Genomic DNA, 127,041 nt, shown 5'->3' with positions numbered 1-127,041 from the left:
ACACATCTCGTGAGAGTACTGAAAAATTAAAAAAATCGACGTAAAAGCCCGGTTGTCTTATCCCTGTACATAGGCTCTTATGGAACCTAATTTTTCCCTTTATATTATGGCACTCGTATAAATCGTGGAAAATTTTGTCATAAAGCTTTTTTATTAGTTTTTAAATGGTCTTTAACCAGAAAAAAGAAATTTTGAATTCGGAGCATATTTTGGAAAAATGGTCATTTTGACCCCGGATTTGTTCGAAAATCGAAAAATGCAAAGAAATAGGTTTTCCGTTCATTTTAGAGTCAAATTGGTAATAATCTTTTTTAAAGATACTCTGAAGTAGTACAGGATAGAAAAATAAAAAACTGAAAATTTTTCCATAGGGCTCTTGATAATTCGATATTTATGTTTAATAGTTTTTTTCAATTTTTCTCCGACTGTATAATAGCTAGAACCGATTCGTTTTAACGCACGGATACCTCGTAATATTCCCGAAAACTTTTGTTTAAGACAAAAAGTTGTCAGAGTTATATTTTATTTTAAAAAAAAATAAAAACCATTTTTTTCGCAATTTTTCATGGTTATACCCCTTTCGATTTTCGACCAAAAAAAAAATTTTTTTTTTCTTGGGTTTTTTTTACGTGAAATTGCCAACTTAGGGCTTACATTATAATTTGTCAATAATTATTTTAAGAAAAAAAAATGATACCGTGGGAAAAAAACCAGTTTTCTTTGTTTTTTCCCACATTTTTACTAATCTCTCGGCTTCTATAGCTTCGATTCAATTCATTGATGGTTTCTTTTATTTCTTATTCTCCTCCTCTCAATTCTTTTGATATTTTATTACTATTACATTTCAAAATAAAAAGAAAAATTAAAACAAATCGACGTAAAACTCCCTGTTTGTTCTATTTCAAGAAATAGACCCTTATGGGAACTTCTCTCTGAATTTGGTATTTATGGTTTATTTAGGGATACAACTAATAAATTATGACAGATAACTGACATTTAAGTTTCAGCCTAGGTCACGTGACTACCGTAACTTTTTTGCTATTGGTCCGATTCTGTTCGAATTTGGTATTCAGACTTTATTTAGAATACAATTAATATACTTTCACAGATATTTGAAATATAAGACAGTATATTGACACACAACGCGACTATATAACAAATTATGGTTCTTTGAAGCATGATACCCCAACAACTGGTCCTCTCTTTCCTTGGCAGGTAAACGTTAGCCTCCCCGACTCACCTAAGTACACCTGATAGTTTTTGATTTTTTTTTTATTACCTTATGGCTTTTCACAGACAAGACCTAAAGGTTTCAAACTGGTCCCCACGGACCAAAAGTATAGGAGCGAAGCGACTATACTTGTTATATAGGAGCGTCTGCGACTATATTATGCACGCGGGCCCGGGTCCGAAAAATCGTGTTTTTTTGGAAATAAAAATTCATATCTTTGGCTGTATGGCTAGCGAAACGATGAAATTTGGCATAGGGTCTCTCAATACATTGGGAATGATGGATCCGTAAACGAATTTTTTTTCCGGTACCACCAAACGGAGCGGTACTGTCTCAAATTCAAAAATTCGTAAAAAAATTGGTAAAAATCGAGTTGCTCACGAGATCTCAATTTTAAAGCGTTCAATCGAGTTGAAATTTTCAGGATATATGGGTTCTTGGGGCTTACGTGTCTGTATACTTTTTGAGCCCGATCGGTATACAGGGTGAGTTGTTATAAGCGAACAAAAGTGACTAAAAAAAAAATTCAAACTTCTCCAGAGGCTAAAAAAAAATTTTTATAAAAAAAGTGTTTCGGCGAAAAGACTTCATTTTATAAGAGATTTAACATACTTGGAGCTTTTTTTTGTAAAAAATTTATTTTACGAGTTCTGGCATTTTCAGTTTTTTGGGATTTTCCGCCAAACGATACTTATTTTGGGAAAATTTTTTTTTTCAAAAAATAACTTCATCTTTTACCTTTTATATGCCATATAACCGAAATTTTTGGGAACCATACAGGGCGAGCAATAATGAACTTTACCCATGAAGGTCCGACCCGAAAATCACATTTTATTTAATAACTTTTTCGTAGTAGCATCTGGACCATTTATATTCTCAGGCATTAAATACTTTAATAACCCCAATATTTATGTAAAATTACAATCTTCCAACATTAATAGGTTCTGAGCAATTCGAATTTTCGCGTTTAATTCATTTGCCACGTCCCTGTACATGGTGAAAAGATCAGACATCATCTAAAAGATCCGAAATTTTGTTTTACAACACATACTAAAATTTCAGGGTTCCAGCGATAGTACAAGTACCCGAAAAATGCGATTTTATGAAAAAAGTCCATTTTTTTGCGTTTTTGCAGGTAATTGGAGGTGTCAACCTAAACTCTGATGAAATGGCTGGTGGGAACAATACTTTGACGCATGGTGGATACAAATTTTTTGCTCGTGACAGGTGGCCGGGACTTGGTTGGGTTTTTTGTAAAATTATGAATGAAAATGAACCGGAAACGATCAGGGAAAGGAAGCACCGAATCAGAAAATGAATGGGCTTTCCGAATCTGTGCATATCAATAGGGGAAATTGTGTATTGCGGCCAGGAAAATTCGGCAAACATTTTGACGTCTTCGAAAAATGCCGTTTTTTTGAAATGTCAGTGTCTTTATACCGGGGTGAGACGAAATGAAATTTGCCCGATTATTTTATTAAAATTATTCGAATATATACACGGGTCAGTCGTAATGATCTATTTAATTTAAAATAAAAATTTCGATATTAGGTGAGTTTTTACTATTTAGTTTATTATTAATATATGCTAATAATTCTTAAACATTGCTTTTGGGATATAAATAAAATTTTTTTGAAATTATTGATTTTTAAGGTTAGTCGAGTATCATAACTTTTTTGGTATTGGTGCGATTTGGTTGAAATTTGGTACCTAGTACCTATTTCGGATAAGATTAATAAATTTTTACAGATATTTGACATGACTATGTTTTAAGGTCACGTGACTACCTTAACTTTCTTCCTATTTGTCCGATTTGATTGAAATTTGGTATTTGGGGTTTATTTAGGATGCAATTATTAATTTTTCACAGATATTTGACATTTGACTTCCAGGTCACGTGACTATTGTAACTTTTTTGCTATGAGTCCGATTGGGTTCAAATTTGGTATTTATGCTTTATTTAGGATACAATTAATAAATTTTAACAGATAATTGACATATTGAATGTTTAAGTCACGTGACTTCCATAACTTATTTGCTATTGTTCCGATTGGGTTGAAATTTAGTATTTGGGCTTTATTTAGGATGCAAGTAATAAATTTTGACAGAAATTTGACATGTTGAATTTTTTAAGTCACGTGACTTCCATAACTTTTTTGCTATTGATCCGATTGGGTTGAAATTTAGTATTTGGGCTTTATTTAGGATGCAAGTAATAAATTTTGACAGAAATTTGACATGTTGAATTTTTTAAGTCACGTGACTTCCATAACTTTTTTGCTATTGATCCGATTGGGTTCAAATTTGGAATTTGGGGTTTATTTAGGATGCAATTGTTGATTTTTTACAAAATTTTAAAATATTAAGTTCTAGGGTCACGTGACTATCAAAATTTCCTATTTGATTAAAATCTGCTATTAGATGATATGTATATATTTATAGATAATATTTCGTATTACCCTATTCCTTTTATCTTAATTAGTTAAATTATTTCTTAAATTTGCCTTTCAAAAAAAAATAAAAAAATCATCGGTTCGAATACATAGGCTTTAAAGGGAACTTATCTTCTTTCATAATATTGTAGCATTATTATAGATTTTGAAAATTTTTGTCATTAAGCTTTTTCATTACTTTTTGAATGGTCTTTAGCCAGAAAAAAGAAATTTTGAATTTGGAGCATGTTTTGAAAAAATTTTCATTTTGGGCCGGATTTTGTTCGAAAATCGAAAAATGCAAAGAAATAGGTTTTCTGTTCATTTTAGAGTCAAATCGATAATAATCTTTTTGAAAGGTATCCTAAAGTAGTACAAGATAGAAAAATAAAAAAATGAAATCTTTCCATAGGGCTCTTGATAATTCGATATTTATGATTTATAGTTTTTTACAATTTTCTCCGAATCTGTGATAGCTGTAATCAATTAGTTTTAACATTCGAATACCTCGTAATATTCCCTAGAACTTTTGTTTAAGACAAAAAGTTGTCAGAGTTATAGTTTAGTTAGAAAAAAATAAAAACCATTTAATCACAATTTTTCATGGCTATACCCCTTTCGATTTTGGAGCAAAAAAAAAATTTTTTTTCTTGGGTTTTTTTTAATGGATATTGCCAACTTAGGGCTTACATTATAATTTGTCAGTTATCATTTTAAGAAAAAAAATGCTACCGTGGAAAAAAACGAGTTTTCTTTTATTTTTTTTTCACAGTTTTACTAATATCTCGACTTCTAGAGCTTCGATTCAATTTGTTGATGGTTTTTATTATTCCTTATTCTCCTCCTGTTAATTCTTTTTATATTTTATTACAACTGCCTTTCGAAATAAAACTGAAAAATTAAAAAAATCGACGTAAAAGCCCGGTTGTCTTATCCCTGTACATAGGCTCTTATGGAACCTAATTTTTCCCTTTATATTATGGCACTCGTATAAATCGTGGAAAATTTTGTCATAAAGCTTTTTTATTAGTTTTTAAATGGTCTTTAACCAGAAAAAAGAAATTTTGAATTCGGAGCATATTTTGGAAAAATGGTCATTTTGACCCCGGATTTTGTTCGAAAATCGAAAAATGCAAAGAAATAGGTTTTCCGTTCATTTTAGAGTCAAATTGGTAATAATCTTTTTTAAAGATACTCTGAAGTAGTACAGGATAGAAAAATAAAAAACTGAAATTTTTCCATAGGGCTCTTGATAATTCGATATTTATGTTTAATAGTTTTTTTCAATTTTCTCCGACTGTATAATAGCTAGAACCGATTCGTTTTAACGCACGGATACCTCGTAATATTCCCGAAAACTTTTGTTTAAGACAAAAAGTTGTCAGAGTTATATTTTATTTAAAAAAAAATAAAAACCATTTTTTCGCAATTTTTCATGGTTATACCCCTTTCGATTTTCGACCAAAAAAAAATTTTTTTTTTCTTGGGTTTTTTTTACGTGAAATTGCCAACTTAGGGCTTACATTATAATTTGTCAATAATTATTTTAAGAAAAAAAAATGATACCGTGGGAAAAAACCAGTTTTCTTTTGTTTTTTCCCACATTTTTACTAATCTCTCGGCTTCTATAGCTTCGATTCAATTCATTGATGGTTTCTTTTATTTCTTATTCTCCTCCTCTCAATTCTTTTGATATTTTATTACTATTACATTTCAAAATAAAAAGAAAAATTAAAACAAATCGACGTAAAATCCCTGTTTGTTCTATTTCAAGAAATAGACCCTTATGGGAACTTCTCTCTGAATTTGGTATTTATGGTTTATTTAGGATACAACTAATAAATTATGACAGATAACTGACATTTAAGTTTCAGCCTAGGTCACGTGACTACCGTAACTTTTTTGCTATTGGTCCGATTCTGTTCGAATTTGGTATTCAGACTTTATTTAGAATACAATTAATATACTTTCACAGATATTTGAAATATAAGACAGTATATTGACACACAACGCGACTATATAACAAATTATGGTTCTTTGAAGCATGATACCCCAACAACTGGTCCTCTCTTTCCTTGGCAGGTAAACGTTAGCCTCCCCGACTCACCTAAGTACACCTGATAGTTTTTGATTTTTTTTTTATTACCTTATGGCTTTTCACAGACAAGACCTAAAGGTTTCAAACTGGTCCCCACGGACCAAAAGTATAGGAGCGAAGCGACTATACTTGTTATATAGGAGCGTCTGCGACTATATTATGCACGCGACCTCGGGTCCGAAAAATCGTGTTTTTTTGGAAATAAAAATTCATATCTTTGGCTGTATGGCTAGCGAAACGATGAAATTTGGCATAGGGTCTCTCAATACATTGGGAATGATGGATCCGTAAACGAATTTTTTTTCCGGTACCACCAAACGGAGTGGTACTGTCTCAAAGTCAAAAATTCGTAAAAAAACCGGTCAAAATTCATTTTTGCACGAGATCTCAATTTTAACGCTGTCAAAAAAATTGAAATTTTTAGGCATAAAAGACTTTATAGTAATTCATGTCTGTATACTTTTTGGGCCCGATCGGTATACAGGGTGAGTTGTTATAAGCGAACAAAAGTGACTAAAAAAAAAATTCAAACTTCTCCAGAGGCTAAAAAAAAATTTTTATAAAAAAAGTGTTTCGGCGAAAAGACTTCGTTTTATAAGAGATTTAACATACTTGGAGCTTTTTTTTGTAAAAAATTTATTTTACGAGTTCTGGCATTTTCAGTTTTTTGGGATTTTCCGCCAAACGATACTTATTTTGGGAAAAATTTTTTTTTCAAAAAATAACTTCATCCTTTACCTTTCATATGCCATATAATCGAAATTTTTGGGAACCATACAGGGCGAGCAATAATGAACTTTACCCATGAAGGTCCGACCCGAAAATCACATTTTATTTAATAACTTTTTCGTAGTGGCATCTGGACCATTTATATTCTCAGGCATTAAATACTTTAATAACCCCAGTATTTGTGTAAAATTACAATCTTCCAACTTTAATAGGTTCTGAGCAATTCGAATTTTTGCGTTTAATTCATTTGCCGCGTCCCTGTACATGGTGAAAGGATCAAACAACATCTAAAGGATCCGAAATTTTGTTTTACAACACATACTAAAATTTCAGGATTCCAGCGATAGTACAAGTACCCGAAAAATGCGATTTTATGAAAAAAGTCCATTTTTTTGCGTTTTTGCAGGTAATTGGAGGTGTCAACCTAAACTCTGATGAAATGGCTAGTGGGAACAATACTTTGACGCATGGTGGATACAAATTTTTTGCTCGTGACAGGTGGCCGGGACTTGGTCGGGTTTTTTGTAAAATTATGAATGAAAATGAACCGGAAACGATCAGGGAAAGGAAGCACCGAATCAGAAAATGAATGGGCTTTCCGAATCTGTGCATATCAATTGGGGAAATTGTGTATTGCGGCCAGGAAAATTCGGCAAACATTTTGACGTCTTCGAAAAATGCCGTTTTTTTGAAATGTCAGTGTCTTTATACCGGGGTGAGACGAAATGAAATTTGCCCGATTATTTTATTAAAATTATTCGAATATATACACGGGTCAGTCGTAATGATCTACTTAATTTAAAATAAGAATTTAGATATTAGGTGAGTTTTTACTATTTAGTTTATTATTAATATATGTTAACAATTCTTAAACATTGCTTTTGGGATATAAATAAAAATTTTTTGAAATTATTGATTTTTAAGGTTAGTCGAGTATCATAACTTTTTTGGTATTGGTGCGATTTGGTTGAAATTTGGTACCTAGTACCTATTTCGGATAAGATTAAGAAATTTTTACAGATATTTGACATGACTATGTTTTAAGGTCACGTGACTACCTTAACTTTCTTCCTATTTGTCCGATTTGATTGAAATTTGGTATTTGGGGTTTATTTAGGATGCAATTATTAATTTTTCACAGATATTTGACATTTGACTTCCAGGTCACGTGACTATTGTAACTTTTTTGCTATTGGTCCGATTGGGTTTAAATTTGGTATTTGGGCTTTATTTAGAATGCAATTGTTAATTTTTGACAGATATTTGACATTTCACTTCCGGGTCACGTGACTATTGTAACTTTTTTGCTATGAGTCCGATTGGGTTCAAATTTGGTATTTATGCTTTATTTAGGATACAATTAATAAATTTTAACAGATAATTGACATATTGAATGTTAAAGTCACGTGACTTCCATAACTTATTTGCTATTGTTCCGATTGGGTTGAAATTTAGTATTTAGGCTTTATATAGGATGCAAGTAATAAATTTTGACAGAAATTTGACATTTTGAATTTTAAAGTCACGTGACTTCCATAACTTTTTTGCTATTGATCCGATTGGGTTCAAATTTGGAATTTGGGGTTTATTTAGGATAAAATTGTTGATTTTTTACAAAATTTTAAAATATTGAGTTCTAGGGTCACGTGACTATCAAAATTTTCTTTTTGATTGAAATTTGCTATTAGATGATATGTATATATTTGTAGATAATATTTTGTATTACCCTATTTCCTTTATCTTAATTAGTTAAATTATTTCTTAAATTTACCTTTCAAAAAAAAATAAAAAAATCATCGGTTCGAATACATGGGCTTTAAAGGGAACTTATCTTCTTTCATAATATTGTAGCATTATTATAGATTTTGAAAAATTTTGTCATAAAGCTTTTTTATTACCTTTTGAATGGTCTTTAACCAGAAAAAAGAAATTTTGAATTTGGAGCATGTTTTGAAAAAATGTTCATTTTGGGCCGGATTTTGTTCGAAAATTGATAAATGCAAATAAATAAGTTTTCTGTTCATTTTGGAGTCAAATCGATAATAATCTTTTTGAAAGGTATCCTGAAGTAGTACAAGATAGAAAAATAAAAAATTGAAATTTTTCCATAGGGCTCTTGATATCTTGATATTTATGATTAATAGTTTTTTACAATTTTCTCCGAATCTGTGATAGCTATAATCAATTAGTTTTAACATTCAAATACCGCGTAACATTCCCTAGAACTTTTGTTTAAGACAAAAAGTTGTCAGAGTTATAGTTTATTTAGAAAAAAATAAAAACCATTTTTTCACAATTTTTCATGGCTATACCCCTTTCGATTTTGGAGCAAAAAAAAAATTTTTTTTTCTTGGGTTTTTTTTACTTGAAATTGCCATCATAGGGCTTACATTATGATTTGTCGATTACAATTTTAACAAAAAAAAATGATACCGTGGAAAAAAACGAGTTTTCTTTTATTTTTTTTCACATTTTTACTAATATCTCGACTTCTATAGCTTCGATTCAATTCGTTGATGGTTTCTATTATTCCTTATTCTTCTCCTGTTAATTCTTTTTATATTTTATTACAATTGCCTTTCGAAATAAAACTGAAAAATTTTAAAAATCGACGTAAATACATAGACTCGTATGGGACCTAATTTTACCTTTATATTGTGCCACTCGTATAAATCGTGGAAATTTTTGTTATTAGGCTTTTTTGCTAGTTTTTGAATGGTCTTTAACCAGAAAAAAGAAATTTTGAATTCGGAGCATATTTTGAAAAAATTGTCATTTTGACCCCGGATTTTGTTCGAAAATCGAAAAATGCAAAGAAATAGGTTTTCCGTTCATTTTAGAGTCAAATTGGTAATAATCTTTTTTAAAGATATTCTAAAGTAGTACAGGATAGAAAAATAAAAAATTTAAAATTTTCCATAGGGCTCTTGATAATTCGATATTTATGATTAATAGTTTTTTACAATTTTCTCCGATTGTATAATAGCAAGAACCGATTCGTTTTAACGCACGGATCCCTCGTAATATTTCCGAAAACTTTTGTTTAAGACAAAAAGTTGTCAGAGTTATATTTTATTTATAAAAAAATAAAAACCATTTTTTTTAATTTTTCGTGGGTATACCCCTTTCGATTTTCGACCAAAAAAAAAATGTTTTTTTCTAGGGTTTTTTTTGTAAAAATTACAAGTTTAGGGCTAAAACTAAAATTTGTCATAAATTATTTTAAGAAAAAAAATTATACCGTGGGAAAAAACCAGTTTTCTTTTGTTTTTCCCACATTTTTACTTATATCTCGGCTTCTATAGCTTCGATTCAATTCGTTGATAGTTTCTTTTATTTTTTATTCTCCTCCTGTCAATTCTTTTGATATTTTATTACTATTACATTTTAAAATAAAAAGAAAAATTGAAACAAATCGACGTAAAATCCCTGTTTGTTCTATTTAAATAAATAGACCCTTATGGGAACTTCTCTCTGAATTTGGTATTTATGGTTTATTTAGGATACAACTAATAAATTATGACAGATAACTGACATTTAAGTTTCAGCCTAGGTCACGTGACTACCGTAACTTTTTTGCTATTGGTCCGATTCTGTTCGAATTTGGTATTCAGACTTTATTTAGAATACAATTAATATACTTTCACAGATATTTGAAATATAAGACAGTATATTGACACACAACGCGACTATATAACAAATTATGGTTCTTTGAAGCATGATACCCCAACAACTGGTCCTCTCTTTCCTTGGCAGATAAACGTTAGCCTCACCTAAGTACACCTGATAATTTGCGATTTTTTTTAAGAAATCCTCTAAGGCCCATCACTGACAAGACCTAAAGGTTCCAAACTGGTCCCCACGGACCAAAAGTATAGGAGCGAAGCGACTATACTTGTTATATAGGAGCGTCTGCGACTATATTATGCACGCGAGCCCGGGCCCGAAAAATCGTGTTTTTTTGGAAATAAAAATTCATATCTTTGGCTGTATGGCTAGCGAAACGATGAAATTTGGCATAGGGCCTCTCAATACATTGGGAATGATGGATCCGTAAACGACTTTTTTTTCCGGTACCACCAAACGGAGCGGTACTGTCTCAAAGTCAAAAATTCGTAAAAAAATGGGTCAAATTCCTTTCAGACGCGAGAACTCAAATAAAAAGCCTTTAAAAAACTTTAAATTTTTAGGACATAAGGGTCGGTGGGGGCTTAAGAACTGTATACTTTTGGGGCCAGATCGGTATACAGGGTGAGTTGTTATAAGCGAACAAAAGTGACTAAAAAAAAAATTGAAACTTCTCCAGAGGCTAAAAAAAATTTTTTATAAAAAAAGTGTTTCGGCGAAAAGACTTCGTTTTATAAGAGATTTGACATACTTGGAGCTTTTTTTTGTAAAAAATTTATTTTACGAGTTCTGGCATTTTCAGTTTTTTGGGATTTTCCGCCAAACGATACTTATTTTGGGAAAAATTTTTTTTTCAAAAAATAACTTCATCCTTTACCTTTCATATGCCATATAACCGAAATTTTTGGGAACCATACAGGGCGAGCAATAATGAACTTTACCCATGAAGGTCCGACCTGAAAATCACATTTTATTTAATAACTTTTTAGTGGTGGCACCTGGACCATTTATATTCTCAGGCATTAAATACTTTAATAACCTCATTATTTGTGTAAAATTACAATCTTCCAACTTTAATAGGTTCTGAGCAATTCGAATTTTCGCGTTTAATTCATTTGCCACGTCCCTGTACACGGTGAAAGGATCAAACAACATCTAAAGGATCCGAAATTTTGTTTTACAACACATACTAAAATTTCAGGGTTCCAGCGATAGTACAAGTACCCGAAAAATGCGATTTTATGAAAAAAGTCCATTTTTTTGCGTTTTTGCAGGTAATTGGAGGTGTCAACCTAAACTCTGATGAAATGGCTGGTGGGAACAATACTTTGACGCATGGTGGATACAAATTTTTTGCTCGTGACAGGTGGCCGGGACTTGGTTGGGTTTTTTGTAAAATTATGAATGAAAATGAACCGGAAACGATCAGGGAAAGGAAGCACCGAATCAGAAAATGAATGGGCTTTCCGAATCTGTGCATATCAATAGGGGAAATTGTGTATTGCGGCCAGGAAAATTCGACAAACATTTTGACGTCTTCGAAAAATGCCGTTTTTTTGAAATGTCAGTGTCTTTATACCGGGGTGAGACGAAATGAAATTTGCCCGATTATTTTATTAAAATTATTCGAATATATACACGGGTCAGTCGTAATGATCTATTTAATTTAAAATAAAAATTTAGATATTTGGTGAGTTTTTACTATTTAGTTTATTATTAATATATGTTAACAATTCTTAAACATTGCTTTTGGGATATAAATAAAATTTTTTTGAAATTATTGATTTTTAAGGTTAGTCGAGTATCATAACTTTTTTGGTATTGGTGCGATTTGGTTGAAATTTGGTACCTAGTACCTATTTCGGATAAGATTAATAAATTTTTACAGATATTTGACATGACTATGTTTTAGGGTCACGTGACTAACTTAACTTTCTTCCTATTTGTCCGATTTGCTTGAAATTTGGTATTTGGGGTTTATTTAGGATGCAATTATTAATTTTTGACAGATATTTGACATTTGACTTCCAGGTCACGTGACTATTGGTACTTTTTTGCTATTGGTCTGATTGAATTCAAATTTGGTATTTGGGCTTTATTTAGGATGCAATTATTAATTTTTGACAGATATTTGACATTTGACTCCCGGGTCACGTGGCTATTGTAACTTTTTTGCTATGGGTCCGATTGGGTTCAAATTTGGTATTTGGGCTTTATTTGGGATAGAATTAATAAATTTTGACAGATAATTGACAAATTATATTTTAAAGTCACGTGACTCTCATAATTCTTTTGCTATTGATCCGATTGGGTTGAAATTTAGTATTTAGGCTTTATTTAGGATGCAAGTAATAGATTTTGCCAGAAATTTGACATATTGAATTTTAAAGTCACGTGACTATCAAAATTTCTTTCGTATTCGCTCGATTTGATTGAAATTTCCTATTAGATTATATGTATATATTTATAGATAATATTTTGTATTACCCTATTGCTTTTATCTTAATTAGTTAAATTGTTTCTTAGATTTGCCTTTGAAAAAAAAATTAAAAAATCATCGGTTCAGTATGCTTTAAAGGAAACTTATCTTCTTTCATAATATTTTAGCATTATTATAGATTTTGAAAATTTTTGTCATTAAGCTTTTTCATTACTTTTTGAATGGTCTTTAGCCAGAAAAAAGAAATTTTGAATTTGGAGCATGTTTTGAAAAATTTTAATTTTGGGCCGGATTTTGTATGAAAATCGATAAATGCAAATAAATAGGTTTTCTGTTCATTTTAGAGTCAAATCGATAATAACCTTTTTGAAAGGTATCCTGAAGTAGTACAAGATAGAATAATAAAAAATTAATGTTTTTCTATAGGGTTCTTGATATTTCGATATTTATGATTAATAGTTTTTTACAATTTTCTCCGATTCTGTGATAGCTAGAATTAATTCGTTTTAACATTCGGATACCTCGTAATATTCCCGAAAACTTTTGTTTGAGACAAAAAGTTGTCAGAGTTATAGTTTATTTAGAAAAAAATAAAAACCATTTTTTTGAAATTTTTAATGGCTATACCCCTTTCGATTTTGGAGCAAAAAAAAATTTTTTTTTCTTGGGTTTTTTTTAATGGATATTGCCAACTTAGGGCTTACATTATAATTTGTCGGTTATCATTTTAAGAAAAAAAATGCTACCGTGGGAAAAAACGAGTTTTCTTTTATTTTTTTTCACATTTTTACTAATATCTCGAATTCTATAGCTTCGATTCAATTCGTGGATGGTTTCTATCATTCCTTATTCTCCTCCTGTTAATTCTTTTTATATTTTGTTACAATTGCCTTTCGAAATAAAACTGAAAAATTTAAAAAATCGACGTAAAATCCCGGTTGACTTATCCCTATACATAGGCTCTTATAGGACCTAATTTTTTCCTCTATATTATGGCACTCGTATAAATCGTGGAAAATTTTGTCATAAAGCTTTTTTGTTAGTATTTGAATGGTTTTCAACCAGAAAAAAGAAATTTTGAAATCGGAGCATATTTTGAAAAAATGCTCATTTTGAGCCCGGATTTTGCTTCAAAATCGAAAAATGCAAAGAAATAGGTTTTCCGTTTATTTTAGAGTCAAATCGATAATAACCTATTTTAAAGGTACTTAAAAGTAGTACATGATAGAAGGATAAAAAACTTTAATTTTTCCATAGGACCCTTGATAATTCGATATTTATGTTTCATGGTTTTTCTTTATTTTCTCCGATTTTATGATAGCTAGAACCGATTCGTTTTAACGCACGGATACCTCGTAATATTCCCGAGAACTTTTATTTAAGACAAAAAGTTGTCAGAGTTATAGTTTATTAAGAAAAAAATAAAAACCGTTTTTTCGAAATTTTTCATGGCTTTCATTCGATTTTGGAGCAAAAAAAAATTTTTTTTTCTTGGGTTTTTTTTACTGGAAATTGCCAACTTAGGGCTTACATTATAATTTGTCGGTTATCATTTTAAGAAAAAAAAATGATACCGTGGGAAAAAACCAGTTTTCTTTTGTTTTTCCCACATTTTTACTAATATCTCGGCTTCTATAGCTTCGATTCAATTCGTTGATGGTTTCTTTTATTTCTTATTCTCCTCCTGTCAATTCTTTTGATATTTTATTACTATTACATTTCAAAATAAAAAGAAAAATTAAAACAAATCGACGTAAAATCCCTGTTTGTTCTATTTCAAGAAATAGACCCTTATGGGAACTTCTCTCTAATTTTGGTATTTATGGTTTATTTAGGATACAACTAATAAATTATGACAGATAACTGACATTTGAGTTTCAGCCCAGGTCACGTGACTACCGTAACTTTTTTGCTATTGGTCCGATTCTGTTGGAATTTGGTATTCAGGCTTAATTTAGAATACAATTAATATATTTTGACAGATATTTGAAATATAAGACAGTATATCGACACACAACGCGACTATATAACAAATTATGGTTCTTTGAAGCATGATACCCCAACCACTGGTCATCTCTTTCCTTGGCATATAAACGTTGGTACACCTGATAATTTTTGTTTTGTTTTAAGAAATCCTCTAAGGCCCATCACTGACAGGACTTAGAGGTTCCAAACTGGTCCCCACGGACCAAAAGTATAGGAGCGAAGCGACTATACTTGTTATATAGGAGCGTCTGCGACTATATTATGCACGCGGGCCCGGGTCCGAAAAATCGTGTTTTTTTGGAAATAAAAATTCATATCTTTGGCTGTATGGCTAGCGAAACGATGAAATTTGGCATAGGGTCTCTCAATACATTGGGAATGATGGATCCGTAAACGATTTTTTTTTCGGGTACCACCAAACGGAGCGGTACTGTCTCAAAGTCAAAAATTCGTAAAAAAATTGGTAAAAATCGAGTTGCTCACGAGATCTCAATTTTAAAGCGTTTAATCGAGCTGAAATTTTCAGGATATATGGGTTCTTGGGGCTTACGTGTCTGTATACTTTTTGGGCCCGATCGGTATACAGGGTGAGTTGTTATAAGCGAACAAAAGTGACTAAAAAAAAAATGTAAACTTCTCCAGAGGCTAAAAAAAAATTTTTATAAAAAAAGTGTTTCGGCGAAAAGACTTCGTTTTATAAGAGATTTAACATACTTGGAGCTTTTTTTTGTAAAAAATTTATTTTACGAGTTCTGGCATTTTCAGTTTTTTGGGATTTCCCGCCAAACGATACTTATTTTGAGAAAATTTTTTTTTTCAAAAAATAACTTCATCCTTTACCTTTCATATGCCATATAACCGAAATTTTTGGGAACCATACAGGGCGAGCAATAATGAACTTTACCCATGAAGGTCCGACCTGAAAATCACATTTTATTTAATAACTTTTTCGTAGTAGCATCTGGACCATTTATATTCTCAGGCATTAAATACTTTAATAACCCCAATATTTATGTAAAATTACAATCTTCCAACATTAATAGGTTCTGAGCAATTCGAATTTTCGCGTTTAATTCATTTGCCACGTCCCTGTACATGGTGAAAAGATCAGACATCATCTAAAAGATCCGAAATTTTGTTTTACAACACATACTAAAATTTCAGGGTTCCAGCGATAGTACAAGTACCCGAAAAATGCGATTTTATGAAAAAAGTCCATTTTTTTGCGTTTTTGCAGGTAATTGGAGGTGTCAACCTAAACTCTGATGAAATGGCTGGTGGGAACAATACTTTGACGCATGGTGGATACAAATTTTTTGCTCGTGACAGGTGGCCGGGACTTGGTTGGGTTTTTTGTAAAATTATGAATGAAAATGAACCGGAAACGATCAGGGAAAGGAAGCACCGAATCAGAAAATGAATGGGCTTTCCGAATCTGTGCATATCAATAGGGGAAATTGTGTATTGCGGCCAGGAAAATTCGGCAAACATTTTGACGTCTTCGAAAAATGCCGTTTTTTTGAAATGTCAGTGTCTTTATACCGGGGTGAGACGAAATGAAATTTGCCCGATTATTTTATTAAAATTATTCGAATATATACACGGGTCAGTCGTAATGATCTATTTAATTTAAAATAAAAATTTCGATATTAGGTGAGTTTTTACTATTTAGTTTATTATTAATATATGCTAATAATTCTTAAACATTGCTTTTGGGATATAAATAAAATTTTTTTGAAATTATTGATTTTTAAGGTTAGTCGAGTATCATAACTTTTTTGGTATTGGTGCGATTTGGTTGAAATTTGGTACCTAGTACCTATTTCGGATAAGATTAATAAATTTTTACAGATATTTGACATGACTATGTTTTAAGGTCACGTGACTACCTTAACTTTCTTCCTATTTGTCCGATTTGATTGAAATTTGGTATTTGGGGTTTATTTAGGATGCAATTATTAATTTTTCACAGATATTTGACATTTGACTTCCAGGTCACGTGACTATTGTAACTTTTTTGCTATGAGTCCGATTGGGTTCAAATTTGGTATTTATGCTTTATTTAGGATACAATTAATAAATTTTAACAGATAATTGACATATTGAATGTTTAAGTCACGTGACTTCCATAACTTATTTGCTATTGTTCCGATTGGGTTGAAATTTAGTATTTGGGCTTTATTTAGGATGCAAGTAATAAATTTTGACAGAAATTTGACATGTTGAATTTTTTAAGTCACGTGACTTCCATAACTTTTTTGCTATTGATCCGATTGGGTTGAAATTTAGTATTTGGGCTTTATTTAGGATGCAAGTAATAAATTTTGACAGAAATTTGACATGTTGAATTTTTTAAGTCACGTGACTTCCATAACTTTTTTGCTATTGATCCGATTGGGTTCAAATTTGGAATTTGGGGTTTATTTAGGATGCAATTGTTGATTTTTTACAAAATTTTAAAATATTAAGTTCTAGGGTCACGTGACTATCAAAATTTCCTATTTGATTAAAATCTGCTATTAGATGATATGTATATATTTATAGATAATATTTCGTATTACCCTATTCCTTTTATCTTAATTAGTTAAATTATTTCTTAAATTTGCCTTTCAAAAAAAAATAAAAAAATCATCGGTTCGAATACATAGGCTTTAAAGGGAACTTATCTTCTTTCATAATATTGTAGCATTATTATAGATTTTGAAAATTTTTGTCATTAAGCTTTTTCATTACTTTTTGAATGGTCTTTAGCCAGAAAAAAGAAATTTTGAATTTGGAGCATGTTTTGAAAAAATTTTCATTTTGGGCCGGATTTTGTTCGAAAATCGAAAAATGCAAAGAAATAGGTTTTCTGTTCATTTTAGAGTCAAATCGATAATAATCTTTTTGAAAGGTATCCTAAAGTAGTACAAGATAGAAAAATAAAAAAATGAAATCTTTCCATAGGGCTCTTGATAATTCGATATTTATGATTTATAGTTTTTTACAATTTTCTCCGAATCTGTGATAGCTGTAATCAATTAGTTTTAACATTCGAATACCTCGTAATATTCCCTAGAACTTTTGTTTAAGACAAAAAGTTGTCAGAGTTATAGTTTAGTTAGAAAAAAATAAAAACCATTTAATCACAATTTTTCATGGCTATACCCCTTTCGATTTTGGAGCAAAAAAAAAATTTTTTTTCTTGGGTTTTTTTTAATGGATATTGCCAACTTAGGGCTTACATTATAATTTGTCAGTTATCATTTTAAGAAAAAAAATGCTACCGTGGAAAAAAACGAGTTTTCTTTTATTTTTTTTTCACAGTTTTACTAATATCTCGACTTCTAGAGCTTCGATTCAATTTGTTGATGGTTTTTATTATTCCTTATTCTCCTCCTGTTAATTCTTTTTATATTTTATTACAACTGCCTTTCGAAATAAAACTGAAAAATTAAAAAAATCGACGTAAAAGCCCGGTTGTCTTATCCCTGTACATAGGCTCTTATGGAACCTAATTTTTCCCTTTATATTATGGCACTCGTATAAATCGTGGAAAATTTTGTCATAAAGCTTTTTTATTAGTTTTTAAATGGTCTTTAACCAGAAAAAAGAAATTTTGAATTCGGAGCATATTTTGGAAAAATGGTCATTTTGACCCCGGATTTTGTTCGAAAATCGAAAAATGCAAAGAAATAGGTTTTCCGTTCATTTTAGAGTCAAATTGGTAATAATCTTTTTTAAAGATACTCTGAAGTAGTACAGGATAGAAAAATAAAAAACTGAAATTTTTCCATAGGGCTCTTGATAATTCGATATTTATGTTTAATAGTTTTTTTCAATTTTCTCCGACTGTATAATAGCTAGAACCGATTCGTTTTAACGCACGGATACCTCGTAATATTCCCGAAAACTTTTGTTTAAGACAAAAAGTTGTCAGAGTTATATTTTATTTAAAAAAAAATAAAAACCATTTTTTCGCAATTTTTCATGGTTATACCCCTTTCGATTTTCGACCAAAAAAAAATTTTTTTTTTCTTGGGTTTTTTTTACGTGAAATTGCCAACTTAGGGCTTACATTATAATTTGTCAATAATTATTTTAAGAAAAAAAAATGATACCGTGGGAAAAAACCAGTTTTCTTTTGTTTTTTCCCACATTTTTACTAATCTCTCGGCTTCTATAGCTTCGATTCAATTCATTGATGGTTTCTTTTATTTCTTATTCTCCTCCTCTCAATTCTTTTGATATTTTATTACTATTACATTTCAAAATAAAAAGAAAAATTAAAACAAATCGACGTAAAATCCCTGTTTGTTCTATTTCAAGAAATAGACCCTTATGGGAACTTCTCTCTGAATTTGGTATTTATGGTTTATTTAGGATACAACTAATAAATTATGACAGATAACTGACATTTAAGTTTCAGCCTAGGTCACGTGACTACCGTAACTTTTTTGCTATTGGTCCGATTCTGTTCGAATTTGGTATTCAGACTTTATTTAGAATACAATTAATATACTTTCACAGATATTTGAAATATAAGACAGTATATTGACACACAACGCGACTATATAACAAATTATGGTTCTTTGAAGCATGATACCCCAACAACTGGTCCTCTCTTTCCTTGGCAGGTAAACGTTAGCCTCCCCGACTCACCTAAGTACACCTGATAGTTTTTGATTTTTTTTTTATTACCTTATGGCTTTTCACAGACAAGACCTAAAGGTTTCAAACTGGTCCCCACGGACCAAAAGTATAGGAGCGAAGCGACTATACTTGTTATATAGGAGCGTCTGCGACTATATTATGCACGCCACCTCGGGTCCGAAAAATCGTGTTTTTTTGGAAATAAAAATTCATATCTTTGGCTGTATGGCTAGCGAAACGATGAAATTTGGCATAGGGTCTCTCAATACATTGAGAATGATGGATCCGTAAACGATTTTTTTTTCCGGTACCACCAAACGGAGCGGTACTGTCTCAAAGTCAAAAATTCGTAAAAAAACGGGTCAAATTCCTTTCAGACGCGAGAACTCAAATAAAAAGCCTTTAAAAAACTTTAAATTTTTAGGACATAAGGGTCGGTGGGGGCTTAAGAACTGTATACTTTTTGGGCCAGATCGGTATACAGGGTGAGTTGTTATAAGCGAACAAAAGTGACTAAAAAAATAATTCAAACTTCTCCAGAGGCTAAAAAAAAATTTTTATAAAAAAAGTGTTTCGGCGAAAAGACTTCGTTTTATAAGAGATTAAACATACTTGGAGCTTTTTTTTGTAAAAAATTTATTTTACGAGTTCTGGCATTTTCAGTTTTTTGGAATTTTCCGCCAAACGATACTTATTTTGGGAATTTTTTTTTTTCAAAAAATAACTTCATCTTTTACCTTTCATATGCCATATAACCGAAATTTTTGGGAACCATACAGGGCGAGCAATAATGTACTTTACCCATGAAGGTCCGACCCGAAAATCACATTTTATTTAATAACTTTTTAGTGGTGGCACCTGGACCATTTATATTCTCAGGGATTAAATACTTTAATAACCCCATTATTTGTGTAAAATTACAATCTTCCAACTTTAATAGGTTCTGAGCAATTTGAATTTTCGCGTTTAATTCATTTGCCACGTCCCTGTACATGGTGAAAAGATCAAACAACATCTAAAGGATCCGAAATTTTGTTTTACAACACATACTAAAATTTCAGGGTTCCAGCGATAGTACAAGTACCCGAAAAATGCGATTTTATGAAAAAAGTCCATTTTTTTGCGTTTTTGCAGGTAATTGGAGGTGTCAACCTAAACTCTGATGAAATGGCTGGTGGGAACAATACTTTGACGCATGGTGGGTACAAATTTTTTGCTCGTGACAGGTGGCCGGGACTTGGTTGGGTTTTTTGTAAAATTATGAATGAAAATGAACCGGAAACGATCAGGGAAAGGAAGCACCGAATCAGAAAATGAATGGGCTTTCCGAATCTGTGCATATCAATTGGGGAAATTGTGTATTGCGGCCAGGAAAATTCGGCAAACATTTTGACGTCTTCGAAAAATGCCGTTTTTTTGAAATGTCAGTGTCTTTATACCGGGGTGAGACGAAATGAAATTTGCCCGATTATTTTATTAAAATTATTCGAATATATACACGGGTCAGTCGTAATGATCTACTTAATTTAAAATAAGAATTTAGATATTAGGTGAGTTTTTACTATTTAGTTTATTATTAATAAATGTTAACAATTCTTAAACATTGCTTTTGGGTTATAAATAAAATTTTTTTGAAATTATTCATTTTTAAGGTTAGTCGAGTATCATAACTTTTTTGGTATTGGTGCGATTTGGTTGAAATTTGGTACCTAGTACCTATTTCGGATAAGATTAATAAATTTTTACAGATATTTGACATGACTATGTTTTAAGGTCACGTGACTACCTTAACTTTCTTCCTATTTGTCCGATTTGATTGAAATTTGGTATTTGGGGTTTATTTAGGATGCAATTATTAATTTTTGACAGATATTTGACATTTGACTTCCAGGTCACGTGACTATTGTAACTTTTTTGCTATTGGTCTGATTGGGTTCAAATTTGGTATTTGGGCTTTATTTAGGATGCAATTATTAATTTTTGACAGATATTTGACATTTGACTTCCGGGTCACGTGACTATTGTAACTTTTTTGCTATGAGTCCGATTGGGTTCAAATTTGGTATTTATGCTTTATTTAGGACACAATTAATAAATTTTGACAGATAATTGACAAATTATATTTTAAAGTCACGTGACTTTCATAATTCTTTTGCTATTGATCCGATTGGGTTGAAATTTAGTATTTGGGCTTTATTTAGGATGCCAGTAATAGATTTTGACAGAAATTTGACATATTGAATTTTAAAGTCACGTGACTTCCATAACTTTTTTGCTATTGATCCGATTGGGTTCAAATTTGGAATTTGGGGTTTATTTAGGATGCAATTGTTGATTTTTTACAAAATTTTAAAATATTAAGTTTTAGGGTCACGTGACTATCAAAATTTCCTATTCGATTGAAATTTACTATTAGATGATATTTATATATTTATAGATAATATTTTGTATTACCCTATTCCTTTTATCTTAATTAGTTAAATTATTTCTTAAATTTGCCTTTTTAAAAAACATTAAAAAATCATCGGTTCGAATACATAGGCTTTAAAGGGAACTTATCTTCTTTCATAATATTGTAGCATTATTATAGATTTTGAAAAATTTTGTCATAAAGCTTTTTCATTACTTTTTGAATGGTCTTTAGCCAGAAAAAAGAAATTTTAAATTTGGAGCATGTTTTGAAAAATTTTCATTTTGGGCCGGATTTTGTTCGAAAATCGATAAATGCAAATAAATAGGTTTTCTGTTCATTTTAGAGTCAAATCGATAATAACCTTTTTAAAAGGTATCCTGGAGTAGTACAAGATAGAAAAATAAAAAATTGAAATTTTTCCATAGGGCTCTTGATATTTCGATATTTATGTTTAATAGTTTTTTACAATTTTCTCCGATTCTGTGATAGCTATAATCAATTCGTTTTAACATTCGGATACCTCGTAATATTCCCGAAAACTTTTGTTTAATACAAAAAGTTGTCAGAGTTATAGTTTATTTAGAAAAAAATAAAAACCATTTTTTCACAATTTTTCATGGCTATACCCCTTTCGATTTTGGAGCAAAAAAAAAATTTTTTTTTCTTGGGTTTTTTTTACTGGAAATTGCCAACTTAGGGCTTACATTATAATTTGTCGATTATAATTTTAAGAAAAAAAATGGTACCGTGGGAAAAAACGAGTTTTCTTTTATTTTTTTTCACATTTTTACTAATATCTCGACTTGTATAGCTTCGATTCAATTCGTTGATTGTTTCTTTTTTTTTCTTATTCTTCTTCTGTCAATTCTTTTGATATCTTATTACTATTAACTTTCAAAAATTAACCTAAAAAATAAAAAAAATCCACGAAGAAACCCGGTTTTCTTATTCCCAAACATGAATTCTTATGGGACCTAATTTTACCTTTATATTGTGCCACTCGTATAAATCGTGGAAATTTTTGTTATTAGGCTTTTTTACTAGTTTTTGAATGGTCTTTAACCAGAAAAAAGAAATTCTGAATTCGGAGCATATTTTGAAAAAATTGTCATTTTGACCCCGGATTTTGTACGAAAATCGAAAAATGCAAAGAAATAGGTTTTCCGTTCATTTTAGAGTCAAATTGGTAATAATCTTTTTTAAAGATACTCTGAAGTAGTACAGGATAGAAAAATAAAAAATTAAAATTTTTCCATAGGGTTCTTGATAATTCGATATTTATGTTTAATAGTTTTTTCCAATTTTCTCCGATTGTATAATAGCTAGAACCGATTCGTTTTAACGCACGGATACCTCGTAATATTTCCGAAAACTTTTGTTTAAGACAAAAAGTTGTCAGAGATATATTTTATTTATAAAAAAATAAAAACCATTTTTTAAAAATTTTTCATGGGTATACCCCTTTCGATTTTTGACCAAAAAAAAAATTTTTTTTTCTTGGGTTTTTTTTTTGAAAATTACAAGTTTAGGGCTAAAACTAAAATTTGTCATATGTTATTTTAAGGAAAAAAATGATACCGTGGGAAAAAACCAGTTTACTTTTGTTTTTCCCACATTTTTACTTATATCTCGGCTTCTATAGCTTCGATTCAATTTATTTATGGTTTTTTTTTATTTCTTATTCTTCTCCTGTCAATTCTTTTGATATTTTATTACTATTACATTTTAAAATAATAAGAAAAATTAAAACAAATCGACGTAAAATCCCGTTTGTTCTATTTCAATAAATAGACCCTTATGGGAACTTCTCTCTGAATTTGGTATTTATGGTTTATTTAGGATACAACTAATATACTTTGAGAGATATTTGAAATATAAGACAGTATATTGACACACAACGCGACTATATAACAAATTATGGTTCTTTGAAGCATGATACCCCAACAACTGGTCCTCTCTTTCCTTGGCAGGTAAACGTTAGCCTCCCCGACTCACCTAAATACACCTGATAGTTTTTGATTTTTTTTTTTAATTACCTTATGCCTTTTCACAGATAAGACCTAAAGGTTCCAAACTGGTCCCCACGGACCAAAAGTATAGGAGCGAAGCGACTATACTTGTTATATAGGAGCGTCTGCGACTATATTATGCACGCGAGCCCGGGCCCGAAAAATCGTGTTTTTTTGGAAATAAAAATTCATATCTTTGGCTGTATGGTTAGCGAAACGATGAAATTTGGCATAGGGTCTCTCAATACATTGAGAATGATGGATCCGTAAACGATTTTTTTTTCCGGTACCACCAAACGGAGCGGTACTGTCTCAAAGTCAAAAATTCGTAAAAAAACGGGTCAAATTCCTTTCAGACGCGAGAACTCAAATAAAAAGCCTTTAAAAGACTTTAAATTTTTAGGACATGAGGGTCGGTGGGGGCTTAAGAACTGTATACTTTTTGGGCCAGATCGGTATACAGGGTGAGTTGTTATAAGCGAACAAAAGTGACTAAAAAAAAAATTCAAACTTCTCCAGAGGCTAAAAAAAAATTTTTATAAAAAAAGTGTTTCAGCGAAAAGACTTCGTTTTATAAGAGATTTAACATACTTGGAGCTTTTTTTTGTAAAAAATTTATTTTACGAGTTCTGGCATTTTCAGTTTTTTGGAATTTTCTGCCAAACGATACTTATTTTGGGAAAAATTTTTTTTTCAAAAAATAACTTCATCCTTTACCTTTCATATGCCATATAACCGAAATTTTCGTAAGCCATACAGGGCGAGCAATAATGAACTTTACCCATGAAGGTCCGACCTAAAAATCACATTTTATTTAATAACTTTTTAGTGGTGGCATCTGGACCATTTATATTCTCAGGGATTAAATACTTTAATAACCCCAGTATTTGTGTAAAATTACAATCTTCCAACTTTAATAGGTTCTGAGCAATTCGAATTTTCGCGTTTAATTCATTTGCGGCGTCCCTGTACATGGTGAAAAGATCAAACAACATCTAAAGGATCCGAAATTTTGTTTTACAACACATACTAAAATTTCAGGGTTCCAGCGATAGTACAAGTACCCGAAAAATGCAATTTTATGAAAAAAGTCCATTTTTTTGCGTTTTTGCAGGTAATTGGAGGTGTCAACCTAAACTCTGATGAAATGGCTGGTGGGAACAATACTTTGACGCATGGTGGATACAAATTTTTTTCTCGTGACAGGTGGCCGGGACTTGGTTGGGTTTTTTGTAAAATTATGAATGAAAATGAACCGGAAACGATCAGGGAAAGGAAGCACCGAATCAGAAAATGAATGGGCTTTCCGAATCTGTGCATATCAATTGGGGAAATTGTGTATTGCGGCCAGGAAAATTCGGCAAACATTTTGACGTCTTCGAAAAATGCCGTTTTTTTGAAATGTCAGTGTCTTTATACCGGGGTGAGACGAAATGAAATTTGCCCGATTATTTTGTTAAAATTATTCGAATATATACACGGGTCAGTCGTAATGATCTACTTAATTTAAAATAAGAATTTAGATATTAGGTGAGTTTTTACTATTTAGTTTATTATTAATATATGTTAATAATTCTTAAACATTGCTTTTGGGATATAAATAAAAGTTTTTTGAAATTATTGATTTTTAAGGTTAGTCGAGTATCATAACTTTTTTGGTATTGGTGCGATTTGGTTGAAATTTGGTACCTAGTACCTATTTCGGATAAGATTAATAAATTTTTACAGATATTTGACATGACTATGTTTTAAGGTCACGTGACTACCTTAACTTTCTTCCTATTTGTCCGATTTGATTGAAATTTGGTATTTGGGGTTTATTTAGGATGCAATTATTAATTTTTCACAGATATTTGACATTTGACTTCCAGGTCACGTGACTATTGGTACTTTTTTGCTATTGGTCTGATTGGGTTCAAATTTGGTATTTGGGCTTTATTTAGGATGCAATTATTAATTTTTCACAGATATTTGACATTTGACTTCCAGGTCACGTGACTATTGTAACTTTTTTGCTATGGGTCCGATTGGGTTCAAATTTGGTATTTGGGCTTCATTTGGGATACAATTAATAAATTTTGACAGATAATTGACAAATTATATTTTAAAGTCACGTGACTTTAATAATTCTTTTGCTATTGATCCGATTGTGTTGAAATTTGGAATTTGGGCTTTATTTAAGATGCAAGTAATAAATTATGACAGAAATTTCACATATTGAATTTTAAAGTCACGTGACTTCCATAACTTATTTGCTATTGATCCGATTGGGTTGAAATTTGGTATTTAGAGTTTTATTAGGATGCCATTATTGAATTTTTACAAATTTTTAAAATATTGCGTTTTTAAGTCACGTGACTATCAAAATTTCTTTCGTATTCGCCCGATTTGATTGAAATTTCCTATCAGATTATATGTATATATTTATAGATAATATTTTGTAGTACCCTATTGCTTTTAACTTAATTGTTTCTTAGATTTGCCTTTGAAAAACAAATTAAAAAATCATCGGTTGGATATGCTTTAAAGGAAACTTATCTTCTTTCATAATATTGTAGCATTATTATAGATTTTGAAAATTTTTGTCATTAAGCTTTTTCATTCCTTTTTGAATGGTCTTTAGCCAGAAAAAAGAAATTTGGAATTTGGAGCATGTTTTGAAAAAATTTTAATTTTGGGCCCGGTTTTGTTCGAAAATCGATAAATGCAAATAAATAGGTTTTCTGTTCATTTTAGAGTCAAATCGATAATAACCTTTTTGAAAGGTATCCTGAAGTAGTACCTGATAGAAAAATAAAAAAATGAAATTTTTTCATAGGGCTCTTGATAATTCGATATTTATGAATTATAGTTTTTTACAATTTTCTCCGAATCTGTGATAGCTATAATCAATTAGTTTTAACATTCGAATACCTCGTAATATTCCCTAGAACTTTTGTTTAAGGCAAAAAGTTGTTTGAGTTATAGTTTAGTTAGAAAAAAATAAAAACCATTTTTTCACAATTTTTCATGGCTATACATACCCCTTTCGATTTTGGAGCAAAAAAAAAATTTTTTTTTTCTTGGGTTTTTTTTACTGGAAATTGCCAACTTAGGGCTTGCATTATAATTTGTCAATTATCATTTTAAGAAAAAAAATGGTACCGTGGAAAAAAACGAGTTTTCTTTTATTTTTTTTCACATTTTTACTAATATCTCGACTTCTTTAGCTTCGATTCAATTCGTTGATGGTTTTTATTATTCCTTATTCTCCTCCTGTTAATTCTTTTTATATTTTATTACAATTGCCTTTCGAAATAAAACTGAAAAATTAAAAAAATCGACGTAAAATCCCGGTTGTCTTATCCCTATACATAGGCTCTTATGGAATCTAATTTTTCCCTTTATATTATGGCACTCGTATAAATCGTGGAAGATTTTGTCATAAAGCTTTTTTATTAGATTTTGAATGGTCTTTAACCAGAAAAAAGAAATTTTGAATTTGGAGCATATTTTGGAAAAATGGTCATTTTGACCCCGGATTTTGTTCGAAAATCGAAAAATGCAGAGAAATAGGTTTTCCGTTCATTTTAGAGTCAAATTGGTAATAATCTTTTTTAAAGATACTCTGAAGTAGTACAGGTTAGAAAAATAAAAAATTGAAATTTTTCCATAGGGCTCTTGATAATTCGATATTTATGTTTAATAGTTTTTTTCAATTTTCTCCGATTGTATAATAGCTAAAACCGATTCGTTTTAACGCACGGATACCTCGTAATATTCCCGAAAACTTTTGTTTAAGACAAAAAGTTGTCAGAGTTATATTTTATTTAAAAAAAAATAAAAACCATTTTTTCGCAATTTTTCATGGCTATACCCCTTTCGATTTTCGACCAAAAAAAATTTTTTTTTTTCTTGGGTTTTTTTTACTTGAAATTGCCAACTTAGGGCTTAAATTATAATTTGTCAATAATTATTTTAAGAAAAAAAAATGATACCGTGGGAAAAAACCAGTTTTCTTTTGTTTTTTCCCACATTTTTACTAATATCTCGGCTTCTATAGCTTCGATTCAATTCATTGATGGTTTCTTTTATTTCTTATTCTCCTACTCTCCATTCTTTTGATATTTTATTACTATTACATTTCAAAATAAAAAGAAAAATTAAAACAAATCGACGTAAAATCCCTGTTTGTTCTATTTCAAGAAATAGACCCTTATGGGAACTTCTCTCTGAATTTTGTATTTATGGTTTATTTAGAATACAACTAATAAATTATGACAGATGACTGACATTTAAGTTTCAGCCTAGGTCACGTGACTACCGTAACTTTTTTGCTATTGGTCCGATTCTGTTGTAATTTGGTATTCAGGCTTTATTTAGAATACAATTAATATACTTTCACAGATATTTGATATATAAGACAGTATATTGACACACAACGCGACTATATAACAAATTATGGTTCTTTGAAGCATGATACCCCAACAACTGGTCCTCTCTTTCCTTGGCAGATAAACGTTATCCTCACCTAAGTACACCTGATAATTTGCGATTTTTTTTAAGAAATCCTCTAAGGCCCATCACTGACAAGTCCTAAAGGTTCCAAACTGGTCCCCACGGACCAAAAGTATAGGAGCGAAGCGACTATACTTGTTATATAGGAGCGTCTGCGACTATATTATGCACGCGAGCCCGGGCCCGAAAAATCGTGTTTTTTTGGAAATAAAAATTTATATCTTTGGCTGTATGGCTAGCGAAACGATGAAATTTGGCATAGAGCCTCTCAATACATTGGGAATGATGGATCCGTAAACGAATTTTTTTTCCGGTACCACCAAACGGAGCGGTACTGTCTCAAAGTCAAAAATTCGTAAAAAAACGGGTCAAATTCCTTTCAGACGCGAGAACTCAAATAAAAAGCCTTTAAAAGACTTTAAATTTTTAGGACATAAGGGTCGGTGGGGGCTTAAGAACTGTATACTTTTTGGGCCAGATCGGTATACAGGGTGAGTTGTTATAAGCGAACAAAAGTGACTAAAAAAAAAATTGAAACTTCTCCAGAGGCTAAAAAAAAATTTTTATAAAAAAAGTGTTTCGGCGAAAAGACTTCGTTTTATAAGAGATTTAACATACTTGGAGCTTTTTTTTGTAAAAAATTTATTTTACGAGTTCTGGCATTTTCAGTTTTTTGGAATTTTCCGCCAAACGATACTTATTTTGGGAAATTTTTTTTTTTCAAAAAATAACTTCATCTTTTACCTTTCATATGCCATATAACCGAAATTTTTGGGAACTATACAGGGCGAGCAATAATGTACTTTACCCATGAAGGTCCGACCCGAAAATCACATTTTATTTAATAACTTTTTAGTGGTGGCACCTGGACCATTTATATTCTCAGGGATTAAATACTTTAATAACCCCATTATTTGTGTAAAATTACAATCTTCCAACATTAATAGGTTCTGAGCAATTCGAATTTTCGCGTTTAATTCATTTGCCACGTCCCTGTACATGGTGAAAAGATCAAACAACATCTAAAGGATCCGAAATTTTGTTTTACAACACATACTAAAATTTCAGGGTTCCAGCGATAGTACAAGTACCCGAAAAATGCAATTTTATGAAAAAAGTCCATTTTTTTGCGTTTTTGCAGGTAATTGGAGGTGTCAACCTAAACTCTGATGAAATGGCTGGTGGGAACAATACTTTGACGCATGGTGGATACAAATTTTTTGCTCGTGACAGGTGGCCGGGACTTGGTTGGGTTTTTTGTAAAATTATGAATGAAAATGAACCGGAAACGATCAGGGAAAGGAAGCACCGAATCAGAAAATGAATGGGCTTTCCGAATCTGTGCATATCAATTGGGGAAATTGTGTATTGCGGCCAGGAAAATTCGGCAAACATTTTGACGTCTTCGAAAAATGCCGTTTTTTTGAAATGTCAGTGTCTTTATACCGGGGTGAGACGAAATGAAATTTGCCCGATTATTTTATTAAAATTATTCGAATATATACACGGGTCAGTCGTAATGATCTATTTAATTTAAAATAAAAATTTAGATATTAGGTGAGTTTTTACTATTTAGTTTATTATTAATAAATGTTAACAATTCTTAAACATTGCTTTTGGGATATAAATAAAAATTTTTTGAAATTATTGATTTTTAAGGTTAGTCGAGTATCATAACTTTTTTGGTATTGGTGCGATTTGGTTGAAATTTGGTACCTAGTACCTATTTCGGATAAGATTAATAAATTTTTACAGATATTTGACATGACTATGTTTTAGGGTCACGTGACTACCTTAACTTTCTTCCTATTTGTCCGATTTGATTGAAATTTGGTATTTGGGGTTTATTTAGGATGCAATTATGAATTTTTCACAGATATTTGACATTTGACTTATAGGTCACGTGACTATTGGTACTTTTTTGCTATTGGTCTGATTGGGTTCAAATTTGGTATTTGGGCTTTATTTAGGATGCAATTATTAATTTTTGACAGATATTTGACATTTGACTTCCGGGTCACGTGACTATTGTAACTTTTTTGCTATGGGTCCGATTGGGTTCAAATTTGGTATTTGGGCTTTATTTAGGATACAATTAATAAATTTTGACAGATAATTGACAAATTATATTTTAAAGTCACGTGACTTTCATAATTCTTTTGCGATTGATCCGATTGGGTTGAAATTTAGTATTTGGGCTTTATTTAGGATGCAAGTAATAAATTCTGACAGGAATTTGACATATTGAATTTTAAAGTCACGTGACTTCCATAACTTTTTTGCTATTGATCCGATTGGGTTCAAATTTGGAATTTGGGGTTTATTTAGGATGCAATTATTGATTTCTTACAAAATTTTAAAATATTAAGTTCTAGGGTCACGTGACTATCAAAATTTCCTATTTGATTGAAATTTGCTATTAGATGATATGTATATATTTGTAGATAATATTTTGTATTACCCTATTCCTTTTATCTTATTTTGTTAAATTATTTCTTAAATTTGCCTTTAAAAAAAAATTAAGAAATCATCGGTTCGAATACATAGGCTTTAAAGGGATCTTATGTTCTCTCGTAATATTGTGGCATTATTATATATTTTGAAAAATTTTGTCATAAAGCTTTTTTATTACTTTTTGAGTGGTCTTTAGCCAGAAAAAAGAAATTTTGAATTTGGAGCATGTTTTGAAAAATTTTCATTTTGGGCCGGATTTTGTTTAAAAATCGATAAATGCAAATAAATAGGTTTTCTGTTCATTTTAGAGTCAAATCGATAATAACCTTTTTGAAAGGTATCCTGAAGTAATACAAGATAGAAAAATAAAAAGTTGAAATTTTTCCATAGGGCTCTTGATAATTCGATATTTATGATTAATAGTTTTTTACAATTTTCTCCGAATCTGTGATAGCTATAATCAATTAGTTTTAACATTCGAATACCTCGTAACATTCCCTAGAACTTTTGTTTAAGACAAAAAGTTGTCAGAGTTATAGTTTATTTAGAAAAAAATAAAAACCATTTTTTCACAATTTTTCATGGCTATACCCCTTTCGATTTTGGAGCAAAAAAAAAAATTTTTTTTCTTGGGTTTTTTTTTACTGGAAATTGCCAACTTAGGGCTTACATTATAAGTTGTCGGTTATCATTTTAAGAAAAATAATTCTACCGTGGGAAAAAACGAGTTTTCTTTTATTTTTTTTTACATTTTTACTAATATCTCGACTTCTATAGCTTCGATTCAATTCGTTGATGGTTTCTTTTATTCTTTATTCTCCTCCTGTTAATTCTTTTTATATTTTATTACAATTGCCTTTCGAAATAAAACTGAAAAATTTTAAAAATCGACGTAAATACATAGACTCTTATGGGACCTAATTTTACCTTTATATTGTGGCACTCGTATAAATCGTGGAAATTTTTGTTATTAGGCTTTTTTACTAGTTTTTGAATGGTCTTTAACCAGAAAAAAGAAATTTTGAATTCGGAGCATATTTTGAAAAAATTGTCATTTTGACCCCGGATTTTGTTCGAAAATCGAAAGATGCAAAGAAATAGGTTTTCCGTTCATTTTAGAGTCAAATTGGTAATAATCTTTTTAAAAGATACTCTGAAGTAGTACAGGATAGAAAAATAAAAAATTGAAATTTTTCCATAGGGCTCTTGATAATTCGATATTTATGTTTAATAGTTTTTTCCAATTTTCTCCGATTGTATAATAGCTAGAACTGATTCGTTTTAACGCACGGATACCTCGTAATATTCCCGAAAACTTTTGTTTAAGACAAAAAGTTGTCAGAGTTATATTTTATTTATAAAAAAATAAAAACCATTTTTTCGAAATTTTTCATGACTATACCCCTTTCGATTTTCGACCAAAAAAAAATTTTTTTTTCTTGGGTTTTTTTTCTGAAAATTACAAGTTTAGGGCTAAAACTAAAATTTGTCATAAATTATTTTAAGAAAAAAAATGATACCGTGGGAAAAAACCAGTTTTCTTTTGGTTTTCCCACATTTTTACTTATATCTCGGCTTCTATAGCTTCGATTCAATTTATTTATGGTTTTTTTTATTTCTTATTCTTCTCCTGTCAATTCTTTTGATATTTTATTACTATTAAATTTTAAAATAAAAAGAAAAATTAAAACAAATCGACGTAAAATCCCGTTTGTTCTATTTCAATAAATAGACCCTTATGGGAACTTCTCTCTGAATTTGGTATTTATGGTTTATTTAGGATACAACTAATAAATTATGACGGATAACTGACATTTGAGTGTCAGCCTAGGTCACGTGACTACCGTAACTTTTTTTGCTATTGGTCCGATTTTGTTATTAATATATATGTTCTGTTGTTAATATACTTCGACAGATATTTGAAATATAAGACAGTATATTGACACACAACGCGACTATATAACAAATTATGGTTCTTTGAAGCATGATACCCCAACAACTGGTCCTCTCTTTCCTCGGCAGGTAAACGTTAGCCTCTCCGACTCACCTAAGTACACCTGATAATTTTTGATTTTTTTTTTAAATTCCCTTATGGCTTTTCACAGACAAGACCTAAAGGTTCCAAACTGGTCCCCACGGACCAAAAGTATAGGAGCGAAGCGACTATACTTGTTATATAGGAGCGTCTGCGACTATATTATGCACGCGGGCCCGGGTCCGAAAAATCGTGTTTTTTTGGAAATAAAAATTCATATCTTTGGCTGTATGGCTAGCGAAACGATGAAATTTGGCATAGGGTCTCTCAATACATTGGGAATGATGGATCCGTAAACGAATTTTTTTTCCGGTACCACCAAACGGAGCGGTACTGTCTCAAATTCAAAAATTCGTAAAAAAATTGGTAAAAATCGAGTTGCTCACGAGATCTCAATTTTAAAGCGTTCAATCGAGTTGAAATTTTCAGGATATATGGGTTCTTGGGGCTTACGTGTCTGTATACTTTTTGAGCCCGATCGGTATACAGGGTGAGTTGTTATAAGCGAACAAAAGTGACTAAAAAAAAAATTCAAACTTCTCCAGAGGCTAAAAAAAAATTTTTATAAAAAAAGTGTTTCGGCGAAAAGACTTCATTTTATAAGAGATTTAACATACTTGGAGCTTTTTTTTGTAAAAAATTTATTTTACGAGTTCTGGCATTTTCAGTTTTTTGGGATTTTCCGCCAAACGATACTTATTTTGGGAAAATTTTTTTTTTCAAAAAATAACTTCATCTTTTACCTTTTATATGCCATATAACCGAAATTTTTGGGAACCATACAGGGCGAGCAATAATGAACTTTACCCATGAAGGTCCGACCCGAAAATCACATTTTATTTAATAACTTTTTCGTAGTAGCATCTGGACCATTTATATTCTCAGGCATTAAATACTTTAATAACCCCAATATTTATGTAAAATTACAATCTTCCAACATTAATAGGTTCTGAGCAATTCGAATTTTCGCGTTTAATTCATTTGCCACGTCCCTGTACATGGTGAAAAGATCAGACATCATCTAAAAGATCCGAAATTTTGTTTTACAACACATACTAAAATTTCAGGGTTCCAGCGATAGTACAAGTACCCGAAAAATGCGATTTTATGAAAAAAGTCCATTTTTTTGCGTTTTTGCAGGTAATTGGAGGTGTCAACCTAAACTCTGATGAAATGGCTGGTGGGAACAATACTTTGACGCATGGTGGATACAAATTTTTTGCTCGTGACAGGTGGCCGGGACTTGGTTGGGTTTTTTGTAAAATTATGAATGAAAATGAACCGGAAACGATCAGGGAAAGGAAGCACCGAATCAGAAAATGAATGGGCTTTCCGAATCTGTGCATATCAATAGGGGAAATTGTGTATTGCGGCCAGGAAAATTCGGCAAACATTTTGACGTCTTCGAAAAATGCCGTTTTTTTGAAATGTCAGTGTCTTTATACCGGGGTGAGACGAAATGAAATTTGCCCGATTATTTTATTAAAATTATTCGAATATATACACGGGTCAGTCGTAATGATCTATTTAATTTAAAATAAAAATTTCGATATTAGGTGAGTTTTTACTATTTAGTTTATTATTAATATATGCTAATAATTCTTAAACATTGCTTTTGGGATATAAATAAAATTTTTTTGAAATTATTGATTTTTAAGGTTAGTCGAGTATCATAACTTTTTTGGTATTGGTGCGATTTGGTTGAAATTTGGTACCTAGTACCTATTTCGGATAAGATTAATAAATTTTTACAGATATTTGACATGACTATGTTTTAAGGTCACGTGACTACCTTAACTTTCTTCCTATTTGTCCGATTTGATTGAAATTTGGTATTTGGGGTTTATTTAGGATGCAATTATTAATTTTTCACAGATATTTGACATTTGACTTCCAGGTCACGTGACTATTGTAACTTTTTTGCTATGAGTCCGATTGGGTTCAAATTTGGTATTTATGCTTTATTTAGGATACAATTAATAAATTTTAACAGATAATTGACATATTGAATGTTTAAGTCACGTGACTTCCATAACTTATTTGCTATTGTTCCGATTGGGTTGAAATTTAGTATTTGGGCTTTATTTAGGATGCAAGTAATAAATTTTGACAGAAATTTGACATGTTGAATTTTTTAAGTCACGTGACTTCCATAACTTTTTTGCTATTGATCCGATTGGGTTGAAATTTAGTATTTGGGCTTTATTTAGGATGCAAGTAATAAATTTTGACAGAAATTTGACATGTTGAATTTTTTAAGTCACGTGACTTCCATAACTTTTTTGCTATTGATCCGATTGGGTTCAAATTTGGAATTTGGGGTTTATTTAGGATGCAATTGTTGATTTTTTACAAAATTTTAAAATATTAAGTTCTAGGGTCACGTGACTATCAAAATTTCCTATTTGATTAAAATCTGCTATTAGATGATATGTATATATTTATAGATAATATTTCGTATTACCCTATTCCTTTTATCTTAATTAGTTAAATTATTTCTTAAATTTGCCTTTCAAAAAAAAATAAAAAAATCATCGGTTCGAATACATAGGCTTTAAAGGGAACTTATCTTCTTTCATAATATTGTAGCATTATTATAGATTTTGAAAATTTTTGTCATTAAGCTTTTTCATTACTTTTTGAATGGTCTTTAGCCAGAAAAAAGAAATTTTGAATTTGGAGCATGTTTTGAAAAAATTTTCATTTTGGGCCGGATTTTGTTCGAAAATCGAAAAATGCAAAGAAATAGGTTTTCTGTTCATTTTAGAGTCAAATCGATAATAATCTTTTTGAAAGGTATCCTAAAGTAGTACAAGATAGAAAAATAAAAAAATGAAATCTTTCCATAGGGCTCTTGATAATTCGATATTTATGATTTATAGTTTTTTACAATTTTCTCCGAATCTGTGATAGCTGTAATCAATTAGTTTTAACATTCGAATACCTCGTAATATTCCCTAGAACTTTTGTTTAAGACAAAAAGTTGTCAGAGTTATAGTTTAGTTAGAAAAAAATAAAAACCATTTAATCACAATTTTTCATGGCTATACCCCTTTCGATTTTGGAGCAAAAAAAAAATTTTTTTTCTTGGGTTTTTTTTAATGGATATTGCCAACTTAGGGCTTACATTATAATTTGTCAGTTATCATTTTAAGAAAAAAAATGCTACCGTGGAAAAAAACGAGTTTTCTTTTATTTTTTTTTCACAGTTTTACTAATATCTCGACTTCTAGAGCTTCGATTCAATTTGTTGATGGTTTTTATTATTCCTTATTCTCCTCCTGTTAATTCTTTTTATATTTTATTACAACTGCCTTTCGAAATAAAACTGAAAAATTAAAAAAATCGACGTAAAAGCCCGGTTGTCTTATCCCTGTACATAGGCTCTTATGGAACCTAATTTTTCCCTTTATATTATGGCACTCGTATAAATCGTGGAAAATTTTGTCATAAAGCTTTTTTATTAGTTTTTAAATGGTCTTTAACCAGAAAAAAGAAATTTTGAATTCGGAGCATATTTTGGAAAAATGGTCATTTTGACCCCGGATTTTGTTCGAAAATCGAAAAATGCAAAGAAATAGGTTTTCCGTTCATTTTAGAGTCAAATTGGTAATAATCTTTTTTAAAGATACTCTGAAGTAGTACAGGATAGAAAAATAAAAAACTGAAATTTTTCCATAGGGCTCTTGATAATTCGATATTTATGTTTAATAGTTTTTTTCAATTTTCTCCGACTGTATAATAGCTAGAACCGATTCGTTTTAACGCACGGATACCTCGTAATATTCCCGAAAACTTTTGTTTAAGACAAAAAGTTGTCAGAGTTATATTTTATTTAAAAAAAAATAAAAACCATTTTTTCGCAATTTTTCATGGTTATACCCCTTTCGATTTTCGACCAAAAAAAAATTTTTTTTTTCTTGGGTTTTTTTTACGTGAAATTGCCAACTTAGGGCTTACATTATAATTTGTCAATAATTATTTTAAGAAAAAAAAATGATACCGTGGGAAAAAACCAGTTTTCTTTTGTTTTTTCCCACATTTTTACTAATCTCTCGGCTTCTATAGCTTCGATTCAATTCATTGATGGTTTCTTTTATTTCTTATTCTCCTCCTCTCAATTCTTTTGATATTTTATTACTATTACATTTCAAAATAAAAAGAAAAATTAAAACAAATCGACGTAAAATCCCTGTTTGTTCTATTTCAAGAAATAGACCCTTATGGGAACTTCTCTCTGAATTTGGTATTTATGGTTTATTTAGGATACAACTAATAAATTATGACAGATAACTGACATTTAAGTTTCAGCCTAGGTCACGTGACTACCGTAACTTTTTTGCTATTGGTCCGATTCTGTTCGAATTTGGTATTCAGACTTTATTTAGAATACAATTAATATACTTTCACAGATATTTGAAATATAAGACAGTATATTGACACACAACGCGACTATATAACAAATTATGGTTCTTTGAAGCATGATACCCCAACAACTGGTCCTCTCTTTCCTTGGCAGGTAAACGTTAGCCTCCCCGACTCACCTAAGTACACCTGATAGTTTTTGATTTTTTTTTTATTACCTTATGGCTTTTCACAGACAAGACCTAAAGGTTTCAAACTGGTCCCCACGGACCAAAAGTATAGGAGCGAAGCGACTATACTTGTTATATAGGAGCGTCTGCGACTATATTATGCACGCGGGCCCGGGTCCGAAAAATCGTGTTTTTTTGGAAATAAAAATTCATATCTTTGGCTGTATGGCTAGCGAAACGATGAAATTTGGCATAGGGTCTCTCAATACATTGGGAATGATGGATCCGTAAACGAATTTTTTTTCCGGTACCACCAAACGGAGCGGTACTGTCTCAAATTCAAAAATTCGTAAAAAAATTGGTAAAAATCGAGTTGCTCACGAGATCTCAATTTTAAAGCGTTCAATCGAGTTGAAATTTTCAGGATATATGGGTTCTTGGGGCTTACGTGTCTGTATACTTTTTGAGCCCGATCGGTATACAGGGTGAGTTGTTATAAGCGAACAAAAGTGACTAAAAAAAAAATTCAAACTTCTCCAGAGGCTAAAAAAAAATTTTTATAAAAAAAGTGTTTCGGCGAAAAGACTTCATTTTATAAGAGATTTAACATACTTGGAGCTTTTTTTTGTAAAAAATTTATTTTACGAGTTCTGGCATTTTCAGTTTTTTGGGATTTTCCGCCAAACGATACTTATTTTGGGAAAATTTTTTTTTTCAAAAAATAACTTCATCTTTTACCTTTTATATGCCATATAACCGAAATTTTTGGGAACCATACAGGGCGAGCAATAATGAACTTTACCCATGAAGGTCCGACCCGAAAATCACATTTTATTTAATAACTTTTTCGTAGTAGCATCTGGACCATTTATATTCTCAGGCATTAAATACTTTAATAACCCCAATATTTATGTAAAATTACAATCTTCCAACATTAATAGGTTCTGAGCAATTCGAATTTTCGCGTTTAATTCATTTGCCACGTCCCTGTACATGGTGAAAAGATCAGACATCATCTAAAAGATCCGAAATTTTGTTTTACAACACATACTAAAATTTCAGGGTTCCAGCGATAGTACAAGTACCCGAAAAATGCGATTTTATGAAAAAAGTCCATTTTTTTGCGTTTTTGCAGGTAATTGGAGGTGTCAACCTAAACTCTGATGAAATGGCTGGTGGGAACAATACTTTGACGCATGGTGGATACAAATTTTTTGCTCGTGACAGGTGGCCGGGACTTGGTTGGGTTTTTTGTAAAATTATGAATGAAAATGAACCGGAAACGATCAGGGAAAGGAAGCACCGAATCAGAAAATGAATGGGCTTTCCGAATCTGTGCATATCAATAGGGGAAATTGTGTATTGCGGCCAGGAAAATTCGGCAAACATTTTGACGTCTTCGAAAAATGCCGTTTTTTTGAAATGTCAGTGTCTTTATACCGGGGTGAGACGAAATGAAATTTGCCCGATTATTTTATTAAAATTATTCGAATATATACACGGGTCAGTCGTAATGATCTATTTAATTTAAAATAAAAATTTCGATATTAGGTGAGTTTTTACTATTTAGTTTATTATTAATATATGCTAATAATTCTTAAACATTGCTTTTGGGATATAAATAAAATTTTTTTGAAATTATTGATTTTTAAGGTTAGTCGAGTATCATAACTTTTTTGGTATTGGTGCGATTTGGTTGAAATTTGGTACCTAGTACCTATTTCGGATAAGATTAATAAATTTTTACAGATATTTGACATGACTATGTTTTAAGGTCACGTGACTACCTTAACTTTCTTCCTATTTGTCCGATTTGATTGAAATTTGGTATTTGGGGTTTATTTAGGATGCAATTATTAATTTTTCACAGATATTTGACATTTGACTTCCAGGTCACGTGACTATTGTAACTTTTTTGCTATGAGTCCGATTGGGTTCAAATTTGGTATTTATGCTTTATTTAGGATACAATTAATAAATTTTAACAGATAATTGACATATTGAATGTTTAAGTCACGTGACTTCCATAACTTATTTGCTATTGTTCCGATTGGGTTGAAATTTAGTATTTGGGCTTTATTTAGGATGCAAGTAATAAATTTTGACAGAAATTTGACATGTTGAATTTTTTAAGTCACGTGACTTCCATAACTTTTTTGCTATTGATCCGATTGGGTTGAAATTTAGTATTTGGGCTTTATTTAGGATGCAAGTAATAAATTTTGACAGAAATTTGACATGTTGAATTTTTTAAGTCACGTGACTTCCATAACTTTTTTGCTATTGATCCGATTGGGTTCAAATTTGGAATTTGGGGTTTATTTAGGATGCAATTGTTGATTTTTTACAAAATTTTAAAATATTAAGTTCTAGGGTCACGTGACTATCAAAATTTCCTATTTGATTAAAATCTGCTATTAGATGATATGTATATATTTATAGATAATATTTCGTATTACCCTATTCCTTTTATCTTAATTAGTTAAATTATTTCTTAAATTTGCCTTTCAAAAAAAAATAAAAAAATCATCGGTTCGAATACATAGGCTTTAAAGGGAACTTATCTTCTTTCATAATATTGTAGCATTATTATAGATTTTGAAAATTTTTGTCATTAAGCTTTTTCATTACTTTTTGAATGGTCTTTAGCCAGAAAAAAGAAATTTTGAATTTGGAGCATGTTTTGAAAAAATTTTCATTTTGGGCCGGATTTTGTTCGAAAATCGAAAAATGCAAAGAAATAGGTTTTCTGTTCATTTTAGAGTCAAATCGATAATAATCTTTTTGAAAGGTATCCTAAAGTAGTACAAGATAGAAAAATAAAAAAATGAAATCTTTCCATAGGGCTCTTGATAATTCGATATTTATGATTTATAGTTTTTTACAATTTTCTCCGAATCTGTGATAGCTGTAATCAATTAGTTTTAACATTCGAATACCTCGTAATATTCCCTAGAACTTTTGTTTAAGACAAAAAGTTGTCAGAGTTATAGTTTAGTTAGAAAAAAATAAAAACCATTTAATCACAATTTTTCATGGCTATACCCCTTTCGATTTTGGAGCAAAAAAAAAATTTTTTTTCTTGGGTTTTTTTTAATGGATATTGCCAACTTAGGGCTTACATTATAATTTGTCAGTTATCATTTTAAGAAAAAAAATGCTACCGTGGAAAAAAACGAGTTTTCTTTTATTTTTTTTTCACAGTTTTACTAATATCTCGACTTCTAGAGCTTCGATTCAATTTGTTGATGGTTTTTATTATTCCTTATTCTCCTCCTGTTAATTCTTTTTATATTTTATTACAACTGCCTTTCGAAATAAAACTGAAAAATTAAAAAAATCGACGTAAAAGCCCGGTTGTCTTATCCCTGTACATAGGCTCTTATGGAACCTAATTTTTCCCTTTATATTATGGCACTCGTATAAATCGTGGAAAATTTTGTCATAAAGCTTTTTTATTAGTTTTTAAATGGTCTTTAACCAGAAAAAAGAAATTTTGAATTCGGAGCATATTTTGGAAAAATGGTCATTTTGACCCCGGATTTTGTTCGAAAATCGAAAAATGCAAAGAAATAGGTTTTCCGTTCATTTTAGAGTCAAATTGGTAATAATCTTTTTTAAAGATACTCTGAAGTAGTACAGGATAGAAAAATAAAAAACTGAAATTTTTCCATAGGGCTCTTGATAATTCGATATTTATGTTTAATAGTTTTTTTCAATTTTCTCCGACTGTATAATAGCTAGAACCGATTCGTTTTAACGCACGGATACCTCGTAATATTCCCGAAAACTTTTGTTTAAGACAAAAAGTTGTCAGAGTTATATTTTATTTAAAAAAAAATAAAAACCATTTTTTCGCAATTTTTCATGGTTATACCCCTTTCGATTTTCGACCAAAAAAAAATTTTTTTTTTCTTGGGTTTTTTTTACGTGAAATTGCCAACTTAGGGCTTACATTATAATTTGTCAATAATTATTTTAAGAAAAAAAAATGATACCGTGGGAAAAAACCAGTTTTCTTTTGTTTTTTCCCACATTTTTACTAATCTCTCGGCTTCTATAGCTTCGATTCAATTCATTGATGGTTTCTTTTATTTCTTATTCTCCTCCTCTCAATTCTTTTGATATTTTATTACTATTACATTTCAAAATAAAAAGAAAAATTAAAACAAATCGACGTAAAATCCCTGTTTGTTCTATTTCAAGAAATAGACCCTTATGGGAACTTCTCTCTGAATTTGGTATTTATGGTTTATTTAGGATACAACTAATAAATTATGACAGATAACTGACATTTAAGTTTCAGCCTAGGTCACGTGACTACCGTAACTTTTTTGCTATTTGTCCGATTTGATTGAAATTTGGTATTTGGGGTTTATTTAGGATGCAATTATTAATTTTTCACAGATATTTGACATTTGACTTCCAGGTCACGTGACTATTGTAACTTTTTTGCTATTGGTCTGATTGGGTTCAAATTTGGTATTTGGGCTTTATTTAGAATGCAATTATTAATTTTTGACAGATATTTGACATTTGACTTCCGGGTCACGTGACTATTGTAACTTTTTTGCTATGGGTCCGATTGGGTTCAAATTTGGTATTTGGGCTTTATTTGGGATACAATTAATAAATTTTGACAGATAATTGACATATTGAATGTTAAAGTCACGTGACTTCCATAACTTATTTGCTATTGTTCCGATTGGGTTGAAATTTAGTATTTAGGCTTTATATAGGATGCAAGTAATAAATTTTGACAGAAATTTGACATGTTGAATTTTTTAAGTCACGTGACTTCCATAACTTTTTTGCTATTGATCCGATTGGGTTCAAATTTGGAATTTGGGGTTTATTTAGGATGCAATTATTGATTTCTTACAAAATTTTAAAATATTAAGTTCTAGGGTCACGTGACTATCAAAATTTCCTATTTGATTGAAATCTGCTATTAGATGATATGTATATATTTATAGATAGTATTTTGTATTACCCTATTCCTTTTATCTTAATTAGTTAAATTATTTCTTAAATTTGCCTTTAAAAAAAAAAATAAAAAATCATCGGTTCGAATACATAGGCTTTAAAGGGAACTTATCTTCTCTCGTAATATTGTGGCATTATTATAGATTTTGAAAAATTTTGTCATAAAGCTTTTTCATTACTTTTTGAATGGTCTTTAACCAGAAAAAAGAAATTTTGAATTTGGAGCATGTTTTGAAAAATTTTCATTTTGGGCCGGATTTTGTTTGAAAATCGATAAATGCAAATAAATAGGTTTTCTGTTCATTTTAGAGTCAAATCGATAATAACCTTTTTGAAAGGTATCCTGAAGTAGTACAAGATAGAAAAATAAAAAGTTGAAATTTTTCTATAGGGCTCTTGATAATTCGATAATTATGATTAATAGTTTTTTACAATTTTCTCCGAATCTGTGATAGCTATAATCAATTAGTTTTAACATTTGAATACCTCGTAATATTCCCTAGAACTTTTGTTTAAGACAAAAAGTTGTCAGAGTTACAGTTTATTTAGAAAAAAATAAAAACCATTTTTTCACAATTTTTCATGGCCATACCCCTTTCGATTTTGGAGCAAAAAAAAATTTTTTTTTTCTTGGGTTTTTTTTAATCGATATTGCCAACTTAGGGCTTACATTATAATTTGTCGGTTATTAATTTAAGAAAAAAAAATTATACCGTGTGAAAAAACCAGTTTCCTTTTGTTTTTCCCACATTTTTACTTATAACTCGACTTCTATAGCTTCGATTCAATTCGTTGATGGTTTCTTTTATTTCATATTCTCCTCCTGTCAATTCTTTTGATTTTTTATTACTATTACATTTTAAAATAAAAAGAAAAATTAAAACAAATCGACGTAAAATCCCGTTTGTTCTATTTCAATAAATAGATCCTTATGGGAACTTTTTTCTGAATTTGGTATTTATGGTTTATTTAGGATACAACTAATAAATTATGACAGATAACTGACATTTGAGTGTCAGCCTAGGTCACGTGACTACCGTAACTTTTTTGCTATTGGTCCGATTCTGTTCGAATTTGGTATTCAGGCTTTATTTAGAATACAATTAATATACTTTCACAGATATTTGAAATATAAGACAGTATATTGACACACAACGCGACTATATAACAAATTATGGTTCTTTGAAGCATGATACCCCAACAACTGGTCTTCTCTTTCCTTGGCAGGTAAACGTTAGCCTCCCCGACTCACCTAAGTACACCTGATAATTTTTGTTTTTTTTTTTTTAAATTCCCTTATGGCTTTTCACAGACAAGACCTAAAGGTTCCAAACTGGTCCCCACGGACCAAAAGTATAGGAGCGAAGCGACTATACTTGTTATATAGGAGCGTCTGCGACTATATTATGCACGCGGGCCCGGGTCCGAAAAATCGTGTTTTTTTGGAAATAAAAATTCATATCTTTGGCTGTATGGCTAGCGAAACGATGAAATTTGGCATAGGGTCTCTCAATACATTGGGAATGATGGATCCGTAAACGAATTTTTTTTCCGGTACCACCAAACGGAGCGGTACTGTCTCAAATTCAAAAATTCGTAAAAAAATTGGTAAAAATCGAGTTGCTCACGAGATCTCAATTTTAAAGCGTTCAATCGAGTTGAAATTTTCAGGATATATGGGTTCTTGGGGCTTACGTGTCTGTATACTTTTTGAGCCCGATCGGTATACAGGGTGAGTTGTTATAAGCGAACAAAAGTGACTAAAAAAAAAATTCAAACTTCTCCAGAGGCTAAAAAAAAATTTTTATAAAAAAAGTGTTTCGGCGAAAAGACTTCATTTTATAAGAGATTTAACATACTTGGAGCTTTTTTTTGTAAAAAATTTATTTTACGAGTTCTGGCATTTTCAGTTTTTTGGGATTTTCCGCCAAACGATACTTATTTTGGGAAAATTTTTTTTTTCAAAAAATAACTTCATCTTTTACCTTTTATATGCCATATAACCGAAATTTTTGGGAACCATACAGGGCGAGCAATAATGAACTTTACCCATGAAGGTCCGACCCGAAAATCACATTTTATTTAATAACTTTTTCGTAGTAGCATCTGGACCATTTATATTCTCAGGCATTAAATACTTTAATAACCCCAATATTTATGTAAAATTACAATCTTCCAACATTAATAGGTTCTGAGCAATTCGAATTTTCGCGTTTAATTCATTTGCCACGTCCCTGTACATGGTGAAAAGATCAGACATCATCTAAAAGATCCGAAATTTTGTTTTACAACACATACTAAAATTTCAGGGTTCCAGCGATAGTACAAGTACCCGAAAAATGCGATTTTATGAAAAAAGTCCATTTTTTTGCGTTTTTGCAGGTAATTGGAGGTGTCAACCTAAACTCTGATGAAATGGCTGGTGGGAACAATACTTTGACGCATGGTGGATACAAATTTTTTGCTCGTGACAGGTGGCCGGGACTTGGTTGGGTTTTTTGTAAAATTATGAATGAAAATGAACCGGAAACGATCAGGGAAAGGAAGCACCGAATCAGAAAATGAATGGGCTTTCCGAATCTGTGCATATCAATAGGGGAAATTGTGTATTGCGGCCAGGAAAATTCGGCAAACATTTTGACGTCTTCGAAAAATGCCGTTTTTTTGAAATGTCAGTGTCTTTATACCGGGGTGAGACGAAATGAAATTTGCCCGATTATTTTATTAAAATTATTCGAATATATACACGGGTCAGTCGTAATGATCTATTTAATTTAAAATAAAAATTTCGATATTAGGTGAGTTTTTACTATTTAGTTTATTATTAATATATGCTAATAATTCTTAAACATTGCTTTTGGGATATAAATAAAATTTTTTTGAAATTATTGATTTTTAAGGTTAGTCGAGTATCATAACTTTTTTGGTATTGGTGCGATTTGGTTGAAATTTGGTACCTAGTACCTATTTCGGATAAGATTAATAAATTTTTACAGATATTTGACATGACTATGTTTTAAGGTCACGTGACTACCTTAACTTTCTTCCTATTTGTCCGATTTGATTGAAATTTGGTATTTGGGGTTTATTTAGGATGCAATTATTAATTTTTCACAGATATTTGACATTTGACTTCCAGGTCACGTGACTATTGTAACTTTTTTGCTATGAGTCCGATTGGGTTCAAATTTGGTATTTATGCTTTATTTAGGATACAATTAATAAATTTTAACAGATAATTGACATATTGAATGTTTAAGTCACGTGACTTCCATAACTTATTTGCTATTGTTCCGATTGGGTTGAAATTTAGTATTTGGGCTTTATTTAGGATGCAAGTAATAAATTTTGACAGAAATTTGACATGTTGAATTTTTTAAGTCACGTGACTTCCATAACTTTTTTGCTATTGATCCGATTGGGTTGAAATTTAGTATTTGGGCTTTATTTAGGATGCAAGTAATAAATTTTGACAGAAATTTGACATGTTGAATTTTTTAAGTCACGTGACTTCCATAACTTTTTTGCTATTGATCCGATTGGGTTCAAATTTGGAATTTGGGGTTTATTTAGGATGCAATTGTTGATTTTTTACAAAATTTTAAAATATTAAGTTCTAGGGTCACGTGACTATCAAAATTTCCTATTTGATTAAAATCTGCTATTAGATGATATGTATATATTTATAGATAATATTTCGTATTACCCTATTCCTTTTATCTTAATTAGTTAAATTATTTCTTAAATTTGCCTTTCAAAAAAAAATAAAAAAATCATCGGTTCGAATACATAGGCTTTAAAGGGAACTTATCTTCTTTCATAATATTGTAGCATTATTATAGATTTTGAAAATTTTTGTCATTAAGCTTTTTCATTACTTTTTGAATGGTCTTTAGCCAGAAAAAAGAAATTTTGAATTTGGAGCATGTTTTGAAAAAATTTTCATTTTGGGCCGGATTTTGTTCGAAAATCGAAAAATGCAAAGAAATAGGTTTTCTGTTCATTTTAGAGTCAAATCGATAATAATCTTTTTGAAAGGTATCCTAAAGTAGTACAAGATAGAAAAATAAAAAAATGAAATCTTTCCATAGGGCTCTTGATAATTCGATATTTATGATTTATAGTTTTTTACAATTTTCTCCGAATCTGTGATAGCTGTAATCAATTAGTTTTAACATTCGAATACCTCGTAATATTCCCTAGAACTTTTGTTTAAGACAAAAAGTTGTCAGAGTTATAGTTTAGTTAGAAAAAAATAAAAACCATTTAATCACAATTTTTCATGGCTATACCCCTTTCGATTTTGGAGCAAAAAAAAATTTTTTTTTCTTGGGTTTTTTTTAATGGATATTGCCAACTTAGGGCTTACATTATAATTTGTCAGTTATCATTTTAAGAAAAAAAATGCTACCGTGGAAAAAAACGAGTTTTCTTTTATTTTTTTTTCACAGTTTTACTAATATCTCGACTTCTAGAGCTTCGATTCAATTTGTTGATGGTTTTTATTATTCCTTATTCTCCTCCTGTTAATTCTTTTTATATTTTATTACAACTGCCTTTCGAAATAAAACTGAAAAATTAAAAAAATCGACGTAAAAGCCCGGTTGTCTTATCCCTGTACATAGGCTCTTATGGAACCTAATTTTTCCCTTTATATTATGGCACTCGTATAAATCGTGGAAAATTTTGTCATAAAGCTTTTTTATTAGTTTTTAAATGGTCTTTAACCAGAAAAAAGAAATTTTGAATTCGGAGCATATTTTGGAAAAATGGTCATTTTGACCCCGGATTTTGTTCGAAAATCGAAAAATGCAAAGAAATAGGTTTTCCGTTCATTTTAGAGTCAAATTGGTAATAATCTTTTTTAAAGATACTCTGAAGTAGTACAGGATAGAAAAATAAAAAACTGAAATTTTTCCATAGGGCTCTTGATAATTCGATATTTATGTTTAATAGTTTTTTTCAATTTTCTCCGACTGTATAATAGCTAGAACCGATTCGTTTTAACGCACGGATACCTCGTAATATTCCCGAAAACTTTTGTTTAAGACAAAAAGTTGTCAGAGTTATATTTTATTTAAAAAAAAATAAAAACCATTTTTTCGCAATTTTTCATGGTTATACCCCTTTCGATTTTCGACCAAAAAAAAATTTTTTTTTTCTTGGGTTTTTTTTACGTGAAATTGCCAACTTAGGGCTTACATTATAATTTGTCAATAATTATTTTAAGAAAAAAAAATGATACCGTGGGAAAAAACCAGTTTTCTTTTGTTTTTTCCCACATTTTTACTAATCTCTCGGCTTCTATAGCTTCGATTCAATTCATTGATGGTTTCTTTTATTTCTTATTCTCCTCCTCTCAATTCTTTTGATATTTTATTACTATTACATTTCAAAATAAAAAGAAAAATTAAAACAAATCGACGTAAAATCCCTGTTTGTTCTATTTCAAGAAATAGACCCTTATGGGAACTTCTCTCTGAATTTGGTATTTATGGTTTATTTAGGATACAACTAATAAATTATGACAGATAACTGACATTTAAGTTTCAGCCTAGGTCACGTGACTACCGTAACTTTTTTGCTATTGGTCCGATTCTGTTCGAATTTGGTATTCAGACTTTATTTAGAATACAATTAATATACTTTCACAGATATTTGAAATATAAGACAGTATATTGACACACAACGCGACTATATAACAAATTATGGTTCTTTGAAGCATGATACCCCAACAACTGGTCCTCTCTTTCCTTGGCAGATAAACGTTAGCCTCACCTAAGTACACCTGATAATTTGCGATTTTTTTTAAGAAATCCTCTAAGGCCCATCACTGACAAGACCTAAAGGTTCCAAACTGGTCCCCACGGACCAAAAGTATAGGAGCGAAGCGACTATACTTGTTATATAGGAGCGTCTGCGACTATATTATGCACGCGACCTCGGGTCCGAAAAATCGTGTTTTTTTGGAAATAAAAATTCATATCTTTGGCTGTATGGCTAGCGAAACGATGAAATTTGGCATAGGGTCTCTCAATACATTGGGAATGATGGATCCGTAAACGAATTTTTTTTCCGGTACCACCAAACGGAGTGGTACTGTCTCAAAGTCAAAAATTCGTAAAAAAACCGGTCAAAATTCATTTTTGCACGAGATCTCAATTTTAACGCTGTCAAAAAAATTGAAATTTTTAGGCATAAAAGACTTTATAGTAATTCATGTCTGTATACTTTTTGGGCCCGATCGGTATACAGGGTGAGTTGTTATAAGCGAACAAAAGTGACTAAAAAAAAAATTCAAACTTCTCCAGAGGCTAAAAAAAAATTTTTATAAAAAAAGTGTTTCGGCGAAAAGACTTTATTTTATAAGAGATTTGACATACTTGGAGCTTTTTTTTGTAAAAAATTTATTTTACGAGTTCTGGCATTTTCAGTTTTTTGGGATTTTCCGCCAAACGATACTTATTTTGGGGAAAATTTTTTTTTCAAAAAATAACTTCATCCTTTACCTTTCATATGCCATATAACCGAAATTTTTGGGAACCATACAGGGCGAGCAATAATGAACTTTACCCATGAAGGTCCGACCCAAAAATCACATTTTATTTAATAACTTTTTAGTGGTGGCACCTGGACCATTTATATTCTCAGGGATTAAATACTTTAATAACCCCATTATTTGTGTAAAATTACAATCTTCCAACATTAATAGGTTCTGAGCAATTCGAATTTTCGCGTTTAATTCATTTGCCACGTCCCTGTACATGGTGAAAAGATCAAACAACATCTAAAGGATCCGAAATTTTGTTTTACAACACATACTAAAATTTCAGGGTTCCAGCGATAGTACAAGTACCCGAAAAATGCGATTTTATGAAAAAAGTCCATTTTTTTGCTTTTTTGCAGGTAATTGGAGGTGTCAACCTAAACTCTGATGAAATGGCTGGTGGGAACAATACTTTGACGCATGGTGGATACAAATTTTTTGCTCGTGACAGGTGGCCGGGACTTGGTTGGGTTTTTTGTAAAATTATGAATGAAAATGAACCGGAAACGATCAGGGAAAGGAAGCACCGAATCAAAAAATGAATGGGCTTTCCGAATCTGTGCATATCAATTGGGGAAATTGTGTATTGCGGCCAGGAAAATTCGGCAAACATTTTGACGTCTTCGAAAAATGCCGTTTTTTTGAAATGTCAGTGTCTTTATACCGGGGTGAGACGAAATGAAATTTGCCCGATTATTTTATTAAAATTATTCGAATATATACACGGGTCAGTCGTAATGATCTATTTAATTTAAAATAAAAATTTAGATATTTGGTGAGTTTTTACTATTTAGTTTATTATTAATAAATGTTAACAATTCTTAAACATTGCTTTTGGGATATAAATAAAAATTTTTTGAAATTATTGATTTTTAAGGTTAGTCGAGTATCATAACTTTTTTGGTATTGGTGCGATTTGGTTGAAATTTGGTACCTAGTACCTATTTCGGATAAGATTAATAAATTTTTACAGATATTTGACATGACTATGTTTTAAGGTCACGTGACTACCTTAACTTTCTTCCTATTTGTCCGATTTGATTGAAATTTGGTATTTGGGGTTTATTTAGGATGCAATTATGAATTTTTCACAGATATTTGACATTTGACTTCCAGGTCACGTGACTATTGTAACTTTTTTGCTATTGGTCTGATTGATTTCAAATTTGGTATTTGGGCTTTATTTAGGATGCAATTATTAATTTTTGACAGATATTTGACATTTTACTTCCGGGTCACGTGACTATTGTAACTTTTTTGCTATGAGTCCGATTGGGTTCAAATTTGGTATTTATGCTTTATTTAGGACACAATTAATAAATTTTAACAGATAATTGACAAATTATATTTTAAAGTCACGTGACTTTCATAATTCTTTTGCTATTAATCCGATTGGGTTGAAATTTAGTATTTGGGCTTTATTTAGGATGCCAGTAATACATTTTGACAGAAATTTGACATATTGAATTTTAAAGTCACGTGACTTCCATAACTTTTTTGCTATTGATCCGATTGGGTTCAAATTTGGAATTTGGGGTTTATTTAGGATGCAATTGTTGATTTTTTACAAAATTTTAAAATATTGAGTTTTAGGGTCACGTGACTATCAAAATTTTCTATTTGATTGAAATCTGCTATTAGATGATATGTATATATTTATAGATAATATTTTGTATTACCCTATTCCTTTTATCTTAAATAGTTAAATTATTTCTTAAATTTGCCCTTAAAAAAAAAATTTTAAAATCATCGGTACGAATACATGGCCTTTAAAGGAAATATATCTTCTTTCATAATATTGTAGCATTATTATAGATTTTAAAAAAATTTGTCATTAAGCTTTTTTATTACTTTTTGAATGGTCTTTAGCCAGAAAAAAGAAATTTAGAATTTGGAGCATGTTTTGAAAAAAATTTCATTTTTGGCCGGATTTTGTTCGAAAATCGATAAATGCAAATAAATAGGTTTTCTGTTCATTTTAGAGTCAAATCGATAATAACCTTTTTAAAAGGTATCCTGGAGTAGTACAAGATAGAAAAATAAAAAATTGAAATTTTTCCATAGGGCTCTTGATATTTCGATATTTATGTTTAATAGTTTTTTACAATTTTCTCCGATTCTGTGATAGCTATAATCAATTCGTTTTAACATTCGGATACCTCGTAATATTCCCGAAAACTTTTGTTTAAGATAAAAAGTTGTCAGAGTTATAGTTTATTTAGAAAAAAATAAAAACCATTTTTTCACAATTTTTCATGGCTATACCCCTTTCGATTTTGGATCAAAAAATTTTTTTTTTTCTTGGGTTTTTTTTACTGGAAATTGCCAACTTAGGGCTTACATTATAATTTGTCGATTATAATTTTAAGAAAAAAAATGGTACCGTGGGAAAAAACGAGTTTTCTTTTATTTTTTTTCACATTTTTACTAATACCTCGACTTGTATAGCTTCGATTCAATTCGTTGATAGTTTCTATTATTCCTTATTCTCCTCCTGTTAATTCTTTTTATATTTTATTACAATTGCCTTTCGAAATAAAACTGAAAAATTTTAAAAATCGACGTAAATACATAGACTCTTATGGGACCTAATTTTACCTTTATATTGTGCCACTCGTATAAATCGTGGAAATTTTTGTTATTAGGCTTTTTTACTAGTTTTTGAATGGTCTTTAACCAGAAAAAAGAAATTTTGAATTCGGAGCATATTTTGAAAAAATTGTCATTTTGACCCCGGATTTTGTACGAAAATCGAAAAATGCAAAGAAATAGGTTTTCCGTTCATTTTAGAGTCAAATTGGTAATAATCTTTTTTAAAGATACTCTGAAGTAGTACAGGATAGAAAAATAAAAAATTAAAATTTTTCCATAGGGTTCTTGATAATTCGATATTTATGTTTAATAGTTTTTTCCAATTTTCTCCGATTGTATAATAGCTAGAACCGATTCGTTTTAACGCACGGATACCTCGTAATATTTCCGAAAACTTTTGTTTAAGACAAAAAGTTGTCAGAGTTATATTTTATTTATAAAAAAATAAAAACCATTTTTTTTTAATTTTTCGTGGGTTATACCCCTTTCGATTTTCGACAAAAAAAAAAAAAAATTTTTTCTTGGGTTTTTTTTGTGAAAATTACAAGTTTAGGGCTAAAACTAAAATTTATCATAAATTATTTTAAGAAAAAAAATTATACCGTGGGAAAAAACCAGTTTTCTTTTGTTTTTCCCACATTTCTACTAATATCTCGACTTCTATAGCTTCGATTCAATTCGTTGATGGTTTCTTTTATTTCTAATTCTCCTCCTGTCAATTCTTTTGATATTTTATTACTATTACATTTTAAAATAAAAAGAAAAATTAAAACAAATCGACGTAAAATCCTGTTTGTTCTATTTCAATAAATAGACCCTTATGGGAACTTTTCTCTGAATTTGGTATTTATGGTTTATTTGGGATACAACTAATAATTTATGACAGATAACTGACATTTGAGTTTCAGCCCAGGTCACGTGACTACCGTAACTTTTTTGCTATTAGTCCGATTCTGTTGTAATTTGGTATTTAGGCTTTATTTAGGATACAATTAACATATTTTAACAGATATTTAAAATATAAGACAGTATACTGACACACAACGCGACTATATAACAAATTATGGTTCTTTGAAGCATGATACCCCAACCACTGGTCATCTCTTTCCTTGGCATATAAACGTTGGTACACCTGATAATTTTTGTTTTGTTTTAAGAAATCCTCTAAGGCCCATCACTGACAGGACTTAGAGGTTCCAAACTGGTCCCCACGGACCAAAAGTATAGGAGCGAAGCGACTATACTTGTTATATAGGAGCGTCTGCGACTATATTATGCACGCCACCTCGGGCCCGAAAAATCGTGTTTTTTTGGAAATAAAAATTCATATCTTTGGCTGTATGGCTAGCGAAACGATGAAATTTGGCATAGGGTCTCTCAATACATTGGGAATGATGGATCCGTAAACGAATTTTTTTTCCGGTACCACCAAACGGAGCGGTACTGTCTCAAAGTCAAAAATTCGTAAAAAAATTGGTAAAAATCGAGTTGCTCACGAGATCTCAATTTTAAAGCGTTCAATCGAGTTGAAATTTTCAGGATATATGGGCTCTTGGGGCTTACGTGTCTGTATACTTTTTGGGCCCGATCGGTATACAGGGTGAGTTGTTATAAGCGAACAAAAGTGACTAAAAAAAAAATTCAAACTTCTCCAGAGGCTAAAAAAAAATTTTTATAAAAAAAGTGTTTCGGCGAAAAGACTTCATTTTATAAGAGATTTGACATACTTGGAGCTTTTTTTTGTAAAAAATTTATTTTACGAGTTCTGGCATTTTCAGTTTTTTGGGATTTCCCGCCAAACGATACCTATTTTGGGAAATTTTTTTTTTTCAAAAAATAACTTCATCCTTTACCTTTCATATGCCATAAAACCGAAATTTTTGGGAACCATACAGGGCGAGCAATAATGAACTTTACCCATGAAGGTCCGACCCAAAAATCACATTTTATTTAATAACTTTTTAGTGGTTGCACCTGGACCATTTATATTCTCAGGGATTAAATACTTTAATAACCTCATTATGTGTGTAAAATTACAATCTTCTAACTTTAATAGGTTCTGAGCAATTCGAATTTTCGCGTTTAATTCATTTGCCGCATCCCTGTATATGATGAAGAGATCAAACAACATCTAACGGATCCGAAATTTTGTTTTACAATACATACTAAAATTTCAAGGTTCCAGCGATAGTACAAGTACCCGAAAAATGCGATTTTATGAAAAAAGTCCATTTTTTTGCGTTTTTGCAGGTAATTGGAGGTGTCAACCTAAACTCTGATGAAATGGCTGGTGGGAACAATACTTTGACGCATGGTGGATACAAATTTTTTGCTCGTGACAGGTGGCCGGGACTTGGTTGGGTTTTTTGTAAAATTATGAATGAAAATGAACCGGAAACGATCAGGGAAAGGAAGCACCGAATCAGAAAATGAATGGGCTTTCCGAATCTGTGCATATCAATTGGGGAAATTGTGTATTGCGGCCAGGAAAATTCGGCAAACATTTTGACGTCTTCGAAAAATGCCGTTTTTTTGAAATGTCAGTGTCTTTATACCGGGGTGAGACGAAATGAAATTTGCCCGATTATTTTATTAAAATTATTCGAATATATACACGGGTCAGTCGTAATGATCTATTTAATTTAAAATAAAAATTTAGATATTAGGTGAGTTTTTACTACTTAGTTTATTATTAATAAATGTTAACAATTCTTAAACATTGCTTTTGGGTTATAAATAAAAATTTTTTGAAATTATTGATTTTTAAGGTTAGTCGAGTATCATAACTTTTTTGGTATTGGTGCGATTTGGTTGAAATTTGGTACCTAGTACCTATTTCGGATAAGATTAATAAGTTTTTACAGATATTTGACATGACTATGTTTTAAGGTCACGTGACTATTGGTACTTTTTTGCTATGAGTCCGATTGGGTTCAAATTTGGTACTTGGGCTTTATTTAGGATGCAATTATTAATTTTTGACAGATATTTGACATTTGACTTCCGGGTCACGTGACTATTGGTACTTTTTTGCTATTGGTCTGATTGGGTTCAAATTTGGTATTTGGGCTTTATTTAGGATGCAATTATTAATTTTTGACAGATATTTGACATTTGACTTCCGGGTCACGTGACTATTGTAACTTATTTGCTATTGGTCTGATTGGGTTCAAATTTGGTATTTATGCTTTATTTAGGATACAATTAATATATTTTAACAGATAATTGACATATTGAATTTTAAAGTCACGTGACTTTCATAATTCTTTTGCTATTGATCCGATTGGGTTGAAATTTAGTATTTGGGCTTTATTTAGGATGCAAGTAATAAATTTTGCCAGAAATTTGACATATTGAATTTTAAAGTTACGTCACTTCCATAACTTTTTTGCTATTGATCCGATTGGGTTCAAATTTGGAATTTGGAGTTTATTTAGGATGCAATTGTTGATTTTTTACAAAATTTTAAAATATTGAGTTCTAGGGTCACGTGACTATCAAAATTTTCTATTTGATTGAAATTTGCTATTAGATGATATGTATATATTTGTAGATAATATTTTGTATTACCCTATTTCTTTTATCTTAATCAGTTAAATTATTTCTTAAATTTACCTTTAAAAAAAAAATAAAAAAATCATCGGTTCGAATACATGGGCTTTAAAGGGAACTTATCTTCTTTCATAATATTGTAGCATTATTATAGATTTTCAAAAATGTTGTCATAAAGCTTTTTTATTACCTTTTGAATGGTCTTTAACCAGAAAAAAGAAATTTTGAATTTGGAGCATGTTTTGAAAAAATGTTCATTTTGGGCCGGATTTTGTTCGAAAATTGATAAATGCAAATAAATAAGTTTTCTGTTCATTTTGGAGTCAAATCGATAATAATCTTTTTGAAAGGTATCCTGAAGTAGTACAAGATAGAAAAATAAAAAATTGAAATTTTTCCATAGGGCTCTTGATATCTTGATATTTATGAGTAATAGTTTTTTACAATTTTCTCCAAATCTGTGATAGCTATAATCAATTAGTTTTAACATTCAAATACCTCGTAACATTCCCTAGAACTTTTGTTTAAGACAAAAATTTGTCAGAGTTATAGTTTATTTAGAAAAAAATAAAAACCATTTTTTCACAATTTTTCATGGCTATACCCCTTTCGATTTTGAGGCAAAAAAAAATTTTTTTTTTCTTGGGTTTTTTTTACTTGAAATTGCCATTATAGGGCTTACATTATGATTTGTCGATTATAATTTTATCAAAAAAAAATGGTACCGTGGGAAAAAACGAGTTTTCTTTTATTTTTTTTCACATTTTTACTAATATCTCGACTTCTATAGCTTCGATTCAATTCGTTGATGGTTTCTATTATTCCTTATTCTTCTCCTGTTAATTCTTTTTATATTTTATTACAATTGCCTTTCGAAATAAAACTAAAAAATTTTAAAAATCGACGTAAATACATAGACTCTTATGGGACCTAATTTTACCTTTATATTGTGCCACTCGTATAAATCGTGGAAATTTTTGTTATTAGGCTTTTTTGCTAGTTCTGAATGGTCTTTAACGAGAAAAAAGAAATTTTGAATTCGGAGCATATTTTGAAAAAATTGTCATTTTGACCCCGGATTTTGTTCGAAAATCGAAAAATGCAAAGAAATAGGTTTTTCGTTCATTTTAGAGTTAAATTGGTAATAATCTTTTTTAAAGATACTCTGAAGTAGTACAGGATAGAAAAATAAAAAATTGAAATTTTTCCATAGGGCTCTTGATAATTCGATATTTATGTTTAATAGTTTTTTCCAATTTTCTCCGATTGTATAATAGCTAGAACCGATTCGTTTTAACAGGCGAATACCCCTTAATATAGCGAAGAACTCTTATTTAATACAAAAAGTTGTCAGATTTATAGTTTATTAATAAAAAAATAAAAACCATTTTTTTGAAATTTTTTGTGGGTATACCCCTTTCGATTTTCGACCAAAAAATTTTTTTTTTTGGGTTTTTTTAGTGAAAATTGCCAGTTTAGGGCCAAAAATTAGAATTTGTCAATAATTATTTTAAGAAAAAAAATGATACCGTGGGAAAAAACCAATTTTCTTTTGTTTTTCCCACATTTTTACTAATATCTCGGCTTCTATAGCTTCGATTCAATTCGTTGATGGTTTCTTTTATTTCTTATTCTCCTCCTGTCAATTCTTTTAATATTTTATGACTATTATTGTTGAAAATAAAAAGAAAAATTAAAACAAATCGACGTAAAATCCCGTTTGTTCTATTTCAAGAAATAGACCCTTATGGGAACTTCTCTCTGAATTTGGTATTTATGGTTTATTTAGGATACAACTAATAAATTATGACAGATAACTGACACTTAAGTTTCAGCCTAGGTCACGTGACTACCGTAACTTTTTTGCTATTGGACCGATTCTGTTCGAATTTGGTATTCAGGCTTTATTTAGAATACAATTAATATACTTTCACAGATATTTGAAATATAAGACAGTATATTGACACACAACGCGACTATATAACAAATTATGGTTCTTTGAAGCATGATACCCCAACAACTGGTCCTCTCTTTCCTTGGCAGGTAGACGTTGGCCTCCCTGACTCACCTAAGTACACCTGATAATTTTTGATTGTTTTTTTAAATTCCCTTATGGCTTTTTACAGACAAGACCTAAAGGTTCCAAACTGGTCCCCACGGACCAAAAGTATAGGAGCGAAGCGACTATACTTGTTATATAGGAGCGTCAGCGACTATATTATGAGCGTCACCTAGACCTCGCGCGATCGTGTTTTTTGGGATATAAAAATTCATAACTTTGGCTGTATGGCTAGTGAAACGATGAAATTTGGCATGTGGCCTCTCAATACATTAAGAATGATGGATCCGTAAACAATTTTTTTTTTCGGTACCCACAAAGAGAGCGGTGCCGAGTTGAAGTCAAAAATTCGCAAAAAAATGGGTAAAATTCGAGTTTCTCACGAGATCTCAAGTTTAAAGCGTTCAATCGAGCTGAAATTTTCAGGATATAGGGGTTCTTGGGGGTTACAGGTCTGTATACTTTTTGGGCCAGATCCGTATACAGGGTGATTTACTATAAGCGATCAAAGTTGAGTAAAAAAAAATTTCAAAATGGTCCAGAGGCTAAAAGATAATTTTTATAAAAAAAGTTTTTCGGCGAAAAGACTTAGTTTTATGAGAGAAATAACATATTTAGAGCTTTTTTTTCAAAAAAATTTTTTTAACGAGTTCTGGCATTTTCAGTTTTTTTGAATTTGCCGCCAAACGAAACTTATTTCGGGAAAAAGAAAATTTTCAAAAAATAGCTTCATCTTTTATCTTTCAAATGCCATATAACCGAAATTTTTGTGAACCATACAGGGCGAGCAATAAAAAAATGTTCCCATAAAGGTCAAAAAAATTGACAAAAAAAAATTACATTTTATTTAATAACTTTTTAAGGGTGACACTTGCAGATTTGAAACTTTCAACGTTTATAATACTTTTTAAGAGCTTTTTTTTTATATACTCTACAGTCATCTACGTAGAGTAGTTTTTGCTCTACACCTTTTTTTAACTTTGACGCTTAATACTGGCATACCTATGTAACGTAGGAAGACCATTTTTGCCTTCAGACACGCGGAATTTATCTGGCTATAATATACTATATACCGTTTTGTTTGAAATATCACAATTTTCCAAGAAAATTTAATTTTTTATGAAAAGTGCCAAAAATGGACCAGTGGAATGCTGTACCCCCCCAGTGCCGGATGATCATGGTACAATCCATAAGTGGTCTAGCACCCAACAAGCACGTCACCCAGGCAATGAAACCTGCGCTTTTCGACCGTTTCCGTTCGAAAATAAGACCCTTTTTATAATCGAAATTTGACTACTAAAACCACCTGGAATCGGTCCAGAATTGATGTTAAACTGTTCCTAAGGCTTTATACTATTTTTCCATGTACAAATCATAACGTAAAAACCTTTTTTTATACCCTAAAACATCGTCTGAAAATGGTCGATTTTGACGTCTACGGGCGATTTTAATGCCGACCTTTACCGCAGTTTTGATGACATCAGTGACATGACGTCAACGTGAATGAATCGGCTCGGTCTTGCTTCTTATTTTCATTGATTAAATACTTAAATTAGCTCAGAATTTCCCGAAATCGGTATGGAATAATTCTAGAGACTCTGGAGAATCCGATTATGTGCATATCTTTTCCCAAGTCGCCTTCCTTTAGCTGTGATCATTCGACAAAGTTGTAAAGTTTTGGAATTTACCGTGTTTTCATGCGACGGAAGGACTCATACATGGCATTTTGGGTGCGGGAGTGAAAGTTTAATTACTATTTATTTATTTTAACACAAAATCTAACTGTGGACTGTGGATCATTGTTATTATTTGCATTGTGAAGAAAACGCAAGCGTTAAAGGTAGGCCTTAATGTAATATGAGCTTCAATGACAACCTAACCTCTACATGTATTATGTAAATAAATAACAAGACCAAAAAGGAAAAAATATTGAACTTATTAGTTAGAATAAGGCCCAAAATGTGAAAGATTGGCAAATTTCCGCTTAACTAAACGCTGTAAATGTTATATTACACCTTGCATATAAGCATATAATCAGTTTTCACCCAAGAGGTGTGTAACCTTAAAAGAGTAAGGAAATTCAACTACAGTTATGTGTCCCTAGTAAAATATGAATAACAAATAGATATCTGTATGGTCTAACAATTAGCGTCCATGCAAGGGTATCTTAATGGTTTTGCTCATGACTGGCAGCAGGCCACTTAGTCTGAATGCTCAGGTCAGCGAGATGCCAGGCTTTAAAACATCTAAGAGGATAATCGAAGCAGTAGATAGCATCCAGTTGTGGCACTATCGAAGGGGAGGAATGCAGATTCTGGCAGCTAGATGTTTCAAGTGTTGAGTTGATGATAAGGTGGAAGATGGTGGTGAAAAGAAGCAGAAAAAGCCAGTCCAAAACTGGAGAGACTTTTTTTTATCTTATTGTTGTTGTTCTATATTCTATATTATTTAGATACCAAAGATAGTTTCCTTACAGAGAAGTATTTATATATCATATAGTTTAGTACATATTAAACATCATATTAGTGATTACTCCACACACAAAATTGTACAATTTTCATTTTACGAGAAATAGAGAACATATATATACAAATTTTTATAGGATACACAAGGTTAAGTGTTGGGTTTCCTTCTTTGCTCCCAAACTCTATAATGCTCTCCCTGCTACCATTAAACTGTTACCTACCAAGTTTTTTACTGCAATATAAATTTACTATAAAACAATATCTATTGAAAAAATGTTTTTTCTCAATACAAGAATTTCTAAATGATGATTTCTCATATATGTAATTATAATATAAAACTTTTAGGCTTTAAATCCTTTGATTAATAATAATATTAAGAAGTGTAAAGATTTTCTCTGCGACATATGTGAGCACCTTTGTGTATATGGCATTAACAAATTATGTTTATGTTTAAATTAGGTGTAAGAACAGCTGTTTTTGTAAAATGTCTCTTTTCTATCACATAAAGTGATATGTACTTACATAAGTTCATGAAATAAAGATGATTTTACTTAATTATTTAACTGTGTTCACCATTTATTTTTCCTACCTTAAAGATTGAAATAATATAGCGGGTTGGGTTGGGTTAGAAGGGCAGAAACACCTATAAACTTACTGGGTTTTCATGTAAACATTACAGCTATGTGGGGTTAGAGTCTGATAATGATGAGTGAACTCATCGAAACACATAAACTTGGAATATTTAAGAGAATTGGGTAAGTATTCTAAGGGTAAGTATAAATTGTAAAATAGCTAATGTAACAAAAATATTATAAATGATTTAACATATTTATTTGACCGAGAGCATTATGAGAAACTAAAAGATAATTGTAAGTGTGCTTCAAGGGTTAGTCCTCGGATTTTTGTTGTCCTCTTTTTCAGCTAGCATACCAATTTGACAACCAGATATGTTTGCTGTTCTTCAAGACATTGTAACTTTTTAATGACCTAAGTACATATCTTAAAAGACTTTCTAAATAAATTAAAAACATTGATTTAACAGATATTATTGAGACAGTTTTCTAAGAGCTACTGTTTATAAGTGGCGATCAGTTTAAATTTGTACACTTAATGCAAAATATTTCATAGACAGTATTTATACCTGAATATTCTTACACACTTAAGAACTGCCTTATTCTTTTGCTTAATTATAAAAGATGTATTATAAATACTGTCTATGAAATATTTTGGATTAAGTGTACAAACTTAAACTGATCGCCACTTATAAACAGTAGCTCTTAGAAAACTGTCCCAATAATATCTGCTTTATATGAGAGTAAAGATTGTTTGCCTAAAAAGTGTAAATTTTAATTGTATGTTTTGAAATGTAAACTATTTATTATAGACATTTTGATGAAAATTAAAGATATGTATAAAATGGATAATAACTGTATGCTAATGACTGCCAAGTAATATAGAGCAAATTTGGTTTATGCCTTAAGGAATGGAATCTTGAATAAAACTCAACCTTTATTATAGATCATTTTTCTCTTTAATTATTAAAAGTAAATAACTGTATGACAAAAGTTGATAAAACAATAAACAGGTTATGGAATATAAACATGAAATAAGTTTTATTTTCTACCCAACAATAGGGTTTTTAGCTCCAATTGAAAGATTCTCGTGCCTTTTTGCCTATTCAAGATTTGAAACAAATAAAGTATATATAATTACATATGTATATTTCATTCAAATAACAATTTCATTCAAGTATATAAATTATAAATGCATCCAACTTCTGGTGAAAAAATCCAGTATTAAGTGAAACTTCATTGAAATATTGCTCCGTTCCACAACAAAAAAGTTGATTGTCTACAGTTTGTGTCACAGTTCAGTTGTTAGATTCCTGTTTACTTCTAATTTTTATTTCCTTCCTCATATGATTGCACCTACTCCATCAAACACATTTCATGATCTCTGGGGAATCCTAACATACTTCATGTAACTTATTTATTTCTGGTTGTGTAGTCTAATCAACAGTAAAGACAGGCAGTTCTTCCTGGTTTCCCAAGTTCATCAATATGGTAGAATCTCAATGATTTCTTGATGGATGTCCTTAAGTACATGGTCTGAGCCCCATCAAACACATTTCATGAACTCTGCGGAATCCTAACATACTTCAATTAGCTTATTTCTTCCTGGTTGTGTGGTATATACTAATCAGCAGTTAAAACATGCAATTCCTCCTAGTTCACAACTAATGGGTCCCACAGCCCTTGAATTGTTGACCAGGATGAAAACAAATCATACTGTGTAATCATTCTAGGTACACAAAAGATCACACAGGCAAGATATATGTAAACTTGAATGAAGTTATGAGATTTTTATCAGTCTTATTTAGCAAAGTTATGGTTTTTTTCATACATATTGGCACAATATAAGTTGAGTATAAATATTAATATAAAACTTATAAAATACATATAGGTATGCATGTTTGAAGCTACGTCTAATCGAATTGAAAAACCATTCGAGAACGCAGCATATGTTGGTTGACAGCAACCACAATATATAGTCCGTGCTCCCTGTTATTCAATCAATATAATGCCTGTTTCACACGCCTTTACTCAAGCTGCGTATCGGATGCGTTTTGGTAGATCCGTTTACGCTTTGAAAGGGCGACTCTGCCGAGACGTTCAATTTTGATTTATTTACAAATGTGAATATTTTATTTATGTGATTGATTTATTGTTTCAAATATGTATAGACGCCGTTAATAATTATATAAATGCACTATTAGACTTTTCCCCCTATATTGTAGTCTTTTACTTATATAAATTTAATAAATTAATAAATTAACAACTTTCTCAGTCGGTGCTAAAGAAGTGGATCCAATGTTTAAATAATTAGTGGAATGGAAATGAATGGAATGGAATGGAATTGGAAAGGTAAAATCCATTTTAAGTCGTTTTGAGACAACTCATCTTTTTGGGAATAATAACTCATAAGCTCTTAAAAATTTGTTATGAAATCAAGTTGCCCAAAGGTTTCATTAACAAGTTCATTACTTTTTTGTTGTTCACTATTTCTTTCGTCTGGACTTTTTCGTTTGGAAGTGGTACTTTTTGTGTTAAATATGCAGGTAAATTTGGAAAAATTTGAGGCATTGCTGAGCAAACTAATCTTGCTTTAACTTTAATCTTAGTGAGTGTGCTATCAGGTAAAAGTTAATCATCTTCACGGATAATATAATTCCGGTCAAGATACTTGGGACAAACCACAGAATATTGAGTAGGAGCCTAATTATTTCAAGGTATGGCTTTTAACCATTTAATTTTAAGTTGTTCATCTTTGGGAAAGCCAAAATCAGAAATACTTGTCTCCCCTGCTTTTAAACTACTTTTGTAATTAGATTTACATCCGGGAACAGAGCAGGGACTTGGCATGTTTAAAGGATTGCAACAATGAAACTTTTTTATGTAATTAACAACTTTTTTGCTATTGCTCCGATTGAGATGAAATTTGGTATTTGGAGTTTATTTAGGATGCAAATAGTAAATTTTGACAGATAATTGAAAATTGAGGTTCAGGTCACGTGACACCGTAACTTTTTTGCTATTGATCCGATTGGGTTGAAATTTGCTATTTAGAATTTATTTAGGATGCAATAAATATACGTTGACAGATATTTGACATATAACACATTATATTGACATACAACGCGACTATATAACACATTACGGTTCTTTGAAGCATGATACCCCAACAACTGGTCCTCTTTTTCCTTGGCATATAAACGTTGGCCCCCTGACTGACCAGACTTAAGTACACCTGATATTTTTGGATTTTTTTAAGAATTCCTATTTCGCTCTTCACAAACATGACCTAAAGGTTCCAAACTGGTCCCCACGGACCAAAAGTATAGGAGCGAAGCGACTATACTTGTTATATAGGAGCGTCTGCGACTATATTATGCACGCCACCTCGGGTCCGAAAAATCGTGTTTTTTTGCAAATAAAAATTCATATCTTTGGCTGTATGGCTAGCGAAACGATGAAATTTGGCATACGGTCTCTCAATACATTGGGAATGATGGATCCGTAAACGAATTTTTTTTCGGGTACCACCAAACGGAGCGGTACTGTCTCAAAGTCAAAAATTCGTAAAAAAACGGGTCAAATTCCTTTCAGACGCGAGAACTCAAATAAAAAGCCTTTAAAAAACTTTAAATTTTTAGGACATAAGGGTCGGTGGGGGCTTAAGAACTGTATACTTTTTGGGCCAGATCGGTATACAGGGTGAGTTGTTATAAGCGAACAAAAGTGACTAAAAAAAAAATTCAAACTTCTCCAGAGGCAAAAAAAAAATTTTTATAAAAAAAGTGTTTCGGCGAAAAGACTTCGTTTTATAAGAGATTTAACATACTTAAAGCTTTTTTTTGTAAAAAATTTATTTTACGAGTTCTGGCATTTTCAGTTTTTTGGAATTTTCTGCCAAACGATACTTATTTTGGGAATTTTTTTTTTTTCAAAAAATAACTTCATCTTTTACCTTTCATATGCCATATAACCGAAATTTTTGGGAACCATACAGGGCGAGCAATAATGAACTTTACCCATGAAGGTCCGACCCGAAAATCACATTTTATTTAATAACTTTTTAGTGGTGGCACCTGGACCATTTATATTCTCATGGATTAAATACTTTAATAACCCCATTATTTGTGTAAAATTACAATCTTCCAACTTTAATAGGTTCTGAGCAATTCGAATTTTCGCGTTTAATTCATTTGCGGCGTCCCTGTACATGGTGAAAAGATCAGACATCATCTAAAAGATCCGAAATTTTGTTTTACAACACATACTAAAATTTCAGGGTTCCAGCGATAGTACAAGTACCCGAAAAATGCGATTTTATGAAAAAAGTCCATTTTTTTGCGTTTTTGCAGGTAATTGGAGGTGTCAACCTAAACTCTGATGAAATGGCTGGTGGGAACAATACTTTGACGCATGGTGGATACAAATTTTTTGCTCGTGACAGGTGGCCGGGACTTGGTCGGGTTTTTTGTAAAATTATGAATGAAAATGAACCGGAAACGATCAGGGAAAGGAAGCACCGAATCAGAAAATGAATGGGCTTTCCGAATCTGTGCATATCAATTGGGGAAATTGTGTATTGCGGCCAGGAAAATTCGGCAAACATTTTGACGTCTTCGAAAAATGCCGTTTTTTTGAAATGTCAGTGTCTTTATACCGGGGTGAGACGAAATGAAATTTGCCCGATTATTTTATTAAAATTATTCGAATATATACACGGGTCAGTCGTAATGATCTATTTAATTTAAAATAATAATTTAGATATTTGGTGAGTTTTTACTATTTAGTTTATTATTAATATATGTTAACAATTCTTAAACATTGCTTTTGGGATATAAATAAAAATTTTTTGAAATTATTGATTTTTAAGGTTAGTCGAGTATCATAACTTTTTTGGTATTGGTGCGATTTGGTTGAAATTTGGTACCTAGTACCTATTTTGGATAAGATTAATAAATTTTAACAGATATTTGACATGACTATGTTTTAAGGTCACGTGACTATTAGTACTTTTTTGCTATGAGTCCGATTGGGTTCAAATTTGGTATTTGGGCTTTATTTAGGATGCAATTATTAATTTTTGACAGATATTTGACATTTGACTTCCGGGTCACGTGACTATTGTAACTTTTTTGCTATAAGTCCGATTGGGTTCAAATTTGGTATTTGGGCTTTATTTAGGATGCAATTATTAATTTTTGACAGATATTTGACATTTGACTTCCGGGTCACGTGACTATTGTAACTTTTTTGCTATGAGTCCGATTGGGTTCAAATTTGGTATTTATGCTTTATTTAGGACACAATTAATAAATTTTGACGGATAATTGACAAATTATATTTTAAAGTCACGTGACTTTCATAATTCTTTTGCTATTGATCCGATTGGGTTGAAATTTAGTATTTAGGCTTTATTTAGGATGCAAGTAATAAATTTTGCCAGAAATTTGACATATTGAATTTTAAAGTCACGTGACTTCCATAACTTTTTTGCTATTGATCCGATTGGGTTCAAATTTGGAATTTGGGGTTTATTTAGGATGCAATTGTTGATTTTTTACAAAATTTTAAAATGTTGAGTTCTAGGGTCACGTGACTATCAAAATTTCCTATTTGATTGAAATCTGCTATTAGATGATATGTATATATTTATAGATAATATTTTGTATTACCCTATTCCTTTTATCTTAATTAGTTAAATTATTTCTTAAATTTGCCTTTAAAAAAAAAATTAAAAAGTCATCGGTTCGAATACATAGGCTTTAAAGGGAACTTATCTTCTTTCGTAATATTGTAGCATTATTATAGATTTTGAAAAATTTTGTCATAAAGCTTTTTCATTACTTTTTGGATGGTCTTTAGCCAGAAAAAAGAAATTTTGAATTTGGAGCATGTTTTGAAAAATTTTCATTTTGGGCCGGATTTTGTTTGAAAATCGATAAATGCAAATAAATAGGTTTTCTGTTCATTTTAGAGTCAAATCGATAATAACCTTTTTAAAAGGTATCCTGGAGTAGTACAAGATAGAAAAATAAAAAATTGAAATTTTTCCATAGGGCTCTTGATATTTCGATATTTATGTTTAATAGTTTTTTACAATTTTCTCCGATTGTATAATAGCTAGAACCGATTCATTTTGACAGGCGAATACCTCGTAATATTCCTGAGAACTTTTGTTTAAGACAAAAAGTTGTAAGAGTTATAGTTTATTTAGAAAAAAAAAAAACCACTTTTTCGAAATTTTTCATGGCTATACCCCTTTCAATTTTGGAGCAAAAAAAAAATTTTTTTTTCTTGGGTTTTTTTTACTGGAAATTGCCAACTTAGAGCTTGCATTTTAATTTGTCAATTATCATTTTAATAAAAAAAATGGTACCATGGAAAAAAACGAGTTTTTTTTATTTTTTTTCACATTTTTACTAATATCTCGACTTCTATAGCTTCGATTCAATTCGTTGATGGTTTTTATTATTCCTTATTCTCCTCCTATTAATTCTTTTTATATTTTATTACAATTGTCTTTCGAAATAAAACTGAAAAATTAGAAAAATCGACGTAAAATCCCGGTTGTCTTATACCTATACATAGGCTCTTATGGAATCTAATTTTTCCCTTTATATTATGGCACTCGTATAAATCGTGGAAGATTTTGTCATAAAGCTTTTTTATTAGTTTTTGAATAGTCTTTAACCAGAAAAAAGAAATTTTGAATTCGGAGCATATTTTGGAAAAATGGTCATTTTGACCCCGGATTTTGTTCGAAAATCGAAAAATGCAGAGAAATAGGTTTTCCGTTCATTTTAGACTCAAATTGGTAATAATCTTTTTTAAAGATACTCTGAAGTAGTACAGGTTAGAAAAATAAAAAATTGAAATTTTTCCATAGGGCTCTTGATAATTCGATATTTATGTTTAATAGTTTTTTCCAATTTTCTCCGATTGTATAATAGCTAGAACCGATTCGTTTTAACAGGCGAATACCCCTTAATATAGCGAAGAACTCTTATTTAATACAAAAAGTTGTCAGATTTATAGTTTATTAATAAAAAAATAAAAACCATTTTTTTGAAATTTTTCGTGGGTATACCCCTTTCGATTTTCGACCAAAAAAAAATTTTTTTTTTTCTTGGGTTTTTTTAGTGAAAATTACCAGTTTAGGGCTAAAACTAAAATTTGTCATAAATTATTTTAAGAAAAAAAATGATACCGTGGGAAAAAACCAGTTTTCTTTTGTTTTTTCCCACATTTTCACTAATATCTCGGCTTCTATAGCTTCGATTCAATTCGTTGATGGTTTCTTTTATTTCTTATTCTCCTCCTGTCAATTCTTTTGATATTTTATTACTATTACATTTTAAAATAAAAAGAAAAATTAAAACAAATCGACGTAAAATCCCGTTTGTTCTATTTCAATAAATAGACCCTTATGGGAACTTCTCTCTGGATTTGGTATTTATGGTTTATTAAGGATACAACTAATAAATTATGACAGATACTTAACTGACATTTGAGTTTCAGCCTAGGTCACGTGACTACCGTAACTTTTTTGCTATTGGTCCGATTCTGTTCGGATTTGGTATTCAGGCTTTATTTAGGATACAATTAATATACTTTGAGAGATATTTGAAATATAAGACAGTATATTGACATACAACGCGACTATATAACAAATTATGGTTCTTTGAAGCATGATACCCCAACAACTGGTCTTCTCTTTCCTTGGCAGATAAACGTTATCCTCACCTAAGTACACCTGATAATTTGCGATTTTTTTTAAGAAATCCTCTAAGGCCCATCACTGACAAGAACTAAAGGTTCCAAACTGGTCCCCACGGACCAAAAGTATAGGAGCGAAGCGACTATACTTGTTATATAGGAGCGTCTGCGACTATATTATGCACGCGAGCCCGGGCCCGAAAAATCGTGTTTTTTTGGAAATAAAAATTCATATCTTTGGCTGTATGGTTAGCGAAACGATGAAATTTGGCATAGGGTCTCTCAATACATTGAGAATAATGGATCCGTAAACGATTTTTTTTTCCGGTACCACCAAACGGAGCGGTACTGTCTCAAAGTCAAAAATTCGTAAAAAAATGGGTCAAATTCCTTTCAGACGCGAGAACTCAAATAAAAAGCCTTTAAGAGACTTTAAATTTTTAGGACATGAGGGTCGGTGGGGGCTTAAGAACTGTATACTTTTTGGGCCAGATCGGTATACAGGGTGAGTTGTTATAAGCGAACAAAAGTGACTAAAAAAAAAATTCAAACTTCTCCAGAGGCTAAAAAAAAATTTTTATAAAAAAAGTGTTTCGGCGAAAAGACTTCGTTTTATAAGAGATTTAACATACTTGGAGCTTTTTTTTGTAAAAAATTTATTTTACGAGTTCTGGCATTTTCAGTTTTTTGGAATTTTCTGCCAAACGATACTTATTTTGGAAAATTTTTTTTTTTCAAAAAATAACTTCATCCTTTACCTTTCATATGCTATATAACCGAAATTTTCGTAAGCCATACAGGGCGAGCAATAATGAACTTTACCCATGAAGGTCCGACCTAAAAATCACATTTTATTTAATAACTTTTTAGTGGTGGCACCTGGACCATTTATATTCTCAGGGATTAAATACTTTAATAACCCCAGTATTTGTGTAAAATTACAATCTTCCAACTTTAATAGGTTCTGAGCAATTCGAATTTTCGCGTTTAATTCATTTGCGGCGTCCCTGTACATGGTGAAAAGATCAAACAACATCTAAAGGATCCGAAATTTTGTTTTACAACACATACTAAAATTTCAGGGTTCCAGCGATAGTACAAGTACCCGAAAAATGCGATTTTATGAAAAAAGTCCATTTTTTTGCGTTTTTGCAGGTAATTGGAGGTGTCAACCTAAACTCTGATGAAATGGCTGGTGGGAACAATACTTTGACGCATGGTGGATACAAATTTTTTGCTCGTGACAGGTGGCCGGGACTTGGTTGGGTTTTTTGTAAAATTATGAATGAAAATGAACCGGAAACGATCAGGGAAAGGAAGCACCGAATCAGAAAATGAATGGGCTTTCCGAATCTGTGCATATCAATAGGGGAAATTGTGTATTGCGGCCAGGAAAATTCGGCAAACATTTTGACGTCTTCGAAAAATGCCGTTTTTTTGAAATGTCAGTGTCTTTATACCGGGGTGAGACGAAATGAAATTTGCCCGATTATTTTATTAAAATTATTCGAATATATACACGGGTCAGTCGTAATGATCTACTTAATTTAAAATAAAAATTTCGATATTAGGTGAGTTTTTACTATTTAGTTTATTATTAATAAATGTTAACAATTCTTAAACATTGCTTTTGGGATATAAATAAAAATTTTTTGAAATTATTGATTTTTAAGGTTAGTCGAGTATCATAACTTTTTTGGTATTGGTGCGATTTGGTTGAAATTTGGTACCTAGTACCTATTTCGGATAAGATTAATAAATTTTTACAGATATTTGACATGACTATGTTTTAAGGTCACGTGATTATCAAAACTTTCTTCCTATTTGTCCGATTTGATTGAAATTTGGTATTTGGGGTTTATTTAGGATGCAATTATTAATTTTTCACAGATATTTGACATTTGACTTCCAGGTCACGTGACTATTGTAACTTTTTTGCTATTGGTCTGATTGGGTTCAAATTTGGTATTTGGGCTTTATTTAAAATGCAATTATTAATTTTTGACAGATATTTGACATTTGACTTCCGGGTCACGTGACTATTGTAACTTTTTTGCTATGAGTCCGATTGGGTTCAAATTTGGTATTTATGCTTTATTTAGGATACAATTAATAAATTTTAACAGATAATTGACAAATTATATTTTAAAGTCACGTGACTTTCATAATTCTTTTGCTATTGATCCGATTGGGTTGAAATTTAGTATTTGAGCTTTATTTAGGATGCCAGTAATACATTTTGACAGAAATTTGACAGATTGAATTTTAAAGTCACGTGACTTCCATAACTTTTTTGCTATTGATCCGATTGGGTTCAAATTTGGAATTTGGGGTTTATTTAGGATGCAATTGTTGATTTTTTACAAAATTTTAAAATATTGAGTTCTAGGGTCACGTGACTATCAAAATTTCCTATTTGATTGAAATTGGCTATTAAATGATATGTATATATTTGTAGATAATATTTTGTATGATTCTATTCCTTTTATCTTATTTTGTTAAATTATTTCTTAAATTTGCCTTTAAAAAAAAAATTAAGAAATCATCGGTTCGAATACATAGGCTTTAAAGGGAACTTATGTTCTCTCGTAATATTGTGGCATTATTATAGATTTTTAAAAATGTTGTCATAAAGCTTTTTTATTACTTTTTGAGTGGTCTTTCGCCAGAAAAAAGAAATTTTGAATTTGGAGCATGTTTTGAAAAAATTTTCATTTTGGGCCCGATTTTGTTCGAAAATCGATAAATGCAAATAAATAGGTTTTCTGTTCATTTTAGAGTCAAATCGATAATAACCTTTTTGAAAGGTATCCTGAAGTAGTACAAGATAGAAAAATAAAAAATTGAAATTTTTCTATAGGGCTCTTGATAATTCGATATTTATGATTTATAGTTATTTACAATTTTCTCCGAATCTGTGATAGCTATAATCAATTAGTTTTAACATTCGAATACCTCGTAACATTCCCTAGAACTTTTGTTTAAGACAAAAAGTTGTCAGAGTTATAGTTTATTTAGAAAAAAATAAAAACCATTTTTTCACAATTTTTCATGGCATACCCCTTTCGATTTTGGAGCAAAAAAAAAATTTTTTTTTCTTGGGTTTTTTTTACTGGAAATTGCCAACTTAGGGCTTACATTATAATTTGTCGATTATAATTTTAAGAAAAAAAATGGTACCGTGGGAAAAAACGAGTTTTCTTTTATTTTTTTTCACATTTTTACTAATATCTCGACTTGTATAGCTTCGATTCAATTCGTTGATAGTTTCTATTATTCCTTATTCTCCTCCAGTTAATTCTTTTTATATTTTATTACAATTGCCTTTCGAAATAAAACTGAAAAATTTAAAAAATCGACGTAAAAGCCCGGTTGTCTTATCCCTGTACATAGGCTCTTATGGAACCTAATTTTTCCCTTTATATTATGGCACTCGTATAAATCGTGGAAAATTTTGTCATAAAGCTTTTTTATTAGTTTTTGAATGGTCTTTAACCAGAAAAAAGAAATTTTGAATTTGGAGCATATTTTGGAAAAATGGTCATTTTGACCCCGGATTTTGTTCGAAAATCGAAAAATGCAAAGAAATAGGTTTCCGTTCATTTTAGAGTCAAATTGGTAATAATCTTTTTTAAAGATACTCTGAAGTAGTACAGGTTAGAAAAATAAAAAATTGAAATTTTTCCATAGGGCTCTTGATAATTCGATATTTATGTTTAATAGTTTTTTCCAATTTTCTCCGATTGTATAATAGCTAGAACCGATTCGTTTTAACGCACGGATACCTCGTAATATTCCCGAAAACTTTTGTTTAAGACAAAAAGTTGTCAGAGTTATATTTTATTTTTAAAAAAATAAAAACCATTTTTTCGCAATTTTTCATGGCTATACCCCTTTCGATTTTCGACCAAAAAAAAATTTTTTTTTTCTTGGGTTTTTTTTACTTGAAATTGCCAACTTAGGGCTTACATTATAATTTGTCAATAATTATTTTAAGAAAAAAAAATGATACCGTGGGAAAAAACCAGTTTTCTTTTGTTTTTCCCACATTTTTTCTAATATCTCGGCTTCTATAGCTTCGATTCAATTTGTTGATGGTTTCTTTTATTTCTTATTCTCCTCCTGTCAATTCTTTTGATATTTTATTACTATTACTTTTCAAAATAAAAAGAAAAATTAAAACAAATCGACGTAAAATCCCTGTTTGTTCTATTTCAAGAAATAGACCTTTATGGGAACTTCTCTCTGAATTTGGTATTTATGGTTTATTTAGGATACAACTAATAAATTATGACAGATAACTGACATTTAAGGTTCAGCCTAGGTCACGTGACTACCGTAACTTTTTTGCTATTGGTCCGATTCTGTTCGAATTTGGTATTCAGGCTATATTTAGGATACAATTAATATACTTTGAGAGATATTTGAAATATAAGACAGTATATTGACACACAACGCGACTATATAACAAATTATGGTTCTTTGAAGCATGATACCCCAACAACTGGTCCTCTCTTACCTTGGCAGGTAAACGTTAGCCTCCCCGACTCACCTAAGTACACCTGATAATTTTTGATTTTTTTTTTTAATTCCCTTATGGCTTTTCACAAACAAGACCTAAAGGTTCCAAACTGGTCCCCACGGACCAAAAGTATAGGAGCGAAGCGACTATACTTGTTATATAGGAGCGTCTGCGACTATATTATGCACGCGAGCCCGGGCCCGAAAAATCGTGTTTTTTTGGAAATAAAAATTCATATCTTTGGCTGTATGGTTAGCGAAACGATGAAATTTGGCATAGGGCCTCTCAATACATTGAGAATGATGGATCCGTAAACGATTTTTTTTTCCGGTACCACTAAACGGAGCGGTACTGTCTCAAAGTCAAAAATTCGTAAAAAAATGGGTCAAATTCCTTTCAGACGCGAGAACTCAAATAAAAAGCCTTTAAAAGACTTAAAATTTTTAGGACATAAGGGTCGGTGGGGCCTTAAGAACTGTATACTTTTTGGGCCAGATCGGTATACAGGGTGAGTTGTTATAAGCGAACAAAAGTGACTAAAAAAAAAATTGAAACTTCTCCAGAGGCTAAAAAAAAATTTTTATAAAAAAAGTGTTTCGGCGAAAAGACTTCGTTTTATAAGAGATTTAACATACTTGGAGCTTTTTTTTGTAAAAAATTTATTTTACGAGTTCTGGCATTTTCAGTTTTTTGGAATTTTCCGCCAAACGATACTTATTTTGGGAAAATTTTTTTTTTCAAAAAATAACTTTATCTTTTACCTTTTATATGCCATATAACCGAAATTTTTGGGAACTATACAGGGTGAGCAATAATGAACTTTACCCATGAAGGTCCGACCTGAAAATCACTTTTTATTTAATAACTTTTCAGTGGTAGCACCTGGACCATTTATATTCTCAGGGATTAAATACTTTAATAACCCCATTATTTGTGTAAAATTACAATCTTCCAACTTTAATAGGTTCTGAGCAATTTGAATTTTCGCGTTTAATTCATTTGTCACGTCCCTGTACATGGTGAAAAGATCAAACAACATCTAACGGATCCGAAATTTTGTTTTACAATACATACTAAAATTTCAGGGTTCCAGCGATAGTACAAGTACCCGAAAAATGCGATTTTATGAAAAAAGTCCATTTTTTTGCGTTTTTGCAGGTAATTGGAGGTGTCAACCTAAACTCTGATGAAATGGCTGGTGGGAACAATACTTTGACGCATGGTGGATACAAATTTTTTGCTCGTGACAGGTGGCCGGGACTTGGTTGGGTTTTTTGTAAAATTATGAATGAAAATGAACCGGAAACGATCAGGGAAAGGAAGCACCGAATCAGAAAATGAATGGGCTTTCCGAATCTGTGCATATCAATAGGGGAAATTGTGTATTGCGGCCAGGAAAATTCGACAAACATTTTGACGTCTTCGAAAAATGCCGTTTTTTTGAAATGTCAGTGGTTTTATACCGGGGTGAGACGAAATGAAATTTGCCCGATTATTTTATTAAAATTATTCGAATATATACACGGGTCAGTCGTAATGATCTATTTAATTTAAAATAAGAATTTAGATATTAGGTGAGTTTTTACTATTTAGTTTATTATTAATATATGTTAATAATTCTTAAACATTGCTTTTGGGATATAAACAAAAATTTTTTGAAATTATTGATTTTTAAGGTTAGTCGAGTATCATAACTTTTTTGCTATTGGTGCGATTTGGTTGAAATTTGGTACCTAGTACCTATTTCGGATAAGATTAATAAATTTTGACAGATATTTGACATGACTATGTTTTAAGGTCACGTGACTACCTTAACTTTCTTCCTATTTGTCCGATTTGATTGAAATTTGGTATTTGGGGTTTATTTAGGATGCAATTATTAATTTTTCACAGATATTTGACATTTGACTTCCAGGTCACGTGGCTATTGTAACTTTTTTGCTATTGGTCCGATTGGGTTCAAATTTGGTATTTGGGCTTTATTTAGAATGCAATTATTAATTTTTGACAGATATTTGACATTTGACTTCCGGGTCACGTGACTATTGTAACTTTTTTGCTATGAGTCCGATTGGGTTCAAATTTGGTATTTATGCTTTATTTAGGACACAATTAATAAATTTTAACAGATAATTGACAAATTATATTTTAAAGTCACGTGACTTTCATAATTCTTTTGCTATTGATCCGATTGGGTTGAAATTTAGTATTTGGGCTTTATTTAGGATGCCAGTAATACATTTTGACAGAAATTTGACATATTGAATTTTAAAGTCACGTGACTTCCATAACTTTTTTGCTATTGATCCGATTGGGTTCAAATTTGGAATTTGGGGTTTATTTAAGATGCAATTGTTGATTTTTTACAAAATTTTAAAATATTGAGTTCTAGGGTCACGTGACTATCAAAATTTCCTATTTGATTGAAATTGGCTATTAGATGATATGTATATATTTGTAGATAATATTTTGTATTACCCTATTCCTTTTATCTTATTTTGTTAAATTATTTCTTAAATTTGCCTTTAAAAATAAAATTAAGAAATCATCGGTTCGAATACATAGGCTTTAAAGGAAACTTATGTTCTCTCGTAATATTGTGGCATTATTATAGATTTTGAAAAATTTTGTCATAAAGCTTTTTTATTACTTTTTGAGTGGTCTTTAGCCAAAAAAAAGAAATTTTGAATTTGGAGCATGTTTTGAAAAAATTTTCATTTTGGGCCCGATTTTGTTCGAAAATCGATAAATGCAAATAAATAGGTTTTCTGTTCATTTTAGAGTCAAATCGATAATAATCTTTTTAAAAGGTATCCTGGAGTAGTACAAGATAGAAAAATAAAAAGTTGAAATTTTTCCATAGGGCTCTTGATAATTCGATATTTATGATTAATAGTTTTTTACAATTTTCTCCGAATCTGTGATAGCTATAATCAATTAGTTTTAACATTCAAATACCTCGTAACATTCCCTAGAACTTTTGTTTAAGAGAAAAAGTTGTCAGAGTTATAGTTTATTTAGAAAAAAATAAAAACCATTTTTTCGCAATTTTTCATGGCTATACCCCTTTCGATTTTGGAGCAAAAAAAATTTTTTTTTTCTTGGGTTTTTTTTACTGGAAATTGCCAACTTAGGACTTACATTATAATTTGTCGGTCATCATTTTAAGAAAAAAAAATTATACCGTTTTCCAAAACCAGTTTCCTTTTGTTTTTCCCACATTTTTACTAATATCTCGACTTCTATAGCTTCGATTCAATTCGTTGATGGTTTCTTTTATTTCTCATTCTCCTCCTGTCAATTCTTTTGATATTTTATTACTATTACTTTTCAAAATAAAAAGAAAAATTAAAACAAATCGACGTAAAATCCCGTTTGTTCTATTTCAATAAATAGACCCTTATGGGAACTTCTCTCTAATTTTGGTATTTATGGTTTATTTAGGATACAACTAATAAATTATGACAGATAACTGACATTTGAGTTTCAGCTAAGGTCACGTGACTACCGTAACTTTTTTGCTATTGGTCCGATTCTGTTGGAATTTGGTACTCAGGCTTAATTTAGAATACAATTAATATATTTTGACAGATATTTGAAATATAACACAACGCGACTATATAACAAATTATGGTTCTTTGAAGCATAATACCCCAACCACTGGTCATCTCTTTCCTTGGCATATAAACGTTGGTACACCTGATAATTTTTGTTTTGTTTTAAGAAATCCTCTAAGGCCCATCACTGACAGGACTTAGAGGTTCCAAACTGGTCCCCACGGACCAAAAGTATAGGAGCGAAGCGACTATACTTGTTATATAGGAGCGTCTGCGACTATATTATGCACGCGAGCCCGGGCCCGAAAAATCGTGTTTTTTTGGAAATAAAAATTCATATCTTTGGCTGTATGGTTAGCGAAACGATGAAATTTGGCATAGAGTTTCTCAATACATTGAGAATGATGGATCCGTAAACGATTTTTTTTTCCGGTACCACCAAACGGAGCGGTACTGTCTCAAAGTCAAAAATTCGTAAAAAAACGGGTCAAATTCCTTTCAGACGCGAGAACTCAAATAAAAAGCCTTTAAAAGACTTTAAATTTTTAGGACATAAGGGTCGGTGGGGGCTTAAGAACTGTATACTTTTTGGGCCAGATCGGTATACAGGGTGAGTTGTTATAAGCGAACAAAAGTGACTAAAAAAAAAATTCAAACTTCTCCAGAGGCTAAAAAAAAATTTTTATAAAAAAAGTGTTTCGGCGAAAAGACTTCATTTTATAAGAGATTTGACATACTTGGAGCTTTTTTTTGTAAAAAATTTATTTTACGAGTTCTGGCATTTTCAGTTTTTTGGGATTTTCCGCCAAACGATACTTATTTTGGGAAAATTTTTTTTTTCAAAAAATAACTTCATCCTTTACCTTTTATATGCCATATAACCGAAATTTTTGGGAATCATACAGGGCGAGCAATAATGAACTTTACCCATGAAGGTCCGACCCGAAAATCACATTTTATTTAATAACTTTTTAGTGGTGGCACCTGGACCATTTATATTCTCAGGGATTAAATACTATAATAACCCCATTATTTGTGTGAAATTACAATCTTCCAACTTTAATAGGTTCTGAGCAATTCGAATTTTCGCGTTTAATTCATTTGCCGCGTCCCTGTACATGGTGAAAAGATCAAACAACATCTAAAGGATTCGAAATTTTGTTTTACAACACATACTAAAATTTCAGGGTTCCAGCGATAGTACAAGTACCCGAAAAATGCGATTTTATGAAAAAAGTCCATTTTTTTGCGTTTTTGCAGGTAATTGGAGGTGTCAACCTAAACTCTGATGAAATGGCTGGTGGGAACAATACTTTGACGCATGGTGGATACAAATTTTTTGCTCGTGACAGGTGGCCGGGACTTGGTTGGGTTTTTTGTAAAATTATGAATGAAAATGAACCGGAAACGATCAGGGAAAGGAAGCACCGAATCAGAAAATGAATGGGCTTTCCGAATCTGTGCATATCAATAGGGGAAATTGTGTATTGCGGCCAGGAAAATTCGACAAACATTTTGACGTCTTCGAAAAATGCCGTTTTTTTGAAATGTCAGTAGTTTTATACCGGGGTGAGACTAAATGAAATTTGCCCTATTATTTTACTAAAATTATTTGAATATATACACGGGTCAGTCGTAATGATCTACTTAATTTAAAATAAAAATTTAGATATTAGGTGAGTTTTTACTATTTAGTTTATTATTAATATATGTTAATAATTCTTAAACATTGCTTTTGGGATATAAATAAAAATTTTTTGAAATTATTGATTTTTAAGGTTAGTCGAGTATCATAACTTTTTTGGTATTGGTGCGATTTGGTTGAAATTTGGTACCTAGTACCTATTTCGGATAAGATTAATAAATTTTTACAGATATTTGACATGACTATGTTTTAAGGTCACGTGACTACCTTAACTTTCTTCCTATTTGTCCGATTTGATTGAAATTTGGTATTTGGGGTTTATTTAGGATGCAATTATTAATTTTTCACAGATATTTGACATTTGACTTTCAGGTCACGTGACTATTGTAACTTTTTTGCTATTGGTCTGATTGGGTTCAAATTTGGTATTTGGCTTTATTTAGGATGCAGTTATTTATTTTTGACAGATATTTGACATTTGATTTCCGGGTCACGTGACTATTGTAACTTTTTTGCTATGAGTCCGATTGGATTCAAATTTGGTATTTATGCTTTATTTAGGATACAATTAATAAATTTTAATAGATAATTGACAAATTATATTTTAAAGTCACGTGACTTTCATAATTCTTTTGCTATTGATCCGATTGGGTTGAAATTTAGTATTTAGGCTTTATTTGGGATGCAAGTAATAAATTTTGCCAGAAATTTGACAGATTGAATTTTAAAGTCACGTGACTTCCATAACTTTTTTGCTATTGATCCGATTGGGTTCAAATTTGGAATTTGGGATTTATTTAGGATGCAATTGTTGATCTTTTACAAAATTTTAAAATATTGAGTTCTAGGGTCACGTGACTATCAAAATTTCCTATTTGATTAAAATCTGCTATTAGATGATATGTATATATTTATAGATAATATTTTGTATTACCCTATTCCTTTTATCTTAATTAGTTATCTTAATTAGTTATCTAAGAACTTATCTTCTTTCATAATATTGTAGCATTATTATAGACTTTGAAAAATTTTGTCGTTAAGCTTTTTCATTACTTTTTGAATGGTCTTTAGCCAGAAAAAAGAAATTTTGAATTTGGAGCATGTTTTGAAAAAATTTTCATTTTGGGCCGGATTTTGTTCGAAAATCGAAAAATGCAAAGAAATAGGTTTTCTGTTCATTTTAGAGTCAAATCGATAATAACCTTCTTGAAAGGTATCCTGAAGTAGTACAAGATAGAAAAATAAAAAGTTGAAATTTTTTCATAGGGCTCTTGATAATTCGATATTTATGATTAATAGTTTTTTACAATTTTCTCCGAATCTGTGATAGCTATAATCAATTAGTTTTAACATTTAAATACCTCGTAATATTCCCTAGAACTTTTGTTTAGGACAAAAAGTTGTTAGAGTTATAGTTTAGTTAGAAAAAAATAAAAACCATTTTTTCACAATTTTTCATGGCTATACCCCTTTCGATTTTGGAGCAAAAAAAAAATTTTTTTTTTTTGGGGTTTTTTTACTGGAAATTGCCAACTTAGGGCTTACATTATAATTTGTCAGTTATCATTTTAAGAAAAAAAAATTATACCGTGAGAAAAAACCAGTTTTCTTTTGTTTTTCCCACATTTTTACTTATATCTCGGCTTCTATAGCTTCGATTCAATTCGTTGATGGTTTCTTTTATTTCTAATTCTCCTCCTGTCAATTCTTTTGATATTTTATTACTATTACATTTTAAAATAAAAAGAAAAATTAAAACAAATCGACGTAAAATCCTGTTTGTTCTATTTCAATAAATAGACCCTTATGGGAACTTCTCTCTGAATTTGGTATTTATGGTTTATTTAGGATACAATTAACATATTTTGACAGATATTTAAAATATAAGACAGGATACTGACACACAACGCGACTATATAACAAATTATGGTTCTTTGAAGCATGATACCCCATCCACTGGTCATCTCTTTCCTTGGCATATATACGTTGGTACACCTCATAATTTTTGTTTTTTTTTAAGAATTCCTTTATAGCCATTCACAGACAAAACCTAAAAGTTCCAAACTGGTCCCCACGGACCAAAAGTATAGGAGCGAAGCGACTATACTTGTTATATAGGAGCGTCTGCGACTATATTATGCACGCGGGCCCGGGTCCGAAAAATCGTGTTTTTTTGGAAATAAAAATTCATATCTTTGGCTGTATGGCTAGCGAAACGATGAAATTTGGCATAGGGTCTCTCAATACATTGGGAATGATGGATCCGTAAACGATTTTTTTTTCGGGTACCACCAAACGGAGCGGTACTGTCTCAAAGTCAAAAATTCGTAAAAAAATTGGTAAAAATCGAGTTGCTCACGAGATCTCAATTTTAAAGCGTTTAATCGAGCTGAAATTTTCAGGATATATGGGTTCTTGGGGCTTACGTGTCTGTATACTTTTTGGGCCCGATCGGTATACAGGGTGAGTTGTTATAAGCGAACAAAAGTGACTAAAAAAAAAATGTAAACTTCTCCAGAGGCTAAAAAAAAATTTTTATAAAAAAAGTGTTTCGGCGAAAAGACTTCGTTTTATAAGAGATTTAACATACTTGGAGCTTTTTTTTGTAAAAAATTTATTTTACGAGTTCTGGCATTTTCAGTTTTTTGGGATTTCCCGCCAAACGATACTTATTTTGAGAAAATTTTTTTTTTCAAAAAATAACTTCATCCTTTACCTTTCATATGCCATATAACCGAAATTTTTGGGAACCATACAGGGCGAGCAATAATGAACTTTACCCATGAAGGTCCGACCTGAAAATCACATTTTATTTAATAACTTTTTCGTAGTAGCATCTGGACCATTTATATTCTCAGGCATTAAATACTTTAATAACCCCAATATTTATGTAAAATTACAATCTTCCAACATTAATAGGTTCTGAGCAATTCGAATTTTCGCGTTTAATTCATTTGCCACGTCCCTGTACATGGTGAAAAGATCAGACATCATCTAAAAGATCCGAAATTTTGTTTTACAACACATACTAAAATTTCAGGGTTCCAGCGATAGTACAAGTACCCGAAAAATGCGATTTTATGAAAAAAGTCCATTTTTTTGCGTTTTTGCAGGTAATTGGAGGTGTCAACCTAAACTCTGATGAAATGGCTGGTGGGAACAATACTTTGACGCATGGTGGATACAAATTTTTTGCTCGTGACAGGTGGCCGGGACTTGGTTGGGTTTTTTGTAAAATTATGAATGAAAATGAACCGGAAACGATCAGGGAAAGGAAGCACCGAATCAGAAAATGAATGGGCTTTCCGAATCTGTGCATATCAATAGGGGAAATTGTGTATTGCGGCCAGGAAAATTCGACAAACATTTTGACGTCTTCGAAAAATGCCGTTTTTTTGAAATGTCAGTGTCTTTATACCGGGGTGAGACGAAATGAAATTTGCCCGATTATTTTATTAAAATTATTCGAATATATACACGGGTCAGTCGTAATGATCTATTTAATTTAAAATAAAAATTTAGATATTAGGTGAGTTTTTACTATTTAGTTTATTATTAATATATGTTAATAATTCTTAAACATTGCTTTTGGGTTATAAATAAAAATTTTTTGAAATTATTGATTTTTAAGGTTAGTCGAGTATCATAACTTTTTTGGTATTGGTGCGATTTGGTTGAAATTTGGTACCTAGTACCTATTTCGGATAAGATTAAGAAATTTTTACAGATATTTGACATGACTATGTTTTAAGGTCACGTGACTACCTTAACTTTCTTCCTATTTGTCCGATTTGATTGAAATTTGGTATTTGGGGTTTATTTAGGATGCAATTATGAATTTTTCACAGATATTTGACATTTGACTTCCAGGTCACGTGACTATTGGTACTTTTTTGCTATTGGTCTGATTGGGTTCAAATTTGGTATTTGGGCTTTATTTAGGATGCAATTATTAATTTTTGACAGATATTTGACATTTGACTTCCGGGTCACGTGACTATTGTAACTTTTTTGCTATAAGTCCGATTGGGTTCAAATTTGGTATTTGGGCTTTATTTGGGATACAATTAATAAATTTTGACAGATAATTGACAAATTATATTTTAAAGTCACGTGACTCTCATAATTCTTTTGCTATTGATCCGATTGGGTTGAAATTTAGTATTTAGGCTTTATTTAGGATGCAAGTAATAGATTTTGCCAGAAATTTGACATATTGAATTTTAAAGTCACGTGACTTCCATAACTTTTTTGCTATTGATCCGATTGGGTTAAAATTTGGTATTTAGAGTTTTATTACGATGCCATTATTGAATTTTTACAAATTTTTAAAATATTATGTTTTTAAGTCACGTGACTATCAAAATTTCTTTCGTATTCGCTCGATTTGATTGAAATTTCCTATTAGATTATATGTATATATTTATAGATAATATTTTGTATTACCCTATTGCTTTTATCTTAATTAGTTAAATTGTTTCTTAGATTTGCCTTTGAAAAAAAAATTAAAAAATCATGGGTTCAGTATGCTTTAAAGGAAACTTATCTTCTTTCATAATATTTTAGCATTATTATAGATTTTGAAAATTTTTGTCATTAAGCTTTTTCATTACTTTTTGAATGGTCTTTAGCCAGAAAAAAGAAATTTTGAATTTGGAGCATGTTTTGAAAAATTTTCATTTTGGGCCGGATTTTGTTTGAAAATCGAAAAATGCAAATAAATAGGTTTTCTGTTCATTTTAGAGTCAAATCGATAATAACCTTTTTGAAAGGTATTCTGAAGTAGTACAAGATAGAAAAATAAAAAATTGAAATTTTTCCATAGGGCTCTTGATATTTCGATATTTATGTTTAATAGTTTTTTACAATTTTCTCCAATTCTGTGATAGCTAGAATCAATTCGTTTTAACATTCGGATACCTCGTAATATTCCCGAAAACTTTTGTTTAAGGCAAAAAGTTGTCAGAGTTATAGTTTATTTAGAAAAAAATAAAAACCATTTTTTCGCAATTTTTCATAGCTATACCCCTGGCGATTTTGGAGCAAAAAAAAAAATTTTTTTCTTGGGTTTTTTTTACTGGAAATTGCCAACTTAGGGCTTACATTATAAGTTGTCAGTTATCATTTAAAAAAAAAAAATTCTACCGTGGGAAAAAACGAGTTTTCTTTTATTTTTTTTTACATTTTTACTAATATCTCGACTTCTATAGCTTCGATTCAATTCGTTGATGGTTTCTTTTATTCTTTATTCTCCTCCTGTTAATTCTTTTTATATTTTATTACAATTGCCGTTCGGAATAAAACTGAAAAATTTTAAAAATCGACGTAAATACATAGACTCTTATGGGACCTAATATTTCTCTTTATATTGTGGCACTCGTATAAATCATGGAAAATTTTGGCATTGAGCTTTTTTACTAGTTTTTGAATGGTCTTTAACTAGAAAAAAGAAATTTTGAATTCGGAGCATATTTTGAAAAAATTGTCATTTTGACCCCGGATTTTGTTCGAAAATCGAAAAATGCAAAGAAATAGGTTTTCCGTTCATTTTAGAGTCAAATTGGTAATAATCTTTTTTAAAGATACTCTGAAGTAGTACAGGATAGAAAAATAAAAAATTGAAATTTTTCCATAGGGCTCTTGATAATTCGATATATATGTTTAATAGTTTTTTCCAATTTTCTCCGATTGTATAATAGCTAGAACCGATTTGTTTTAACGCACGGATACCTCGTAATATTTCCGAAAACTTTTGTTTAAGACAAAAAGTTGTCAGAGTTATATTTTATTTATAAAAAAATAAAAACCATTTTTTTTTAATTTTTCGTGGGTATACCCCTTTCGATTTTCGACCAAAAAAAAAAAAATGTTTTTCTTGGGTTTTTTTTGTGAAAATTACAAGTTTAGGGCTAAAACTAAAATTTGTCATAAATTATTTTAAGAAAAAAAATTATACCGTGGGAAAAAACCAGTTTTCTTTTGTTTTTCCCACATTTTTACTTATATCTCGGCTTCTATAGCTTCGATTCAATTTATTTATGGTTTTTTTTATTTCTTATTCTTCTCCTCTCAATTCTTTTGATATTTTATTACTATTACATTTTAAAATAAAAAGAAAAATTTAAACAAATCGACGTAAAATCTCGTTTGTTCTATTTCAAGAAATAGACCCTTATGGGAACTTTTTTCTGAATTTGGTATTTATGGTTTATTTAGGATACAACTAATAAATTATAACAGATAACTGACATTTGAGTGTCAGCCTAGGTCACGTGACTACCGTAACTTTTTTGCTATTGGTCCGATTTTGTTGTAATTTGGTATTCAGGCTTTATTTAGGATACAATTAACATATTTTAACAGATATTTGAAATATAAGAGAGTATATTGACACACAACGCGACTATATAATAAATTATGGTTCTTTGAAGCATGATACCCCAACAACTGGTCCTCTCTTTCCTCGGCAGGTAAACGTTAGCCTCCCCGACTCACCTAAGTACACCTGATAATTTTTGATTGTTTTTTTAAATTCCCTTATGGCTTTTCACAGACAAGACCTAAAGGTTCCAAACTGGTCCCCACGGACCAAAAGTATAGGAGCGAAGCGACTATACTTGTTATATAGGAGCGTCTGCGACTATATTATGCACGCGACCTCGGGTCCGAAAAATCGTGTTTTTTTGGAAATAAAAATTCATATCTTTGGCTGTATGGCTAGCGAAACGATGAAATTTGGCATAGGGTCTCTCAATACATTGGGAATGATGGATCCGTAAACGAATTTTTTTTCCGGTACCACCAAACGGAGTGGTACTGTCTCAAAGTCAAAAATTCGTAAAAAAACCGGTCAAAATTCATTTTTGCACGAGATCTCAATTTTAACGCTGTCAAAAAAATTGAAATTTTTAGGCATAAAAGACTTTATAGTAATTCATGTCTGTATACTTTTTGGGCCCGATCGGTATACAGGGTGAGTTGTTATAAGCGAACAAAAGTGACTAAAAAAAAAATTCAAACTTCTCCAGAGGCTAAAAAAAAATTTTTATAAAAAAAGTGTTTCGGCGAAAAGACTTCGTTTTATAAGAGATTTAACATACTTGGAGCTTTTTTTTGTAAAAAATTTATTTTACGAGTTCTGGCATTTTCAGTTTTTTGGGATTTTCCGCCAAACGATACTTATTTTGGGAAAAATTTTTTTTTCAAAAAATAACTTCATCCTTTACCTTTCATATGCCATATAATCGAAATTTTTGGGAACCATACAGGGCGAGCAATAATGAACTTTACCCATGAAGGTCCGACCCGAAAATCACATTTTATTTAATAACTTTTTCGTAGTGGCATCTGGACCATTTATATTCTCAGGCATTAAATACTTTAATAACCCCAGTATTTGTGTAAAATTACAATCTTCCAACTTTAATAGGTTCTGAGCAATTCGAATTTTTGCGTTTAATTCATTTGCCGCGTCCCTGTACATGGTGAAAGGATCAAACAACATCTAAAGGATCCGAAATTTTGTTTTACAACACATACTAAAATTTCAGGATTCCAGCGATAGTACAAGTACCCGAAAAATGCGATTTTATGAAAAAAGTCCATTTTTTTGCGTTTTTGCAGGTAATTGGAGGTGTCAACCTAAACTCTGATGAAATGGCTAGTGGGAACAATACTTTGACGCATGGTGGATACAAATTTTTTGCTCGTGACAGGTGGCCGGGACTTGGTCGGGTTTTTTGTAAAATTATGAATGAAAATGAACCGGAAACGATCAGGGAAAGGAAGCACCGAATCAGAAAATGAATGGGCTTTCCGAATCTGTGCATATCAATTGGGGAAATTGTGTATTGCGGCCAGGAAAATTCGGCAAACATTTTGACGTCTTCGAAAAATGCCGTTTTTTTGAAATGTCAGTGTCTTTATACCGGGGTGAGACGAAATGAAATTTGCCCGATTATTTTATTAAAATTATTCGAATATATACACGGGTCAGTCGTAATGATCTACTTAATTTAAAATAAGAATTTAGATATTAGGTGAGTTTTTACTATTTAGTTTATTATTAATATATGTTAACAATTCTTAAACATTGCTTTTGGGATATAAATAAAAATTTTTTGAAATTATTGATTTTTAAGGTTAGTCGAGTATCATAACTTTTTTGGTATTGGTGCGATTTGGTTGAAATTTGGTACCTAGTACCTATTTCGGATAAGATTAAGAAATTTTTACAGATATTTGACATGACTATGTTTTAAGGTCACGTGACTACCTTAACTTTCTTCCTATTTGTCCGATTTGATTGAAATTTGGTATTTGGGGTTTATTTAGGATGCAATTATTAATTTTTCACAGATATTTGACATTTGACTTCCAGGTCACGTGACTATTGTAACTTTTTTGCTATTGGTCCGATTGGGTTTAAATTTGGTATTTGGGCTTTATTTAGAATGCAATTGTTAATTTTTGACAGATATTTGACATTTCACTTCCGGGTCACGTGACTATTGTAACTTTTTTGCTATGAGTCCGATTGGGTTCAAATTTGGTATTTATGCTTTATTTAGGATACAATTAATAAATTTTAACAGATAATTGACATATTGAATGTTAAAGTCACGTGACTTCCATAACTTATTTGCTATTGTTCCGATTGGGTTGAAATTTAGTATTTAGGCTTTATATAGGATGCAAGTAATAAATTTTGACAGAAATTTGACATTTTGAATTTTAAAGTCACGTGACTTCCATAACTTTTTTGCTATTGATCCGATTGGGTTCAAATTTGGAATTTGGGGTTTATTTAGGATAAAATTGTTGATTTTTTACAAAATTTTAAAATATTGAGTTCTAGGGTCACGTGACTATCAAAATTTTCTTTTTGATTGAAATTTGCTATTAGATGATATGTATATATTTGTAGATAATATTTTGTATTACCCTATTTCCTTTATCTTAATTAGTTAAATTATTTCTTAAATTTACCTTTCAAAAAAAAATAAAAAAATCATCGGTTCGAATACATGGGCTTTAAAGGGAACTTATCTTCTTTCATAATATTGTAGCATTATTATAGATTTTGAAAAATTTTGTCATAAAGCTTTTTTATTACCTTTTGAATGGTCTTTAACCAGAAAAAAGAAATTTTGAATTTGGAGCATGTTTTGAAAAAATGTTCATTTTGGGCCGGATTTTGTTCGAAAATTGATAAATGCAAATAAATAAGTTTTCTGTTCATTTTGGAGTCAAATCGATAATAATCTTTTTGAAAGGTATCCTGAAGTAGTACAAGATAGAAAAATAAAAAATTGAAATTTTTCCATAGGGCTCTTGATATCTTGATATTTATGATTAATAGTTTTTTACAATTTTCTCCGAATCTGTGATAGCTATAATCAATTAGTTTTAACATTCAAATACCGCGTAACATTCCCTAGAACTTTTGTTTAAGACAAAAAGTTGTCAGAGTTATAGTTTATTTAGAAAAAAATAAAAACCATTTTTTCACAATTTTTCATGGCTATACCCCTTTCGATTTTGGAGCAAAAAAAAAATTTTTTTTTCTTGGGTTTTTTTTACTTGAAATTGCCATCATAGGGCTTACATTATGATTTGTCGATTACAATTTTAACAAAAAAAAATGATACCGTGGAAAAAAACGAGTTTTCTTTTATTTTTTTTCACATTTTTACTAATATCTCGACTTCTATAGCTTCGATTCAATTCGTTGATGGTTTCTATTATTCCTTATTCTTCTCCTGTTAATTCTTTTTATATTTTATTACAATTGCCTTTCGAAATAAAACTGAAAAATTTTAAAAATCGACGTAAATACATAGACTCGTATGGGACCTAATTTTACCTTTATATTGTGCCACTCGTATAAATCGTGGAAATTTTTGTTATTAGGCTTTTTTGCTAGTTTTTGAATGGTCTTTAACCAGAAAAAAGAAATTTTGAATTCGGAGCATATTTTGAAAAAATTGTCATTTTGACCCCGGATTTTGTTCGAAAATCGAAAAATGCAAAGAAATAGGTTTTCCGTTCATTTTAGAGTCAAATTGGTAATAATCTTTTTTAAAGATATTCTAAAGTAGTACAGGATAGAAAAATAAAAAATTTAAAATTTTCCATAGGGCTCTTGATAATTCGATATTTATGATTAATAGTTTTTTACAATTTTCTCCGATTGTATAATAGCAAGAACCGATTCGTTTTAACGCACGGATCCCTCGTAATATTTCCGAAAACTTTTGTTTAAGACAAAAAGTTGTCAGAGTTATATTTTATTTATAAAAAAATAAAAACCATTTTTTTTAATTTTTCGTGGGTATACCCCTTTCGATTTTCGACCAAAAAAAAAATGTTTTTTTCTAGGGTTTTTTTTGTAAAAATTACAAGTTTAGGGCTAAAACTAAAATTTGTCATAAATTATTTTAAGAAAAAAAATTATACCGTGGGAAAAAACCAGTTTTCTTTTGTTTTTCCCACATTTTTACTTATATCTCGGCTTCTATAGCTTCGATTCAATTCGTTGATAGTTTCTTTTATTTTTTATTCTCCTCCTGTCAATTCTTTTGATATTTTATTACTATTACATTTTAAAATAAAAAGAAAAATTGAAACAAATCGACGTAAAATCCCTGTTTGTTCTATTTAAATAAATAGACCCTTATGGGAACTTCTCTCTGAATTTGGTATTTATGGTTTATTTAGGATACAACTAATAAATTATGACAGATAACTGACATTTAAGTTTCAGCCTAGGTCACGTGACTACCGTAACTTTTTTGCTATTGGTCCGATTCTGTTCGAATTTGGTATTCAGACTTTATTTAGAATACAATTAATATACTTTCACAGATATTTGAAATATAAGACAGTATATTGACACACAACGCGACTATATAACAAATTATGGTTCTTTGAAGCATGATACCCCAACAACTGGTCCTCTCTTTCCTTGGCAGATAAACGTTAGCCTCACCTAAGTACACCTGATAATTTGCGATTTTTTTTAAGAAATCCTCTAAGGCCCATCACTGACAAGACCTAAAGGTTCCAAACTGGTCCCCACGGACCAAAAGTATAGGAGCGAAGCGACTATACTTGTTATATAGGAGCGTCTGCGACTATATTATGCACGCCACCTCGGGCCCGAAAAATCGTGTTTTTTTGGAAATAAAAATTCATATCTTTGGCTGTATGGCTAGCGAAACGATGAAATTTGGCATAGGGTCTCTCAATACATTGGGAATGATGGATCCGTAAACGAATTTTTTTTCCGGTACCACCAAACGGAGCGGTACTGTCTCAAAGTCAAAAATTCGTAAAAAAATTGGTAAAAATCGAGTTGCTCACGAGATCTCAATTTTAAAGCGTTCAATCGAGTTGAAATTTTCAGGATATATGGGCTCTTGGGGCTTACGTGTCTGTATACTTTTTGGGCCCGATCGGTATACAGGGTGAGTTGTTATAAGCGAACAAAAGTGACTAAAAAAAAAATTCAAACTTCTCCAGAGGCAAAAAAAAAATTTTTATAAAAAAAGTGTTTCGGCGAAAAGACTTCATTTTATAAGAGATTTGACATACTTGGAGCTTTTTTTTGTAAAAAATTTATTTTACGAGTTCTGGCATTTTCAGTTTTTTGGGATTTCCCGCCAAACGATACCTATTTTGGGAAATTTTTTTTTTTCAAAAAATAACTTCATCCTTTACCTTTCATATGCCATAAAACCGAAATTTTTGGGAACCATACAGGGCGAGCAATAATGAACTTTACCCATGAAGGTCCGACCCAAAAATCACATTTTATTTAATAACTTTTTAGTGGTTGCACCTGGACCATTTATATTCTCAGGGATTAAATACTTTAATAACCTCATTATGTGTGTAAAATTACAATCTTCTAACTTTAATAGGTTCTGAGCAATTCGAATTTTCGCGTTTAATTCATTTGCCGCATCCCTGTATATGATGAAGAGATCAAACAACATCTAACGGATCCGAAATTTTGTTTTACAATACATACTAAAATTTCAAGGTTCCAGCGATAGTACAAGTACCCGAAAAATGCGATTTTATGAAAAAAGTCCATTTTTTTGCGTTTTTGCAGGTAATTGGAGGTGTCAACCTAAACTCTGATGAAATGGCTGGTGGGAACAATACTTTGACGCATGGTGGATACAAATTTTTTGCTCGTGACAGGTGGCCGGGACTTGGTTGGGTTTTTTGTAAAATTATGAATGAAAATGAACCGGAAACGATCAGGGAAAGGAAGCACCGAATCAGAAAATGAATGGGCTTTCCGAATCTGTGCATATCAATTGGGGAAATTGTGTATTGCGGCCAGGAAAATTCGGCAAACATTTTGACGTCTTCGAAAAATGCCGTTTTTTTGAAATGTCAGTGTCTTTATACCGGGGTGAGACGAAATGAAATTTGCCCGATTATTTTATTAAAATTATTCGAATATATACACGGGTCAGTCGTAATGATCTATTTAATTTAAAATAAAAATTTAGATATTAGGTGAGTTTTTACTACTTAGTTTATTATTAATAAATGTTAACAATTCTTAAACATTGCTTTTGGGTTATAAATAAAAATTTTTTGAAATTATTGATTTTTAAGGTTAGTCGAGTATCATAACTTTTTTGGTATTGGTGCGATTTGGTTGAAATTTGGTACCTAGTACCTATTTCGGATAAGATTAATAAATTTTTACAGATATTTGACATGACTATGTTTTAAGGTCACGTGACTATTGGTACTTTTTTGCTATGAGTCCGATTGGGTTCAAATTTGGTACTTGGGCTTTATTTAGGATGCAATTATTAATTTTTGACAGATATTTAACATTTGACTTCCGGGTCACGTGACTATTGGTACTTTTTTGCTATTGGTCTGATTGGGTTCAAATTTGGTATTTGGGCTTTATTTAGGATGCAATTATTAATTTTTGACAGATAATTGACATTTGACTTCCGGGTCACGTGACTATTGTAACTTATTTGCTATTGGTCTGATTGGGTTCAAATTTGGTATTTATGCTTTATTTAGGATACAATTAATATATTTTAACAGATAATTGACATATTGAATTTTAAAGTCACGTGACTTTCATAATTCTTTTGCTATTGATCCGATTGGGTTGAAAATTAGTATTTGGGCTTTATTTAGGATGCAAGTAATAAATTTTGCCAGAAATTTGACATATTGAATTTTAAAGTCACGTGACTTCCATAACTTTTTTGCTATTGATCCGATTGGGTTCAAATTTGGAATTTGGGGTTTATTTAAGATGCAATTGTTGATTTTTTACAAAATTTTAAAATATTGAGTTCTAGGGTCACGTGACTATCAAAATTTCCTATTTGATTGAAATTGGCTATTAGATGATATGTATATATTTGTAGATAATATTTTGTATTACCCTATTCCTTTTATCTTAATTAGTTAAATTATTTCTTAAATTTCCCTTTAAAAAAAAAAATTAAAAAATCATCGGTTCGAATACATAGGCTTTAAAGGGAACTTATCTTCTTTCCTAATATTGTAGCATTATTATAGGTTTTGAAAAATTTTGTTATTAAGCTTTTTCATTACTTTTTGAATGGTCTTTAGCCAGAAAAAAGAAATTTTAAATTTGGAGCATGTTTTGAAAAAAATTTAATTTTGGGCCCGATTTTGTTCGAAAACCGATAAATGCAAATAAATAGGTTTTCCGTTCATTTTAGAGTCAAATTGGTAATAATCTTTTTTAAAGATACTTTGATGTAGTACAGGATAGAAAAATAAAAAATTGAAATTTTTCCATAGGGCTCTTGATAATTTGATATTTATGATTAATAGTTTTTTACAATTTTCTCCGAATCTGTGATAGCTATAATCAATTAGTTTTAACATTCGAATACCTCGTAACATTCCCTAGAACTTTTGTTTAAGACAAAAAGTTGTCAGAGTTATAGTTTATTTAGAAAAAAATAAAAACCATTTTTTCACAATTTTTCATGGCTACTTTCGATTTTGGAGCAAAAAAAAATTTTTTTTTCTTGGGTTTTTTTTACTGGAAATTGCCAACTTAGGGCTTACATTATAATTTGTCGATTATAATTTTAAGAAAAAAAATGGTACCGTGGGAAAAAACGAGTTTCCTTTTATTTTTTTTCACATTTTTACTAATATCTCGACTTGTATAGCTTCGATTCAATTCGTTGATAGTTTCTATTATTCCTTATTCTCCTCCTGTTAATTCTTTTTATATTTTATTACAATTGCCTTTCGAAATAAAACTGAAAAATTTTAAAAATCGACGTAAATACATAGACTCTTATGGGACCTAATTTTACCTTTATATTGTGCCACTCGTATAAATCGTGGAAATTTTTGTTATAAGGCTTTTTTACTAGTTTTTGAATGGTCTTTAACCAGAAAAAAGAAATTTTGAATTCGGAGCATATTTTGAAAAAATTGTCATTTTGACCCCGGATTTTGTTCGAAAATCGAAAAATGCAAAGAAATAGGTTTTCCGTTCATTTTAGAGTCAAATTGGTAATAATCTTTTTTAAAGATACTCTGAAGTAGTACAGGATAGAAAAATAAAAAAATTAAATTTTTCCATAGGGCTCTTGATAAATCGATATTTATGTTTAATGGTTTTTTCCAATTTTCTCCGATTGTATAATAGGTAGAACCGATTCGTTTTGACAGGCGAATACCTCTTAATAAAGCGAAGAACTCTTATTTAATACAAAAAGTTGTCAGATTTATAGTTTATTAATAAAAAAATAAAAACCATTTTTTCGCAATTTTTCATGGCTATACCCCTTTCGATTTTGGAGCAAAAAAAAATTTTTTTTCCTTGGGCTTTTATCCTTCAGGATTTTCAGTTTAAGGTTCATATTGAAATTTGGCTGTAACCAATTTTAGAAAAAAAATAGTACAGTGGGAAAAAAATAGTTTTTTTTTGTTTTTTTCATACTTTTACTAATATATCGGATTCTAAAGCTTTGATTCAATTTGTCAATGGCATCTTTTATTCCTTATTCTGTTAAACCTGTTTTAATTTTATTATAACTGCTTTTCAAAAAAAAGTACAATAAAAAAATCGACGTAAAAACCCGTTTGTTCTATTCTAATACATAAACCCTCATAAGAACTTCTCTCTGAATATTATGGCATTTCTATAAATTATGAACAATGATGTCATAAAGCTTTTTTATTGCTTTTTAAACAGTACTTATTATTAATTAAAAAAAAATTAAAACCAATTTTTCGAAATTTTTCGCGGGTATACACCCCCTTCGATTTTGGATCAAAAAAAAATTGTTTTGTTGGTTTATTTGGTATTTATGGTTATTTTATTGGTTTATTTAGGATACAACTAATAAATTGTTTTGAAAAAAGGTTTTTAGGCTTTATATTTACAAAACTTCTTTATTAGCAATAAATGTTTTTAGTCAAACACTTGTCTCAAAACTCAATGTTTTTTTCAACTAAATGTATAGTCATGATCCCTGACCATTAACGTTGTTTAGTAGCTCTTGAATAATTACTAACATTTTGTATTTTAACTTTTTTATAAGAAAAGCATTTTCTTCACTAACATTCCCTATGTCGATTAAATTATAAATAAAAAACAAATTAGACTTGATAAAGGAAATCTAAATTTTAAAAAATGCTTCTATAAAAATATTCCGTTTGACAAGTTTACGTTGATGGTCACCACGAATCTCAAACACCATTGAAAGTAAAAATTGTTAACATCAACTAATATTATAATATTAATATTAAATATTACAATAATAATATTAAATATTATAACATTAATATTATATACAAAAACCCAGAAACCTATTCGTAAAATCCTACAATGAATATAACCCAAACCTAGCAAAAAAAAAGTTCGGCAGTGACGGCTACGCTTAAATGTCGCCGTTGCGAATCGCTTTATTAAATCATCGCTACATAGAAGCACCTTAAAACTACAAGGACAAAGTTAACCATGCTTTTGACAAATAAACGTATATGGAGCGGTATCCGGGGTAACCAGCGTAAATAAACATTCATTTTAGATTCCTTTGTTCATTATAAGCGTTATAAAATTTCTTTCGGGAAATTTTTAAGGTTTATTTTGTGCTTATTTTGAGGAATATTAATTGTTTCGAAGTTATATTAATCGGTTTTAGTTATAAGTTTGTTCGTTTGTCATTTTTAGGTAAGTGATTTGGAGGCGTAAGCAGTTGAGTTTTATTGTGCTGGCGATTGCTTCCTTTAAAGTCCTCAAACAAGCAGTTTTTTGACAAATTTGGCTCATTGAATGTTTTAGATTTTATTTCGCCCAGTTAGTTTTATTCTACAAAATCAAAGGTAAGTTTTTATATTAATTTAAGTATATTATCTGTCATAAGTTATATTATCTGTCAATGTGGAAGATTTTGTTCAATTTTTCGGAACAGGATATGTTAATAATTTGATATTTGACACTATAAACGTCAACGTTCTAAAAGTAAACAAGACAATGTTATTAACTAAAAGTCTTATTTTCATATTGTTATATTTTTATTTACTTAATGGAGAGACAAAATAAAAATATTTTAGATCAATAGAAAAGTCGTTAGCCCATGATAATACCATAGTATATTTCTAATATTATTGTGTTCATAAGTAAATATAAGCATAACAAATTTGTATATGGTCGAATACAACGTAAATTATCGTTTTTTTCTTAAAAATTGGTTCATTCAAGGATTTTTTTCTTAAAATATATATATAATAATAATAATAATAAAATATATAGATAATCGATTTAAGGTAAGCTAAACAATCAAAAAAAATCTGAAAATCGTTGGGTAGGTGAATTGCTAAATGACCACAGTAATTTTAATATCCATTTATATTATAAATATCGATAGGTAACAAAGACAATTTAAACATTCATTTTATATTCCGTTTTTGCATCATAAGAGTAGTTAAAGTTCCTTTGAAATTTCTTAATGTGTCCTTTGTGCTAATTTTGAGGAATATTAGAATATATATCAACAGTTTTTAGTTAGACGTTTATATTCTTTCATTTCTAGATTCTGAAGCACCCAACACTTATTAAACTGATTAGATCTAAAAGTGCTGTGCTCCATTGACAAACCAAGCAAGTAAGCAAGGTTTTTGGAAAAATTTTACTCATTGCATCCTATAGTATTGGTACATAGTTCCATTCTACAAAATCAAAGGTAAGTTTTATCTAACTTTATGCATTATCAAGATTGTGACATTTAACAGTCATTTTAAAAATCCATTCTCCTTATAAATATGTATTTACAAATTAAAAGGATGTGCATGCTATGCATTCTATAAGTATATATACCAATCAGAGGTTTAAATTGATTTTAAGTAGCATAAAGTGTAAAGAAATTTATTGTGTGAACAAGAACAAAATGAGAAAAATGTATATATAAATAATTTTTTTTTAGTCAAGTGGTGTTTTTAAAAGTACTTTATAGAAACTTTCAAGGTTCTTCTAGAGCAAAAATTAAACCTAATAATGCATTTTGTACCACAAGTTTATTTCAAATATGCAAAGTATTTTTTATGACAATTATTATGCCAATTTATATCTACTATATGATCACTTAATGGGACTCAAGTTAGTTTTTAATATCTAAATATATACATCCTTAAGTGCCTTTATTACTCTACTTACTTACTATGTGTCTACTAATATTATTAAATTAATTTTTTTTATTGTTTGCTTTTTTGTAATGAATATATAGTACATATATAATAATAACTAAATAACTAATAAATATATAATTTATTATATATAATATATAATTATATAATTATATTATAATAATTATATTAATATATAATTATATATTTATTAGTTATTTAGTTATTATTATATATGTACGGGTGGTATATTATATATATATAATTATATATATATATATAATATACCACCCGGTATATATAATATATATATACCGGGTGGCACAGACAAAAAGGAACACCTAATAATTTTTTTTCTTTTCAAGATAAATAAATGAAATTTGGTATAGCGATAGAATAGTTATAAGAGCATCTGTTGACATATTCTATTCTTTTCCATCACTTCCGGTTTAACAGGAAGTGACATGCATTGAAAGATTTAATTTTTGATTAAGTAATCACGAAAAAATAATTTTTATGCATTTTATGACTTAAGTCTTTTACACGCCTATTTAAAATGTCCAAACCATTAATTTTGGCATTTACTTTATTTTTTTAAATAGCATACTATTGAGAACAACCACTTTTGAAATGCGGTTTCTTTTTCCCAATAATTTGATATAATTATTTTTAAATCGGTGGTTAAAACTATTTTTCCTTGATTGCTTAATTAAAACTTAACATTTTTAACTTGTCACGGCACCCTATTTTAAACTTTAAAAAAAAAAGTTTTTTCCTATGAGTATCAAACAAAAAGTAGGAAAAACTAGTATCATTGTTTTCAGAATATTATTTTCTATCGAAATACGGAATAATATACCAAGTGTGCCATTTAAAATAAGAAATGTGTCACTCACACACACAAAAACTTATAACTGCTCTTATAATAATTCCATCGATATACCAAATTTCATTTGTTTATCTTAAAGAGTAAAATGGTTATTAAGTGTTCCCTTTTTCCTGTGTCACTCGGTATATATGTCCAGTTATAATTATATGTATATAGAAATACTGGGATATATATATATATATATATATATATATATAGTTTATATATATAGTTTATATATATATATATATATATAGTTTTTATTATAAATGTACTATATATTCATTACAAAAAACCAAACAATAAAAAATTTAATTTAATAGGACCATAGGACCGATACCTCAATTCACCTTAATATTATTCACATCCTTCGGAGCTCTAATAAACTATACTTGTAGGTAGGATGTTAGCTACATATAAAAAGTAGAGCAGTAATGAAATTGAGGCAGAAGATTTGACTTCAATATTGTGAATATTGGAAAAAGAGACAATTTATGACAAAAAATGTTTACAATTGTTTTGTATTTAAAAATTATTTTTAATTAATTATTTTTCATTATTAATTATAAAATCTAGATTCTTTATTTCATTCATCTAAATTTTTAATAGCTTTTAATTGATTGCATTATAATATGATTTAATTTCGATTTAACATTAGTTAAAGGTTTATTTTTGTCATTTAAAATTCCATCCACAAATATAGTAAATTCCTATAAGTTAAGTTATATATAACAATTCTAAATAAGGCCTAAAATCTAAAATAAAAAAGTATTTAAATTCTTATACAACATATGCATATAACTATGTTTTAGATGAGTGACATAGATTGTTCTATAATATTTTCTTGCTGGACAACTTTTCAATAAATGTTCTATTAAAATTATTGGTTAAATTGTCAATTTCAAAAATGTATCCAGGATTGTCGTTAAAGTATGCTTAATAAATTTTTCAGATGCCAAAAATGAGTAAAAAGTCCGCTAAGACGAAAAAAATCCAGAAAAAAAAAATATATTTATCCAAAAAATTGGAAAATACAGAAAGCGGTAACAAAGACGAAAACTTACAAAATACTGGTAAGCAAGGACATGGGCAACACAAGTTGCCCATAAACAAGATCCCAGAGGATAGTACAAGTAAGGTAAAATTCAATGAAGTTGTAATAGAGTCTAATAAGCGAAAGTCATTGACGGTTATTGACAACAATGAAGTACCATTGTCATCAAAAACTGTTAATCATAAAAAACAAAAAGTTATTGATTCTTTTCAAAAGTTATCCCATACAGGTGAAATTCAGAATAGTGACAAAATGCAGGAAGACACTACAATCAATCATCCAACCAAGTTTGAACTAGCATTGAGAGAAGGCCCCACCATTGTTTGCAGTTGTTGTATGCGATTATGGTTTTCCACTTCATGTCGAAAAATAGATCTACAAATGCTAGAAAACAAATTTGGAAACCAATTCACTACACAAATTTGTAATGATGGGGTTTTCTTCTGCAACTCTTGCTCTCAAAACATTTATAAAGGACAATTGCCAAAGTTCTGGTCCGGCAATCATAATATTGTTCACCCTATTCCAGTTGAGCTAAAAGATCTGACTATCCTTGAAGAAAGGATGGTGTCGGCCAGGTTACCTTTCATGCAAATCCGACAGGTAGGATATGCACGGCAGTGTTACATAACTGGCCAAATAGTCAATGTCCCTATAAATATAGATACTTCGACCAAATTATTGCCTAGAAATGTAGAGGAGACACAAACTATTCAGGTTAAGCTCAAGAGAAAAATGAACTACAAAAATGATTATCTCCTGGAAACCATACGGCCCGCAGTTGTTCTAAAAGCGGCAAAATTTTTGTGTCAACAACCTCTTTACATACAAGAAGGCATAAAGCAATCAGATGATTGGGAAAAAAATATTAATGACTATATACGATCTCAAGTAGAATCCTCTGCACAGATCTTAAACGAAGGCTCAAAAGTGGTGGAACTGGATTCTAAAACAGTGTGTAGTGAAAATTTTGAAGAATTGTTCGATAATGCGTTTTTCGAAACAATGGAAGTGCCCCTAGAATCTAAGAATGACGATAAAAATATTCAAAAAGAATCTTCAATTGAAAAAAACAATATATACAATTTAGAGGAATTCTTAGATGAAGAAGAAGAGCCTTTAAATCCTGGGGGCCAAGAAACTTTGCTTGACAAATGTAACCTAGAAAATATCTGTTTTGCCCCAGGAGAAGGTAAAACGCCAATACATTTGATGCTTGACCAGTTTAGCGATGAACTCTCATTTCCTACACTTTTCTGTGGACATGCTAAGCAATTTCTTACAAAATTCTCCTATTCTGACCAGACGAAAATACAACTCCAGCACAAAGACAGGCGATTTGCAAGGACAGACTATCTGTTGTATACATTTAAAAAACGTCAACTAATCCAATTATCCAGTGCAATTGCAACATGTCTCAGAAAAAAGAGGAATGAGGATGGAAAATATACAGCTGGACAAGTAAGACAAGCAAATTTTCTAGACCAGCTGATTCGAAGTGACATGGGATTCCATTTTCTTAGTAGAATTGCAGGTTCACCTGCTTATTGGAAGCACGAAAAGACAAAATTACTATGTATGATTCGCCAATTTGGAATCCCCACACTGTTTTTTACCGTATCAGCAGCCGAAACAGCATGGCCCGAATTAATCAAGGTATTAGCACAAGTTGTTGATCAAAAAGATGTTACTTTAGAAGAGGCCGCGAGTATGCCCTACTTAGAAAAAACTCGCTTAATTAGAACAGATCCGATAACTTGTGCCAGATACTTTGATTATCGGTTCAAACTGCTATTTAAACATATGAAGAGTCAAAATGGACCCTTTAAACAAAATCCCATAGAGCATCATTATTACCGCATAGAATTTCAACATCGTGGGTCTCCTCATGTTCACGGGTTATTGTGGTTATCTAATGCTCCAAAATTCCAAGAAACACCAGAAAGTTTCAAAGAGTGTGCCGAATTCGCGAACAGGTATATTACCTGTAATAGTGATTTAGAAAGTGTCCGTGATATAATTCAGTTTAATACGCATCATCATTCTAAATCGTGTCAAAAAGAAGTGCGGGGACACAAAGTTTGCAGGTATGGTATCCCATTCCTGCCAATGGATAAATCGGTAATTCTAACGCCAATAAAAATTGACAAAACCAAGGAAGCGGATTTACGTAAGGCCATGTCTGAAAAGTTTTTAATGATAATGCGTAGGCTTAAGGATAAACCAGATTTATCATTCGAAAACTTTTTGGCTGACCTTGGTATGTCTAAGGATGAGTATCTTAATGTTATACAGCACAACATATTTAAAACCACTTTATTTTTAGAAAGGCTGCCAAAAGATGGATTTATTAACAACTTTAATGCTGAAATGTTCTCCATGATGAAGAGCAACATGGACATTCAATTAGTTTTTGAGCCATATGGTTGTTGCACCTACATAGTCAACTATATCAATAAGTCCCAAAGAGGTGTGTCTGATATTTTAATGAAGACTATGGAAGAAATTAAAAAAGGTAATTTAGATGTTAAGGGCAAACTTAAATCTCTTGCAGCTGCTTTCTTAAATGCGAGCGAAGTAAGTGCCCAGGAAGCCGCCTACAGCGTGTTACAACTACCGATGCATGACACCTGTACCTCCTATGTATACATCCATACAAATCCAATCAGGGAAAGGACAAAAATGTTGAAACCATTAGCACAACTTAAAGAAATGGATAATGACGATCCCAATATTTATTGTGATGGTCTTATAGAACACTATGAACAGCGGCCTGATGAGATGGAAAACATATGTTTGGCTGAGTTTGCGGCCTATTATGATTTCTTTAAGAAACAAGCAGAAACAAAGGCTAATGGTTTACCCTTAAAAGATGGAAGTGGCGTTTTAGTTAAAAGGGGTCATGCTAAAATTTTAGCCTACCGTAGTTATGGACTTCAGCAAGACCCTCTTAACTATTATAGGGAACAAATAATGTTATACATCCCATGGAGAAATGAAGTGGATGAAGTTGAAAATGACAACATTGATCAACAGACCATATACAAAGATCGATACCAAGAGATTGTTGCAAATCGACAAAAGTTCAATGTCTTAAATGAACAGGTAATCGACGAAGCACTGAAACTTGCCGAAGACCGATCAAATCAATTAGACGATGGTGGATTCGGTGGAGAAATCGATGATGAGTTTATGCCTTATGGACTAGACAAGCCCATTTATGATCCATTCAATCACATCATCGATAAGAAAGACGACGAAGCGCCAGTAAAACATATCGCTTTCCCAACGCCTCATCAGATAAGCGATTCAGAGTATGAAGCCCTCATAAGCAAACTGAATCACAAGCAGTATCAGTTCCTTAATGTCGTGCAAGACAGTCTAATTGAAGGGGAAACTTTCTACTGCACACTTAGTGGTCCAGCAGGTACAGGCAAAAGTCATCTGATTACGGCAATAACCCAGTCGTTATTGCGCCATTTCAACTCAATACCGGGAAATAATCCTGAAAGTTTAAAAGTGTTACTTTGTGCGCCTACAGGTAAAGCGGCATTTAATATCGGAGGTATAACCTTACATGCGGCATTATCGTTACCCGTTAGTCAGTATGGTGAAGAACTAATTCCGTTACACCATGACACCGTTAATACTATATATTGTAATTTGTGTGACTTAAAATTAATTATTGTAGATGAATATTCCATGGTTGGCGCCAGATTGTTTGACCATATTAACAGTAGATTGCAGCAAATCTTTAAATCTGACGCCATCTTTGGAAATATTTCAATAATTTTATGCGGCGATAATCGTCAATTACCCCCAGTAAGGGATATGTATATTTTTTGCCCGGTAAAAACAAATCCGTATAAAGAATTATGCGGGACGTATCTGTGGGATCATTTTAAATATTTTGAACTTTCAGAAATAATGAGACAGAGTGAAGATAAGTCTTTTGCAGTTGCCCTCAATAATATGGCGTTTGGTAAAATGACCGACGAAGATGTGCAATTGATCAAGTCCAGGGAAGTCGACAGTATTGACCAAATTCCTGAAGACACTATGCATTTATTTTGCACCAATGCAGAAGTAGATGCATTCAATGAAATGAAACTGTCTACATTTAAAACCGAGCGAGCCGTAAGTCAAGCCAGAGACGTTATCAAAGGGAGTTGCTCAGAACGACTAAAAAATTTATTTCTGGAACACGCAAAAAGCTTAAAAAAGGGGGAGAGTTTTGGCCTAATGTTAAATTTAATATTGCAGGTAGATGCCAAATATATGATTTCAATGAATGTGGACACCAGTGATGGAATAGTCAATGGTGCAACAGGCATCCTACGTCAAATAGACTATGACCGAAATAAAATTCCATTCAGAGTGTGGATGGAGTTCTTCGATTCCAAGTCAGGCCAGGAATGCCGCAAGAGAAACGAATCCCTTAAGATGTCTATGGGTGTGTTATACACCTGGACGCCCATAGAAAAAGCTGCACGAGCTATTAAAGTTCAAAAAGGCAGCAATGTTCACGTTGAGCGTCTTCAGTTTCCTCTTGTAATCAGTGAAGGAATTACAATCCACAAGAGTCAAGGTGCCACCTACAAACAGGTGGCTGTTCACGTTGGAAATCGCATGACGAGAACCAGTACCTATGTTGCTTGTAGTCGGGCCACAAAGCTTAGTGGCCTCTACATCATTGGTAACTTTAAGGCCCCCAAACCGGTAACCGAAAAGGATGCCGCTTATAAAGAACTGGTAAATATGCAAGAAAACAAACTTATAACATCCAGGTATGACACTCAGTATCTTAATGATTCTAATGTCAAATACATTATTGCTTATCAAAATGTGCAAAGTCTACCAAAAAATTTTAATTTTATAAAAAATAATCCCATTTTTAAAGACGCACATTTCCTAATTTTTGTTGAAACCTGGTTACTTAAAAAGAAACAAAATTTAAAAATAAATGATTTTGAAGTGTTTGCCAACCTGAATAACGATCAAACTATAAGTAAACCCTTTGGCATAATTTGTTTCAAGAAAAAAAATGTATCAGCAAAAATAAAGTCAGTGAAAAAATACACCAAAGATTTCTGTGGTATAGTGTTTCAAGCAATCACATTTTACTTAAATGAAATTTATGTCATAGCAGTTTATATTCCTCCAAAATTGAGCATTGCACATGCTAAATTTTGTTTGGAGGAGATTATTGATCAACAAAGTGATATCCTAATCATCGGTGATTTTAATCAAGATATTATCAATCAAAATGAAAATGGTTTGAAAAATTGTTTAATATCTAAAGGTTTAAGTTGCAAATTGAGTGTTGGCGAATCAACTACAAAATCAAAAACTCAAATTGATTGGCTTTTTAGTAATTTTAATAATTTGAGTTACAATATTTACAATACTGTGTATAGTCACCATAAATCACTAGTGGTTAGTATTTATGATAAAGGTTTTATTCCCAAGCAGGTAAAAAACGTTGATAAAAATAAACAATCTACAAAAGGCTCTACTGAACTAAAATTTAATACCAAGCAAATGCAAATTTTACCAACACAAAATTCATTGGGTATCTCTACTTACCAAAGTGTAGAAGATAATAATGACAATATGGTAGTAGATATTAGTTCAGATGACGAAAACAACCCCAACTTATTTACTAAACCGCCTGCTTTATTAAATACCGATATGGTATCATGTTATGCAAATAGCATCGTACAGTCATTTTTATGTTTACCTGAATTTCGCTTATCCATTTCAAAGCGAAATACAGCGCTAAACAGTATTCTAAATGATATTATGCTGACCAAAATTAATTCCACATTAAAAGTTCGACAATTGGTGTCTGGTCGAAATGGTGAAAATTTTGCTGTAAATCAACAAATGGACGCTCAATCATTTTGTCAATCTTTAATCAGAAGATTAGATGCAGATGATTTTAGCGTTTTCATAAAAGCTAATAGTCATGAACTTTTAAATTGTCAAAACTGTAATATTAATATGAATGAAAATGAACAATTAATATACACTCATTTTCTTTATTTTCCTGAAAACTGTGGCAATTTAATTGATTTTAATTCAATGTTAATGCTAAAAGACTCTGATAGATTATGCCCATACTGTAACAATAATCTAAAAACACGCTCAGTGGTTATATGCCATAAATATTTGGTAGTATGTCTTCAGAGAATTGGCCCTCAAGGGAATAAGATAAATACCAAATTTTACAATTTTGCCTCTGAAAGTGTTATTTTGGATGATCAAATATTCCGAGTAAAAAGTGTTGTTAAACATCATGGAAACACCATTGGATCTGGTCATTATACATCTATAGTTAATTATAACGATCAATGGTGGAAATGTGATGATAATCGCATAACTAGAATGTCTGGGTTTGATAACACTTTAGAAGATGTATACTTATTGCTCTTAGAAAAATGTTAAATTTTGTTAAAATACTAGGACAAGCCTATTTAACATAAACAAAATTACAAATGAGCAAAGCAATATTCAATTAGTATGAGCAGTGAGTTTTGCATTGCAAGCAAATAAAACATCAGTTTACTCACACTTCTAGCTCAACATGCATCCAGGGGTTATCCGGCCCGACTGTAACCAAAACTCTTGACGCACTTAGATTCAGATATTAGGTTATGATCTCCCCCTACCCCCAAAAGATTTCACTATGTGATGTCTTTATATATTAGAGCCATCTTATGCGATAAGTGATTAAACCTAGCTTAATAGCCAATTTGTTATAATGCATGTAATTACTTATTGCAATGGGTGGCGGATTTTTCATTCGGCGAGGCAACTCTTGCTATCGTCTTGAGGTATCAAAAGTCGGAGTATAATGATTAGCGTGTGGTAAATAGTAGATAATTGTAGAAGTGCCTAGTGCTAATGGCATGGCTTACTATTAATCATTCGCTTTCACAATGAAAATCCCTTTTCTAGTTTTATATATATTTTAAATATATATTTAATTATAAAAGTCTCTCTGGGAGAGTAAACTATACAATTTCATATTTATCTGTAAAACATATAATTTTGCTATGTGGTTACTAAGCACAATTAATTCTTTAATTTATATTTTATGGTTTATTTTCAATGTGATATGGAAATGTATGGTTAATCTGTAAAATAGCAAATCAACAGACCATGTCTGTTTTGTTTAAATATGCTATATTAATTTAAAACAGCATAACCTCGTAAAATCAGTTTTCGTTATAAATGTTCATGATATAAATATGAGATATTATTATGTTAATTTATTAAGAATTTTTTAGAGAAAGTTGATGTAATTAATTCGCGATTTACAAAAAACTGATTTTCGCTCTGACAAGTGCCTCTCAAGTCCTGGATGATTCTTAAACAAATAAAATTCCTTTTTTAGCAACATTATCTTCTGATTGTGACAAATGTTTTGTCATAGTAATTTAATATTTATTTTTTTTTAACCATACAATCTTTTTTATATTGTATTTAGGAAATTAAGATTGATGACTATATTACTACTTTGGTACCGCTCTTTCCAGAAACGGACTTCCAATCTGTGGAGAATATAGGTATAACATTGATTTCATATCATTTTTTTTAAATAAATTATCTAATTATGCCTTTTATTACAGAAAAAATAACCTAACGAGAAAAGTATATGCCCTATGCCCACCTCCTCAACCCAATCCAACCCAACTCAGCCCAACCCAACCCAATCCAACCTGTGGAGAATATAGGTATAACATTGCTTTCATATCATTTTTTTAAATAAATTATCTAATTATGCCTTTTATTACAGAAAAAATAACATAACGAGAAAAGTATATGCTCTATGCCCGCCTCCTCGACACCCTGCATGGGAGAGCAGAAGAACTTATTAACAATACTAGTGTTTTCTGAAGAGAAAAATAAAATGTAATAAAAAAATGTTATAATTCTATATATTTTTATAGTTACGTTTATCATTGTTACCGTGATAATTATCCTCTAATTCCTTTTAGTTTTTTAATCAGTCAGATTTTATAGTGTGACCATAATAAATTAAGATTTATATGCTAAATTTTGTGTTAATTTCTTAAAAGAGGCATAATATCTTTGGATAATCATGTGTCAATAATTTATATATTACTATTAACATAATAACTAAACAAGTAGAGTTCTATGAAATTCTTGGTTGAAATATATAAACTGTTTAATAAATTACCAACACATTTCTTACTAGTAATAATTAAAATTATATATAAAAATTCTCCACTTGCTTATAACAAGGAAAATTTAATTTGATTGAATTTTCGATATTTGTTAATGTGAAATTGACAGCTGTAATCATCATTTGAAGTATATTCTCCTTTTTTATTATTTTAACAGTAAATCCAAGATTTTAATTTTCTGCCAACATATATGGGCTGATATTAGAGATATATGTTGCCTGAATTTTCAGGTTTAAGGTGGCCCTAGACTGGAATATTTGAGAGCGATGAATGTATGACTATAGGATGTATGTAAAGTTCAGTGCAACGATATATTAGAATGGTCACCTGTCAAAACACCAGCATTCCACCTGCCAAACAATGTCATCCACCTTCTATTTACATTGTTTGAGAAGTAAAATGCTGGTGTTTTGACGGGTGACCATTCTAATATATCGTTGCACTGGACTTTATATAGGAGCGTTTTTGTTGGAGTAACATAAATGTGCATTACAGTAACATATATTTCTATTTTTAGTTTGATTTAATGAGCGACATACAAGTATAACACAAATATACCCTAGTCTATGGCCATCTGTTAGCATATTATGATATACATTAAAAAAACCCTTTTACACTTTTCTCAAAAGATCACATTCACTTTTAGTATTATACAGGCAATCCAGTACACAGAATATCCAATCTATTCATATATTTTATAGTTTTTTAATAAGACAACAATACTTATATCAAATGTTTATAATATATTTATAAAAAAAAATATAATTCAAAAAAATAAAAATTAATATTTTCCCCTGCCCCGACCACGGTAAGGCAAACCTCCTCTATTGGTTTGCCTTAAAATAGCGCTGGCCACCGCGTCGGTTACGGCCGACAATAGCGTTTCTAAAAGAAAAAAAACATATAACAAACTTAAATACAATATAAAAACGTTATATATTACTCTGTTGGTGGAGATTGACGCGCTCTCTACGCCTCTTAATCCTGCTATTTCTCGCTCTCCATCTCCTCCCTCTATTATTGTAATTTTCTTCTGTAACGAAATAAAGAATTTTAATGTTTTCCGCGGGAATTAGAAAGAAAATAAAAAATAGCAATATCTCAGTGAATTTTATACTTACTATTAATACCGCGTTGGGAGGAGTCGGTGGGTCGGGAGGATTCGGTGGGGCGGGAGGATTCGGTGGGTCGGGAGGATTCGGTGGGTCGGGAGGATTCGGTGGGTTGGATTGGGTAGGGAGGTTTTGGTTGGGTTGGGTTGGGTTGAGGTTCCGACTATTCGATAAAATATAACGAACAACTAATTCAAAATATAATCTAAATAAATTCTTACCGGTACACACTCAATGATCGCCTGTAGGCTTTCGGCCATTGCGTCAACATCCATTGTGTTCGCTTGCATGGTACGAAATGAACCAAAATAAAATTCAAACAATGGTTGTTAGGAACGCTGTTTGTATCGTTCAACTATAGTTACTGTTTGTATTGTATTATTTCTAAGAGACCATTAAATCAAATAATCATTTTGACGTGAAAAATGCCGTTTTTTTGAAATGTCAGTGTGTTTATACCGGGGTGAATCAAAATGAAATTTGTCCTATTATTTTATTAAAAATATTCGAATATATACGCGGGTCAGTCGTAATGATCTATTTAATTTAAAACATGGATTTAGATATTAGGTGAGTTTTATACTATTGAGTTTATTAAAAATAAATGTTAATAATTCTTAAACATTGGTTTTGGGATATAAATAAAAAATTTTCGAAATTATTAATTTTTAAGGTTAGACAAGTATTATAACTTTTTTGTTTTTTGTGCGATTTGGTTGAAATTTGGTACCTAGGGTTTATTTCGGATAGGATTAATAAATTTTGACAGATATTTGACATGACTATGTTTTAAGGTCACGTGACTATCAAAACTTTCTTCCTATTTGTCCGATTTGATTGAAATTTGGTATTTGGGGTTTATTTAGGATGCAATTATTAATTTTTGACAGATATTTGACATTTGACTTCCGGGTTACGTGACTATTAAAGCTTTTTTGCTATGAGTCCGATTGGGTTCAAATTTGGTATTTGGGCTTTATTTAGGATGAAATTACTATTTTTGAGAGATATTTGACATTTGAGTTTTGGGTCACGTGACTATTGTAACTTTTTTGCTATGGGTCCGATTGGGTTGAAATTTGGTATTTGGGATTGATTTAGGATGCAATTATTAAATTTTGATAGATTTTTGACACTTGAGGTTCGGGTCACGTGACACTGTAACTCTTTTGCTATTGATCCGATTGGGTTGAAATTTGGTATTTGGGGTTGATTTAGGATGCAATTAATAAATGTTGACTGATATTTGACATTTGAGGTCCAGGTCACGTGACACTGTAACTCTTTTGCTATTAATCCGATTGGGTTGAAATTTGGTATTTAGAGTTTATTTAGGATGCAATTAATAAACGTTAACAGATATTTGACATAATAACACATTATATTGACATACAACGCGACTATATAACACATTATGGTTCTTTGAAGCATGATACCCCCAACAACTGGTCCTCTTTTTCCTTGGCAGATAAACCTTAGCCCCCCCCGACTGACCAGACTTAAGTACACCTGATAATTTGCGATTTTTTTTAAGAAATCCTCTAAGGCCCATCACTGACAAGTCCTAAAGGTTCCAAACTGGTCCCCACGGACCAAAAGTATAGGAGCGAAGCGACTATACTTGTTATATAGTCGCAGACTATATTATGCACGCCACGTCGGGCCCGAAAAATCGTGTTTTTTTGGAAATAAAAATTCATATCTTTGGCTGTATGGCTAGCGAAACGATGAAATTTGGCATAGAGTCTCTCAATACATTGGCAATGATGGATCCGTAAACGAATTTTTTTTTCGGTACCACCAAACGGAGCTGTACTGTCTCAAAGTCAAAAATTCGTAAAAAAACGGGTCAAAATTCATTTTTGCACGAGATCTCAATTTTAACGCTGTCAAAAAAATTGAAATTTTTAGGCATAAAAGACTTTATAGTAATTCATGTCTGTATACTTTTTGGGCCCGATCGGTATACAGGGTGAGTTGTTATAAGCGAACAAAAGTGACTAAAAAAAAAATTCAAACTTCTCCAGAGGCTAAAAAAAAATTTTTATAAAAAAATTGTTTCGGCGAAAAGACTTTATTTTATAAGAGATTTGACATACTTGGAGCTTTTTTTTGTAAAAAATTTATTTTACGAGTTCTGGCATTTTCAGTTTTTTGGGATTTTCCGCCAAACGATACTTATTTTGGGAAATTTTTTTTTTTCAAAAAATAACTTCATCCTTTACCTTTCATATGCCATATAACCGAAATTTTTGGGAACCATACAGGGCGAGCAATAATGAACTTTACCCATGAAGGTCCGACCCGAAAATCACATTTTATTTAATAACTTTTTAGTGGTTGCACCTGGACAATTTATATTCTCAGGCATTAAATACTTTAATAACCCCATTATTTGTGTAAAATTACAATCTTCCAACTTTAATAGGTTCTGAGCAATTCGAATTTTCGCGTTTAATTCATTTTCCACGTCCCTGTACATGGTGAAAAGATCAGACATCATCTAAAAGATCCGAAATTTTGTTTTACAACACATACTAAAATTTCAGGGTTCCAACGATAGTACAAGTACCCGAAAAATGCGATTTTATGAAAAAAGTCCATTTTTTTGCGTTTTTGCAGGTAATTGGAGGTGTCAACCTAAACTCTGATGAAATGGCTAGTGGGAACAATACTTTGACGCATTGTGGTTAAAAATTTTTTGCTCGTAACAGGTGGCCGGGACTTGGTTGGGTTTTTTGTAAAATTATGAATGAAAATGAACCGGAAACGATCAGGGAAAGGAAGCACCGAATCAGAAAATGAATGGGCTTTCCGAATCTGTGCATATCAATTGGGGAAATTGTGTATTGCGCCCAGGAAAATTCGGCAAACATTTTGACGTCTTCGAAAAATGCCGTTTTTTTGAAAAGTCAGTGGTTTTATACCGGGGTGAGACGAAATGAAATTTGCCCGATTATTTTATTAAAATTATTCGAATATATACACGGGTCGGTCGTAATGATCTATTTAATTTAAAATAAAAATTTAGATATTTGGTGAGTTTTTACCATTTAATTTATTATTAATAAATGTTAACAATTCTTAAACATTGCTTTTGGGATATAAATAAAAATTTTTTGAAATTATTGATTTTTAAGGTTAGTCGAGTATCATAACTTTTTTGGTATTGGTGCGATTTGGTTGAAATTTGGTACCTAGTACCTATTTCGGATAAGATTAAGAAATTTTAACAGATATTTGACATGACTATGTTTTAAGGTCACGTGACTACCTTAACTTTCTTCCTATTTGTCCGATTTGACTGAAATTTGGTATTTGGGGTTTATTTAGGATGCAATTATTAATTTTGGACTAATATTTGACATTTGACTTCCGGGTCACGTGACTATTGTAACTTTTTTGCTATTGGTCTGATTGGGTTCAAATTTGGTATTTGGGCTTTATTTAGAATGCAATTATTAATTTTTGACTAATATTTGACATTTGACTTCCGGGTCACGTGACTATTGTAACTTTTTTGCTATGAGTCCGATTGGGTTCAAATTTGGTATTTATGCTTTATTTAGGATACAATTAATAAATTTTAACAGATAATTGTCAAATTATATTTTAAAGTCACGTGACTTTCATAATTCTTTTGCTATTGATCCGAATGGGTTGAAATTTGGTATTTAGAGTTTTATTAGGATGCCATTATTGAATTTTTACAAATTTTTAAAATATTGCGTTTTTAAGTCACGTGACTATCAAAATTTCTTTCGTATTCGCCCGATTTGATTGAAATTTCCTATTAGATTATACGTATATATTTATAGATAATATTTTGTAGTACCCTATTGCTTTTAACTTAATTGTTTCTTAGATTTGCCTTTGAAAAACAAATTAAAAAATCATCGGTTGGATATGCTTTAAAGGGAACTTATTTTCTTTCATAATATTGTAGCATTATTATAGATTTTGAAAATTTTTGTCATTAAGCTTTTTCATTCCTTTTTGAATGGTCTTTAGCCAGAAAAAAGAAATTTGGAATTTGGAGCATGTTTTGAAAAAATTTTAATTTTGGGCCCGGTTTTGTTCGAAAATCGATAAATGCAAATAAATAGGTTTTCTGTTCATTTTAGAGTCAAATCGATAATAACCTTTTTGAAAGGTATCCTGAAGTAGTACCCGATAGAAAAATAAAAAAATGAAATTTTTTCATAGGGCTCTTGATAATTCGATATTTATGAATTATAGTTTTTTACAATTTTCTCCGAATCTGTGATAGCTATAATCAATTAGTTTTAACATTCGAATACCTCGTAATATTCCCTAGAACTTTTGTTTAAGGCAAAAAGTTGTTAGAGTTATAGTTTAGTTAGAAAAAAATAAAAACCATTTTTTCACAATTTTTCATGGCTATACCCCTTTCGATTTTGGAGCAAAAAAAAAATTTTTTTTTCTTAGGTTTTTTTTACTGGAAATTGCCAACTTAGGGCTTGCATTATAATTTGTCAATTATCATTTTAAGAAAAAAAATGGTACCGTGGAAAAAAAACGAGTTTTCTTTTATTTTTTTTCACATTTTTACTAATATCTCGACTTCTATAGCTTCGATTCAATTCGTTGATGGTTTTTATTATTCCTTATTCTCCTCCTGTTAATTCTTTTTATATTTTATTACAATTGCCTTTCGAAATAAAACTGAAAAATTAAAAAAATCGACGTAAAATCCCGGTTGTCTTATCCCTATACATAGGCTCTTATGGAATCTAATTTTTCCCTTTATATTATGGCACTCGTATAAATCGTGGAAGATTTTGTCATAAAGCTTTTTTATTAGTTTTTGAATGGTCTTTAACCAGAAAAAAGAAATTTTGAATTCGGAGCATATTTTGGAAAAATGGTCATTTTGACCCAGGATTTTGTTCGAAAATCGAAAAATGCAGAGAAATAGGTTTTCCGTTCATTTTAGAGTCAAATTGGTAATAATCTTTTTTAAAGATACTCTGAAGTAGTACAGGTTAGAAAAATAAAAAATTGAAGTTTTTCCATAGGGCTCTTGATAATTCGATATTTATGTTTAATAGTTTTTTCTAATTTTCTCCGATTGTATAATAGGTAGAACCGATTCGTTTTGACAGGCGAATACCTCTTAATATAGCGAAGAACTCTTATTTAATACAAGAAGTTGTCAGATTTATAGTTTATTTATAAAAAAATAAAAACCATTTTTTCGCAATTTTTCATGGCTATACCCCTTTCGATTTTCGACCAAAAAAAAAATTTTTTTTCTTGGGTTTTTTTAGTGAAAATTGCCAGTTTAGGGCTAAATCTAAAATTTGTCAATAATTATTTTAAGAAAAAGAAATGATACCGTGGGAAAAAAACAGTTTTCTTTTGTTTTTCCTACATTTTTACTAATATCTCGGCGTCTATAGCTTCGATTCGATTCGTTGATGGTTTCTTTTATTTCTTATTCTCCTCCTGTTAATTCTTTTGATATTTTATTACTATTATATTTCAAAACAAAAAGGAAAATTAAAACAAATCGACGTAAAATCCCTGTTTGTTCTATTTCAATAAATAGACCCTTATGGGAACTTCTCTCTGAATTTGGTATTTATGGTTTCTTTAGGATACAAGGAATAAATTATGACAGATAACTGACATTTGAGTCAGCCTAGGTCACATGACTACCGTAACTTTTTTGCTATTGGTCCGATTCTAATCGAATTTGGTATTCAGGCTTTATTTAGAATACAATTAATATACTTCGACAGATATTTGAAATATAAGATAGTATACTAACACAACGCGACTATATAACAAATTATGGTTCTTTGAAGCATGATACCCCAACCACTGGTCATCTCTTTCCTTGGCATATAAACGTTGGTACAGCTGATAATTTTTGTTTTTTTTTTAAGAATTCCTTTATAGCCCTTCACAGACAAGACCTAAAGGTTCCAAACTGGTCCCCACGGACCAAAAGTATAGGAGCGAAGCGACTATACTTGTTGGTAGTGTTCGTACGGTTGCTGTTTGCCGGTTGCCGGATGTTTGGCTGGTTGCTGTACTTTGGGGCGCGACGTTTCGCCACTTGACTCTTGCATCTCGCCGTCTGACAGCAGGATCAGCTGATTTCAAACTTCAAACTTGTGATTGAGGGATCAGCTGATTTGATACTTCAGTGCAGTGCGTAAAGGTACAAAAGTTTAAATTTCTTAAGTTTTTTATTATGGATGTGTGATAATCATCCCTTTTGATTAATTATCGTCACTGTTTTTACTGTATTAAATATTGTGTTGGAAACTATTTTTAATTTAAAATTAGATCATACTTTTTTATTTTTTTTTATTCATTTATTTCACATATATTATTCATTTTGTTGCCATAATGTCGGCTGAAGAGCTACAAGTGCAATTAGATCAAACTAATGCTCAACTACGTGATGTCAGGGACGCCCTGGCTAATGTTATTGCCGGTAATGGCCGTAATGAAGGCCGCATCGACGCTGTTTCGCCTAAAATTCCCAAAATTATAACTTCTGACATTCAGTGCTGGCTTTTTCAGGTCGATGCCGCTTTCCGCCGTTCCAATATAACTGTAGATTCTACAAAATTCGATTATTTAGTTATGGCTATTGACGATGCGGAAGCCTTCAAATGTATCAGCTCAATTATTAAATCGAGTCCGCTTCCGGGTGATGCGTTTGAACAAGCAAAAGCCAAGCTTGTTTCACGTTTTTCCTTATCTAAGGAGGACAGCTTAAAAAAGTTATTAAAGGGTCGTGTCGATGTTAATTGCAAACCTTCTATAGTATAGAGTCAACTTCGTGATTTGAATGAAAGTAACCTCTTGGATCAAGTTCTTAAAACAATCTTTCTCGATTGTCTTTCGCAACAGCAGCGCGACATTCTAACGATTGTATCAGACAAGGACCTTGAAACTTTAGCCACTATCGCCGACAAGATTTCGTGTCAACCTGGTTCGAACGCTGAATTTCCCCAAGCTTTCGGGGTGTTTAAAAAACCCGTGCCATCATTGCCGGTAGACCGCTCTGAATTTCAAAAGCTCGAGGCAAAATTTGACACCATGATGGAATCATTTAAGCAAATGCAAACGGAATTTAAACGCTTATGCAGTCGCGGTCGGTCACGGTCTGGGTCCAATCAGGGTCGCAGGGGTAATTCTGCGAAATCCGAGTTATGTTATGCGCATCAGAAATACCCGAATAACGCTCTTTCGTGCAAAGAGTGGTGTAAAATGTTCGCGGAATTTTCGGCTAAGCCAAAAAACTAAATTCTACACCTTCCTGTTTGGAGGCGGCAGGTAAAGGTGTGATTGGACCTTCTCGACGTCTTCATATCCGTGACAGAACCACAGGTCAAATTTATCTTGTCGATACCGGTGCGGACATTTCGCTAGTGCCAGTCGATCCTAGGTTTCGCGACAGACCGGCTGGGCTAAAACTTTATGCCGCTAATAATAGCTTCAAAAATACTTATGGTGAGGCGCTTCGTACTCTGAATTTGGGGCTGCGGCGCGACATATCCTGGAACTTTTGTATTGCGGAGGTTCCATATGCCATTATTGGCGCCGATTTACTTTTTCAGTATAATTTGGCGGTTGATCTACGCAGGAAATGTTTACTGGACACTTCAACTGAGCTATGCTCTAAAGGAATTGTCAAAGAGGCTCCTGTACACTCCATACATTGTGTGCTGATAGATAGTGAGTGCAAAAAAATTCTTTCAGAATTCCCAGAAATTACAGGCAGCTCCTGCAATATTCCTCCAAAAATTCCTAGAGTTTTCCATCATATAGTTACCTTAGGACCTCCCTTGTCAGCTCGGGCTCGTCGGCTACCGCCTGATAATCTTAAGTATGCAAAAATGGAGTTCAAGCATTGGATAAACACTGGTAGGTGTAGACCCTCTTCTAGCTCTTGGGCAAGTCCCATTCATATGGTCAAAAAGGGTGACACCGAGTGGCGGGTGTGTGGTGACTATAGACCGTTGAATGCGGTCACCAAACCGGATAAATATCCCATTCCCCATTTATATGACTGCTCCAGTAAATTACATGGTAAAAAAATCTTCAGCAAGCTTGATCTTATTCGTGCTTATCAGCAGATTCCAGTTCATCCTGAGGACATCGAAAAGACTGCTGTAATAACTCCCTTCGGTTTGTTCGAATTCATGTTCATGACTTTCGGCTTGCGTAATGCTAGCCAGACCTTTCAGAGATATCTCAACCAAGCCTTGAACAACCTTGATTTTACCTTTGCTTATCAGGACGATATTTTGGTATTCTCCAAAACCATTGAAGACCATCACACTCATTTACGAGTAGTCTTCGAAAGACTTAGAGAATTTGGTCTTCGCTTAAATCCCGCCAAATGTGTTCTTGCCGTTAATGAAATTGATTTTCTGGGTTATCGCATTAACCATCGTGGTATATCTCCTATTCCTACTAAGGTTGAAGCCATTTTAAGTTTCCCCAAGCCTTCTACGGTCTCTCAGCTTCGCCGCTTCTTAGGCATGGTAAATTTTTACCATCGCAATATTCCTACCGCGGCCTCCTCTCAAGCTCCTTTAAATGCATATTTCAAGGACTCGCGTAAAAATGATCAAAGTCCTATTATCTGGACGGATCAGTCTGAACGAGCTTTTGAAAAAGTTAAACAGGAGCTAGCTAGTGCAGTCTTACTAGTCCATCCCCGCGCTGGTGCGGAACTCCGTGTGGTATCCGACGCCTCTGACATTGCAATTGGTGCTTCCCTCGAACAACTGTCTGAACCGATTGATGGAACGAAGCAGTCTTGGGAGCCTTTAGCATTCTTTTCTCAGAAATTGTCCCCTCGGCAGACTCGATACGGTCCTTACGATAGGGAATTGCTAGCCATTTACGAGGCAATTAAATACTTTGAGCATTATCTTGAAGGTCAGGAGTTCAAGGTTGTGACCGACCATAAGCCCTTGATCTACGCTTTTCTTCAGCGTCCAGACAAAGCTTCTCCCCGGCAATCTCGCCAACTTTCATACATTTCCCAATTTACTACGTGCATTGAATACATTAAAGGTTCAGATAATGTGGTGGCTGACTGTTTGTCACGTATTGAGTCTCTTTCTCTACCCATAGACATCTCTCTAAAACAAATTTCTGATTTGCAGAGCAAAGATGAAGAACTGGCAGAGCTTATTAAGACCCCCCATAAAGACTTCTGTTTTAAAACCTTCGACTTTGGTCCTGACAAGACATCTTTATATTGTGATATCTCTGGCGACTCCATTCGCCCCTTTATCCCTTTGCCATTACGGCGCGTGATCTTTGATCGTATACATAACGCTGCCCATTGTGGAACCAAATCAACTGACAGGCAAATTCGCATGAAGTACATTTGGCCCGGTCTGCACCGTGATGTTGCACTATGGTGCAAAACCTGCTTAGATTGCCAGCATGCCAAGGTTTCTAGGCATGTCAAATTTATTCCTGAACATTTTGTAACCCCTGATGGTCGTTTCGACCAGGTACATATCGATCTGGTGGGCCCTCTGCCTCCAAGCAACGGCTTCCATTATATTTTGACAATGATTGATCGGTTCTCCCGTTGGGTAGAGGCCATTCCAATCCCGGATAAATCTGCCCAAACTGTTTCGCGGGCCTTTTATGATACATGGGTCTCTCGTTATGGGTCTCCCAAAGTTATTACCTCTGACCAGGGTCTTGAGTTTGAAGCCACTTTATTTAAAGCCTTACTTAGCCTTATTGGCACTCAACACATCCATACGACTGCTTACCACCCCGCGGCAAACGGAATGATCGAGCGTTGGCATCGTTGCCTTAAAGCCGCTTTGAAGTGTCACAATGACAAGAATTGGACGCGGACCTTATCCACGGTTCTTTTAGGGTTGCGCTCTCATGTTCGTGCTGACACCGAGGCATCGCCTGCCGAATTCTTGTTTGGCACAACACTTCGCATGCCTGGCGAATTCTTTCTTGAAGGGGATTTTACTCCTGATCCTCGCACATTCATTGAGGAGTTCCGTGAGTTTATGCGACTTGTCAGGCCTGTTCCAGTCACACATAACCACAAGAGGCGCGCGTTTGTTTTTAAAAATTTATATGAATGCTCCCATATTTTCTTACGCAAAGTTGTTGCGAAGACACTCGAACGAACTTATTCCGGACCTTACAAGGTTGTTAAAAGACCGTCCGATAGGGTGTTTGATATCGATATCAACGGGAAAACGAAAAGCGTCTCGGTTGAGCTACTTAAGCCGGCATATCTCATGTCTGAAGACTTGTTAGCTGATACACTTGATAGCGACCCTCCTTTAACCACCCCTTCGAGTCTAGCTGGAACCCAGGACTTGAATGGTGCTGGCAATTCGCCAGTCACCTCATCCAGTTTGGCTGGAACCCACGACTTGGACGGTCCTGGCGATTTGCCAGTACCAATGGTTAAAAAGGTTTTAAAAACTTATGCTCGTAAAAAGCAAGTGAGATTTTCAAATACATAATTTTAATTATAATTTTAATTTTTGCATATTATAGTGTTTGTAACTTTGTGTTATTCTAATGTTGCTAATGCATAATTTTATTAATCTTTGCATATTATATAATGTTTGTGACTTTGTTGAATTGTAACGTTCACACTAGGAGGGGAGTGTGTGGGGACTTGTATCGCCCTCTCACTCACTCCGAGAGTGGAGGGGAGGCTGTCAATTGTCAGGATGTATTCGATCCATTATGGCGGATTAGGTTGCAACTGAGTCGTGACAGAGACTGGTTGTAAAAGTCGTTGACTTCCACGTGTCTAAGCTATGTAGCTGTTTTCTTGTACGATTGGTACAATAAAGTATTGTTACCCGTTAACGAGTGTATTATTTTGGTGTTTAAGAGTATAGGATCTCTCGTCTGGTGACTACAAAACCTACAAAATCTTATTTTAGGGATTCCCAGTCGCGATTTTAATATTTTGATATTCCGATTTTCTGATAGTTTTATTAATTAAGTGTTAATTAGTTTGTTTTGTATATTATAGTGCTACTTCTATAATAGGTAGTGCTAGCTGTGCTAGGGACCCTATAGTGCCCTGTACTATTTATAATTTGACTATTATTATTGGCAAGAGGTGGGATGGAGGAGGAGGACCACAGTTTTCAGAATAATCCTCCCAAAAGGATAAAACAAAGACCATGTTGTGTTCAGGGATGTACAGATTTCTCTAGTAAGCGGCATCGGTTTCCGAAAAACAATCCCAGGCTCCTAAGGGCTTGCATAAAAGCTGTGAGACCAAAACATTGGGATGTTTTAACTGCAGCTGAAATATATGATAGATGTTTAGTGTGTAATGCTCATTTCTCCAGAGAAGATTGTGTGCCAGGCACAGTTCGAGGTCTTAGAATTAATGCAGTCCCTACTATTAATCTACCAGGTAAAGTATTATAGTAAATTTGTATACTTTTAGTAATAGTATTATCCGGAGTATTGTCCCATTCTGGGTGCCATTATATCATAAAATATACATAATAATTTCCTACATAAGATTGTTTTTATTCTTTCTGCTTTCTTCTGCCTTATGATAGTTACATCACCCTTGACAAATAGGCTCTCAAATAGGATACCCTGTAATCCCTGTATATTTTATTATTGGGATTCACAGTACCACAGAATAGTCAAACAAAGCGTGAATTATTTATAGTAAATAAATTTTATCATTTTAAGTGCATTTACTATAAAATCTTTCTTAAACAAAATTGACAGGCATCTACCATGCAAATAAATGAATGTATAGAATTTTTGATGTTTTCCACCACTGATGATGGGATAATGCGGGATGCACCTACCAACTGCAATATATTTTTTTTAACATTTTAGTGGATCAGGACATTGAAGTAAGGGATGATTTGTTTGAAAATACAGTAATGTCAATTGATTTTGACAGTTCATCTATGGGAATAGATCTTATAACACTACCAGATCCCATACTTAGCCAAAATTACCCTTTAACAAATATCAGTGAACAAGACAATAGGCCCTGCTTCCTTTAATGATTTAGGAAATACTTTTCCCTGCATGCCTGTTCAGAGTTCAAATCCAGTTATAGCAGGTAAGTGGTGTCCTCTTTTTTTTTTCAAATTTTCAATGAAAAAATTTCTATGTAAACGTGTATGTTATTTTGAAATCTGTTTATTAATAACTTCAGGAAAAATTATAATTATTATTTCAAAGAAAATATTGTTATTTTTTCGCATATTTCTGGATCTTGCAGGATATTTTTTTTTACTGGCATATATTTGATCATGTAATGCGCAACTTTGCCCTAATTAAACTGATTTTCTTTGTTTTATAATAACCGAGATTCCAATGGTTACTCTGTCCGTGTAAACATACATACATAATATTTTTTTGTAGATCCCTTAAAGATTCTTACATTTCTCGAGGAAATATTTAATTTTTAATTTTATCCACCAATTTTAATTTATTTATAGAGGTCCCTCTCAAGGTCTCCCTGGAAGGTTGTATGGGCAATAAGATGGATCTAAGTGACTTATCATTGAGTCACAAATATTCCAAAATAATAGAAAATCATACCAACAGAAAATTACCCAGTACTGGTGGTAAGCTATTTGAATTTTACATAGGGTTTATATAGGGTTGTAGTACCAAAGAAATCTTTTGTTTTCGCCTAGATTATGTTTTTATACAGCTAAACTCATAGTATGATCTCTTGTGATAAAATGAGAGAAAAAGTAAATAAGTCAAAAAATGCAAAATGGTTTTATAATGATTAATACAAGAAGTTGCTTAAAATTTTCTGAAATTATATGTTTTGTAATATAAACACTTATAATTATTATTTTTATCATATAATATTATCCAGGGTGGCAATTTATGGAACGGTGCCTATTATGGCTCCGAAAATAAGATTTTTAAAGCATCAAAAAACACGTCCTCAAAGTTTGTTTTTATATGCTTTAATTTTTTTTTAGAAAAGAGTGTGTTGAGGCCAAAAACCAGGAATATGCCTGCAGAACAGAACAAAAAGGATAACTAGAATTCAAAATCAATTATAGCAAAATTACTTACAGAATTGATGAGGACAGAGCTATGAAGTCTTGCGTCACATAAGACATTTCCTAATGGTTCTTTGCCAGACTAAAATAAAGCAAATCGAAAAATTGAGTTTTAAAATACCCTACCAGTACTCTCTCGCAATATTAAAGAAATAAAGTGTTAATAGTGTAACGATCAAGTACTCAACGTAATCTAATAATATTCAATTAAAAATTATTTGAATATTATTAGAAGGCATTTAAAGTAAAATTATTTCTTTAATATTAATATTAATCTTTGTACTTGATTTATTCGAAATAAATTGTTAATTTAGATAGAAGTTTTATTGGATAAAATTAATATTATAAATTTTAAGTAATTAAATGCTTTGACACTTATATAAAGGATGATCTATGCAAAGAACACTCGTAGGACGGTAGCTGGATGGGAGGATGACTCGCCCTTTTTGGCAATCAGCATGATATTGCCTGGGCTGGGATAGAGGAGAATTGAGCTTCAAAGATATCGACCATCATTTCTCCTTTTAGTCGGCCGATATTGTGTTCCCTTGCACATTCAGAAAGGACAAAGGTTTTTGATGCCTTTGGTCAGGTTGCGGGTAATTTTAAAGAGCTCACTAGGATGCTTAATATTGTACTCTATTTCGTCGAGTTTTATTCTCTGGTTTCAAGTTAAACTCCTTAAGTAGAGCCCTTCATCTACAATTGGCGCGGTAGTATTACCTTTTGATGAATGGATGGTCTGTCCTTGCGAAGCGTCATAGTTGGTTGCGATGTTAAACTTCTTTCTTGATGTGGTCAAGAAAGTGCGTTTTGTTTGGGCGAGGTAGCAGGATTTTCTTGGAGACTAGAAGCGCGGAAGAGATGTCGTGGGAGCGTTTTGCTCTGCTTTTCTAATGTGTGGAAGTTCAAAAGTTAGAGGGTGGACTTATGCCAAGTATGTAACGAATCCCGCTACAAATTTGGCGGGGATTGGGGGGAAGAAGCTAGGGGGAATAGAATAGGAAGGTCATAAATATGGGTAAATGGGTGTAGTTTCTAAGGTTAAAGGGCGAGTTTAGCGAGATCCAATTGCGAAATTTCGATGAAAGTTTGTTAGACTGTTTGACACGAAGTTGGAACATGGGTTCGACGACGGCCTTAGGCCGTCGTCCCACCAAAGATACACGACAGCGACGCCACATCTCCGCGATGTCGTCAGCGTGTATCTTTCGTGTCGAACCCATGTTTTAAAATCATTTTGTCCCCACCAACGCTGCGCCGAAGACACATCCAAATGCGTGTCGCCTTCGTGTTGCCGGGAGACTGGACGTGTCAGTTGCGAAGCAACATTCAAGCTGTGTGTATTGGCGTTTTTTTTTTCATTTATCGAAGTTTTGTTTTTTTTGTTTATTATGGCACAACAAAATGCTGAACTGGATTTTAATGGATGTCTGTGCAGCTCCTTAGCAGCAACAAACATTTTTTTAAATTTTTCTCAATAAAAGGATGCACCCACCATTTTCTTTTTTTTTGCCTTTTTATTTTTTTTCTATTCCGCAAATACCAATACCTTGCAACCACATCCTCGTCTTCACTCGATGACATTTTGAACTAAACTGAACAACTAAACGTAGGAAACACGAAACGCGTATCTTTGGTGGGACGACGGCCTTACTCTAGTCTAGACGAACCGATACCCTCTCAAAGTCGCGATAATTTTTCGGACACTTCCCTTACTACGACCCATATATTGACCGCTTAACCTTTATTGAGGTATGGTTCATCGAGACCACCATGCATAAAGAAAGGTCAATAGCACAAGCTGTGAAGGGTGAGATTGTACCTGTGTTCAACCTCAAAGATAAGGGGCAAACGATTTTTGACTGGTGTAAAAAAAAATAGATGAGTTGCGTCAAATATTTAAATGGTCAGAGCAAGCAACTATTTATTATGCTACCAGTAAATTGGACGGTTTAGCCAACGTGTGGTATAAAAACTTGCCAACCGTGAGTTTTTCTTGCGAGGAGTGGAAAGCATTATTGCGGCATTAGCGATATTGTAGTTAAGACAGAAGCTACTGCAGGTAATCACCAGACAGTGGACTCACTTTATAAATATATGAGTGCTTTAAAAAAAAAACTTGACCTCCAGCGGACCTTCAAGAACTGGACAAATTTTACAGCTCAAGTAAGGTTACAAACCGAGTCATGTTGCAGGGAGCCTAAAACAGAATTGTCTAAGCAAAAGATGTTCCATGCAGGGACGGATGCATAGGGGGGGAGGGGGGAGGCTCCCCCCCAATGAGAATGTGCAGTTGGTAAAAATTTCCCAAAGTTGGTAAATTAAAAAACTCAAGTTTTCAAACCAGACTAATGACACACTTTTATAAAAACATTATGTGATAACCTATTTTTTAAAAACCTTAACATAAGCATTTTCTTAAAACTAATTTTACCAAATACAATAATGTCTGTCAATAAATCGTTGACTCGGTGTTATTCTTAATATTTCTGGGACGTCGCGGCCCGATAAACAAAATGATATCGGCACATATCGCTTACAAAGATTAACATGAAATTCTAGACCTTGATCCTTGATTTATATCAAGTTACAACTGAAGACTTTTTGGTAAAAGCCCTATTAATTTTTAATGTAGGTATCCTCTCTTGCAAAGAATAAAATATACACCTTAACGTCCTTAACTTTCAAAACAAAATAATTTTATACGACATTGCAGCAATTCGATTTACCGCTTATAGTGTGAATGCACATTTAGCTATATTAAAATCAATGCGCACTGCCCGCTAAAATGTCACTTGTCAAAGTCAAAAGTAAAAATTTAGTTTTGGCGGCAACAAACAGGTGAATTATTGTTCTTATTCAGTTTTTAAATACATTTTGAAGTTTTGGATAAGTTTTGGTGTTTTAAGATGGAAAAAAAAGTACGTTCGAATAGAATAAGAGTTCAGTGTTTATCGCGTGGTTCAGAGTTTGTGAAAGAATATAAACCTACACATGAGAAAAAGATGCACGGCGGAAAATGTGTAGCAGTAAAACTAGTAGGCGCTCCAGACAATCCTTTTGTTTTGGCGGCAAAAAAAAGACGAAATGAAGAAGTTAGCGAAGGTAGGTAAAAATACATACTAATACAACTAAATCGCGGGTTTGGCCTTGTAATGAGGTAAAAAGTAAAGGAGATGATATAGTCAAGATTGTTTACACCCCTTTTAAAAGAGGGGTGTGCTAAAACCACAAAATTATCTAGATTTTTATATTCATTTATTATATTTATTCAGTCATTAAAAATAAACAATACTTAATTAGCAAGCTTAATTTCGCGATAAATTATTACCTACGTATTGTATTGTTTTAGCATCGTCTAGTTCGATAGAAAATATACTTGAATTGGCAGTGAATAAAAGAAAGAGCAAAGAAGAATCTAAAGGTAAGCTGAATATAGAATATAATAGATATATTTTGATAGGTTTTTGCGTTTAAAGGCCGGTTTACACGCTACGACATAGTGTGTAAATAGAAAAACGTACTTCTCACGGCAAATAAAATAAAAAAATTACACATTTCGTAAAAACTTTAGTTTTGTATTTCGATTTTATATTAGCCAATAAAACGTACGATAATTCGTAATGTATAAACCGGCCTTATTAGTGGTTATAGGGAAAAAGAACACAAGAACTTTTTCTGATTACTGATTTGGATTTGTAGATGTAACAAATACTAAAAAGCCAAAACAGTTAATTACCGTTTTTCCGGAAGCTGAACAAAGTAGACATTTTAATTGAGGAGCCTGAAAATGAAAACATTGAAAGCTACACATTTCAGGAATCAGAACATGGTATGTTTTATTAGCCAACATATTGGTCTAGTGCAACACAAAATAATAAAATGTGCAATATCTTTTAGAAACAGGAGATGATCACGAACATTTTTCAGACCGCATAAGCTCTAACTCTAAGACTCAACTTAATAGTGATTCGATGGATAACTTAGCTGATCAGTTAATAATGCCTAATTTCTCATACGTGAATCAAAATCAAAAGGTCTTCATGAATCCTTCGGACAAAAATTCCGAAAATGACTTCATCCAAGAACAGGGCGAGAAGGCATCATCACAAGGTAACATTATTATTTACTAGATAAAAATTAAAAATTATATTTTTCACCTAAATAAACTATTTTCTTTTTTAGTGGAGAATATTTCTTTAAATTTTAACGTGAACGAAGAAGAATTTGATAAAACAAAGCCTTCCACAAGCCAAAATAGTCAAGAAGACTTTGACAATAATGTGTCAGATAAAGTAGACCACAATAATTGGTTTGAATGCACTGGCAGTTTTGCTTCATTATTAGATCATTTAACTAATGCTAAGAATTTATTAACTAATATCCAAACTGATTGTAATATAGATGAATATATTACCATTATCCAGATTTTGGATATTACTAATACCATTAAAGAAAAATGTGAATTAACACGAGTGTCGTGTGAATCTTATGTTTCCGTTTTAGAGAAGAAGCGTAGCATTTACGAAGTAGATAAACATGTTGGAGATAATATGATGATTCTACATGACCCCGGCATAAGACAAGAAATTAAAACAGACAAAGAGCGAGACTTTCTCATTGCATTAGGACCCCACCAACCTAATTTAAGAATGTTTCCCAGCGATGGTAAAAATCGCTTCAATTCTGGATGGTATAAAGAGTATCCTTTCTTAGAATATAGCACAGCCAAGGATGCTGCTTTTTGCTTTGTTTGTTTTTTATTTCCCACTGGCGTAGGAAGGGAGAAATCCGAGTTAGCTTGGAGTAAGAATGGAGTCTCATCATGGGGAAAAATGAAGAGCTCTGGATCAAAAAAATTAGGGAAGTTACAGCAACATTTCAGTTCCGTCTCACATAAACAAGCCTTGCGGGATTATGGTAATTTTACTAATAAAGCAAACAACATTGATATTTTAATTAACAAGGAACAAAGAGTTAGGAAAATTGAAGAAGAACGCATTCTTTGTCAAAATACAGAAGTTGTCAGTATTTTGTTTGATGTGGCTAAAACATTGGGTCGACAAGGATTAGCATTTCGAGGAAACGACGAAAATGATGGAAATTTTGTTCAAATTGTGCAGCTGCTTTCCCGTCACAATCCAATTCTTGGAAAATGGCTAGCAGACAGAAAATTGTGTCCTTACCATGTAAGTTACATGGGTGCCTCTTCTCAAAATGAGTTTATCGAAATACTGGGTAAAGAAATACAAAAAGAAGTTGTCTCGAAAGTAATAAAATGCCCGTTTTATGCAGTGATGGCGGATCATACTCCTGATATTTCAAACAAAGAAATGCTATCAATTGTAGTTCGTTCAGTTGATTAAAATGGTTTACCAAGGGAAAGACTACTGTCTGTTATGGAATCAAAAAATAAAACTGGGGAAGCCACCGCACAAGATATTCTGGATACATTCATAAAGCAAAACATTGCGCCAGCCAATTTAGCCTTTCAATCCTATGACTGTGCTGCCTCAATGTCTGGTAAATTTAAAGGTGCGCAAAAAAAGCTGTCCGAGTTGGTGGGTCACAATATTTCTTACATTCCATGTCAAGCCCATAGAACAAATACAGCTTTGGAACATAGTTGTCACGCTTCATTTATAGTGGCGGAAATGTTTAACACGTTGGAGGAGCTATACGTTTTTTTCAATTCGAGCACCAAACGATTTTTTGCAATGAAAGAAAAATTAGCTGAAGTGGAAAATTCGATTTTAATAAGAAAATTATCCAAAACAAGGTGGACCGCTCGGGCAGTAACGCTAAAAGCTATTAGCATATCATACGAGGAAATACTTCAACTATTAGAAGATATTTCAAATGCTAATGATTATTCAATAGACAATAAAAGCAAATCCAAAGCATTGGGTTTATATAAAAGAATGTTGTGTTTCGATTTTATAGTATGTTTAATGTTCTTAAAAAATATATTTTATAAAATGAAAATAATCACAGAAATTCTGGAACAGGATGATCTGAATATCATTGATGCCGTAAATATGATTTCTTTAACATGTACTTCGTTACGAAATATTCGGAATAGTGAAGAGGATGTAAATAATTTAATCGAAAGTGCCATACAATTTGCAGTAAAATTAAATGTTGATCCGGAAACTGATTTCCGAAAACATCATAGGAGGCGTCTTGTTCCAAAAAAAATTGATACAAATAGGGATAGCTCTGTTAATATTCCATATAAGCAGTTTTATAGAAAAGAATTTTATCTTGTTCTGGATACTTTAATTAAGTTTTTAGATGAAAATTTGTCAGTTGTGCTTCAAAATGTCTCACCATTGATAAACTTATTTTCTTTTCCTTTAAACAAAAAAAAACATAATTTTAACACAAATAGAACAGGCTATCTTACTATTTCCACCCAGTCACAAAATTGATGAATTAGCTTTACAAGCGGAGTTGGAAATATTGTTTGAACTATGTAGCAAGTCAGAAAAAGTGGTTAAGTCCATGCAGGATGTGATGACAATTGCTTCCCAAAATAAACAGATTTTTCCTATAGCATTTAAGTTTTGTAGATTTATACTAACAGCTGGATATTCGGTAGCAACTAATGAAAGAAAGTTTAGTCTGCTTAAATTTATAAAAAATGCCAGCCGTTCAAAAATGAATAACGAACGGCTAGACCTAATCATGGCTATGAAAAGTGAAAGAGACATTTTAGATCGTTTAAATATTAAGAATTTAGTAGCCCAATGGGCAAAATTAAAACAAAGAAGACTTAAGGTCATAAGTAATTTGTAAATACTAGTTAATATAAGTTGTAAGTTTTGAATAAGTTTACAGTGAAAGAACCGCACTATAACCAGTATACTTATTTGTTAGAATATAAAATAAATATTACGAGTTGAAAATTGAACCGATTTTTTTATTTGTTAGTGATATGCAAAAAGAGTTTATTGACTTAATTAATTCTCTAATTGTCTAACCTTCTACTTTATAAGTTGGTTAAAAAAATATCCCAGTTGGTAAAAATACAATTCTTTCCCCCCCCAACACCGGACTTTTCGGTACGTCCCTGGTTCCATGCAATAGACTGGGACATCTGGCCCAGGAATGTTCGCTGAAAAATACCAAGCCTCAAGCACAGGTTACCTGTAGTTTCGGTAGACGGACAGCTCAAAGTGAAGATCATGTTTCTCGAAGGGAAGCCAAGCCCAACAGAAAATTTATTAATAAAAACATTTTCAGCTTGATAAAGGTATATCTTCACCTTGCGTTGTCTTCGAAAACTGTGGATTCTATTTTATACGTTTTGTGTATTCTCTAAGGCTGCTTGTTTCTTTCTTAAAGTAACTTACTTATGAGCGAGCCTCTTCATCATCTCTCCAAGCCAATTCGTAGAAAAGTTTTTTGTTCTCCAAATCATTCGGCGTGTTTTTATTGCAACTGTTAACCATTGCTTCGAAATCATCGTATTTTAGAAAAGGTGAACTTGCTTTTCTTTTGTTAGGGTATTTGTAGAAGATGCTTGCGTTTCGCGCTTTTCGACTCACGACCAACATTGAACTCCATATCTTTAAAATGGATCAAAGCTAATTTGATGCTTATTATAGTATGTTTCTTGTAGTAATTTCGCTGTTACATTCCATGATGTTTTTATTGTAAAATCTTTGTACTCCTGACCGTTTTGTTTTTTTATCTTGAATGCCCAATCTTAAAG

The 127,041-nt window shown here is 31.4% G+C and overlaps 4 protein-coding genes and 1 long non-coding RNA gene across 18 annotated transcripts in view; 3 read left to right on the top strand and 2 right to left on the bottom strand.

The window, feature by feature from the left end:
• The window catches only part of LOC126741064 (uncharacterized), a 75,287-nt gene extending 41,399 nt beyond the window's left edge, over positions 1-33,888 (bottom strand). Inside the window, exons 1-3 of the long non-coding RNA XR_007662099.1 lie at positions 33,742-33,888; positions 23,594-24,729; positions 15,384-19,194 (exon numbers count right to left, since the gene is read on the bottom strand). This is a non-coding gene — a long non-coding RNA (uncharacterized LOC126741064). The remainder of the gene's footprint in view (positions 1-15,383; positions 19,195-23,593; positions 24,730-33,741) is intronic.
• Positions 1-56,820, top strand: part of LOC126741058 (uncharacterized) — a 169,086-nt gene extending 112,266 nt beyond the window's left edge. Inside the window, exons 3-4 of one of the 8 annotated variants that reach the window (XM_050447348.1) lie at positions 2,367-5,542; positions 56,636-56,820. The gene's annotated coding sequence lies outside the window, so the exon portion shown is untranslated. Of the gene's footprint in view, positions 1-2,366; positions 5,543-6,988; positions 7,678-11,391; positions 11,892-14,723; positions 15,391-15,780; positions 15,883-27,887; positions 28,327-56,635 lie in introns of those variants that run through there. The other 7 variants (XM_050447367.1, XM_050447355.1, XM_050447353.1 and 4 more) reach the window with 7 other exon arrangements.
• An 11,578-nt stretch (positions 56,821-68,398) lies between these two features.
• Positions 68,399-104,868, top strand: LOC126741056 (uncharacterized). 7 transcript variants are annotated; one of them, XM_050447339.1, is made up of 6 exons: positions 93,262-93,705; positions 94,416-94,565; positions 96,825-101,713; positions 104,468-104,497; positions 104,561-104,665; positions 104,728-104,868. In XM_050447339.1, exons 3-6 carry the CDS (start codon positions 96,825-96,827, stop codon positions 104,807-104,809), a joined length of 5,106 nt encoding a protein of 1,701 aa, XP_050303296.1. In that variant the 5' UTR covers positions 93,262-93,705; positions 94,416-94,565; the 3' UTR covers positions 104,810-104,868. The 7 variants fall into 7 exon arrangements, with proteins under 7 accessions (XP_050303295.1, XP_050303293.1, XP_050303294.1 ...); XM_050447341.1 differs by lacking the exon at positions 104,728-104,868 and having other exon boundaries at positions 96,825-101,678; positions 104,419-104,497; XM_050447340.1 differs by lacking the exon at positions 104,728-104,868 and having other exon boundaries at positions 93,263-93,705; positions 104,419-104,497.
• Positions 104,869-105,519: 651 nt separating this feature from the next.
• Positions 105,520-106,554, bottom strand: LOC126741063 (uncharacterized). The gene is made up of 4 exons (XM_050447369.1): positions 106,473-106,554; positions 106,261-106,414; positions 106,083-106,172; positions 105,520-106,024 (listed from the first exon to the last, which is right to left on the bottom strand). The coding sequence occupies exons 1-4, from the start codon at positions 106,539-106,541 to the stop codon at positions 105,921-105,923; spliced, it is 417 nt and encodes a 138-aa protein (XP_050303326.1). The 5' UTR covers positions 106,542-106,554; the 3' UTR covers positions 105,520-105,920.
• A 16,470-nt stretch (positions 106,555-123,024) lies between these two features.
• On the top strand, positions 123,025-126,307 carry LOC126741431 (uncharacterized). The gene is made up of 2 exons (XM_050447836.1): positions 123,025-123,156; positions 123,225-126,307. The coding sequence occupies exon 2, from the start codon at positions 124,724-124,726 to the stop codon at positions 125,753-125,755; it is 1,032 nt and encodes a 343-aa protein (XP_050303793.1). The 5' UTR covers positions 123,025-123,156; positions 123,225-124,723; the 3' UTR covers positions 125,756-126,307.
• The last annotated feature ends 734 nt before the right edge of the window (positions 126,308-127,041 follow it).

Source organism: Anthonomus grandis, chromosome 10 (genome assembly GCF_022605725.1).
Source record: "Anthonomus grandis grandis chromosome 10, icAntGran1.3, whole genome shotgun sequence".
Classification (NCBI taxonomy): domain Eukaryota; kingdom Metazoa; phylum Arthropoda; class Insecta; order Coleoptera; family Curculionidae; genus Anthonomus; species Anthonomus grandis.
The sequence above is the reverse complement of the archived record's forward strand: the minus strand, read 5'-3'. Positions and strand labels throughout refer to the sequence as shown.

Coding starts and splice junctions, on each gene's coding strand:
- LOC126741056 (XM_050447338.1), top strand. CDS start 96,825: ATGCCAAAAATGAGTAAAAAGTCCGCTAAGACGAAAAAAATCCAGAAA.
- LOC126741063 (XM_050447369.1), bottom strand. CDS start 106,541: ATGCAAGCGAACACAATGGATGTTGACGCAATGGCCGAAAGCCTACAG. Junction 106,173..106,260: donor CTCCCAACGCGGTATTAATA/GTAAGTATAAAA, acceptor ATTTCGTTACAG/AAGAAAATTACAATAATAGA. Junction 106,025..106,082: donor CGTCAATCTCCACCAACAGA/GTAATATATAAC, acceptor TTTTTCTTTTAG/AAACGCTATTGTCGGCCGTA.
- LOC126741431 (XM_050447836.1), top strand. CDS start 124,724: ATGGAATCAAAAAATAAAACTGGGGAAGCCACCGCACAAGATATTCTG.